We start from the raw sequence: 135,234 nt of genomic DNA on the forward strand, positions 1-135,234 counted from the left end.
GCAGGAGCATCTGTACAATTTCTAATCTGCACAAAGGTCTACAATAAAATAAGGATAATCTCAGTAGGGTCTGAAGCTCTAATAAGTATAAAAATTCTGTATGCATCATTTAGCATTTTTAATAATTAACAGATGTTTTAGTCATAGAGAAAGCTGCAATCTCATTTGTGTCATTCAATAAAGTTTTTAAAATTCTACCAGTGCCATCATGGGGTGCGCTTAACAGTTTGTATCTTTCTGCCTGCAGCCTTTCACACAGTGAGTGTGGAAGGACCAAACAAGGTGTGTGAGTAATAAACATAGAGTGTAGTTTTAGGTTGGCTGGCTGGTAGTGTATGAATAGCTGGAGCTCCCAAAATGAACAGTTCAGGAGGAAGGAGAAGTTGAGGCAGAATTAAGGGAGGGATGGAGATGGAGGGTCAGGTACTTATCTTTGGCACAACTGGGTTCAGACAGCAAGCTGCAAACAACAACTCTGTGCTTGTCCTCAATGGGCCCACTTAAGGTTAGCCTAAGGGCCCCCAGTGGGCTGTGAGTGCAGGGCCATTGAGATTTTGCCCTGCATGGGCAGCCCTCACTTAGCCCACAGAAAGCACTCACTAGGCCCACACAGTGCTTATACTATAATCTATTTGAATCTGTTTCATTATAAATTATTCTCAGTTCAGGCTTTTATACATCTGGATTTGTTTATAATTATTCATAATGCCATTCCAGCACTGCTGTCTCAGAGCAAGAAGGTTACTGTTTTAAGTCTGAGCTGAGCTAGTCAGCACTTTCTGTGCGGAGTTTACATGTTCTCCCTGTGTTCGCGTGGGTTTTCCCCAGGTACTCCGGTTTCCTCCCACAGTCTAAAGACATGTGACACAAGTGAATTAAATAATAGTAACAGTCACAAGCACTTAATGCGTACACACTAGCTTGGTTGGCAGTGTATTTCCATAGAGCCGTCATATTAACCAAGGTATAGGCTAAATGAATCAGAGGAGCCCTCGAGAACTACCTAATCTCGTATGCCCTTAATACTCATTGACCAGGCAGGAGCCTTGGGCTCATCTATTTCCGAGCTCACGGTTCTCTTCCAGCACAGCATGCTAAACCTGCTAACATAGTCAATCCTTATCTTAGTGTGAACTCTTGAAATAACACACACAAAAAAAAACGCAGTCAGTTGAAAGCATATAGTTTAATGTGCCAAAACCTAAAAACTGTCCAATTATCAAGGTGTGCTGTAAGAATCCCACTGTCACGATAACCAGCGATCTAAGCACCATAGATCGCTGGAAAATTACTCACTAATGGACTACAGATCCGCCATTTTATGGACTACAACTCCATACATGCACTCCGCTCACACACATGTTCCTGATCCTGACTGAATGCACACACACCACTGGAGGATTGTCAAGGTCTGATTACACACACTATTTAAGCTGCACGCACAGACACCTCAGGACTTAGCCTTGCTAAATTGTAATGTTTTCATGTCTAATTATTTTCCTGTCTAGTCTTCCGTGTTCCAAGCCTTGCCTTTGTTCTTCCATGTAGTGATGGTGAAATGAAGCTTTCTGAACCAGTGAAGCGTTCGACTCAATTGTATTGGAAAAGGGTACATTACTCGAAGCTTTCTAAATCAGAGCTCGATAAGGACCTCTTTTGGTTAAAGTGTGGGAATACACTGCGTTGCAATAATGTCAAATGCTCACAAGTGACCAACTCATTCATGTAGTATTACAACAACAGTAATATAAACAAATTACTCAATTACTGTAGTTTTTACACATAAGGTATATTACTTTACACCACCGATGACTGTAGTAAAATCCAAGGTATTCAAAAGTATTTACATTTATCGTATTTCAACTAGTCCTTCAACCACCCACTTGTTCCAAGCAGGGATCGAAGCAGCGATTCATGCATGGGAGGCGAATGCTCTAAGGAGGAGGCTATGTGAGTGAGGCTTTCGGGCTACATTCGGTCTGGTCTCAGCTGGTCTCTGTTAACCACTATACTACGATATGCAGTGATTTTCTTTAAAGATAGTTGTAAAAAATACGCTAATACACTTTAATATGGTTCAAAACCTATTTACTATAAATTACTATTGTATTTTAGTTAAATTACTGGTGTGTGGGACCGGTGCAGTGCTTTGAAACAGTAGAAATATATGTAATCGATGCCTAATCTCTCGCTATACACTTTACTAACCCATGGGGGTGTTTAAACCTTTAAATCAAAATTCGAAGCAGTCACGTGGGTATAGGCGAAAATGAAGCTTCGGACGTCACTGATCACATGAGGATGGCAAAACTAATCAAGCTCCGGTACACTGCTTCATTGCGAGATGTATCATTTTTTTAATACATGCTTCGAAGCCTCGGCACACAACGTCACATCACTACTTCCGTGTATTGATCCTTAGCCTTATAACCTAACCCCTTTGCCTGCTTGACTACGATTTTGGATAACCCTTATTGTACTGTTTTGCACTGTTTTGCACTTGATCTCTGCCTGTATGACTATCCTGCTAAATAAATGCTGCATTTGGATTTGCTATTACAGTGTTCATCATCGTCAATTCACAACCATTACACCCACAGTGATAATCCACCAGTGTATATACAATCAAAAACAGGCATAATACACAAGCTTTCGAGAATATTCTGAAAAAGTCTAGGCCAAGGGTGTCAAACTCAGTCCCTGAAGGGCCACAGGCCTGCACAGCTACGTTCCAACCCTGTCTTGACACACGGTCACACTGCACTTTTTGCCCCATAGACTTCCATTCATTCATTCAAATGTGGCAAACCAGAAACGCAAGGTTGTGTGACAAGTTTCTCATGTCGCTGTGTTACAAAGTTCAAGCATGATGAACTCTGACCTGTGAAATCGCATCTCTTGATTGCGTGAGACCAATGTAAGACCAAAACATGACCTTTCTATACAGAAATCTAAAATATGTAGAAATCGCTTGCGTTTTTAATCTCTTGTCATCTTGTTTAATCCAGCCCCTTTTTCGCAGTGCCGTATGACAGAATTTCGCATGCTCAAACTCTTGTGTGACTGCAGCTTTACCTGTAGGTTTCAATCAAGCCCAAAGGAACCAACACTAATGGGCCATTGTTTTGACATCGAGCAAACTCTCAAAGGCACTGCTCTTGATACTTGTATGGCCCACACAAGGTTTAAATGGGATTTATCTGGGCTGTTCTCTAGCTTGGGCTACTCACCCTGAGCTCGTAGTGAGCCAGCAGCTGTGGACCATACCTAGGCTAGCCCGCACTGTGGCTGTGGCCCACTTTGCCCACAAAAAACAAACATGGAGCTGTCATGAGCATGTTTGCATATTAAGTGTGGGTGTGATATTCCCCATTAATACTCCCAGCAGACTCTCCTTAGCTGTGACCATGGCCTCGCTTTTCCCACACAAGCACATATGAAACAAAGATATGCTTATCTCCCTCTACTGCGAAATCACTATAACTTTTATCTTTAGTGTGAATTAATTATAACAAGTATAACATACCTTTGATCAAAGCATATTAGCTTCTGTTAAGTATCAATACATATCAATACATCTATGCCAATACATCTTCAACAGATGACCACTAGCTTTTCTATTGCCTAATAAGGTTTCTTTACGTGTAAAGATTTCTTTAAGATTTCATACACGTGTATAGACTGACACTGTTTCAATTTACTATAATCTTCAATGTGAAGCTGCTTTGACACAATCTACATTGTAAAAGCGCTATAGAAAAAAGGTGAATTGAATTGAATTGAATATCAGATATTTACATATAAGCTAACATTGATCTCATACCAAAGACACCTGCCCTCTACACTTGTTCTATTCAAACTATTCTGTTCTAGTCTATTCAAACTGTTCTGTCTACTGGCCTGTCTCTGCTCTCTTGGCCAATAGTGCTCTTTTCAAAGTTATCATTAGAGTTTCTATTATTATTATTATTATTATTATTATTATTATTATTATATTATTGTCATATATTAAATACATATCAAAATATATTTATCATTAAATATAATAAAAAATATATATATGGTCTCTTATTTTGTTCTTAACTCTGTGTGTTAAATAAATCTAGCACTGGGTTAGTTCAAGCAGGACATGCCAACAATGCTTGCATCAGTTGATGGTCAGCTGTTCTTGACATGTACCAATCCTGACATCTATCACAGTGGTCTATTTAAATCCATACATCAGGTCACTCTTCAATGCTTGGCTAAAATCCAGTTACACACTTCCTCCACCTTCCCCTTTTCCTTCTAGCTATAGTGTGGTATCTGTTTGATGTTTTAGTCCAAGTGCATGATAATCAACTTCACATTTTTGACCTGTGCATTAATCCATAATTAATTGCAATTGTTAATGCATGATTTCTGGATCTTTTTTGTTAGCCCTGTAGGGGTTTGATTTGCTGCTGCATTATCTGCTGCATGGACCTGCAGAACCAAACAGCTAAAATAACTGCATACTTACTATATTAATATATATATATATATATATGAAAGTGATCTTGACTGAAATAATAAAATAACTGAAATGGTGGTCATGGTCATGGTGTACCACAGACTGTCACAGACAATGTATTTGAATAGTGTCTTCTCTGCACACATTGTTTACTTATTTGACTAATAAAGAAAGCAGAGGTGATAAGAAGCGATCTTCACTTCAATTCCACTTTCTATATTTCTATCACACTTTTGCAATGTAGATTGTGTCAAAGCAGCTTAACATAGAAGTTCTAGTTAATTGAAACTGTGTCAGTCCAGTTTTCAGTTGAAGTTCAGTTAGTTCAGTCCAGTGTGGTTTGATTTTCACTGCTGAAAATCCAAACACTGAAGATCAAATTCATCGATGCACAGCTCCACAAGTCCCAAACCATGCAAGCCAGTGGCGAGGAACGAAGCTTCATCAATTGACGAAAGTGAAGGAAAAAACTAGGCTCTGTTGGGCACGGCCATATCTTCTCTGGCCAAACTTCTTGTGCAGAGCTGCAGTCTTGGTGCCGGAGGCTGGGGAACGCTGGACATACATCATGGAGAAGCTGCAGGTGTGTCACCGACGGGTGTTCAGGTTGGCCCATGGGATCAATGTGAAGATCTTCCATAAATAAACATTTAAATAAAAAACGTACCTAATTGTTTATAATGATATTGTTGTTTCATACATTTATTTTGTGTATTAAAATATAAAAAGTTAACCTTCATGAATCTTATTCAACCCCAGTTCCTATATAGTTTTTATTCATTTGGCTTTGTCTGATGTGTCTTGAAAACTCAGAAAATATAATTTCTTCAATATAATAGCTTATCACCTCAGTAGGTTCTGGAATCAGAAATACAAATAACAAACAGAGACAAGAGAAATAGTGAGGTCTAGATGATCCTGAAGGTGCAGTAGGGTACACATCAATACTTAATGTCAGGCAGTGAGTATATTCCACAGCAAAAATCAAATCTGTAAAAACCCTGCTTTGTACACATGTTGGAATAAAATATAGATTCAGTCTGGGGGTCTTTGCCTTCAGCAGTTGAAAAAGTACAGAATAATGATACTCAAATAAAAGTAGTGCATGTAGAGTAAACGTATCTGTTGTAAATATTACTCCAACTATAAGTAAAAAGTAACCCTTTTAAAAGTACTCAAGAGTAGTGAGTATTATGCTGTGAAAGGTTTATGCGTTAACATGCAATTTGTGCTGGGATGTGTAAACGTAACATTCTGTTTTATTTCTGATAAAAACTACATACATAAATTTGAGTATTTGTAAATTTTTTTTTTTAACACCACTGGCCTTACTAATACTCTCAATTCCCTGAATACTGAAACTCACTGTAGGCCATGATACATTTTCCAGTTTATTTAATGATTATGCAAAATTATGCCAATTATATATATTTATATATATATATATATATATATATATATATATATATATATATATATATATATATATATATATATATATATATATATATAAATACAGTTGAAGTTTTATTAGCCCCCCATTGATTTTTTTTTCTTTATAATAATAAAAGCAGTTTTAATTTTTTTCTTAACCATTTTAAGATCCAAATCATTAGCCCCTTTAAGCTATATTTTTTCCCTGAATGTCTACCGAACAAATTATCGTTATACAATAAGATTAATATAGATTAAAATGGCTCATTTAAATTCTGCCGAAGGCATCCATAATATGTGTGCTACCTAAATAATAAGTCTTTGAGAACGGGTTTCTCAAGTTTCCCAGGTGGTGCATTAGACAAGGGGCTTATCTCCTGTTTCCATAATGCATCACAAACTGTTTGAGAAACTGTTCTACTATGATAACTGGTGATGAAAATAAATGATGTTCAATAAGATGTACTTGTGTTTACCAACTGTTTATTCAGTTAAACATAAATTTTGAACTGTAGGCCTACATACTGTAAGCTCAAAACAGTGATTTTTGATCACCTTAATTCAACTAAAGTCATAACTGAACTAAACAGAAATGGAATTAAGACATATGGAGTATGCATATATTAGTGGCATTATTGAAGTAATCACTGTGAACAAACTATTACCATCATGTAGGAGTTTTCACCACATTTTCCGACAAGATCCACACACGCGGCTGTCAGTAAAGGACTGACACACACACAGACGCACACACACAAACACATTGCGAAATGTGGAAGTTTATTTTCTTTCTATTTGGCATGCGTTATTAAATTCCATAACACTCTCACCAGTCCTTACTCCTTATTTGGGTATAATACCCTAGGGGCATGAATGAAATGTTCATGAGTTAAAATGAAACTGCGGAACTGCAGTTAAAGTCAGGCATCCTGTTGATTTGATTCAGAAGGTTTTGTGCACTTGATTTGATGCACTTTTTTGTCAGACGGCTCATCGGTCAGGTATACATCTGCGCTAAAATATCAAGGTGAAAGTCATCATAGCTTGCATAAAATAGACCCAGCTTCCAACCTAACTTTGAGAATAGATTAATGGCGATATTATTTTTATCGCGAGATAAAAGTCTCACGTTAATGCCGAAAATGGCCCACCAATATATATATATATATATATATATATATATATATATATATATATATATATATGTAAATATTTTTTTTCATGTGACAAAAATTACACTTTGCTATAAGGTAAAGTAGTGAATTCACTCAAAACATACATCACTAAAAGAAAATGTCAAGTCAAATGAGGCAGTCAAATACAAATTGTACACTCACTTCATTGAAGCAAAATGGCATTTCTTCAGTGTTGTTGCATGAAAAGAAGTAGCTAAAGTAGATCTGGGGGCTCTAGGTCAGAAGGCACTGGTGGGTCGGACAACCCCAGTGAGTTATGAGGCTCTGTGTCAGGAGACACCAGTGGGTCAGACAACCCAGTGGGTCAGGAGGATCTGGGTCAGGAGGCAATGATAGTTCAGACAACCCAGTGGGTCAGGAGGCTTAGGATCAGGAGGCACTAGTGGATCAGACAACCCCAGTGGGTCGGGTGGCTCTGGGTCAGGAGGCAGTAGAGGGTCAGACAACCCCAGTGGGTTAGGTGGCTCTGGGTAGGAGGCACTGGCAGATCAGACAACCCCAGTAGGTCAGGAGACACAGGGGGTTCAGACAATTCCAGTGAGTCAGGAGGCTCTGGGTCAGGAGGCAATGGTGGATCAGACAACCCGAGTGGGTCAGGAGGCACTAGTGGGTCAGACAACCTCAGTGGGTCAGGAGGCTTTGGAAACATAGACGGATCAGGAGGTTCAGGGCCAGGAGGCATTAGTGGATCAGGAAGCTGCATTGACGGCTTTTGCATATGTAGCTCTGATGGCAGTGGTGGCCACTCTGAAGCCCAGATGGCATCAACAACCCTTGCAGCTGTAGCTCTGGTCACAGCTACTTTTCGAGCTCAGGTGGCACTGGATAGTCACACAGCTCTGGCAGCACTGGATAGTCACATGGCTCTGGTAGCCATTTGTGGAACTAGGGTGGTGGCTCTAGCCATTAGTGGTTCTCAGGTGGCTGCTCTGGCCATCTGTGGGACTCAGGTAGCAGCTCTGGCCATTCGTGGGACTCCAGGATTTCAAGAGGAACTGGTGATGGAATTTTAGGGACAGAAACTACAACAGGAACCATGACAGGAATAGACTTAGAATAGGAAGCCATCTTGTGAGCTGGTGGCAGACTGTCTGTGACAATCGTGTGAGCTGATGCACTAGCTGTGGCCACTTTGTGAGCTGATAGACTAGTGACAGCTGTTTTTTGGACCTAAAGAGCTGGTGGCTGCCATCTTGTGACATGAAGAACTGGTGGCGGCCATTTTGTGAGCAGCAAGCTGCATTTTCGGTGAGTATTGCAGTTGGATGTCCCCTTTAAAAAATGTTTAGGAGTTTCCTTAGCAATTCGAGATCTATGTAATACTCCAATGTCCATTGAGGACAGTGCAATAGCATGCATGAAGCAAGTGGTTCAAATAGTTCTCCTCAGAAAAAGATTATGAGACAAATGTCATCCCATGATATTAGATGTGCCAGATTAATTAATTTATTAACAAAGTGTATGTAACTTGTACAGCCTGATTACCTAGGCTAAGACGCATCAATTGAACTGATTGATCTATAGCTGCTTGAACATATGTGGCTCCATATTCTGTAGGGATGAAAGCGCTGCAACAGAGATGGAGGTCCATGTGCAGCTTTGTTCAGTTCCATGGTAGAGTAGGCAGGGATAGACAACCAGCATAAAGAGCATGAGACGATCCAGAGAGAAGTCAATATTACAGGCAAAGTTCGGGGCAGGCAAAAAACTATCACAATCCAAAAACAAAGTCCAAGAATCAAAAACTAGATGGCAAAGCATGAAAACAAGCAACACAGGAACATGGAACAATACTGAGAATGGTGCTTAAATAGTCAGAGTAATCAGTGACGATGATCTGCAGCTGTGTGTGTGTAATCAAGGGGTCATCTAGAACTGGTGTGTGAGTGCGGGGCATGGTGGGATTTGTAGTTCGGTAGAATGACAGGGATTGTTCTCCAGCAGCCTGCAAGGGCAACACTGCAGTTGACCATAACATTAAGTATGTATGTATGTGTGTATGCTTATATGTATATATCTCAATGCACAATTGTGCTGTGCAAAGCTGGATTCATCATTGTGGTACTAGACACTTTTGGCTGAGTAAGTACATAGTACAACTTGTACAATAGATATTTTTAAAAAGTACACAATAAAGAGCAAAACATCTTGAAACACACAAGGTGATAGATAAAACTAAAATTGGTTATGTTTCTGATTTTTTTTTTATTTTCAACTGCACATGGTCTGTCAAATCGCTCCCTTTGACCATTTGACACAATTGACTGTAAACTCCACAGTTTCTTGCATTTCATCCATAATTGCAATCCTTAAAACACAAACATGTTGCAGCTCCAAAACTCATGTCTGAAAAACCTGACAAAATTTGCTGAACAACTGAAACACATTTTCAGTGATTAGCTTTGACTTATTACATTTGTCAATGGCTTACTTAACTGAGAGCTATATCATCATCACCTCTTGGTATTGACCTTATTCTGCAATGCGGAAGTGCGCTCGTTTTTGCGTTTGTTTTAAAACTTCCGATTGAGTTATCCATGGGAGAAATGATAAAGAAATAATAAACGATAGAAAACCGTCAAACTACTTGTTCTACAAACAAGTGTGTTCATAACTATACATAAAATGAAGAATAATATAATAAGAAAATATCAGTTTGCAACATCAAGCTGCATAACAAGACGTTTTTAAAGTCTAAAAATCAATGGAAGTAAATGAGCCAAAAAGATTCCAATGGCTGCGCCCTCTTGTAGGTGAAGAATAAGGTCAATATGGAAATCTATAGCAAAACACCTCACATCCTGCCAATTAAATGAGATTTTTTTTATATTCAATCTCTTACGCCCCATCTATGATTATAAAGCACTTAATGATGGTCAACAGAGAAGGAACCAATTATAAAAACCTACAGTCACTGACAGGATAGAAGGTGCATTCAATGAAATACTATAACTTTTTTCTTTTAAATATAGCAATATATTCTATATCATTTACATTTCCCTTTTATGTTTCAACAGAATACAATAAATAACTGACCTCCCTTTGACCAGTAACACAGTCCATATCCATTGCAGGAGCTGTTTGATTCACACACATAATGGCAGCACTCATGGCAAATTTCTACACGTACTGGTGTTTTTTAATCTAAAATATTTTTTTTTGTTTCAATTTCTTCCACATTCATGCCTTTTCATTCTAAAACACTTAACAATGACACAGTGAACACACATTCAAATAAAGACAAAAACATACATTTTACATCAAGAGCTTCTCAAAACCTGATTTCGATATTTTAGCTAAAATATGTAATTTTCAACGTTTAAGTCAAGTTTTTCTTTTTCTGTAGACTTTACACTATTTTAAATATTAGTTAACCATGAGTAATACTGCAACAAAAATAAATATTCAGTTAATGTCATGGTTTCTCATAATACATTTTAAAGACAAGTACAAAATGAACCTACCCATGCACTCAAATAGTATGCAACAAAACGTCTTATATTTGTCACTGACTGGGGTAAAGCTGTAAATGGGATGTTGAGCACAGTTCAGAAAAAAGCTAAACATCTACTACCACAGCCAGGACATTGTGGGTAGAGTCAATGTGATTTTCACTATCCATACCGATATGGAATTTCAATGTGAATTTTCCAGTGACTGCAGTGCTGTGGCTAGTTTTATGTCCACAGGCAAGTATAGCAAGTCCTTATGTGGTGATCAGTTTGGCAAGCCTGGGCAAGGTGTTTCGTTTTCCATTTTCTGGACCACATTTCTTTATTTACTCAATCGATTTGGTCTGTTGGAAGCTGAAGTCAAAAGTTTAGTTCTGTAAAATGCTTTTCGGAGAGTAACAGCAGAGTAAAATAAAGTCCTCTGAATTCAGAGAAATTACTCTTGTGATTCTTGCAAGCAAACATGCAAAATGGCTTTTTCATACTTTTCACAGGAGTACACAGAATGAGGAACTCAATAGTTTTTGACTGGTCTGATCTTATCTTTTGCCTTTTTTGTTATAAATAAAAACAAATAATATCAGACATATTTTTTAACAGTACCTTTGGTTTTTTCCTCTAAATATTATTTGTAATTCATGTATTTGTATTAACTTTTTAAATAATGTTATTATTTTACAGACCAACCTTCTGGTAAGGAAGGCCAAAAGGACACTAATCCCTTTCATTTACAGTACACTTACTACCTTTACCCAAGCATTCTTGTCTGCCTTTTTTCCAGCAAGATCCTCTCTTAAAAAAGGGTGCAATTTTCATATCTTCTCAAAGAAGAAAAAACAAGAGCCCCACTACCATGTCTCTTCAACAAAATGACAGTAGAACTGTATTGAAAAAAATAATCCACTCTGGAAAAATAAGTTAGCGTAACCAAATCCTCTTTGGTGAAAAAAAATCTGACTCATATGGAGAAACCAAGATGTTTGCTGGGCAGTCACTCAAGGTTTCTGGATGTTCAGCATTAGTTTGGAGACGAAACTGACAATGGCTGAAGCAGAATTGTCTGGTTCCAACTCAGCAAACAGGTGACTCACATTATCAGTCGTGCTTCCTTGTTTTCGAGCCACAAACCCAAAAAGCCTGCATTATAAACCAGAATAAAGATTGATCAGAGTCATTTTTTAAGCCTTTGACAAAGTTCTAGACAATTTTTCAGTATGGTATACTCACTTTGCTACACCACCCTCTGCTTTATTCCACCTGTGAAAACATCAGAACAGGATCTTAGTGAATTTATGCCAGATTAGAGGGAAAGCACTGTCCAATTATAGCATTGATGGGAGTGAAAAGTTTTGCATGTGATCTACTGGCAATGCACAAATTAAATAAAACTGGTGCAGAAGCTATTTTCATAATGTCTAATTATGTGTACTATGTGTACTATGTGTACTATGTGTACTAACAAAACAGGGATGTATTAAGACAAACCTTTAGGCATTGGAAATCACACAAATACCAGAAAACAAACTGTCACAAACCATAGTAAATCACACTGTTATAACATTTTATTACACAGCTGTCTGCAATACTTGAATCTAATTGGTCAGTCACCATATTTTAAGGTATGTCATTCCCATGTAACAATTGCTGAAACTAATAACACAGACTCATCTGGTTGCTTCAAATAATTTTACGGTCTGTGAAAATGTTAACATCCATAGACTATATACAATATGATTGTTTGTTCTGCCATTGTTTTTGACTGCACCATCTCGTCTGACAATATGTAGGTTAGTGTATACTCAATTCAGGATTTTTTTTTCTGTCAGTTTTGACTTTAACAAAAAAAAATAGAAACTATTACAGCAAAAATCACAAATAATTTTTATGTTTTATTTACAAATGTGCTATATATGCAATAATGTCTGATTACTTAAGTTCTAAAATCAATGTTCATGCTCTTTCACTGCTAATGCATCACTTTGTGTCTTTACAGTAGTCCTGACAATAGTTTTTTTTATTATGCTACACTTAAAAAGCAGATTAGTGGTTCAAGCTGTTGGTAAATTTCACCCTATACTGTATGTCAAAATAAGTTTCTGAAAGGAGTAGCTCATACACCATGTAGACAAGCTGATTAAAAAACACAATACACACACAAAAAACTTACTTTCTGTCTTGTGGGTCCATATTGCAGTATGTGATCAAACTGATTGGGTAATGACGTCTGAAAAAAACCCTACAAAAACACAAACAAACAAAAAAGTTGAGTTATTCCAAGACTGACGCTCATACATCATTCAAATCCTCATTTCCTTCAGCTTAGCTGAGGGGTCACTACAGCAGAATACAATGCCAACTTATCTAGCATATTTTTTACGCAGCAGAGGCCCTTCCAGTCACAATCTAGCACTGGGAAACAACCATACACTCTTGCATTCACACACATATACTAGCTTCCCAAATTCACCTATAGCGCATGTCTTTGGACTGGGGGAAACCGGAGCACCCAGGGGAAACCCACGCGAACAAGGGGAGAACATGTAAACTCCACATAGAAATGCTAACTGACCACCTGGGGCTCAAACCAGCCACTTTCTTGCTGTGAGGCGACAGTGCTAACCACTGAGCCATCGTGCCACCCCATTAAAACATTTACCACTTCAATTTTTAAAAGTGAATCATATTAAAACTTACTTCCTTTGATTGTCAGTGAGTGTGATGCCCTGTGTAGACACTTTAAATTGGACAATGGTTGCAGTAGGAGGGGATTTGGCAGCAAGTGTTTCAGTGATGGCTTTGGCTACAGCCTGGGGACCAGTCAGAGATTCCATATCCACAGAGTTTATGTACAAAACGTTACAAGCTGCAAGAAAGAGATATAATTAGTGTGTAGTGTAGACTTCAAACATGCAGTTTTTATTTTACCACTTTTTTAAGATTTAAGATAAGTCTGTTGTGTCTCCAGAATGTGTCTGTAAAGTTTCAGCTCAAAAGCTGTTTTTGTGGCCTGTGCCTTTAATGCTGGCTCTTCCCGCCCACCGTTTCCATGTGCCTGTCAGAGTGTGCTCACATCCCGTCTTGTTGATATGAATATATGCGTTACTACAGAGTACGCGGCTGTTGACCAATTCGGTGGACGGGGAAACCGCACTCCTACATCAAGTTGTGGTCAGCCTCAAAAACGGGAGGGATTTGGATCCTATTTTAATGTCAGAAAATTTTAAAAAGAGACTTATTGGCTTTATATAACCCCAACGTGAACACACGATACCTACCTATAGTTCTGTCCAAACCGCTTACAAAAAATGATTTTCATCATAGGTGCCCTTTGAATGCAATGTGGCAGTAGTGGGATATGCAAGTTAGCTACCTTATCACCTAATTTTAGAACTGGATTCAGATGTTCATGAGTGTAGGTTATTTAGCAAGTGTTTTACAGTTAAACTAGTTTATGATACAGTTTGCTTACCATAAAAATCTTCAATAGGTTTAGGGTGTCCTAAAATTTGAGAAAAGTGACAAGAAATTAGGTGACAAATTAGTTATTTAAAGAGTCATAAAGAGCATAATAGAGACATGCCTGCTCCCTGCTTTAATAAATCCATTGTTGAACTTGTTGGTGTGGCTAGTTCCAAGGCCTCTTCATTTGGATCTGTTTAAAAAGGAAAAACCTTGAAGACATTAAATCAAATACAAAGACTTCTATGATGTAATACAGATGGACAATGAGTGACACTACTAGAGATATAAGCGAACAGCATTCAATTAGAAGAGGTCAATTACAGAGGCTGCAGGAATGGGGCGACAGGGCGACAATGGCATTCTCACCTCTTGTAGGGATCATAAGCTTGCATGGTAGAGCCAGAGGTGTGATGGCATGTTGATATACAAGAGCAGACAGACACCCTGTAAATGAACCCATACACACAAAGGACATGTTACAGTGTACAAACACGCTGATGAGTGGAAGGCTAGTTTAAATAGGTTCTAATTTACAGTAAAATACACATCATTTTTATTACCGAAGTAGGGTTCATTTGGGCAACCCTTAAGTCTCACACCCTTGGCACTGGTTTCAATCAAGAAGTGTCGTACCAACTCATTTGTGATGTCTCCAACTTGAAAGCAAGTAGAAAAGATAAATGGAGCTGAAGATCAGTTCAGAAATTAAGATCTAAATATTGGTTAATGCATTGGTCTTTTTTTACCTTTCTTGTTTTGCTGCACCGTTGGAGGGGGAGAGGCTACTTTCATGGCCAAGCCATATGCTCCTCTGAAGGAGTTACTGTCTCGAATGACAAATGCTCCAGGTTCACGATCTTTAAGAATGCAAATGGCTAAAAGATACAAATAAGTAAATATGTCACTACAAATCCACACTTTCATAGATAGAAGAAAAACACAGTACTACCCATCTTACATAATTATAAATGACAAAATTGTATCTTGATGATGCCTGTCCTGTTTAAAAATCCAGCAAAGCAGGTCACCAGTATAAACTACTGTACATTTTGCAAGCTGGAACCTGCATGGGGTCTTGGGGCTGTTCCCAGTATGGAGAAATTGGAGCTCAATTTCTTCAGAACAACATGACTATAATGGACCTCTAGCTTTGTAAGCACATGGAATGTTTTGTGACAGAAAGGTTTGATCCCCTTAAAAAAAGAGACATTTCGTGAAAATCGATATTAAATATCTTACCTTGTTCTCTGGTGATTTCTGGTTTGTACCAATATTTGGATGTATCTTGAACAAATTTGATATTGATTCTAATATCTGGAGGTCCATCTGTTGAGAAGAATACAGGTTTTTATTTCAAATATGCACAGAAATCTGTTTATTATACAGTGGAGATCAACCAAGCTCTCACTACTTTAAAGTTATATGTGGTCGCCATATCAGCTTACCACATATATTTGGGTGGTGAAACCTTAGGGAGAAAATCTTTAATGATACAGTACATTTCCTTCATGGGGCTTTGCTGCTGAGTACTACAAGTTATGTTAGAGTCGTGGCATGGGACTTAACTACTGTTCTGAAAGGCCTGTCTGCAGCTTCATTTGAGGTAACTGAGTCAGTGAACAAGAGAACCCTGACTCTCTGACTATTCATCTAGCTATGAGATCAGATCAAATCAGATCGAAAATCAGAGCAATTGTTAGTGTGCTTTGGTTCTGACAGACAGAAAAAGGAGAGAGAGAGAGGGAAAGAGAGAAAGGCCATGAAGAGGAGAGAGCCAGGAGAGAAGAGGTATAGTGTGTGTGATTTCGGATACTTTTAGGTTTATAATCAAGCTGATCTATGCTGTTTGCCTGCTCTTCATCACGAGGAGAGTAGAGAAAATAGAGGAAGAGGAGGAGAGAGACAGTAAATCATTAATAAGTGTGTATTATGAAAGACTCAGATTCATAGAACTGGATTGGAGAGGCATTGTGTGTTATTTGCCATGCCAATAATATGCTGTATAAGTTTGTAAAAGTTATACATTAAAAATACCCTTAAAAAAAATAAATAAAATAAATAAATATATATATATATATATATATATATATATATATATATATATATATATATATATATATATATATATATATATATATATATATATATATATATATATATATATATATATATTCACTAATTTTATTAGTATTTTTTCAATACTTTAAAAAATAAGTTATATCTTTGTAGACTATAAATATATATATATATATATATATATATATATATATATATATATATATATATATATATATATATATATATATATATATATATATATATATATATACTACATATAATTTATTTAAATTATACAAATTATAGATTCATTTTATTAAAAAAGTATTATATTATTCTTATTTTTTAATTCAACTATAGGGGTGCGGCCGGGTAGGGGGCCTTACAAGACAATGTTCCCAGGGGACCCTGAATTCTTAATCTGGGCCTGCACCTTCAAAAGCTTTCCTGTTCCGAGTCCCAAGTTCTAATGTCCTGATGAGTGCACAATTTACAGTAGCATACTGTGTCACACTGTGGTAAGGTGCCACATTAGTGGATTCATTTTATTTGTGCATCGTAATGCAAACACTTTGAGGGGCATTCTTAAAGTGTTGTCATTTCTGACACAGCATCATGTTCTCTCTCAGGGAACCATGGTTATATATGTAACATGAAATGTTTAGGGGCCAAAACATTAGTCACCATTTAATTATTTCATAGTCAGCTTTAAGGAATTTTTTTTACGTCTTACCCATTTTTAGATGGGTTATTTTACATCATGATAATAGCTGTCTGATTGAATTGGTAAGCAATTCCAGTTCAACTGCTTGTTCAAATATCTGATTTAAGTTTTTTATACTATACCTAAAGGCGCATGTCTGCTGAAGCATTTTTTCCCAAGCTGAGCGTATTTTCCTTCAGCTTAGTCCCTAGTGTATCAGGGGTTGCCGCAGAGGAATGGACCAGGGCAACTAAAACTATTATATGCAATTAAAAATGGCATTTACTCCTGCAAGGATAACTTCAAACAGGACTATGCAAATACAGGAATTTAGCAAATTAAATGGTATTACTTAAATTTTACCTCCACTGTAATTTTATTTATAAACTTTTAGCTGTCATACCATATATTGAGGGGATTGCATGTCCTTGTGGGGGCACTTGTGTAGGACCACAATCTGCTGGACCACTTTCAGAATTTTCCATGGAGGATCCTGCTCTTATATCCAGGGGTAAGAACAATGAGGGACTAGAGGATTGCTCTATAGGAAATGTGGGAGTAGCATGTCCAGGCTGAACTGTAGAAGTGGTGCTTTGTCTGGATTGTGCCCCAAGTCTCTCATCTGGAGTCGCCTGACCTCTAGGTGGGACTTTGTGATCTGGACTTGAGGCAACTAGTGCAGGTGAGGGATGACGGTCTAGCACAGGACTTGGTGGGATGAATTTCCCACTGCGACCCAGAAGAGGGCTGTTAGGAGTGGTTGGTTCACTGCCACTGTTGGCTGTTGTTATACGCCGCCCAAAGGCAGGGCTGCTCGGACCACCAAGCCTACGCTGAAGGGCAGGGCTTGGGGGAGTGTTGGTGGCTACTGTACGGTGGAGTGTGTTGGGGCTTCCTGGGACGTGATGAATACCCATGATATTAACAGTGGCCTCATCAGGGTTAAGGTAAGAAAAGGTATCCAAAAATAAAGGAGCCCGAATGGGCTCAGATGGAAATGATGGAAAGGTACGCTGATTGCCAAAGCTGTTAGAAAGCACAAGAGATATAATAGAAAAGGTTAGTTAAGTTAGTATACAATTAAATAAATAAGAACCAGTGATGTGAATAACAGCATTTTTCAGTAAAGAGTAATCAAATAAATTACTGTTTTCTCTATTACAATGCAGTTAATGTTAATGACAATAAAATATGCCATAATATGTTTGATGTATTATACTGTATAATTTGCTGTAATTGACCTCAATGAAGTTCAATTTAGTGCCCGTATCATTCAAAATATTTAATATTGGGGGTGTCAATTACTTTTATAATAAAGTATAATGTAATAAATTGATTTAGTTAATAATTTAGTTAATTAACTAGTATCTAAATACTTTTTTGAAGTAACATGCCCAGGACATATACATAAATTTTGGACCTGAAAAAGAGTTGGTGTTCAGATTACAACACTTACCCATCAGAGCTAGAGTTGTTAACTGGCTGAGGTTGGCTGACAGTGTGGGCAGGAGGAACTGGTCTTTCAGAAGCAGGAGAGTATGGGTGGTGCAAAGGAGAAATTAATCCTCCTTCTCTGACCCCTGTTGCCACAAAACCATGCGTCTCTAGAAGAAAATAACAGAACAAGAAATACATATAAAATTATAATTTACTGCAGAGGATATGACACACATTTAGGATGATATTATGAAAGCTCTAAGATGAAAAGCAGTTCAAACTTAATTCAAAATGATGGACTAAGTATGGAAAAAAATGACTAAGTATGGAAAAATAGATATTATTCTGCACAAAATGCAAGTCTAAATGTGCAGGTACGTTATTTAATGCCTATTAATGTCAATGATCCAATGAGTGGAGCTGATTATTGCAAGTAATATTAGTTTCTAGTTCTGTCTCTGTTCAGGGCATCATGTAAATCAGAGTAATCCAATTATGCTATCATCTTGCAGAGATTAGTTCCATCTCAAACTCAAAATCAAACTCAACATCTCAAAATCACAAACACAAACTAAAGTGTTGAAGACTTTTTTCATAACTATGGTTTGGAGAAACAGTGTTGGTAATGAACTCTGTAGGAAGGTAGATCTTGAGGAGCAGGGTTTTCCCATGGTCTAAATAAATCAAATATTAATACAAAAAAAAAATCATATATAATAATTAATATAGAACATTTTATTACAAAACTTAAAAATCTCATTCAGCAATATTGCAGACCAACGTAGCCATTAAATATAATGTGCGATGGCTACAGAAACATTCAGAGAAGGACTTTGTAAGCAGGTAAGGGTGCACTATTTTGACAAACTGAATTTAATAGATGGTAAAAGACACATATGAGCAGTATTAACAAAGATATTAGCCTACTATTTCACTTACTTGACCAGAAATGACAAGAACAAACATTAATTCTTTGAAGAGGATTCTTGCCCTGGAAATCCTGGTTCAGTTTGACCAACCACAAACACCTTTTGTATCTCAGTTGTTGTTTTATTTCTTCTCCTCTGATAAATTTTGGCAGTCTATAGTATTCTAAATGCATTTTTTCCCATCTGACCGATTAATACAGACCAAAACATGACAATTAATAATATTCTGCAGCAATAATCTGAGAAAATATGCAAGTTTCATTCAGTTCAGGGACATTGCTTACATGGTTTGGTTGACACCAGTATATCCATTCGAGGATGCATCATGAAAACACTTTATAGGCATGCATTTCCACTGATAACTTGCAAAGAATTGCTAGTCTTTCACTGGCTCATTTAATGGTATTACCATTGCCTTGTACTGTTGGATTATTGTCTACTGGGTTACCGCTCGCTCTGTTCAAACCTATTACTTGTTACTTGTAGTCATTCTGCCTGCTTTTTTGACTTTGTATCTGCCTAGTATTTTGGATTTGATTACTGAATTTAAATAAACCTCCAACATTTGGTTTAAGCCTGTTCTTCAAGTTGGTCCCTCACGATATCCCATAATTAATGTTCATTTCACTTTATGCTGCCTTATGTTGAATGGAACCGGCGGTCAAGGACTTCATTTTCATTTGAATTTTCAATAAAAGAAAATTTATTAAAGTAACTGAACCAAAGCTTTTGGCCAAAATTGTTTACGTAACAGTACTGAAATGCCATTTCTGTAAAACCCACATTAACAAGAAGGGTTTGTAACAGAAGGGAATGTGTGCAGATGGGAGTGTGTAGCATTCTTGAAGATAATGAACATGTCACTGTAAAGTTTTCCACTGTCATCTGAACATACTCTTACCTTCCATTTCATCACTAGAATCAGAATCTGACAGCATAAAAAGACAGAAAAATGAGCAGTGATGTTTGTTAAGACTGAAGAGGATACAAACAGTGTAAGGTGAAAATGCACATTAGGATGACAGAAATCAGGTGCATGCAGATGCATGAAAGTGGTATGAGAGAGGGCATTTCTTAAAACTAACAGCCATGTAATGATGGACCATTTGGTGACAAAATTGAAAAATACAGATCTATGATATGCAAATTTATCCATTCAAGAAAGTAAATAGAGGGTAATACTGGTTTTACATGTACTTACCGGAACTGTTTTGCTGTACCATAGCTTCTGCAGGGTTCTGTGCCCTCAGGCCTGCAGCTGACAGAGTTGCATGTCCAGAAAGACCTTTTTAAACAAAATGGGAGAGAGAGTCAGCTGAACTGATCAGGTTTCGATTAGGTTTAAACTCAAAATGACAAAAATCGTATTCATAGTTCAGTATTAATAATTATTACCCACAAATGTAAGCATACTGAGTGACTTTGTATTATGCAAACACAGAAACGACTATTACAGAAACCCCATGAACATTGCACGAGCTTCACATTTTAAAATCATTTGTGAAACATGCATAAAACTTCTTTCGCTAAATCTTTTGCTCACATGATCACTTTTTTCCCCTTTCAAACCCTTTGTGTATGTTTATGTTTCACGTATGTTCCACATTTATACAAAAATTGTATTTATTTTATAATTTCAGTAAAACTATGGAGTCTATGTCACAATTTTGGTGAAACAGGAACGGCAGGTGTCAAGAGATGTGTCTCACCTGCATTGACATGGGCAGGACTAAAAGGAGCTGATTCCATCTCCTCAAAGGCATCCCTGTAACTATGCACGGATTTCTGAAAATTTTACAAAAAAGAGAGGAAATTTAGTGTACCACAATAATAATTTTGCTATGAAGTATTGGGCTAATATACCGCTTAAGTACCACAATAACTCAATAATAAAATTGTCTATTTACACTTTTTTTTACTGCTGTACTTGCATTGACTGCCCAATACATGCATGGAGACAAATTATGTCTCATTATAACAACACAATGAAGTAGGATGTAAGATGCACAGTAAGGTAACCTCTTGAAACAATGCACTTGGGTTAAAACCTAGTTTTGCCAAACTGATTCTTATTTTTCTTCATAACACAGCAGACTGGATTATCCCATAAGGCAGCATCAATGCAATAAATAATATCAATTACAACAAATAAAAAAGCATACTGTTTTATAAGTTACCCTTAACACTAAGGTGCATATATCTGCCACTATTTGCATTGAGCATAGTATTGAAAAAACATTACACTTCATTTCATTTTTATGAAATACAATTCATAAATAATTGTACACAAAAGCACTATTTGCCATTATTGTACATAGTATAATACACCAATTTTACTTGGTGTAAACAGTTAATTACTATTTGCACTTTAATTGCATCTGTTCCCAATTTGTACTTAGTGTAAATAGCATTGAGTGTAAATTAGTGTAAATTAGACTTAGTGCAAATGATAACTATCTTCAAAAAAAAAAAAAAAAAAAAAAAAAAAAAAACAAAACAAACAACAACATATGAAACATCTAGTTGTACATCTTATCTATTATTCTTTACCTCCTTGGGTTGTCCACCTGGGTTCATTGTAATTGTGTTGGCAAACTCTGGAGATACAGGTTTCAATGGAGAGCGCACCACATGGGCTGCACTGTCATGTTGGCTGCTGAGGTACTGGCTCTCACTGGTGGTTCGTCGGCGTACAGTTGGCATAGCTTCATCTGGGGTTACTGTACGCGAATGTGATCCTAAAGCACATGGAAGAGTACGTTTTATCAGCAAATGCAGATTATGTGTAACTAGAGTTAATTTGATACATATTTATATACTTTACCTTCTACTGTATTTTGAATTTTGGTAACACTTTATTTTGATGGTCCATTTGAGTATTAGAAGACTGTCTGCTTAATATCTGTTGATACTGCTGCTAAACAGACATCTAACTGACTAGAAAAACTTTGCAATTACATGTCAACTTAACATAAAAATTAGTTGGCATGTAGATGCAATGTAACTTAAATTCAACAAACGGACCATCAAAATAAAGTGTAACCGGATAAAAAAAATACATTTTGTTTCATGTCTCAATGAGTCTCATTAGATACTATTGATCTATATATCAATTAGGTTTAATTTAAAAAAAGGTTGATATACTTGCAAAGTTAGACTATGGTCAGTGGAATGAATTTGTTTCGGGAGCATCAAACTACAGTTTAGCTGATATCAAGCTGACTGGAAATTGATATATATATATATATATATATATATATATATATATATATATATATATATATATATATATATATATATATATATATATATATATATATATAGTGCCCATATATATATATAATATATAATTGCAAATTTATTTATAATCAACAGAGTGTAAGGATATAAATTCACATTGAACTGAATTGGGATAAGCTGCCATGACATGTTGCTACTTTGTGGCAGCATGAAGCTACAGGTGCCAGTGTTTTGCATGATTGTTGAAACTAAGGTCATTTCATGTGGATAAAACACTTTTTAGAGATTCTATATTGACTCACTATTATCCATTGCTGTGCTGGTTTAATTTTGTAATTAATTCTCTGAATTAAGGATGTAAAATTTAGGAAGAAGCAGATGACTTTGGCCTAGTTATACCATCGACTAGCTCAGATTAAAGCCCAGAGTAATTGTCAAATGATTCCAATCCTATGTATCACTAGTTTTATAATCTCCCTTTTATCATTTGTCATAGAATTCCTATTAGTAAAACAAATAGTTTTAAACAATCATATATCCTCTTAGCTGTTTGTTTTTAAATTACAGGTAACATTTTAGGATTTTAAGGATTTTTAGTGCACTTTTGTTATATATTTGCAGTAATTATTATATAATTCCAGTAATTGTGTGTGACTGTTCAAATATACCCCAAAATTTCTATATTTTTTATATACTTTATTATAACTGAGATCTAATACCAATACCGTTGTCAAAACAACTGAACTGAAAAAAAACCCCCTAAGTTTATTATTTCTTGGTATATTCAGAGCTTGTTTCCAAATTATTTGCATATCAATAAAAAAAAGACATGATAGAAAAGATGACAGAAATCTAGTGAAAGAACAGAATGGGTGGAGGATAGAGGGAAAGGTGGAGGATCATGTGAAGGGACAAACCAGAGAAGGAATAAGAACGATGATGTTCGGACTGGAAGGACATGCTCTTGGAGATGCCCCGGATGCGGGCGTTGTATTCTGGGTAGAACAATGATGAAGTGGGTTGAAGCAGGAGAAGAGAGGAAGAGTGAAGGTGCAGGTGGGGAATCAATGGTGTGAGAGGTGGCCCACATGCCAGAGCAGGTATTGATAGAACAGGGAAAACAAGAAAAATTAAGAAATTGTGAACCCTCATATCTGGATCTTTTCATTTTTCATTAAGATGTCATCAATCATGCTTAATTCATATTTGTTGCACATTTTTGTTTACATGTTCTTTCAATTGCGACCCATATCCAATTCACGTGTTTACACTTACCATACCATTTGAAACATTGCACATGCTTAAACTGCGTTATTGTGCCACACACTAGCCAAGATGGACGAACATGAAATACACTTGTTGCTAACTCTGCAATATATGTGAAGTTTGTCAACAATCACCAAGATTTTGAGGCAGAGGAGGAAAAGTGCATGATGCATATGTTTCAGTTATTGTGTTCTCAACCATTCAGAGGAATGTCTTGGTATTATTATGCAGTTTTTTATTATTATTAATTATTAGTATTAATTGTATTATTGATGTTCACATTTACTGCCTCAACAGCCACCGTCAATTCTTCCTAAGAATATTATACAATATAATTAATATTAGTATATAATTAATATTCTCATACAATATCTCAGTACACCATGAATAATGACCAAATTGTCACAGTTTAATTATATACACAATACAATGCCTCGGAAAATCGAATCTGCTATTTTAATCTGTTTACATGACAATCACATTGGCACATATCTGAATTATATCTAATTTATTTCAACATATGAATGAGGCCTGAAGTTCCTGAAAATCTTGAAATATTCAAAATGCATGTGTTCTCCTTCCTCTTTACACAATTATAGAACACATTTTCTTAGTGCCACATATGAGCAAAAAATGGAATTGGGTCACATTTAACTGACTGTAAAATGGGCCTTTTTTGTTTCATAAAGCCTGTCTAGCAATTTCTTTCACAGCCAGAAGGTGGTACTGTTATGTATTTTACTGTAAATTCAGTAGCTGTTGTCAAAGCCTGGGAATGCATGGCGGTTTTAGCTCAGCACAGTAGGTCTATTCTGGCTGTTGGTGACTTACATCTTGCAGCTATCCACTCCTACTCAGAGGACAGTGTTGATGTGAACAATCCGAGTGTATGCCAGAAATACTTTACTTCAACATGTGAAAACATCATTCTTTAGTATGTATGTCAGCTCTAGAGTACCATATTAGAACATGTGTTCATTGTATATACATGTAGTGGGACATGTTTGCAGGGAATTTTTTAAATGTTTGAACAGTATATTTGGTCTATTTTATATAGGTCTAATAAAAGAAGAAGTGAGAACTTAAAGAAGTTTTACGACTCCATTAGATGATCAGGTGTATTGTCTTTCTTTGGCAGATATGATTAATTACTAGTTAATGTGCTCAGTTTTAATGAATAAAATAATTGTAATATAGCTGTTGAGTTAAATGAAGCCAGAAGGCTACTATTTTCTTTCCATCAAAATGAGCACTAAGGCTGAGTAAAATGATATCTGGATTACCCAAAATTTACAGATAATTAACAAATGATTTTTAATAATATGATCTAATGAAATTGTATAAGCTTCAAAAGCTGTTTATTCAGAGTAGAGTGTTTTCTTTTTTCTCACCTGCCACACGGTGGGCCACAAGTCCCTCAAGGTTAAGCATTTCCTCCTCAGACTTTGGCTCAGGCTCTTTTGCAGGGGTAACAGGAGGGAGTGGAGATGATGATGCGCTGTAGCTTTTCTGAGGGCCTGGGAATGTACCCTGAAGATCTGGGGAGTATGACACTTCGCTACTTCCTGGGTAGACATACTGGGGCTTGATTGGAGATGGGAGGGTTAAAGTTGGGGATGGTGTTGTAACTGAACCTCCCCGGATACTGTAGGGATCTTGCTGATAGATAGGTGAATAAGGGGTCTGAGGGGTCTGTGGAGTTTGAGGGTAACCTCTTTGATGGTCAGATATTGGAGTTATGGGGTAAGCAGGTGATGATCTTTGTGAGGACTGGCCAAAACTAGCAGAGGAAGATAGAGGTGGACCACCAGTTACGCTATATATGGCCTGGTCAGCCTGGTAAGAAGGTCTGGCAATAGTTTGACCAAAGGGTGGATGAAAAGCTGAGATGTTCTCACCTGGGGGAGCACTCTGAGATTTGGGAACTGGTGTATGCGAAGGCTCCAAGTCAAGCATGAGCATGTTTAGGGCATCTATTGACTGTTCTACATCCTGCTGTGACCCCCCTCCACGAGTTGAGAAGCGTGGCAGGGCACCATTAGAGCCAAAGAAAGGGTCATCTACAAGACCATATTGGTGCCAAGCACTGAGCCCTCGCTGCACTGCCTCTCGACTGCTTGTATTACGTTCCGGAGCTTGTGGCAAATACCTATGTCCTCCATCCAGCATCATGCCACCATATGACTGTGAGCGATACATTCCTTCATTCTGCCCACTGTAGTCTATCAGTCCATGAGCTGATGATGACCCTCGAAGCTGGTGTACAGGCATTTCCTTTTTAGGCCTTCGCTCTAGGAAAGTCCCACAATGTCCCTCTACTTCTACTACAGTGCACTCTGTGACTGTTTTACTGTCAGCTGGTGTATCTTGACCCTCAAATGAGGAGAGTGTACCAAGACTGCCAGCACTGTTATCTCCCACCTGGCTTTCTGGTAACTCGTCGTCAATAATGTCAGTTTCACGCTCAGCACCTGCTTGTCCGTTAACGTGGACCTGCGCAGGCACAAGGTGCCTCACACCAACCCCTGGGCTTGTGTTAGCAAAAGAGAGGAAAGACTGATGAGGTGGTCCCTCTGAACCACTCAGAAGTTGTTCCAACTCTCGGTTCTCACAGGGGCTAATTACTGTCCCAGGGGGAGCTTGGCTCACAGGCCCTGAGGATGACAAAGATTGTTGAGCATCATCTGTGCGGTCTGTCTTAACGGAAGCAGTGGAGTTGCCTGAGTCACTGCTGACAGAAAGAGCGTGGTCTGCAGCTGGTAGCTGATGGTTGGCAACTGGAAGAGGAAGAGCGTGTTCAGCTACAGGAGGAACACGGTCAGTTGAATAAGCACCATTGGCAGGCAAAATACCCTCAAGAGAGTTTTTCTTCTGAACCTGGGCGTAAAGATTGCCGTCTATTGGACCTTGAGTATGAGCAGCATCTGAAAGAGAGGTTATAAAAATGATCTTGTGAGCATTTAAGACTGACCTTTTCCATTGTAGCCCATTTAAAAATGTAACGTCACTCTTAAAAATAAAGCTTCTTTATTAGCATTATTGGTTCCATGAATAAACTAAACCAAACAGTGGAGCAGAATTAATTAGATTATTAGAAATAAATATTAGAAAAAGGAAGAAAAGGGGTTCTTTTAAGAATTATTTAGTGAATGATTCTTTGGAATTTTCTTTGGAAAAAATGTTTTCACACCCTTTTAGAACCATTATTTTTAAGAGTGCACAGTCATCATTAGCTTAAACTTTTCAAATGTTTCTTTACATTTATAGCTTTACTCTGTATCTCTTCTGAAGTCATACGACAGCTTTGACAATGGAGGCCAACAGACCAAATTTAATCTGTTATTAACTGAAAATCTTACCCTCCACTTGAGCTCTGAAATGTCATTTGCGTTCAAGTTCAATTAAAAAAAACAGCCCGTTTAACATACAGTACACATTTTTATGTGGTTGATGTCAAATTCCATTAGTTTGATATCATTTGACAAATTGAGAAGCAGCAAGGGGAAGATTTCCAGTAAACAACAGTTAAAAATTAATTCTGTACCTTGCACAACCTATCACATGGCTTCAGAAGACACCTTCTGTTTGGAGCCTCTTCAGCTATCTGCATATACCATTTAACCAGCAACAGATGACAAATCTCCACATTAGCCGTGAACCTGTGTGGATGGCTTCCTATATGGTAAAGCATCCAAAAGCATGACAATTTTAGAATCACACCTTTTAAGGTAAAAAAAAATGAAAGAAGAAAAGGTTATTGGCCATGACAAATATGTGCCAGTGCTATATCTTTCATCTGTTAAAAGCTTTATGACAAATGCTGCACTTTTCCAATCGATTTTATGCCATAACAGAATTATGACATCATACTTTCCAATAGATTGCATTGGCATCAAAATGTCTGATGCACAAGGAAAGTGGCACTAATCAGCAAACATAGCACTGTATCAGACACATTATTCTTTATTATTTTGCTTCATATTTATTATTATTATCTACTTTTTAATGGTTTCCACTAAAGTTTAAACTCTCTCACTCACACTTACTCACTCAATGACACAATGACACCTTCAAACTATTCAGAAATGTGTCTAAAACCAAGCACACTGATTTAGTTGTCAATCTGGTATTACTTTAATTCCTACACTATTTGTTAGGAACAACAATTAAACGCAGTAATGACTGATGTTCCAAGATTGAAATATAATGATGATAATAATAATAATAAAATAAAATAAAATCACAATTTAGACTGTACATAGTTGACAACCCTATGTTGATTTATAGTGTTTTTAATCCATCCAAATCACCGAAATGAGGTATGCAGGATTTTAGTGAAGTGTCTGACTGGTATATTCTACCGTAGGAGACACTGATGTACAGTTAATCAGACAATGACATTAAAAGGAAATAATGGAAAAAAAAGAAGGAAGAAAGATAAAATGGTGAGTTAACTATTGCACATTAGGACTATTTAACATTTGTTTTTGCATTGTAATTAGAAAGCATTGATTATGGAAATCTGATGAGCCCTAATAAGCTTGAGCTAAAATTGTATAATTCAGACAGAGAGAACAAATGAGACACATACTATACTATTTATAAGATCCCACAATTGCCCAGACCATAATTGCCAGATTGTAACTTCAACCTAAGTACTTTCATGTAACTAGCAAATAGTTAATAGTTGCTGCTGGAGTTTAGAAAATATGCACAAACTTGTTTGGGATGATGATAGCCAAGTTTTACTCTGTCTGTCTAGCAACAGCCATGGCATTACGTTAGGCCAAGGGAATGATATCATGGGTAAATAATGCCAGAGTGTTGGTCAAGAGAGAGAGAGAGAGAGAGAGAGAGAGAGAGAGAGAGAGAGAGAGAGAGAGAGAGAGAGAGAGAGAGAGAGAGAGAGAGAGAGAGAGAGAGAGAGAGAGACGCAGAGGCCACTATAATTCAAAATAATTTTTTATAGTGGCCAAATTTATGAGTAGACATTGAAAGATGAGGACATTTTAATAAATAACAAAAGGACAAAGCAAATAAAAAGCAAATAAGGTCATGGAATTGGAGGAGAAAGACATATGGCAGACAGACAGCAGGGAGAGGTTGAAAAAAGAATATGAGGTGGGAAGCAGACATGTAGACAGCTAGGCAGATATATAGAACGGATAAATGACAGACAGACAGACTGACTGACAGACAGATAGACAGACATACACGGGTGGTAAGAGCATAATGGGAATTTACAGAAATGGAATGGGCCAGTGGTTAGCTGACAGAAATGGCAATGACATGAGAAAAACATAAGAGACATCAAGATACTGTAAGAGTTAAAATGGGGGGATGGAGGTGGGTTGTTTATATTCAACATGAAGTCACATAGTGATCCAGCAGCCACTTAGTAAGAAAGAACAGCTCATTCACATTCAGCATAATATTCCGTCATCATCGTCACATACAGTTGAAGTCAGAATTATTAGCCCCCCTTTTAATTTTTTTTTCTTTTTTTATATATTTTTCAAATTATGTTTAAAAGAGCAAGGACATTTTCACAGTATGTCTGATAATATTTTTTCTTCTGGAGAAAGTCTTATTTATTTTATTTCGGCAAGAATAAAAGCAGTTTTAATTATTTTATGAAACATTTTAAGCTCAAAATAATTAGCCCCTTTGTGCTAACTTTTTTCGACTGTCTGCAGAATAAAAAAACATCGTTATACAATAACTTGCCTAATTACCTTAATCTGCCCAGTTAACCTAATTAACCTAGTTAAGCCTTTAAATGTCTTGAAATAGCTGTATAGAAGTGTCTTGAAAAATATCTAGTAAAATATTATTTGCTGTCATCATGGCAAAGATAAAATAAATCAATTATTAAATAAATCAGTTATTAAAACTATTATGTTTAGAAATGTGTTGAAGAAATCTTCTCTCCGTTAAACCGAAATTGGTGAAAAAAAATAAACAGGGGGGCTAATAATTCTGATTTCAACTGTATGTACAGCCAAACACAGAACACTTCTGTATTACATTTTGTTTTGCATTTATTTGCTTGTTGTATGAACTTTTCATTTACATGCCTAGTGGTTCAGAAGTGATTGTACAACTTAATTATACCATTAACAATACCATAAAATGTAATGCCCAGGATGGAGACACATAATGATAAATTCTTACTTACATTAACATTACTAATATTAATAAATAAATACTACATATTTGTATACGATTTCTTCTAGATATATACCCCACAGCCTTGTTTTAAATGATTTACAGTGGAAACTTTGAATGTTTAAATATATTAATCCAATATATACTTAATATAAAAATTTATCTACATAAATCGTACTTGGGTAGTTTTAAAAACAATAGAAAAGACCTACAGAAACTACTGAAAAAAAAACATATTATTTTTCCAACAAGATTAGTACAGAAACGTGCATACTAAAAACAAACAAACAAATAGATAAATCACCACATACTGTTTCACAAAACATCACAGATATGCTATACTTATCAGACTCTTTAAACAAAAGCTTGAATGTGTGGCCATTTTTAGGGCCATAAAAGCCATCTAAAATGTATCAAATGATGATCTTGTATTGACAAAAGGAATAACCACTGAAGCTGTTTTTATATTATTGAGAGATCTCAATTCGTCAAAGAGGTCTGGAGCATTTGATTCTGACTATCCAAAATGTAAAACTTTTAGCCAATACAATTTAGTCCATAATTCATCTTTATATTTAAACATTTTCATCTTTTTGCATATAAATCATACAAAATGAACTCTTAAATATATATACAAAAAGATACAGAAAAGACAGTCGCAAATCATGCATTGAGAATACAGTTTGAATGAGGAAACATCCTCTGTAACACTCACCTACTTTTAGGCCCGATGTAAACTCAAATTCAGTTTTGATTCCAAGTACTGCATTAAGCACTGTTCACCAGAGACTTTTCCAGTCTTTGTGTCTTTGGTGAGATATCATTTTGTCCAGTTCATTAAACAGAGTTTCTTTCTTTTGTGAGTCACTCTGACCAAGTGTCACAGTCACCTCTCTCTGTCTCTCTCTCTGTTCCACACACTTCACTCTCAGTCATTCCAAAAATGCCATGAAGCCGTGCAGCAGCCAAATATGGGAGCCTAAGCTGTAAACAAGCCCTGATAGCTATACTGCCCCAGAGCACCCCTCTGTCCCTGTCATAGGCGTACATACATAGACAGTCACCACATACCCTGGGAACACACACAAATGGAAATATATATATGCTTGAGATTTGTAAGATATTGTCATATCTTCTCATTAAATCATTTTATTAATTAAAGTGGCTCTTAGCTTCTTTCTTCAAAAGTCATGTTTGTCTGCTTTTTTCTTGAGTGCGATCACTGAGCTTGCATTTGAAAGGATTTGTCTTTGCTTTGAATCTCTCTTTGGATGTATTTCTGTCAGATCATGCTGTTCTGTTTAGGGTCTGATTACATTTTAGTTGTTTTGCTCACTACTTAATTTACCTAATGATCCACATTTCACTATATAGCATTATTACAATCTTTCAGACTGAAGAGATAAATCATATTTTATTTATACCAAGCTTAAACTCTAAACAGGTCTTAATGTAGAAACAATGTTTATTCAGAAACTGCAAGTCAATTTCACAATCAATTACAAGTAAATAACGTATTTGATTGAATGTGAGAAGTATTGTACTATATATATATATATATATATATATATATATATATATATATATATATATATATATATATATATATATATATATATATATATATATATATATATATATATACAGTTGAAGTCAGAATCATTAGCCGCCCTTAGATTTTTTAAATTCTTTTTTAAATATTTCCCAAATGATGTTCAACAGAGCAAGGAATTTTTCACAGGGTAACTCGTCTGATAATCTCTGATAATATTTTTTCTCCTGGAGAAAGTCTTATTTGTTATATTTAAGCTAGAATAAAAGCAGTTTTTAATTTTTTAAAATAAATTTTAAGGTCTAAATTATTAGCCTTTCAAGCTTTATATTTTTTCAACAGTCTACAGAACAAACCATCATTATACAATAACTTGCCTAATTACCATAACCTGTCTAGTTAACCTAATTAGCCTAGTTAAGACTTTAAATGCCACTTTAAGCTGTATAGAATTGTCTTGAAAAACATCTAGTCAAATATTATTTTCTATCATCATGGCAAAGATAAAACAAATCAGTTATTAGAGATGAGTTATTAAAACTATTTGGGGAATTGGAGAAAAAAAATAAACAGGGGGACTAATAATTCGGGGGTGGGGGGGTTAATAATTCTGACTTTAACTATATATATATATATATATATATATATATATATATATATATATATATATATATATATATATATATATATATATATATATATATATATATATATACAGTTGAAGTTTTTTTTTTTTCTCCCTTTTTTAAATATTTCCTAAATGATGTTTAACAGAGCAAGGAAAATTTCACAGTGTGTTTGATATTATGTTTTTCTTTTAGAGAAAGTCTTATTTGTTTTATTTCAACTAGAATAAAAGCAGCTTTTAATTTTTTAATAAACATTTTAAGGTCAAAATGATTAGCCTCTTTAAGCTATATTTTTTTCGATAAAATAAAAGTGTCACAAAAAATTTCTAGTCAAATATTATTTACGGTCATCATGGCAAAGATCTAATAAATCAGTTATTAGAAATGAGTTATTAAAACTATTTTGTTTAGAAATGTGTTGAAAAAAATCTTCTCTCCGTTAAACAGAAAATGGGGAAAAAAATAAACAGGGGGGCTAATATATATATATGTACATGTGTATATACACAAAATGTAATTTTATCTGTCTTGTTTACCGCTTTGAAAAACAAATACAAATTATTATTGATTGGCAGGATTAATGATGGTTTAATTATGTTCTTCCCAAACTGTCATTTAAAGCACAGTGAATGAGTTTTTAAATTTATATTTATATTTTTAATAGTTTTTAAAGGTGGCAAGAATATTTTTTTTCTCCTATAAGTCTAAATGCTGCTTCATGCCTATTTAAGTTTTGCTGTTTAAGCTGAGAGTTGGACATATTCTTTGTCCTTGAGTTTGTTGTAATTTCCTGACACACTAATGTCCTGTTATGTGTGCCTTTAAACCCTTTATACCCAGCTGGGCTTTATCCCATTTTATGTTTTAATTAAATGGGTAATGTGTAGATTAAAGGGTACATTATGATATTTATTTATTTAAAAGAAAAAAATATGTTTGGAGCAGATAACCTTCTGGGCAGGACTTACAAACAAACGTTTAATCCAGTTACGTTTTAGGTGACCCTAGTTTAGGTCCCACATCAGAGACTTTATAGTTCTGTCCTCCTCTTCTTAACCTTTTCATGTTACACCAATATCTTTAAATGCCAAAACATAAATATGATTTTGTGTTGCTGCATCTGTGTTTTTAAATTGTCAGTAAATCACCTCAAAAGTTTTTCCACTTCCATCTGTGCTTTGATAGAATTTCATGGGATAATTTGCCCCCTTTTTAAAATTTGCCCTGAAGAGTAAATCCTTTGGCCCTTAAGTTTCATTCTATTTTCCCAAAGTTCTGTCATGACTGCACCAATCTTTTCTTTCCTTTATGATCACCATATTCATTGTGTGTGGGGGGGTTGTGCGTGTGTTTCGGGGTACCCTCGTCTTTGGCCTTACCCACCAGCCCTTCCTCCCAGCAGAGGACACTGAAGAGAGGAGTGTCAGTTTTCCACCCGTCCCTGGGGCTGCCAGCAGGGCCACTGACGCCTTCTATTTCTCTAGATGCTATTTAAAACTCTGATTGGCAGGAGGCATGGGAAGGGCTCAGTGTGGCAGACCACATGGATTAAAAAAAATGAAGTCAAGGGAAAAGTGTCCTAATGACTTAATACATCATTTTTTTTCGCCTTAAAGTGAAAAGTAAAATGCACAGAAAATCAGAACAACCCCATCAAAATGCCAAATCATTACCTCTTCTTTAAATTTAAGTGTTTAGCAGATCCTTTTATCCAAAATGACTTATACCCATCAACACACACCCAGAGCAGTGGCCTACCTTGGGAGCCATAGCATTGAGGATGGTGAGAACGCTCATGATATACTCCCAACACCTACAACCCCTGCCAGTGGTGGTACTTGAACCTGCAATCTTTGGATCACAAGTTCAAATCTCTAACCATAAGGCCATGGCTGCCAATGTCTGAATGCCCTGAAAAACATTCATAATCTATTAAGTAGACACTGCTTTCAAGTGGCATCCCTAGAGTCTTGATCATTAGCAGCAATGAGAAGAGAATCCATATATCCCATTTAACCCTGCATTGTTGTTTACAGTACACTGTCAAGCTAGCAGAACAACTGCCAGTGACCCCTTCAAACTCTTTCTCCAAGAACACAATAATTTCACGTCCACACCAACACATCAAAGGGAATGAGACATGGTGTACATACAGCACAAGGTCAAATTACGATTACATTCTGACCGTAATCCTTTCTAAAAGGGGTATATGAAGAATTCAGAGAGTCTTTGTATCAGCAAAACCACTGGCATACAGTTGGTGTTTCATGTTTGCATTCATGCGTACAATGTACAAGAGACTGAATGTCATTGAAGGGATAGAATTGTTGTTATGTGTGTTATAAGAAACACAGCAGCAATTTACTGTTAACAACATCCAGACAGCAACCACGCTGCTGAAATTATGAGAGAAGAATATGTAAATACGTTCTGCATTCTTTCTTCTCAATAACAAAATAAGAAAAAAATTACAGTGGTGAAAAAACAGCAATGAAACCAAACCAAATATACTAATATCATTTGTATTAAAGTATACTAAAGACCTATATGCTATACAACTATAATTTATTCATTACATGCTAAAAACAATGGGCTATGTAAGACTATTCAGTGGAGATCAAAGTGATAAAAGAATTCATGAACACCTTGTTTTTCAGAAATGGAATGTAATCTTCATCATTCAAAATCACAAGTAATTGCAGCTGTGCAAATTTCAGTTTTTTTTGTCTTCCAGTGCAATACTGGACATCAAAGTATTCAAAATTATAGAACAGCAATTATTGTAGCCCAAAAAAAGATTACAACTAAAGTTTCTCAAGGCTATAGCAGTGAACAATTGTTTTAAAGTGTACCGACACTTACTGTGAATGACTTAAGCACATCTGCACCCCAGGACATCACTAGGCTCACACTACTGTTATTTTAGTCCACTCTTCTTCCAGGTTCCTCCACAGTTCAGTGACTGTAGTGGGTTTCTTAGCAATATTTTTCCTGCCTAGTTAAAGCTTAGCTTATCACCAACCCTGCCTTTTTCCTCACCCTCAAAAGAACTTTATTGCATTAGTCCAAGTAAGAAAAAGAGACGTTGTCACCAGAATGATGACTCCGTCCAGCAGCCCATTCGTGGAAGTCATACATGCACTTAAACAACATCAAGCACTCTTAGAGCTCAGAAATGAAGAGCAGCAATGGTTCCAGGTGCTTGTAGAAGCCCCATAGAAGAACCAAAGCTGTTCTGGGAGATGTTCGACCGGGATGTTTTCATCTGCCACTCATCCTGTCAGTCTTTACCCACCCTCACCCATTCTCCAAAAGATGGGTCAACAGGATGACCCAGAGACCTATCTATAAAAGACTAACACAAGATGCAGTATTGATAAGAGCCACACAGCCTGGGTGAGGTGTGTTCATGGGTACATAGTACACTATGCACTAACAGTTAATCCCCACCTAAAAAACTCTGTGCTGCAACAGGGGAAGCCTCATTCAGCTACAGAGTGGAAATTTTCCTCGTGGAAGTGTAGTCGTGGAAAAGTCATCGGGAAATGCCTGTTCCAGGCAGTTCACTTAAACCCAATGGGTGGACATTTAGGTCAAGTGGCCACATTCAATTGTCACATGGCCCATTTCACTTAGAAAGAATTGGATCTTATTGGGCCATTGGAACGATCTGCAAGAGGGCACCACTTCGCATTAGTTCTGGTGGATTATGCAATGTGGTACCTGGAAGGGGTCTCTTTCCACAGCATTTCAGATAATAATGTTTGCGAAGGTGCTCTTCCATATTATCTCCTGGGTTATGATTCCCAAAGAAATCACAAGATGGATGGCTTGGTCTGGTTCTGTGTGGATTATCCCAAGCTAATCAGTGTGTCGAAATACTGTGCATATCCAATGAGTTGACGAGTTTCTTGATTGTGATTTGTTCAATTTTACTCTACATTGGATCTAAAAAAAGGGTATTGCCAGATCACCCTTACTCCATTCTCCAAAGAGAAAATCACATTCACTACGCCATTCGGATTGCACCAATTCATCATGTGTCCATTCAGGTTGTTCATAGGTTAATGGACACAATGCTCTGCCAGAAATCTGCGTATGTCACATCATAATATATGGCACTGAATGGCAGCAACATTAACAATATCTGTGGGCAGTGCTGATGAAACTGAGATGGGCCAGGCTCACGGCACATCCTTAGAAGTGTGCAATTGGGTGAATAGAAGTAAGGTAGATTTATACTTGGGTCACAGGAAGGTATGACCCCAAATTGATAAAACTGCAATAATTGCAGCCTGCCCATGACACAAAACCAAATAGGAGCTGTGACAGTTGCTTGGGCTGGCGCTTTATTACATGCGCTTTATGCCCAATTATATGTTTCACGCTCCTAACTTTGCTCGCCCTTTTGTTTTGCACAGATCAACACATAAGACAGAGGCTTGGGGGTGGTCTTGTGGTGTCTTGTCTTGTCTTGTCTCTCAACACATAAGACAGATGCTTGGGGGTGGTCTTGTCTCATAAGGTGAGGGGAGAGAAATGGCCAGTGCTGTACATTAGCCACAAGTACAGCACCATTGAGAAGCAGTACCTGGCAGGTACTCAGGAGGGAGTATCAGATGGGCCATCCTTACCTTACTGGATTACCCATGCCCCACTCCAATGACTCATTTGCCCAGCCTGAGACTCTCGTATGTCTCGTACTACAGAGAAGACACCCAAAACATGGCACTTCCTCCTCCACTGACTTTCCGTTTCCTTGGATCCATTTCCATACTGATGGAACACTATACTGTCAGTAAGCATAATTTTTTTGGTTAAATGTTAAACTGAATTCTTGACTTTGTGGTCATTAAGCATCACATGGCTCTTCTCCTAAAGAATAGAAGCGTAATCTCATTGTCCTGGCCAAATGCCCCTATCCGCCCTTACCCATCAAGGCCTCCCAATCATCCCAATCCACTGAATGGCCTCTATCATTGTCACTCCGCTCCAACAACAGCTGTGGTGAGCACACTGGCACCATTTTCCTGTGTCTGCTGTTGCATTATTCAGGTGGATGCTACACACTGGTGCGGATGTGGAGAGACCCCCTCATACAATTATAAAGTAGTTTGTGTGTATGGCAATACACAGTAAATGTGTTGTATAAATTAACATTATTTTCTTCCTATGGGTCAGTGAAAACTGGAAGGTTTGGCTGCGTTCATAAACAACCTAAGTGTGAACAAGTTTAAAGGGAACAGTTTATGCTCCTTTATACAAAGTGCCCACAGAGTGTGTCAATCCAAACATTGTTTTAGTTTTGATTATCGTGTCTATCACACTCAATTGACATTGCCACTGAATGTAAAAACCTTGTTCTCCTCATACAATATTTTCTGAAGTCGACACCAAAAAGCTTTTGGGTGGTGCATGTTGTGTGAATATTAAAGTTCTTTTGTACTCTTTGTTCAATGTACAAATATACATAATACAGTTGAAGTCAGAATTATTAGCCCCCCTTTGAATTTTTTTTTCTTTTTAAAATATTTCCCAAATGATGTTTAACAGAGCAAATACATTTTCACAGTATGTCTGATAATACTTTTTTTTTTCTTCAGGAGAAAGCCTTATTTGTTTTATTTCGTCTAAAATAAAAATTAATAAAAATATCTAATAAAATATTATTTACTGTCATCATGGCAAAGATAAAATAAATTCGTTATTAGAAATTGGTTATTAAAAGTATTAGGTTTAGAAATGTGCTGAAAAAACATCTTCTCTCCATTAAACAGAAATTGGGAAAAAATAAACAGGGGGGTCTAATTCAAGGGTGCTAATAATTACGACTTCAGCTGTATGTGTGAATTGAAATGACAGCAGTGTATTATACAGTATCTGCTGCTGTCAATGACGAATCATACTAAAAAAAGAAAAACTGAAAAATCACTCACTGCTCTTGACTGAAATTTATTAGATTGAAATAATAAACTAAATATCTAAATGCTGTAATTCAGTGATAACTATGCCAACAGCTATGACGAAATGGGGAAATAGATTAATATTAATCTAAATTACTATACAGATACTGTATTTAATGTATGTATAATTAAAAAATAAAGAAGTTGGATTTTTATTAGCTGGTTGTTTATACAGACTGTGGAAATGCATTAGTCATCAAACAGTATGTAAAAGGTATTTTTGCATAAAAGGTATTCTTACAAAAAAAAAAAAAAAAACACACATAACAACATAAATATATATATAAAAAGACTGAGCTAACACAAATGTCTGAATAGTCATTATATTGAAAAAGAACACACCAAGAATAGTGTCTCTTACCAACATTAACGTCTTCACATCTCCTGTTGAAGTTTTCATAAGAGTCCCAGCGGATCAAGGGATCCTGGGTGTTGTAGTCCACAGAGACACTAGGTCCATTTTGTAGATGATCCAACCCTTAGAGGGACAAAAAGAGCTTCAGATTTGAGAAGAATGCTGTTCACTTCTGACCTAACAATTTTGGTAAAAAAAGGAATTACCTTTGATTTTCTCAGGATCAAAAGAAAAGATAAACTCCACCTTCCCATATTCAGGAAATCTCTCATCTGCTAATTCACATATTTAGATTTTTTAATGTTATGAATCATTATTAAAACATAAACAGAATATAATTCTTCCTTAATAGCAGAACTAAAAGACACTAACCTTTAAACGTCTCGTCAAGGTCATTCTTGGTAAAGACCAGAGCTAAATTGTGTAATGCGCATGTGTGGAACTGTACTCTGAAGATCACATCCCTACTGGGGTTTTGATAACGTTTGTGATAACATTTCAGCTTTATATTTGAGGATATGAAAAAAAGAGGACAGAACAAAAAATGTATAGGGTGGCAGAGTAGCATGGAAAGAAATTGCAGATTGCTCTTCATCTTTAACAGTAATTATGGTGTTAACAGGGTTGCTTTAGTTGTTCCTACCAGTATATCTCCCTTTAGTAGCAGACCAGGCTCAATGGTGATACAGATGCTTGTATGACTGTCACCTTTAACATTACTGTAAAACACCAAGGGGAGGGAATAAAAAAAAATGATGAATGGGGTTATTACACACACACTTCAAACTGTCTCAATGCTGAATACTGCAGACTAAGGCTAAATGGATGACTAGCATATTTAAATATTATCATCAACTGAACATGAACATGAAAATTTAACTAGAAGCTGTGCATATTAATAGCATTAATACCAAGATGGAGAAAGAAATCCAAACGACTTCTGTACAATATAAAACGTTACAGGCATGTAAATGTAGTGATAATTTTACAGTACGTAAAAATACATAATATACAACTTTTTAATCCAAAGGATAGAATTTTCTGGCAGTTTTAGTGTACAATCTTTCAAAACAAAGAAAAGTCTGAAATAAATTTGATGACATTGACCATATTCAAATAATTTATCTAATTAAACAGCAATTTTAATGCCAAGAAATGTAAAATTCCATCAAACTTTAATTCCATAGTTTAAGCATTTTTTAAGCCTCTTTATGCATTTTTAATCTATAAGCAACTTTGCAACTACATGTTAAATTAATTAAGTGTTTATTTGTATTTTGTTATATACTGCAAATCCCCGCTGTTGTCAATATTAAAGATATTAATTTAATAAAACTTGACATTACTTAAAACACCAAGTTTTGGCATCAAAACTTAAACAAGTGTGTTTAACTTACTTACTAGCAAAACTTCGCTGAATTTAACATTTTAATTTCTTTAAACCATTCACAATGTCTCTATTTAAAAGGATTGGTTGCACAATTCTGCCTTGACAACTGTGCTGATTGGTCGATATATGTTATATGACACAAGATGGTAATTTTGCTTGTGATACTGAATTTTGCTGAAGCCCAGCAGGACAGAGGCACTACCTGAACCCATCCGACGAAAGAGAAACGTTAAATTAGTAAGTAGATATTTAAATGCTTAAATGCATTTTTCTTAATTGATATACACGCAGGGATGACACTGTGGCACAGTGGGTAGCGCTGTCGCCTCACAGCAAGAAAGTCGCTAGTTCAAGTGTCGGCTGGATCAGTTGGCATTTTTGTGTGGAGTTTGCATGTTCTCCTTGTGTTGGCATGGGTTTCCCCCAGGTCCTCCGGTTTCCCCCACAAGTCCAAAGACATGCGGCATAGGTGAATTGGGTAAGCTAAATTGTCCATAGTGTATGTGTGTATGTACTGGTCCTCCAGGTTGGGAGTTGAGCATTGGGCTAACGACCCACCTCGTAAAAATTTGATGTTACCAAACTCCAACATGGTGCAGCTAAATATCAACTTCAATATAAACAGCTCTGGGATTAAGTAAAAACATAAAAGCTGAAAAATTTAGTATATTAGAAGTTTAGTCTATTAGCCACTTTAAGTTATCTGTACTTAAACATTTAAGTTATCTGTAATTAAACATTTAAGTTAATTAAATAAAGAGGCCACATTTGGTCAACTCAGTTAATTAAGTTGTAGATGTCCCATTACTCAAACAAACTGAGAGAATCACTTTCCCCAAATCACATAAGTAGTCTTAACTTACAGTATTAGGGCTTACAGTGTACATGTTAAGTGTTTATTTGTAAATTGTCAGCATAATGCTGTATCAAGACAATCAATGAAATATAATTTTGCAGGAAAATGCCAACTAAAAAAAACACTTAACAAAGTATCTAAAGGGGGCCATCAATATAAGTGAAGTTTAGTTATAAACTAATTTCGAGAGGATCACGTGCTTATGATTGCTAGCGGCTGGATCTGCATTATCCAATTCTCAATGCACCAATCAGATGACTCCTAAGCTACTACAAATACCCTGGGTTACGTACCACCGCTATCTTCGTTTTAAAGAATCCCCCCTGCCAGCCCTACTCCTCCTCCTTCCTAGATGGGTGACACGGTGGCCCAGTGCTTAGCACTGTTGCCTCACAGCAAGAATGTCTCTGGTTCCAGGCTTTACCAAACCAGCAGACATTTCTGTGCGGAGTTTGCATTTTCTCCCCGTGCTCACGTGGGTTTCCCCTAGGTTCCCCGGTTTCCTCCCACCGTCCAAAAAACATGCAACCTAAGTTAATTGTCTAATCAAAACCAGCACTATAGACATGCTCCCAGTAAATGGTTATCTCTCAAGAGCAATCACTGTCTGTTCATTGGTTATTACAGCAGGGGAGTTCTCGAGATCTACCTGAGCTCAAACTCCCCTCTCGCCTTGCAACGGGAGGGAGCCCCGGGCTCGAGGATCTTATGAGCTCAGGGCTCTCTCCTGGGACAGCATGCCAAACAAGCTTATAATTAATCATCAGCTAAGTGTGAACTCTTGAAAGTATAACTCAAATTGTTATTAGTAGGCTAGATATGTATCTTTCAGTATTTCTGAATAACCTTAATATATGTGTGCTACAACCAGTCTCAGCTACAAATATGATCACAATTACACTCTAACAACCTAGTTCAGCACAAACATTAGAAAACGCCATACTTACTAAATTCCAGATGTGTACACGGGCTGCATTGCTTGATAGATTTTGAGAAAGGGTCTGCAACCTGACAGGGTTACATATAATAAAACAGATCAGGGATTTTACTTATACTAGCTTTATATGCAGTGCTGTACATAATTTGCACTGAAGGATTTAAATGTTTAGCAGTATGTGCACCCACCTCCTATAGACTCAAAATTTGGGATGCCATGCATGATGACATGATGAAGGAACAGGGGTTTGTTATTGATCTTTATGTGACCAGAAAGTAGACCCGCAAAGTATTGCACATACCTACACAAACACACAATGTTTTGCAAAAATTTAAAAAGCAATTATTTTGTATAGTCCTTTTCAGTGATCACCATTGCCTTATAGCTTTAATATATTTTGGAAAATACACATGAATTATCTCTGTGAAATTTTCATCACACTTTTAAGTGTAAACTGGAAACAATTCCCTTAAGTTATAGTTCGCCCAAAAAAGAAAATTTACTCACTATTTACTCCCTCTCAAGTGATTTTAAATCTTTCTGAGTTTCTTACTTCTGTTGAACACAAATAAAGATACTTTGAAGAAAGGTGAAACCCTGTAACCATTGTTGGAAATGCACCATCTTGTCGTCAATCCCAGTTGTAAGAGCAACAAATAATAACTTGACTTCTAGTTGATCATTTGTCAAGTATCAGAATGTAGATTTGTCTGATAAATTATCTGTTGAACTGCATTCCAGTCATCTCAAATACTGCAGAAGACCTATTGGAACCCACATAGACCCTAGAAACACTTTCTTTGCCATTCCAGATGACTTTATTAATAAGTTATTTGAGTCATTGCAGAGATGTATGGATGCAGTCCTCCAAGCTCATGGGAGTCATACACAATATCAATTCTTTTTTCACTGCATCATAAATTTGTATTGTATACTGTATGTTATTTCTGTTGACTAAACTTTTGTCTCAGCAGTCTGACCTTACTGTCCTAATTAAATAATTAAAAATCAAGGCATGATCATATTTTATTTTGTTAAAATAAGAGTAATCTAAAGGCCTTTGCCTTTAATATATACTACTTCTGATACCAAATGATCAACTAGAAGTCAAGTTATTATTTGTTGCTCCTAAAACTTGGATAGGCGACAAGACTTTTGTCAGGTAGTGTAGTAGGAAAAAACAAATATTATGTAATAACACAATAAAATATCTTTTTTTTGTGCTCAAAATAAGAAAAAACTGACATTTGGAACAAATGAAGGGAGACTAAGTGATGACAGAATTTTCCTTTTTGGGGTAAAATTTTAATTAAAGAGAGTGTATTAAAGAATTACTAAAGAATTACTAAAGAATTACTAAAGCATTGGTTATTATTTATCAGTGATGCCATTTTATATTCTATTTTAATTCCAGTTTTAGGGCATGCACTGTGGAAGCACTTGCTGGTTCAATCCACAAACTGCAACAGGCTCAGCATGCACTTAGTTCAGACTTCACAACAAGAAATGACTCATAGACATCTAAAATATAATGACCTATTTCTCACAAAATAGGAAGTCACCGTGGTTCTATGGGTAACTTGTTTGATTCAAAAATCAGTATTTTAAAATCTGCAGGGATATTCTAGTGCAGAGTCAAAAAAAGCATGTGTAAAGCATGTTGCTGACCTCCTCTGGGAAGGCTGCCCCACAGGCATGGATTTGTCTTCATAAAAACGCTTCATTGCAAACCTGTCCAATGCCTGGTCAGCACTGCGAATATGGACACAAAACACACTTTGCCAAATACATTATCATTTCTAATCTATATTAAATGCAACCAAATATTTCAAATGGATACCTGGCAGATATGTTACTGTAGTGCATATAGGCACCGACCACAACACCAGTTCTCCCCCAGTTTCCCTGCAAGACATTTCGCTCAATTATCAAGGTACTTGATGCATCACCTCATCCCTCTACAAATTTGAATATATAATGCAAAATCTCAAAACAACAAACAATATTAAAAATTGAATAATCCACAATGCTTTGAAAGTCTAGCACAGTTTGTATGGGATATGGTACTACAATTTAAATGGTTAAGCAAGACTTGCACATTTTTGTCGTCTGTTGTGGATGACATGCATAAAAGTACTAGAAAGCATTTTTCTGAGATCACAAGAATCTTTCAGTATATTCATTTGAGAGCATATGACTTCAAATAAGAGTTATAAAATTATAAATATGAAATTATAAAACATCACCTTTATTGTAAATTCCTTTCCAATTACAGCATACTAATTAACAACAGCAGATGAGTCCAGAGTCCAGACAGTCATGCAAGGTGAAGGAGGTGGATATTAGGTGAGCAGACCAGACGTGATATGATGATCACCTTGTTGTGAAGTACCACCACATTGTGAGGGTCTGCATTAAGCCAGGTGTCCATAGCTTTACAGATACTGCAGATTTTGTCTAGAGCGGGAGCATGATGATCAGGCCAACCAAAGTCCAGCACCTATCATAAATACACACATGCAGAAAATCAGACCACAGGCTGACAGGACAGACACCTTATACAGTGTATACATACATACAGTAGGTAAATAAATGTTTTTTGTCATATTTTACAACACAATCCCTAGCTAGAAAATGTATGTACTAACATCCCCTGAGAACGAACAGTACTTGTACAGGATTTAGTAAGTAAGAGATAATGCACATCCTGCACCTGCATTTTTGCAGAATATGAGCCTGATGTGATTAAGACTGGAAAGTATTATTCTGTGAAAACAACCAGCTGAGTGTACATTATTTGGATTATTATTTAGTTACTTTCCACAAACCTAAATAATTAGACACAAAACTCTGAACTTAGCTGTAACAATTTACTAGCATTTTAATGAAATGTATAGTATGCAGAAAGAAAAATTTATTTTAACAAACGGTTGGATGCAGCCTACACTATTCTAGGTAGTTAATGTTAATTTATATATTTAGCAATGCATTTCAAATCCAAAATTGTTCTTGTTAATGTTTGTCAAGGCACTGTTAACAAGGACTAACAATGAAAGATGGTATTTACATTACAAAAATAAAAAAAAAATTATTGTTCATTGTTTGTTATTGTTGGTAAATACATTATTAAACATTAACTAATGGAACCTTATTGTAAAGTTTTAACATTTATTTATAAATAAACTCACTCGTGGGTTCTGCTTGGTGATGTCATGCCTCCGTTCACTGAGATTAAGCATCTGAAATTAGAAATAAAAATGTTTAACCCTCTACTGCACGGTGTAACCTAAGGCAACATGATACTTATGTTCATTTCCCTGCTACTGTTTCTTTAAGACCAACACAATTTTTTTGTTGTTGGAAAGAGAAGACCTTAGAGTAGCCAATGATGTGCTTTGGTTAAGTCACATGACATGCAGTGTTTTTCTGTAGCGTGATTTCTGACAGTTTATTGTGAGTGGTTGCTAAATGCAAATGTAAATGTCAATAAAAACAAAGGATCAAATCATGTCAGATCCACAAAAAAAATCTGAAACATCACCTCCAGTAAGTTATGATGACATATTCACAACTCAATTTTTTTTTAATCAGTTTTTTGTGAATGGATCAAATGTAAGTGTTGCCAAATTGCAATGGGTTAGCTAGCTACAGGCCTGGCCCTTCCCAGGGGGGTTGGCAAAGGGGGGCATTGCCCCTTAGAAAGAATTTGTGCGCCCCCAGTTTTCATTAAGGATTGTTCACTCAAACTAAAAATTCTTTCTGTCATTAATTACTAACACTCCCGTCATTCCAACCTTCAGAACACACATTTAGATATTTTACAATATGAAAAAGCACCTAAATTATGAAAATTGTAAGATTAAAGCTAGGCATATAGTCCAGAGATCTGGTCCCCGCGTCAGGTATCAACGCTGCGTACGCACAAAAACCTTGCATATGCCAGATTTCATGCTCACGTTTGGATTTACTAACGATGAAATGAACGTGAGAATGTGCATTGGTTCACGCCAACTTCATGTCTGGCGTACGTACATTTCTTGTGTGTGTTTGTTTTATTTCCATTGGCAATTCCTAGAGGCAATTATGTTAAATTGCACACTACAAAGTATCGTTGAGCCGTGCAATGGTAGCTGTATTGGAAGGGATCATCCGCATGTCTAGCAGATTTATAAGGTTTCCATACCATGCAGTTGACCAGCCAAACATTAAAGCACAATTTGCAGCGATCGCCGGTTTTCCCAATGTAATCGGAGCGATCGACTGCACGCACATTGCAATAAAGGCACCATCTGAAGACGAATTTGGATGAATCAGAAACATTTCCATTTAATAAATGTGCAAATAATATGTGATGCTCAAATGCGCTTAACATAATACACACACTTATTAATGATTCCTACTTGTCTTTCTCGTGATGAAGAGTAAGCAAAATCTGATATGTAGTGGGGGAAAAAAGAAGAATGAGTTCATCAGAGGAGTCCATGATCAAACGTGTCAAAACGTGTTGCCATGCGCTTTACGAGCTAAGCCACTCATGCTGCTATGGACGGTACAAAATTTTACACGTTTACATCACACCATTTCTTTTTTAATTTACTTACAATGCGATGTTCAGACCCCACTGCGTTAACCGCATCAGCTAAACTCTTCCACTCAAGAGTTTTTCTTTTGTTATTAATTCTGGAGGACAAATTCGCAAATAACAGTTTTTCTCCGGTCTACCTCTGATAGGAGCACCTGCATTTCTCAATCTGTTCAAAGTTTCATTTTTTGCTTGCTTTTGCCATTGCTTTTTCATTTGGATTTGCCAAAGTAGAGTCATTAGCATAATCATACGGGGGAGGAGGCAGGGAGGGGTTTTGCGCTCGTGCACGTGCGCTCAGTTTCACGTTAATTCGGATGTACAAAGAGAATATGCGTGGGATTCCGCATACGCAGTGTTTCATACATCAGAATTTTTTACTGCGTACGCAATGTTTTAGTATAATTTCAACGCAAGTCTTCGTACATGAGGCCCCTGGTCTGTTGCATTAAAGGTATATAGCCTTTAAAAACGGGCATGCGGTGGCAGAGGCGCACTCAACTCACTCGGAGAAAACTGGACTAGTGGAAGACATGAGACGAGCAGCCTAATTCATTACATGTTTTGGTTAAACTAATTCTTTGAATACAACTCTCTTGAGCTCTAAAAGGACAAAAAACGCAGAAGAAATGTGCTGTTAAATTAGTTTTAGCAAACTGCCAGTCATTTTTACATTTGTTTTTCAGTTAGGGGATATGTAGCCTAATAAAAATGTTTAGTTCAATGCACAGTCCCACTATACACTATAATTAATATGTTAATTTATTATATTAATTTTTATTAATAATATTATTAAAATTAAGCTAAAATTAACAAAACGCAGAACCTTTTTTAATGTTTGCTTTCATTTTGACATGGCTAAAACGCACTTTAGCCATGTCACTGGTTCGATACCAGCTTGGAATGGGTTGGGTGGTATAGGACCGGTGGGGTTACATTGGTGCCGTGACCCAGATGAGAGTGAGGTTTAGGGGGGTGAGTGTAACGGAGGCCAGCAAGTAAGTGCTGTGCAGGTAAACCTCACTGCTCTGACCTCTAAAGATGTTCTAGCGACAGACACTAGAGGCCATGGTCTTTAACCTCCTTGGTAGAGCACCCGACTCCCGTGCTCAAGGCAGCCGGTTCGATACCAACTAAGAGCGAGTTAGGTGGTGTAGGATCGGCGGGGTTACATGGGCATAGTTTGATATCTTTACCTAAAACTTTAAAGACCTATTATTTGAAATAAATTGGAAAGAAATAAGGAGAACAAAATAAAGTACTCGTTTGGCGCTGAAACCAAGATCTGTCTGCGTTAATAAACGATATCGATGCATAATCTTCATTAATAAAATTAGTATAGCAAAACTGTGCATATTATTATTACTATAAAAAAAAGTATATTACTGCCTTAAGTCAGTAACTTGGGCAGTAATGCAAAGTAATATTAAATGTGAATAAATAGCCTAAATGAAAGGAACAAGAGGGACCAAAATCAGTCAGGTCTAGTGCCCCCCTATGGGATTAAAATGCCCCCTCAGTTATGACATCCAGGTGCCATGCCTGGCTAGCTAGCAAGGTCAGCTGTGAACTTTTAAGTTGTAACAATAACAACATGAAAGCTAGTAATATCATGTTGATTAGTTGTATGTTAATGACATTTGCATTATGGATAAAATCTAGTTTTAATGATAATACTACTTTTGAATAGATATGAATACAGGGAACAGTGTATTAGTGAGCACCACCATGTTCTATGGTAAGAGAAAGAAGAAAAGGACAGAACTGGCTCTTCCTGCAGATGAAAGTGAGGGTGAGATGGATTTTAGTCACCATGAGAATGATGCAGACTGGACATTAGATAGAGACAGTTCAGGTAAGTTAGCTCAGATGCAGATAAGACACGTGTAGTATAGTATATAGTATAATATATAAATATTGTTAGCTAATAGCTACATTATTCTGATGCATCTGGATATATTACACTTGTTATTTATTTGTTATAATATTTACTGGAGAAAATATTTATATTTACTGTATGTTGTATATATATGATAAGACAATATTATGATTGTTTTCAATAATATTCAGCAAAACAGAATGGAATAAATGAAAGCTGTTGTGGTAAAGTGTGTATAAGGTGTAATTTATAAGTTCTGTGTTGAAGCTTATAATACTGCAACACCAATTAAATTATTTCAAACAACAAAATTATTAATTATAAAGAAAGTTTTACATTTGAAATTTCCAAGTTAGATCCACTGTTGGACGTTGTTGCCATATAGCAATAATTCATAAAATACCTTAAAAAAAGAAAATTTTCCAAAAATTTTTTTTATAGCACTTCAGGTTAAGCCATTTTAAGAAAAGAAAAACAGTCAAATATATTTTTGTACAGATTTATTTTTTACAGGTAGAGTGTTAGGTAGAGCAATAATTTCTCAATGTAAACAACATTCCCATTCTCTTTCGCTTGGTCACTATGAGTTGATGACATATTGGGGATTCTGCTAAGGAGACCAAACAGACTGAGTTTGTATTAAAACAGACCAATGGAAATTTGCAAGTAGAATATGCATACAAGGTCACTCCTATACAAATGGGCAATTAAGCAGCTTATCTGCAGTCAGATTTTTCTTTGTTGCTTGTGAGTAGCTCGTGTCCTTCTGCAAGAGTAAATCTGTGACCATGTTGACATTGAGCCCACCCAGGAATGGAAGGCACCTTTTACTTGCAGAGCCTTGTGCTCCTTCACTCACACTAACCTCAATGAGGTGGTGGCCTCTGGGAATGCTGACAGAGGTGATTGCAGTCAATTTATGTACACAATGCTTCACTGCCTAGATAAATTCCCCATGTCTCTTGCCCAAAACATGCAATGCTTACAAGGCGGTTGATCAGGCTGTCATGCACACCATGGCCATTTACCCAAGCTAGGGCTCTCAAGAACATGCACAAGGGTAGTTATTCCCCAGGGTTGACACACAACAATGTGCACTGTCAATAGTTAAACTAATGGTAACTACGGTGGCTCTGAGCTTCACTGGGAAGACAATATTCTCTTCAGCAATGCTGTGTGGGACGTTAGCCTTTGCAGTTGGAGTCCTTTGCAGAGCAGAAGAGGTTGGAGTAAGATCATCTACCATTGGTCTAGGAAGATTACTTAGGCTGCTGGAAATAGGCATCTCAACTGACCCTTGCCAAGAATATCTGATTAAGGGACAATCTCCTGTTCCGGACATCACCCAGTTCCTGTTATGATTCTGAAGCTAGTTTTTATGTAATTGTTTTAATTAACGAAAATAAAAATTCTCTCAGTTATTCACCTCAATATTTATAGATAGACTTTGCTGTGAGAAAATGCAATTTGGCACTCAATCGCCGCTAAATCATGTCCGAGATTAATCTTTTCCCAGAGTATAAGCCTTTTCCACTGAGGAGATCTCCTCCTAGATCTCCCTGCTGGCACCCAGAGCACCGCAGCCTTGGAGAGCTCATCAGCACAGCCACAGCTGCATCTTGAGGCCGCCGTTCAGACCGCATTACGGCCACTCGATCAAGACATTAGCCTCAGCACTGTCCTCCATCCCAGTCACGGGAAAAAACACTGTTTCCGATCTCCGCCAAGCACTGGCCAGTGCAGCCGTCAGCGTCCCACGCGAATCATCATGGCTGATCTCCTGGTAAATGTACAACTTCCTGCAGTCCAGAGCACACAGTCCCAGCGCTCTGTACCAACTTTCGAATCAGAATATGTCCTTCAGATCCAGACACAGCAGGAGGTCTTCCTGCGAGTCTGGGATGAGCCCCGGGTCTCATCCTCAATCTCAATCCCCGGAAGCTGTACTCACGGCGCTCCACACACACGCCTCCACAACGCCTCCTGCAGTGTCGCCTATACCCGCACCATTGTTCTGTGCGAAAATCTTTTGAGCAGCAACAGCCTCATCCCACTCGAAGAATTCTAACTTAACTATCACGATATCGACCAAGCCATTTCCTGATTAAAATAGCGAGCCGTGGCGCTTGAATGGCTAAAGTCGCATAACATTCACTTTTAAGTCATGCCCATCCACCCAGATATCTAGCATCTGTTCGGCATTCCTTTGGCGTGAAAAATATTATTTTCCACTCGCCTAACTTTTGGCTGCAGAAGTAGCCCAAAGATTTTCGACATTCTCTCAGAAGTAATCTGCTGGATCCTTTCCAATAACTACGAAATTCCCGCACCTAATCCACCTGTTAGACAATTATCTAATCATCTTGCCACCCAATGCTATCCTAGCCACGCACCTTTAAACAACTAAAAAAGTTTTTGCTGACTTAAGATTCCCCTCAGCGCAGAAATAAAACTCCAAGCACTTCAATCAAATTCAAATTACACTCCAAAAAATTCCAATTGTCCCTACCAAAAGAGAAAAATTGATCAAACATCCTGGTAGCTTCCACTTTACTAGACAGCCCCACTCGTCCAAACGTGAGCTATTATCAATTCTCAGCCATCTGAATTTTGGTACAACCTCATCATACCCCAAGGCCTATTATTTTATTCTCCCTTTTGTTTTTCGCGTCCTTAGTTCACGGTTTAGAAGACCAAATATCCATCATGACAACATCCGAAACGAACTCTGTTTATGGATATTATTCCTCAAACAATGGAACGGTCTGTCCTTCTTTTACAGCGACTTAATATCTCAGTATATCTATACCCTCAGATATTAAATTATTTATTGACGCCACCGCTGCCAGTTGGATTTGAAGGATATTATGAAGGATGCAAGTTTGTGTCCACTTGGCCCCCACAGCTGCTAGACCTGCCGCGATTACTAAAATTTCATCACTATTCGTGCTTTACTCACTAGTCTTGCAGCATAAGCATTTCTAAGGGGTAGGAATGGTATGCTTCCTGCATTATAATTCACTGTGAAAACGAAGCAACCTATCACTGCATAAACAAAGGCTGTTCAAATTCACCTGCATTAATCCCCCTGCTATGATGCCTGACTTGGATCTCAGCATGTGATTAGTTTATTTTAATTGCAAAGCAAATTCCTGGGTCAAAAAAATCTCGTTTTGCCTTCCAGAAACTTAGACATTGACTCCAGAGGCAGAACAGTTTCCAATCCAAGTCCCACCCTATTCAGAGCTGATATTTCCATAGACCATTCCTTAAAAAATCTGCTTGGAGCCTCCCTCGATTTTTTTCATATAAGCAGTGGCACCTAGTAATACTTACCAGTCATACTTAACAGCATGGAAAAGCTTCAAAGCATTTCACGTCATTTACAATCCGTTTCCCAATTTTTCCCTACTCAACCATCTCTTTATACATATCCTACCTCACAATCATCCAAAAGTTCCAAGTTAACTCCATTAAAGGGTATTGAGTGGAATACAATTTTCCAAAACCTATTTAGTTTCCTCTGCACCTCACATAGCTAATTCTCTCAAACAACCCTTCTCATCAAGACATCCATAGAACTCATACCCAATCGTCCAGATACCAGACCCAATAACACTGAAAACCCTCAAAAATGCATATCCACCCTTCGCAAAGGATATGATTCAATCCATATAGCGCGTACAACTCGATGCCATGTTCATTTAGCCTTTTTCAAATTCCTAAGGTGTTCCGAGCTCACCTTACATCAGGGTTTAATCCATAAAACATTCATTCCAACCATATCTGATCTAGTAACTCTGGATAACAAAAACCATCTCCGTTTTCATTAAACAAAGCAAACCCGATCAGACAAAAAGAGGCCACCACATTTACATTTTCAACCTCCAATGACAATTTCTCCAGCCATTCCTTTAGAAATAGGTGCAGCCACCATCGCAGCACAAAACATTTTTTTTCGAGCAGCAGATCCAAACACCGGACGCTGGTCCTCAAACCATTCAAGTGTTACATCACTCGGGTATGGCAATTTGTATGTGGCTAGTGAGTGATGCAATGGTTCCTCACTCTCAAGGCACACATTTTCTGGATGCCAGGATGATGTGTCCCTTTGTCACACATCTCTGGTCCTGTCTGTCCTCAGGATTGATTTGCAGCTATCATCTTGGTGAAGCATACTTTTATGACTCATTTTCAGCCTCAGTACTGACCATTTCTTTATTTTGCTACTGAGGGTCTGGCCTATCAGTATAAGGCCCGACCCTACCTTTAGAACAGAGGTGTCAAATTCCGTTTCTTCGGAGGTCCGCAACAGTTTAGATTTGACCTAATTAAAAACACCTGATCATACTAATTGAATCATACATGTTTTTTTTTAAACCTGCATGTCAGTGTGTTAAAGCAGGGTTGGAACTAAACTCTGCATGGCATTGGCCCTCCAGGAATTTGACACCCCTGCTCTAGAACAAAGAATCAATGAATTCTTCCAAAATGGACAGGGATGCAATGTGCAAATGACGCATGCAGCTATCGAGTTCATCGACCGGACACCCAGGCTGCATAGCCATATAAGTGCTTAGAATTGTTGTTATTCTTGCCTTAAAACTGTTTTGACCATTTCTGCAAGAGATCCACCTGTATGCACCAGACAACACAGCACACACAAACTTATTGGAGGAGAGGAGACAGAGTGATGAAGCCAATTATAGTATGGGGGATGGTTCCAAATTGCCCAGGTTACCTGTGTTAAACCCTACTCTTTTTTTACCAACCACAGAAAGCTAGGACCTTGGGTTAAGGTCTCACCTGAAAGACGGTGCTCACCTGAACAGCATAGAGCAGGCATGTCCAAGCTCGGTCCTGGAGGGCCGGTGTCCTGCAAAGTTTAGTTCCAACCCCAATCAGACACACCTGGGCTAGCTAATCAAGCACTTACTAGGCTTTCTAGACACATCCGTGCAGGTGTGTTGAGGCAAGTTGGAGATAAAATCGGCAGGACACCGGCCCTCCAGGACCGAGTTTGGACACCCCTGCATAGAGCCTCCATCACTATACTGGGACGTTAGGACCCACACAGACCACAGGTTGAACACCCTCTGCCTGTCCTCACTAACACCTTCTCTGGCAGCAACCTAGTATTCCCATGTGGTCTCCCATCCAGGTAACTGACGCGAGGTCCGGAGCCCTGCTTAGCTTCAGAGCTAGGAGCTAGCTGCTAAGAGAGAGCTAGATATGCTCTCTAAATACAGTAGCTCATGTTTCTGGACAAAGGTAACTCCGCCCACAGATGGGTTTGGCGGATTTTGGGATAGACTCAGGCCAGTATAGCAGACAAGAAGGCATTTCTCTCACATTATCCTGAGAACTTGGCCCAGTTTTGTGTCCAAGGTTTCTTTTTAAGACCAGGAAGTGAACCTGTAAGAGCTGCCTTTGAAGGAAACAAACCCAACCCTTACATAACTGTGCCCTGTACAACCATTTTGTGAATCACGCACAAAGCTTCAGAAGATCTGAACAGCTTTTTGTCTGTTTTAGAAAGCCCTAACATCTGACACTGTGGAGTGTGACACTGTACTTGGCCCCGAATGTGCGTGTATACCGTATGATCAAACCTCATATTTGGAATTAGTACATCAATTCTACATGTGGATTTTCAGTGAAATAACTCAAACATTTATGTGTACTGTACCTTTAAAATTTTTATAGTCCAATTCATTTGAATTATCTTACATCTTATGATTATTTCCCATCCACTAATAATATTCTTTAGTTTATTTCCAATAACATTTCTCTTTAGACTTTATGTTTTCTTTTGTCTGGTTTTATCTACTGTAATGTTTTCAATTATAAGTCAAGTCTGTTCCTGCTGGGCATACACTGCAAAATTTCAAAGTTGTCAGTAGATGATAGTGGGTATTATGAGGTTTCTGTGGTTTGCATATTACATAACAGATTAGCAACTGAGGGTCATATTGCACAAAAGAGTGCTGTAGCTCTGTAGTCTGTTGTTGTCTCATTTACAAAATATGTGCATGCACAAGAAGTGATTCAGGACAATGCACACTAAAAAGGCTGCCCAATGTCTGTGTAATTCTGTCCAGAGGTATTGGTGATAAAATACCATGCACTTGTTTAAATTACAGTTGAGGTGTCTTTTAATACAATCACTAAGCACTCAATGCATTAGTTTGTTCATCATTGCACTGACATGAATCAGTGTTTATACATTTGCCATCTTTAGTGGTGTGTGTGTGTGTGTGTGTGTGTGCATATGTGGTTGTTGTTATGTCCTTCCTTCTTTTTGGATGTGAATCAATGGCCAAGTTGTCAATGTTACCACCTTGTGGACAAATTAGATTAGTGCAAATTCAAAGCATGTGTGAACTGCGAATGTGTAATGTCCAAATTATAATTTAGATTAAGACTATAAGTGTGTTCATTTTGGCTACAACTGGATTATACTGACCAGTGAGATGTATCAATTGCAATCTTATAGTAATTTGCTGTAAACGTGACACTATATATACACAAGCTTTTACACTGCTTTAATTGCCTTTAATCATGTATTAATGGCACTGCTATTTTGCATATAATGTCTCCCTGCTTACTGTTGATTTATTGAAGTTCTTAGGCATGTTTAATGTATGTTTTCCCTGCTGTTTTGACTGAGTTCATAGAATTAGAACAGATTTTATTTAAACAAATACAACATTTTTGCAAAGATAACATACACCAGACAGAGAGGTGTGAGCTGAGTGGCCAAATTGGTTATCAAACATATCCCAAACATTTCATAGCATAGCTAAAATAGCAAGATACAAAGCACGAAAAATGAAAAAAACAAAAACAATGTTAAACATTCAGCCTAAATCTTTATTCCGTTGCACCATTGTTTATTGGCCCAATATAATCAATGAATATATAAAATCATAGAAATAAAATCATCAGCGACGATTGACTGCTCTTTGAACTGTTGTTACCTTCATGTCTCCTCCATGAGGATGCATGATAGAGAAGTTTTAGAAGTGTTGAGAACTAAGCTCACCGAACATGTTGAACTTTAAAGGGCTCAAATTTTGGTCTTTTTACAAAATGTAAAATAATAAATTTGTGTCTCCAGAATGTGTTTGTGAAGTCTCAGGTCAAAATACCCACTAGATCATTTATTATACCCTGTTAAAATGTCAATCATTGGTTCAGTGAATTGGTAGCTGTTTTAATGTTTGTGCCTTTAAAATGAAAAAGAGCCAGTTCCCCTTCGGATGGGGAACTCCAATGCTATGTGGAAACTTCCACTATGGGGATTTCGTCCAGAAACCAATCATCTGAAAGAGTATAAAAACGGGCCAATGAAATGCCAATGAGTTGGCAGCGTCAGCGTGCACAGCTGGCGTCAATGACAATCAGTCATGTTATAAAGACGCAGCCAGTGCCATGCTCGACATCCTTTTCGCTTTCAGAGCCTTTCACGAAGCTTCTGAGAGAGTCTTTGAGGGTATCTCCAACCTGTGTCTACAGAGAGAGATCGAGAAGCAGCTTCTCCCGGTCCAGAGTGCGTATACGCAGTGGCAGATGGTCGAGCTGGGTATTTCTCCCTTGACTGGCGTCCTTTGGGTCCGGTCCTCCAAGAGCGGTTTGTATATAGGAAAAAGCTTTCCTAAAAGAGCAACACGGTCCGTGCAGCGCGTCTTTTTCAAGACGTCACTCCGACCGTGCGTTTCTGGATGCGGTGGTTTCCTATCCTCGGATGATGGGCACGAGCACAGCGTTTCATGTCTGGTGGTCCAGCATGTTAATGCGGTGCTCGCGGGCAGTGCATGCCATCACTGATGTCATGTCTGTTGCGCAGTTAAGATCGCGGCTCGCTCTTGCAAAAGAGCCTCCCACCCCAGTTGTCCCCCGCACTGCGGTTGGCACTCGGGCAGATCTGAGGGTTTCAGTGGGAGTAAATCCGCCGCCCCCGGGCCGCGGACCTCTCGCTCCTCCACGCGCTCCATCCAAGCTTCAGGTGAAGAGAAGCGCTCCGTCCTTGGATGGTCGCTCTCTCACCTGATGACACCGGGGGTCAGATGTCCATCGCTGCATCGGAGTATGGACTGTCATTGTCTGATGAGGATGCGAGCCCGCTCGCTCCCTCCCTCCGGGGTGGAGAGCGCGGCGTTGGCATCTAAAAAGCAGACGTGATGGCCGTGCTTTCTCGGGCTGCTTCGGCCGTGGGTCTGGTGATGGTTTATCCCCCAGCCCCGCGGCTGGACCGACTAGATGGGTGTGATGTGGAGGATATAAGGAGGCAAGACCTTCAAAGCCTCCCGTCCCCTTCTTCCCGAAAGTGCACAGTAAACTCACGCAGTCCTGAGGGCACTTTTTTTCTGCCCGATCTGTGTGCGCTTCCATCCTCACCATCCTTGGAGGTTGGGCTGTCAAGGTCTGACGAGGATTCGAACCCGCTCGCTCCCTCTGGGACTATAAGCGGCGTCGAATCCAGAAGCAGACTTTGCGGCTGTGCTTCCCCAGGCTGCTTCGGCCGTGGCTCTGGAGATGGTTTATCCCCCAGCCCCGCGGCCGGACCGATTAGAGGGGTGTGATGTGGAGGATGAAGGCGAGACCTTCTAAGCCTCCCCATCCCCTTCTTCCTGGATGGGCACAGTAGGCTCACGCAGTGTGCTGCGTGCGCCTTCCCCCTCACCATGCACGCTATGGCCACCTACCAGCGCTACCAAGCGCAGGCGCTGGCCCGGCTGCGCGAGGATGGTTCCGACCCAGGACTGAGCATGCGCTCCGCACCGCAACCGACTATGCTCTTACAAAAAAGTCGGCTGTGTGTGCCCTGGGAAGGACGATGACATACGTGATCCAGGAATGCCACCTCAGGCTAAACCTGGTGATGTGCGTGACGTTGACAAAGTTCGCTTTCTTAACTCACCCATATCCCAGGCTGGCCTGTTCGGCGACACTGGCGGTGAATTCGCCCAGGAATTCACGCCGGTGATGGAGCAGTCGGAGGCGATGGGCGAGGTCTCTATCGGCGGGATTGTATGACCGCTCCCCCCCGCCGAGCCATCCACATCCACTGCTTTTTCGCCGAGGACGCCCGCCTGCAGCTTTGCTTCGCCGCCCCCGCCTGCGCCTCCGGCCACGTGGCTGCGCCGAGCATCGCACAGGCAACCAGCGTCCCCCGCCCAGGGCGCTGCTAAGTTCGGTAAAACGGACCGCCAGGTAAACCGAGAAAAGAGCAAGCTCGCCCTTGTGCAGAGCATCTCCTTTCTCGGGTTGGAGCTGGACTTGATCACTATGGAGGCACGCTCTCATGAGATAAGAGGTAATAGATAGAGGTAATGCTGAACTGTCTGAGAGAGTTCGACAGGAAAAAAGTGGTCCCCCTGAAATTATTTCAGAGGCTCTTGGAGCATATGGCATCCGCAGCCGCGGCCACGCCGCTCGGATTGCTCCATATGAGACCACTACAGGTCAGGCGTCCAGGCAGGCTGTCGTTTCGGCAGATGCCTCCAGTATGGGGTGGGGGAGCCGTGTGTAGCGGGCATGCTGCTGCGGACCTGTGGAGGGGAACCCAGCTGCATTGGCATATCAAACTGCCTAGAGCTGTTGGCAGTGTTTCTCGCTTTGCATCGCTTTTTACCGATGCTGAGGGGGCAAAACGTGCTGTTCAGGACGGACAGCATGGCCGCGGTAGCGTATTCCATCCGGATGGGGGGTATACGCTCCTGCTGCATGTCTCAGCTCGCTCGCCGTCTGCTCCTCTGAAGTCATACGCGGCTGAAGTCGCTGCTTGCTATTCACACCCCGGATGGGCTCAACCGTGCGGCCAACGGGCTCTCACGGCAGCTCCTTCCCCGGGAGAATGGCGACTCCACCCCGAGTCTCGAGGCATGCGTAAGTATGCACTTCCCCCAGTGAGCCTACTCGCGCAGTTTCTGTGCAAGATCAGGGAGGACGAGGGGCAGGTCTTGCTAGTTGCGCCCCTGGCCCAACCGGACCTGGATATCAGAACTCTCCCTCCTCGCGACGCCCCCCCTGGCGAGTCCCTTTGAGAGAGGACCTACTCTCTCAGGGACAGGGCACCATCTGGCACCCTCGCTTAGTTCTGTGGAACCTCCACGTGGGGTCCATAAGACGCGACGAGGAAGACTTAGGTAACCTACCGTTGGCGGTGGTTAATACCATCACTCAGGCTAGTGCACCCTGGAGTGGAGTCTATTCACTGAGTGGGTGCTTCTCGCCGAGAAGACCCCCGATCTTGCCAGATCAGTGTTGTGCTTTCTTTCCTTCAGGACAGGTGGAGCGAAGGCTGTCGCGCTCCACACTGAGGGTTTACGTGGCCACCATCTCCGCTCATCATGATGCGTGGATGGCGGCACCGTGGGGAGGCATAACCTCATCATCCAGCTCCTCAGAGGTGCGAGGCGGATGTTTCCACCCCGCCCCCCTCTCATACCCTCTTGAGATCTCGCGGTAGTGCTACGAGCCTACGTGGGGATCCCTTCGAACCACTCGACTCAGTATCCTTGAGATTTCTGTCCTTGAAGACAGCTCTGCTGGTCGCGTTGGCATCGGTTAAGAGGGTTGGGTACCTGGAGGCATTTTTGGTCAGTGACTCGTGCCTAGAATTCGGGCCGGCCTACTCTCACATTATCCTGAGACCCCGGCCCGGCTATGTGCCCAAGGTTCCAACCACGCTGTTTAAGGATCAGGTAGTGAGCCTGCAAGCGCTGCCCGCGGAGAAGGCAGACCCAGCCCTTTCATTGTTGTGTCCTGTTCGCGCTTTGTGAATATATGTGGACCACACTCAGAGCCTTAGATCCTCTGACCAGCTCTTTGTCCGTTACAGTGGTCGGCAGATGGGAAGTGCCGTATCTAAACGGAGGTTGACCCACTGGATAGTGGATGCCATCTCCCTCGCTTTTGAGCCAGGGTGAGCTGTGTCCCCCGGGGGTGAGAGCGCACTCCACACGGAGCATCGCATCCTCCTGGGCGTTAGCACGTGGCGCCTCTCTGACAAACATTGTAGAGCTACGGGTTGGGTGACACCCAATACATTTGCAAGGTTACTATCTGCGAGTAGAGCCGGTTTCCTCAAGGGTATTAGGTAACCCTTGGTGATAGAGGAAACGATTCGGTTGAGGTGTCGAAACACGCTTGCTGCGCCACTCTCCTGGAGATACGTGCGCTTTTTCAGCTTTGTCAGTTTAGTTCCCCATTTCTTTGGTGAACCCTGCAGAGTTCCTCCCAGGCCCCCAGCACCTGACTCAGCGGAGGAGTCAGGTGTTGGCCCGTTACGTTGCCGGCATGCCCGCTGGTCAGCCCGCGTTCTGGGTATAGGTGCCTGCTATGCGTGATCCCCGCTGGTGATCCCATACGTTCTCTCAGCCACGGTATAGTCCCCCCTTCTAGGGCAGGCTCGTGTCTTCCCTCCCCGCTAACCATCCTTATGCACGGACTCCCCATCTCTGGGCTAGTCCATAGGTTGTCACTAGGTCTCCCCTCTGGGTAACAGGTGAGCTCCGCAGCGTCCTCCCTATCGGGACTGAACGCTTTCCCAACGTACTGTCGTATCAAAACCTATTTTTCTGGGTTATTGCGACTCCCCGCAATATAACTGTATCTTAATATAATAAAATATAATGTTTCTGAACAGGTAAGTGAGGGCCAGGGGACACGTTGGAAGACTGTGTCTCGGGGCGTTGTAGGTGCGCTCGCTCTACTGCCTGGCACACCCTTCGCCAGGGACGCAGTAAGGTTCTTTCGTTGTGGCGTTTTCCATAGATTTCCCCATAGTGGAAGTTTCCACATAGCATTGGAGTTCCCCATCCGAAGGGGAACGCTACGGTTACTAAAGTAACCCTTCGTTCCCAGAGGGGGGGAACGGAAATGCTATGTTCCTTCGCCACAACGATTGTCCCTTAGCTGTTGAGCGTGAAAGTCTCTTCAGCTAGAAAAGGATGTCGAGCATGGCACTGGCTGCGTCTTTATAGCATGACTGATTGTCATTGACACCAGCTGTGCAGGCTGACGCTGCCAACTCATTGGCATTTCATTGGCCCGTTTTTATACTCTTTCAGATGATTGGTTTCTGACGAAATCCCCATAGTGGAAGTTTCCACATAGCATTTTCCGTTCCCCCCCTCGGGGAACGAAGGGTTACTTTAGTAACCGTATCGTTCTCCCTGCCCATCTTTGGAGCATTTCACTCCATAGAAGGATAACCAGGGTGGATGAAAATCACAAATAACATAGTAAGATAAATGAGCCCCACACAAATGCTGTTACAACAATCATGCTCACACGTGCATTTAAATTCATATTTTTAATAGGAAGCTATACAATATTATATTTGTGCATGTACATTCGTCAGTATGAAAGCCAAATCTGGAGCTCATCTAACAAAATAACTTACGATAACGGTCCAAAAACTAGACCACTCAAATTTATATGTTATAGAAAAAATATTAAATACAAATTTTAAAAAGAGGAAAAATCAAGAGAAGCTGAATTTCTTTTTTGTAATATTTTCCTTGAATTTAATTGTATTATCTTTCTAAGTATGTTTGGTGACTAAAATATTATTTTAATAAATATATCTGTTTAGGAAATCTGTTTTGTTTAAAGGCACCAAAATACATTGCTTATATTCACTGAGAAATTGATAAAAATATCAATTTTTAAAATGGGAAAAAATAATAAAAATAAAACCACCTTTCTAGCGCACTGCATTTGTTTGTGGGGGTGTTTGCTTTCTAGCCAGCATGCTGTCTTTGTTTTGGGGCATGGGGCAGCTTTCGTCATTGTTTTTTTAAAATGGTGGACATGGGAAGAGCCGGAGTGATGCACGCTCTGCCGGGAGAATTCTATGGATTACGAAGCAACCCCTACTAAAAAAAAAACAGCTTAAACCAGCCTAGGCAGCTTGGCTGGTTTTAGCTGGTCAACCAGGCTGGTTTTAGAGGGGTTTTGGCCACTTCCAGGCTGGTTTCCAGTCATTTCCAGCCTGGTCTTAGCTGGTTAGGCTGGGAGATGACCAGCTAAAACCAGCTTGACCAGCCCAGCCAGGCTAGGAGCCTAATCAAAACCAGCTATGTCAGGCTGGTCAAGCTGGTTTTAGCTGGATTTAGCTGGTCATTTTCCAACCTGACCAGCTGAAACCAGGCTGGAAAAGGCTGGAAACCAGCCTGAAAATGGCCAAAACCCCTCTAAAACCAGGCTGGTCGACTAGCTAAAACCAGCCAACCAGCCTAAGCTCACTGCATTTAAAAGTAGACACTTCAAGCTTTCTATAGATATATGTCTCATGTCTGTATGTTTTGTTTTTGCGGAGTTTCAGTGGATTTTACTGACGTGTTTCTAAAAACAGTTCAGGGAGATAGAAAGGAAAGAATGCCTACAGAATGCCTGTTTGTTCTCCTTATTTTGCAAAAGCACGCGTTTGTTGTTATTGTGAGTGTATACAAAAAAAGTAGACACCTAACAGATTCGATTAATTTATTGCTCCTGTCTGTATGATCAAAACTGAAAGTGTAATTTAAGTTCATTTCGGTGTTATCAGGAGATAATACCTCAAAACACGTTGTACGTGGTCCTCGACGCCTGGGGGTTAACATGTTGTGCTGTTTTTGCTCATCTACTTGCGGCAAATATAATAGGATGCCTACCTAACAGATAAATATGCTTCTGTATAGAGATTTATTTTAACTAAATTACTGTAGAAAATAAACCTGATTTAATGTCCACAAACCTGGACTCCTGTTGTGTGATTGAAGTATCCTTATTTATAGGTGTGTACACTATGCAGCTGTGGTGATTAGTGTATAGTGGTGTATAGTTCAAAATGCTGTAAAAATACAAAGTGTACAACTTACTGCTCCTTGAGTTTGATCAAATAGAGTTGGAGCAGATCTTTTAATCCCAGTTTCTTTGCAAATCCTGTATTGTGGACATGATTATACATGCCAATACTGAGACATGGTAATAAATGCCGATCAATTAATATTGGTGGCCGGGGAAAACTGCACTGCTATGTCGGTGTGCTGTGGCCCTCAAAATCGTATTTTAACATCAGGAAATTTAAAAAAGAATTGTTGTGTTTATATTGCTCCAATAGGAATGTGACACACAATTCTGTCCAAACTGTGACATACACATTTCTGTCCAAACAGCTTTCAAAAGATGTGCATGATAGCTGCTTTTTAACTGCACTTGAACTTCATTTCTATTAATATGCTTGGAGTTGAGGATTAATTTATTAAAAATAGTCAACGTCACTCAGTATCACTTGATATATTTACCATCCCAGTTACAATTAAATATATATTAAATATGTTTTTATACAGTTATGCTGTAGGAACTAAACTGGCCTATGCTTGGCCATCCCATTGAAAACATGCTGGCTCTAGCATCGGTTGTCATCTATGACATTTCCAGTCAAAACACACTACCCACACCAAGACTCAGACACTTTGAACTCAGGTTCAAATTTTATCAGTTAAATATTTCAACTTGTATTAGCTATCAGTGCTTCTCTAGTATTGTCTATGCGATGAAAGAGCACAGATTTGCTTCTTAGTTGATTTTAAGAAGCATTAGTTCATTTTTACTACATTTATTTTATTTTTTTTAATTTTCAGAAAACTAGTCATAAAAAGGTGATTAAATCAAAACTGCACCATTCAAAAAACAAATGGCCATCACTGGGGTGGTAAACCAAATTTATCTATGGTCTTTTAAATTCTTACATAAAGCCAAAAGTGAAAATTATTAGTAAAGTCTTGATTTATCCACCTGAAACGTCTTTCAAATGTTAAAATCTTTCTGTGTTTTAAAGATCTTGAAAGAGTTTAACATGTCTTTGTTTAATCACACTACTGTATTGCTACTGTAATACCCTATACTTTCATGTAATGGCTTCAAATGGTTCAAAATGCCACTTAAGCTTAAAGTCACATTCTTACTCTTGCTTTAACTTATTACAATAGTTGGTATTATCTAACACTTTAAATTTAAATGCATTATTTAGTTTTTATTTACTCTTTTGTCTACCTTCTGTCTTTGGTCAACTTGCGTTGCTTTGATTTGTGCTTTATAATAAAATAAATTAAATTAACCCTCTACCACACGCATTATGATAAATCTATTAAAACATTTTTTAACTGTTTTTCTTTTCTTAAAATGGATTAACTTTAAGTGCTGTAAAAAATTTTTTTGGAAAAAAAATATTTTTAAGGTACTTTATGAAATGTTGCCATATGGCAACAACATCCAACAGTGGATCTAACTTAGAAATTTCAAATTTAAATATTTCCTTAAAATTAATAATTTTGTTGTTTGAAATACTATATACTATACCTGTCTTATCTGCCTCTGAGCTAACTTAACTGAACTGTCTCTATCAAATGTCCAGTCTGCATCATTCTCATAGTCACTAAAACCCATCTTATCCTCACTTTCATCTGCAGTTTTGTCCTTTTCTTCTTTCTCTTACCATAGAACATGGTGGTGCTCACTAATACACTGTTCCCTGTATTCATATCTATTCAAAAGTAGTATTATTATTAAAACTAGATTTTATCCATAATTCAAATGTCATTAACATACAACTAATCAACATGATATTACTAGCTTTCATGTTGTTATTGTTACAACTTAAAAGTTCACAGCTGACCTTGCTAGCTAGCTAACCCATTGCAATATTGCACGTTCCACTGTTGCACAGTGTTGCCATTTGGTAGCACAAATATTTGATCGATTTACAAGAAACTAATTTGATTAAAAAAAAAAAAATTGTTGTGAATATGTCATCATAACTTACTGGAGGTGATGCTTCAGATTTTTTGTGGATCTGACATGATTTGATGATTTTTTTCATTGACGTTTACATTTGCATTCAGTAACTACTAACAATATATGCCAGTCTGTTAGAAATCCCGGTACAGAAAAACACTGCATATCATGTGACTTAACCAAAGCACATCATTGGCTACTCTAAGGTCTTCTCTTTCCAACAAAAAAAATTATGTTGGTCTTTAAGAAGAAACAGTGGCAGGGAAATGAACATAAGTATCATGTTGCCATATGATGACACCGTGCAGTAGAGGGTTTAATTAAATCAAGGTGCAAAACTGTATACAGTATGTGTGTATACCTAGCATTAACTAAGGATTTCTTTCTTTCTTTTTTTTCCTTAGCATTTAACATGTTTAGCATTTAGCATTTGACAAGAGAAAGAACCAGAAAGAATGTAGTAGAAGAATTTTTCATCACGCTTTCTGAGACTGTCAATTTTCCAGAGGTTTGGAGGGTCCTTACTAGATAGTGCTGTTGGTGTTTGGAACGGAGCATGCTGGTCACCTCCCTCAGGTGTACACTGTATTTGTTCTCCTCTGTTCCACCTGGGAAGGACAGAGCAATGATGCGCTCTGTGATATAGAGAAGGTCCACCTCATTACTTTCTTCCAATGTTTGCATAATGCTCAAGCGCCTAAGAAGGAAGAGAAATAACAGTATAAAAAAGGGAGATGAGCTAATTTATAATATAAATGCTCCTGATTTACAGTTAAGTTTATCAAGTAATTTTTTTAGGTTAAAAGACTAAAGACAAGCCATAGGGAGTTAATTCTGATATTAGACATACCGTACAGTATTGCATAAAATACAGACCAAACACATGGGTAAAATCATTAGGTCACAATTTATTTTGATGGTCTGGTTGTTGAATTTAAGTTACATTGCATCTACATGCCAACTAATTCTTATTAGATTATAAGTAGACTGTTAGGTTGGGGTTAGGGTTGGGGTTAGGGTTAGTGTTAGTTGACATGTACTTGCAAAGTTTCTTATAGTCAGTAAAATGTCTGTTGAAGGAGCAGTATCAACAAATATTAAGCAGACAGTCTACAGTCTACTAATACTCAAATGGACCATCAAAATAAAGTGTTACCGCTAATACATATAAATCCAACTTATTGCCGACATCCAATAAAATTCAATTATATACAGTATAAGATAGCAGTATAAATTAGCATACCTGGATGGCCTTCGTTTTGAGTCCATATTGGGTGATTTCGTTGATGCCTGCTAATAAAGGTTGACAAACAAACAAACAAACAAACAAACAAACAAACAAACAAACAAACAAACAAACAAACAAACAACAAGGGCATTTCATTTTACACAGCTGCAGGTTTTATTGCTTTTTAAAAAGTAATAGTTAATTTCTTGGAATTGAGACTTGATCCTTATAGAGATAGTTCATCCAAAATGAAAAGTGGTGCCAATGTTTATGAGTTTCCTCATTATGTTGAATGCTAAAGAAGATATTTTGAAGAAAGCTGAACACCTGTAACCCCTGAATTAAATATATGAAAATAAATACTATGGAAATCAATGGTTACATGTTTCCATCTTTTTTCAGATTATCGTTTTTTGTGTTTAATAGAAGCAAGCAAGCCAAACAGGTTTTAATAAGTGAAGGCTGAGTAAATGATGACCGAATTTATGTTTTAGGTTAACTATCTCTTTAACAGGTACAAGTTTTACTATCTATATATAAATTAACAAAGAGCTTACCTGATTCTGGTTAGGATTAGTTGTTGTCAATTCACAGGCTGTGGCTACCTGCAAATGAAAAGAGGAGAGGGGGAAAAACACAACACTAAATATAGCACATACTGTATATTTCCTTTATTTGCTCCACCTTGTCTTTTGGTTAAATGCTAACAGAGGTACATTATTAGATTTGTTAACTTGATGTAGACTAAAAGACCTACTTTCAAATAGCACGATTTAACAGAAAGATTTCTCAATGCAAATTAATCAAAATATATTTGTAGGAAATCACTTCTAGAAGTTAGTGAAAAAATCGAAGGTAAACACATTTGAAACCTAACTTGAAAGACTTAAAACGTAAAAGACATTGTTAATATTTAATACTCATGTGTGTTATGCTGTATACTGCTGGATCTGAGAACAGCACTAAGTTAGACAGCAGAGTCCCCTGCAACAGTATAAATTGCAGGAGGCAGATCTTCTTTATTTTAGTGAATTTCACACTTCCCAATTTGCTCCACATAGTGTTGCACACAACATGAGAGATTATTGCAAAATTTTCACCACTTAAATTTATACTTTGAGAAACTTCTGTAATTTAGACGTCTCCATGGTAGACATTACCCAACCAAGTTTTGCAATTGGTATAAAAAAAGCAAATAAGGTGCATAAGGAAACCCAAAAAACATGCAGTGGTGGGTTTGAAAAATACCCACCAAACAAACTACTAATGCAAACCCAAAGGTTTCACATACGTTTTAAAAATATTAAATATTGAATGTGTCCTGTTCACTGGTATTGGCAGACGTTATTTTTACCGTTAATTGACTGAATCTTTTGAATTAATTCCATTAAAGCTCAAGTTCAATTCAGACTCAAAACAGCTTGCTCACCTTGTCTTGAATATAGACTAAATTAGGTGATACAGTGGAAGTTAAAATGCACAGTAAAAAAGAACAGCTACATTAAGGTGATTGCTACCAGTTTCAAAACATAATGTCCTTGCATAATTGTAAATGTTTATCATTCATGTTACGCATCACATGTCACACAACTAAGACTCTGTTTGTTTTGTGTTTAATGCATTTTTGTTTCCTGTACCACACCCTTTGTTTAGCTGTTGTCTTTTCCTCCCTGGCTGTTTACATTATGGGAAAGTTCATAGTTATTAAAGATATTACAATTCTGCTACAAATGTTTTTGAAAAAGAAAACTGCAAAAGAATCTGGTGTGTCTAATAATCCTGGCATAGTTGTGGACTGACTCACTTGAGCTTTGAAAGCTGAAGCTGAACAGTGTAAGAAAGCATCATGTGCTAGAAGTAAATTTAAGTTACTGAAATTGTGTAATCATTTTACCAATAATTTTGTATTTGCATTTTCCTCATTCAAAATGAAAGGGCTGTGTTCATGCAGAATGATGAACAACTAATGAACAGCTTCTTTGTTTTCAGACTAAAGTGCACCTTGGATTATTTTTTTACATCATGGGTTAGAAAATGATAATGCACTAGAAATTAGTTTTGTTTAGTGTAAAAAGTAACAAACTCTCATCAAGTTTTGTTCCATAACCTGCAGCAGTTCTAGAGCATTAACCAAGATAACCATTCTTTACAACACAGTGTATCCGGAAAGTATTCATTGCTTTTCACTTTTTCCACATTTTTTATGTTACAGCCATATTTCAAAATGGATTAAATAAATGTATTTCCTCAAAATCCTACACACAATACCCCATAATGACAATGTGAAAAAAAATATTTTTGAAATTGTTGCAAATTTATTAAAAATAAAAAACTGAAAAATCACATGTACATAAGTATTCACAGCCTTTGCCGTGCAGCTCTAAATTGAGCTCAGGTACATTCTGTTTCCACTGATCATTCTTGAGATGTTTCAGCAGCTTAATTGGAGTTCACCTATGGTAAATTCAGTTGATTGGACATTATTTGAAAAGGCATACACCTGTCTATATAAGGTTCCAGGGTTGACAGCATGTCAAAGCACAAACCAAGCATGAAGACAAAGGAATTGTCTGTAGACCTCCGAGATAGGATTGTCTCGAGGCATAAGGCTGGGGAAGGTTACAGAAAAAATGTATGCTGCTCTGAAAGTTCCAATGAGCACAGTGGCCTCCATCTTCCATAAGTGGAAGATGTTTGGAACCACCAGGACTCTTCCTAGAGCTGGCCGGCCATCTAAGCTGAGTGATCAGGGGAGAAGGGCCTTAGGCCCCATTTACACTAATACATTTTAGTTTTAACATGCATAAGTTTTGCTATGGTTACGCCATCTGTCCACTATCATTCTACTAAAACACGTCTAAAATGTGAACCAAATGAACTAAATGTTTATAGTCTAACCAGTTGTCTTATCTCTAATAATGATCTTAACTCTAATAATGATCTGATATAGATATATATTTTCTGAACATATATATTTTCCAGTTACCATTATACTGTGCATGTCCTTGAAAAAAAATTATAATGAGCAGCAAAATTTAACTGGAACCTGAACAGCTGATGTGTGAGCTCCGTTAACATAATCTTTATTTCTACTAGTCGCTCAAAAAGCTGCTTATAATTTTCATAATGTTTAGCTTTGTATCAGATTTCTAAATTTGCTAAACATGTCCAGTCACATGTCAACAGAAGTTCGGTAGTGTCATTTAAATTGGTGTCCCTTTGATGCTGTAAGCATGTGTAGATATGGCTTGCTATTTACAGGTCATTCACAAGAGAGAATATTTATTTTTAGACTTTAGAGCACACCATCATGAATCCCCTGCTGAGAGTGGCATTACTAAAGCACCTCTCTGCATCATCACCGAAAACAGTTATAATTCACAGTCAACCAATCAGAAAAATGAATTACAGCTTCTCTTAATAGAGGAATTAACAAAAAAAATCCACTGTGATTATGTTTTGCCTCAGCATAATACAATCATGTAACACTCTTCTGTAAAATGCATGAACAACTAATTTAAGTTGCTAAATGTGGCTGAAAGAAAATGTGTACTATCCCCATGGTCACAGAGAGAAGGTGGCAGAACCAAGCATCACTGAGTGAACTAGTGGATTCAATGATACAGCACAGATTGGCAGAGGTACAGCACAGGCCTGGGATAATAAAAGCAGATGTGCAACATTTTCCCATAGAGGGTCACTGTAAAAGGTCTCCTGGGGCATCTCTTGCACAGACTGTTTGCTGATGTCTGTGGGGCTGAGTGAAGGGTCATTTACCACAGACCAGAATCCCAGTGAGGCCTGTGAATGACTGTCAAACTGAATTCTTGACCACATGACAAAACAGATAGAACTGGGTGAGAAAATCATCTGAATGGAAAGTAGAACATTATTATCTTAGATTTAGAATTAATGCTCAGCTTAGTTTAAAATTGTTACATGCAGGAATATCATAAAACAGATATATATATATAAAAAAACCCTGCCCCATCATGTTAATCATGTCTACAAGTACATGGCAAATTTAACTGTTTTAGGCTGGTTAGTTCTGGTATAGTGTTTGTTGAGCTGATTTTAATAGTAGGCTGTTTTTAAATACATTGAGCTTGTTCGGTTTGTTTGGGGACAAGGATTTTTATGTTTGTTTTTGTGATGATTATATCAATAATACATGTTAACTCAAAGAGATAGTTCACCCACAACTAGACATTCTATCATCATTTACTCAACCTTCACTTGCCACAAACCATTTATTTTCTTTTTTTGTTGAATACAAAAGATGTTTTGAAAACATGTTGTAAACCTATAACAATTGACTTCCATAGTATTTGTATTTCCTGCTATGGAGGTTAATGGTTACAGATCTGTATTTTGTGTCAAACAGAAAAAGGAAACTCATAAAGGTTTGGAACAACTTGAGGGTAATTAGTAAATTAAAATTGAGGTTTTTTTTATACCCTAATACCCTAAATATTAAGCAAAATTCAACAGGTGAAATGTTTCAAGGACTTAAAAATCCCGTTTTAAATACTTGGAATATAAATACATTAAAATGAGCTTGTGTACTGTACATTATTTATCTTATTGTAACACTGCTTCAGTGTGAGTTTTTGCACAAAGTAGTCTGGGATTATAAATATGGACAGTAGCAACTAGAAAAACCATCTAAAACTAGTGAACCATAAAATTAAAAGATCATCACCCTATGTTGGGTTCCAGAAAACCAGCAAACAGCATCTTATATTGGTCCCAGTATGTAATATATTATGCCAGCAATGATGAATTATTGGCAAACCTTCAAACAATCGTTTCTGCCAAAGCTTGTATTAACTAATGTGTCAAATTAGGCTTTTATTGTTTTATTGGAGAGACATGCACAATGTTCATAGTTGGTAAAACAACAACAAAATCTTGAAGTAACCATTATGATGATTAGTGTTTCCATGGATAATCTTAGTTAACAAATTTTCCATAATCAGCTCACAAAACTTCATGCATGGTCTTCTTAAGAATGCCAATATTTTATCGCAAGAACAGGTTAAGACCCAATGTGCATGTTTTTTTTTTTTTTTTTTTTTTTTTTAAAGTTTTAAGTAACATTATAATCAGAATAAATTTATGTATGAGAAGGACATATTATTAACCTCCAGTCATTTCTCTATTAAGTTAGCCTTGATATATTGCCATGGCCAAATTTAGCTAGCTTATTACATGGTTTCTCATGGATATTGGCTTGACATCTTGACAATATTTGCTTTGAGTCGAATGACAGATGACAAATGATGGATGAATTTACTTTGGCGACTCGACCGATTTTATATCATTAAATGAAAAAACACCAAAAATGTTTATCAAGACACATTTTTTGATACATAAAACTAGCTTACTCAACCAGCAATCTGGTAAACCTTCACCAGCACTGTTTTCTTTGAAAACAGCATGACTATTTTAGACCAGCAGCTAGACAAACACTATCCACTTGTTAAGCCTTGACATATGGGATACTGTTTCCTGTTCTAAACCCCCAACCATCAACCACCTGAACTGATTAAACTTTCTCAATAGCTCTTAATGACTGCTGTTTAGTCATATCACACATTAAAGCAAATCTCTTATAAAATCATTGTGTACAGAGTCTGTACTTGCTGTGTTCTAGACACCAACATTTGAATGATTTATAAAAGATGAATCACTGTTTGACAATCTGAGATTAGGCACAAATATAAACATTATGATATTGTCGTTTTCATTCATTCTGCTTAGTCCCTTTATTTATCAGGGGTCGCGACAGCGGAATGAACCGCCAACTTATCCAGCATATGTTTTACATAGCGGATGCCCTTTCAGCTGCAACCCAGTACTGGGAAACACCCACACACTCTTACATGCACACACATATTGTACACTTTAGTTTACCCAATTCACCTATAGCGCATGCCTTTGGACTGTGGGGGAAACCGGAGCACCCAGAGGAAACCCAAGCGGTCACGGGGAGAAAATGCAAACTCCACACAGAACTGACCCAGCTGTGACTTGAACCAGTGATCTTCTTGCTGTGAGGAGACTGAGCCACCCTGTCACCTTGTAATTTTCAATAGTATAAAATTATACTGTGAGTGTATATTAGTAAGTGTATACTCGGCTGGGTCAGTTGGCGTTTCTGTGTGGAGTTTGCATGGTCTCCCTGCGTTCACGTGGGTTTCCTCCGGGTACTCCGGTTTCCCCCACAGTCCAAAGACATGCAGTACAGGTGAATTGGGAAAGCTAAATTGTCCGTTGAGTATGTATGCATGTTTCCCAGAGATGGGTTGCGGCTGGAAGGGCATCTGCTGCATAAAACATGTGCTGGATTAGTTGGTGGTTCATTCCGCTGTGGAGACTCCAGATTACTAAAGGGACTAAGCCGAAAAGAAAATGAATGAATGTATATTAGTACCATTTTTGTTCAATATTGACATCTGTATATTCAACACAATCTCACGGCAATTCTTAACTTTTTGATTTAGTGGCTTATTCGTATGAATTCATACAATCTAATTCATACAATTTAGTATGATTTGCTCATCCCCCAATGACGGTTGGGTTTAGGGGTTGGGTTAGGTGCCATGCCTCCTTTTTAAAATCGTACAATTTCGTATGACTGAACTCGTACGAATTCGTACGAATTAGCCACTAAACTTACAAAACGTAAAATACTTACATTTTCTCGTGAGATCAGCCTGTTTTTTTTGGACCCAGAAAGTCTGACATGTAATGCCAGACTTAACAAGCGAATACCAACATTAACAAGCTCTATTTCAGCAAAAACCAGCAGGTTAGAGAACCACCAATAAACCAGCAGCTATGATAACCCCCATACAGTAGCAGACTGTTATAGTTAGGAGATAAAATTACTCATAGCCAGTAGATTGCTTTTTGGGGGACCACTCAAATAATGTGTTACCATCTATTTGTTTTATCTGACAGAATACTAATACTTTGATGTATGGCACTTGACATAGTTACAATTTTTTTTGTAGTTAAGAAAATGTGAATAGGCCCGAATGTGTACTTCTACATCACAGTACCTATTATTCACCTCTGATTTTGTGAAAAATTAACAGTTAAGATTAGGTTTAGGAGTATTGATTAGGTATGGTTTACATTTTCGAACAGGAGTGATGTTCCAGGATCAACGCAGATGTCAATCCAAGATTGCATAATTGACAAAATAACTCCCACCTAAGCTGGCTGCTCTTGAAGATCCTGAAAAAATATCATTGTGGTATAGAATGTATATATGCCTTTTTCTGCAAATTCAGATCCTAGATATTTTAACAAGCTTTGGGAATTGACACACCCACACATCTGCATCAATGCCTTCTCATAGGCACAGTATAACGTGCACACAAATTTTGATAGTTTTGTTGATTGTTTAGGAATGATGCTAAATGCTAACTACCTGAGAGAGAGAGAGAGAGAGAGAGTGGTCTCAATGGAGAGAAGCTAGAGGGTCAAGTATGTTGAGCCAGACACATAAAAACAAGAACTCTAAAATGTCCAAAAAAATTTAAGAGAAATATATGAAAAACAATGAAAACAATGTCTGTGTTTATACAGTACAGAAGGTTTGTGTGGATATTTATCAAAATATTGAATATTTAGGTAAATGTAATATTTATTTATAAAATTATATATATAATTTTATATATTATAAAATTTTTTTTGCAGAATGTGCAGGAGTGGGTTCATCACAAGGTTTTATTGCAGCTATAATAAAACAAATAATTAACGTTTATTAAAATCATTAAGGGGCAGCACAGTGGCACAGTGGGCAGCACAAGCGTCTCACAGCAAGAAGGTCGCTGGTTCGAGCCCCGGCTGGGTCAGTTGGCGTTTCTGTGTGGAGTTTGCATGTTCTCCCCGTGTTCGCGTGAGTTTCCTCCGGTTGCTCTGGTTTCCCCCACAAGTCCAAAGACATGTGGTATAGGTGAATTGGGTAAGCTAAATTGTCCGTAGTGTATGTGTGTTATTGAATGTGTATGGATGTTTCCCAGTGATGGTATGCGGCTGGAAGGGCATCCGCTGCGTAAAACATGTGCTGGATAAGTTCACGATTCATTCGCTGTGGTGACCCCAGATCGATAAAGGGACTAAGCCGAAAAAGAAAATGAATGAAATGTTTCCTTTTTTAAATAATAGGTTACCTAAGGGGATCTATTTAAAGTGTAAAAACTTAAGTATAGTATCCAGTACAAGACAATTTAGATTCAAAAATAATTTTGTGCTGCATTAACATGAATGCCAATAATTAAAAAACATATTGTTCCATACTTTTAATACTGTTGGCTGATTTTACATTAGTGATTTTCCACCAACTGAATAAGTAAAATTGTTTAATTAAATGAAAATTAAATTATAAGTCACAAATAGCATGGAATAGCCATGTCTTTTCATAGGACAAAAGAGAATGGGTTATGTCCCTGGCATTGAATATATAGTTACTAAAGTAAACATTATTGTGTCATTATGGACTCTAGAATGTCTAGAATGTTGCAGACAGAAGCTTTCAGATTCACACTTAAAAATAGGCTTCTTCCAAATAACAATCAGGCAAACAATCAAAAGCACACATGCACACAAAAACCCTTTATAATACTGTACATACATCACATCTAGTTCTACTGTAATTTACAATACTCATCTCCCAAGTATTCTTTTCCTCTTTCATGTTTTTCTGGTGGTCCTGCTTTCTTCATAGGGCCATCTGTCTAATAAGAGCACCCCTCCCTTTCTCTGTATCCAACACCTGCTGGCTATGAGCTTGTCATTCTTAACAGTACATGTGACAATGGAACAAACTTGGGCCTCAAACTGCTTCAAATACTTCAAATGGTCCAATCCATTAATCATAAATATATATATATATATATATATATATATATATATATATATATATATATATATATATATAGACTCTAAGATTTACATATTATTTTTTCTCACCCATAAATCCAAACTGTGTTGCATTCTGTATAAAAAGAGACTTAAATTACTGTAAGTGTAAATAGACGAAATATCAATTCTGATTTTATGTAATATTTCTAATATTCCTATTTAAAACTGCTCTGTTTAATTTGACAAGTCTTTATACATAATCTATTTATATATCATTTAAGATATTGAAATAATATTATTCATTTTAATTAGGTTGATACATAAAATAGAAGTTGCTAGTAGAGTTATAAAGGGGTAGAATTAGTATTTTTCTTCTCATACAAGCTTAAACTGTCATAATTAGCATCTCTCTGCATGGAATAATTTATTTTTCTTTTATTGTGAATAAATATAATGTCTGATCATTAAAGCAAACCTTCCTGTTGTTATTATTTATCAGCATTTTTTTATTTATATTACAATTATGTTTAGTATGTTTATTTGCATATTAATTCATCAAAAAAAATAAAATAATATATATTTTTTTTAAACATAAGCGTTCATGCACTACTTGAAATACTTAAAAATTAAAGATACAGGAAATATATTACTTTAAATTCACACTTTAATATTAAAGAGGCACTTTAATATCCACTGTCATGTTGCCATATAACAAACTAATTAACACTAGCTAGTTGTACAATTACAGGTAGCTAGCTTTTAAACATGCAATGTAACTGTAGAGGGAAAAAGGTCTTCTCTCTGGTAGGTAGCAAAACATAAGATTTTATAATGTGGCATTATTAAAACAATCTAGGGATCAAATGTAATGTTCATATTTTTGTGTTATTCAACTTTACTCCAACAATTCTTCTATAAAAACTACAGCAATATATATTAGTGCTGGGCAAAGAGTAATCACAATTAAAAGCATACATAATAAAAGTTTGCTGTACAAAAAAAGAAACGTTATGCTATGTTGTCACATAGATATTTAAATTTATACATACTTTATATCATATGTATTTATATTTTGTATCTAAATATAAATAAACATGTTCTCAAATGTATGCACGTATGTGTGTATTTATGTATACATAATAAATATACACAATACACACACATTTTAAGTCAAAACAAACTTTTATTTTGGATGTGATTTAGTGTGATTATTATTTTACCAGCGCTAATATATATATGCTTATGTATATATGTTTTTATTTCATTTTGTTAATCTATATTTTACATTATGAAATTCTGTTACATTCAGAGTAAATGCAATACTCTCTAATATAGATGAAAAACACTGCAAATCTGGTTTATTGAAACAATTAGAAAAAGGTTCAATTGCATGAGAAAAAAATTATTGCACCTGACTGCATTTTAAGCTGTATTTTGGAAATAGTATCAATCTGTTTTGCTGCTTACAGTGTTTCTGCCAGAGTTGTTAAAATACCCACATCACCTGCAGCTCTGGTGTTGCTTTACGTCTTAAATCAGGGAGAGAAGCAATGAGAGACTTGGAGTGGAAAGTCTTTGAAAAAAGCACTTTAGCTCTAGATATAAACAGTAAAGGATACTGTGGCCAAAAATAATTTCCATAAACAATCCAAAGTGTTTGTGGTGTGCAGCACAGTGTTGTTTTTGTTATGCTGCTAACTTAGTTAACTCAACTAGTGAACTAAAGACAGTAAACTAGTGCACTAATGTCAGTAGATGTTGAAGTCTGCAAATTGTGGATGCATAGACTTTCAAATTAATTAATTATTTCATTGTTTTATTTTAAGCACCAAAAATATATTTGATTTAATATGTAAATTATATATTAGATATATTTAAAAAATATACAGACTAATATGCAGTATATATGTGCATGATGCAACTGAAGTTTATGCAAGACAATAGCGATATAATTTTCATTGCATATAAAAGTACCCAAAACACCAGTTTTTGTGTAAATGAACTATACCAAAATAAATAGAAAATTGTCAATTGTCACTTTTGCCATTTATAGCAACAGCAGAATGTATTGACACAAACCTTAACCATGGAGTAAATTTTTGCTTATTTGCGACAAATAAAGTAAATTGCAGGCTTGTCTCACACTTTTATTGAGTATCACGGAGTATAAATTCACCTAGATTGTTTTACAACTTATGAGGAACATGCTGTTCAGATTCTGAAGGGATGGCTGGCTGCTGCCAAGCACCTAGTTGTGATATCTTGATATCTTTTTGTTTAACACTTTACTTGTAGAGTTATCCCTGAAAAAGTAGTATTAACCCTTCTAACATGTTAGAAAAGGTCATCAAAGAGAAGGTAATTAAATTAAAAGCATCAGTAAAAATATAAAAACATTCCCAATATTTACCTTTACCTCACATTTCTTATGGCAGGACAACTTGCACACTGCAGAAAAAGGAAAGGGGAGAAAATTGATTAAATGTTGTCATTAAATTGCTGACTTCAAAGTTCATCATACAATGATTTACTCTTACTGTACAAATCCACATTTCAAATGTGCTTTATAAATATAAATTGATATATGTATTTTAAAAGCCAGGTGCAAATAGCCATGGCTAATGTTCCTACCTCTGCCCACTATTTGCCTTGACTACAAATATAATATTTCTTCAATTTACACTTATTTTGTGAATAACATTACTGTACTTACTGCAAAAAAAGATGCATTTGCAATGTATGTTTGGTCCAAACAGTACCTACTAATATTTAGACTCTAACACTATTGACAGTGAAAATAGCAAGTCCCTTGCAAAAACATTTATTTGCAGCTAACTTATGGGTAATTTGCGGCAAATTTGCAGCAACATAAAAGCAGTGAGATTCTTTCAGTGAGGGAAAGCACTTTTACTTCATAATACAATATATAAATGACAAAATTATGAAAATAGCATGAAATTTATGTCATAATGTTAATCAATAAGACTGAAGTACTACTAATGTCACAGTTCTTCAGATCTACATGAATCATGTAATGATATTTTTAAATCAAAAGTGAAAATAGGTTAAGAAGTACTGCCTCTCTGTCTGTCTGTCTGTCTATCTATCTTATCTACCTGTTATACCACTTGGTGCCATATTTAATCTGTAACACTTTTCTCCTATTTTTTACATTTGCTTTGAAGAAGCAGCAAAGTTTTCCTTTCAGTGTCTGTAAATATGCAACCCGTTGATGATGTTAGATGTGATTAGATGAAATTCCATGCTCAAATTCTGTATCAGCTGTATATAAATATATAGATTGTTTAGAAACTCATTTATTTACCAGTTGATCCTGAAAGAGAATGAAGCCTGCCCCTGATACTGAAGTCATTGGCAGTCTTAAAAACATGGCTTGTAACAACTCTTGAGAGGTTCCAGCATGAAGGCCCAGGCTTCACCAATCACAAACTCATGGAGGGACTTTTAGAATCATGTGATCTGTATGGCAAGACATCAACAGCATTTAAGTTAAAATTAATAAAGTCTGAGCAATGAAATGAATAACACATGCTTAATGTTCTGTCACCCCATAATACAGTTTCGTTTCACTCTCTTTTTCAATTCATTTTCAGATCATCTGAAAATGAAAGATGCAGATTTCAACAAAGAAGTGAACTCATACCTGTAGGGGAGTAGTCATGCTTAGTAGATATGTGAAGAGAAAACAAGTAAATGAATGAATTTATAGTATTAATGGTTAATTTAATGATAGCATTGACAACATTTAAGACTGATTTGTCTTCTAAATGTTAATATTTTCAAATAATTTTAGAAGTATTTAGAAGTATCTGATTTCATGCTGAGATTTGTATTAGTAAATGTATTTTTGTTATGATTACTGAAGGTTTGGCTATATACATATAATCCTTAAATATGCACCAAAAAGTAGAAGCACCTGTATTGCATTCATGTTCACCACAGACTTGCCACATCTGTCTGCCGCAAATTTGCTGCAAACTGTTCCCAATGCTCATTCACATATAAAAAATAGATTTGTTCGGCACAGGGGTTTGCCAGAATGTGATATTTTTGCAAGGGATAAATTCTCAGTAAACATCCTGAACCAACAGTCTCAAATCATTATACTTATAAATGACATTTAGGGTAAAGAGGAAAGAAAAGAAGATAAAAGAAGTCTCTAGATAAGAAAGATTAACTTTACAGATTGTGTGATGTCAAGCTGTTAAGCAAGAAAAATATTACTGATGCAGGAAGACTGAAATAAACTGTTCATCTGAATTTGGATGCAGAGTACAAGTGCATAATAAGTTCAGAATAAACAGGAGAAAAGTTGCTAAAGACAAAACATCAGGACTGTAATTATGGACAAATCAAGGGAAACGCACTGGTCTCAATAGTATCTGGATGCAGCCTTTATGATGCAAGCTGAGATTGCATCACTCAGCAATGCAATGTCAGACACAATGCACTCAATGGAGTGAGTGACGTCACTGTGACGGGTAGGGTTATGGGTGGGGTTAGATGAGCGCATTAAAAAGCATTGGCTGCACCTCAGATTGCACTGCACCAGGTCTGCATCCAGACCCCTCTCACTGGTCTAAGGACTAATCAACATACACACTGAGCTCAGGTTATTGTAAAGGCCCTGGTATACTTCAATTAAAATTGAAAAAAGAACTGACATGACATAATTTCAAACAAAATCTGGCCAAAATGAAGTTCTTTTTGTTTGTTTTGTCAGTTCGAAACAGCTCATGAGTGTGAACTTTTTGGGGACGTTCGTTATGGCTCCTAAACCCCTTTACCATAGGTCTGTCATGACTAATTGTGTCCTGGAACTCCACCTTTTTTTGACATGCTTCGTATGTGCACAGTTTAGAGCCAGACAGGAGAAAAACATCCAGCACAACAACACTAGCATCTGCAACGTGAATAAACGACTGGTAAACATGTATCCGCACCTGTACATGGAATAATTTGGAGGTCACACACCAGACAAGAAGCACAATCTTTTTGTCTGTGTCTGTCCATGGCAAATATAAAGCAGTTTGATGTGCTGCGGCTCTTTGCCACATGTTTATGAAACTTTCTCTCTCAGACACCATTATTGTTGTATTTAGCAGTACACTCAAGCAGCGTGACACATTTAAAACTGTGTCATAATGTTTGAAAACAGTATACCATCAGCCTTGTTTAATTTATTTTTGCCCTTAAATGAAGAACAATAAAGAATTTATTTTGAACTATAACAGGGTCTTAAGTAACAGCAATGAACATAGACAGTATGAATGTATGGAGTTTACAGTCTCAGCATGCAGATGTCCCAAGTGTCATGAAAGTCAACATATAATGTTGTGAAAAGACCTGAGCTATAAGAAAAGAGGAGAACCATGCAAAGTATACTACTCATATGGAGGTAAGTATAGCAGAATTTATAAGTTGTTCAATTAATTAAAAATAAAATAAAAAAATCTGTCAATACATAAGTGGTTCAAATGGATGTCTCCGCACTCAGGAAAGGACTATGTAGAGTTCCCAAGAGGGTGCGAGAAGAGGTCGAGGAAGATTGAGCAAATCAATGAATAGATTGATTCGTAGGCCTGCCTTGTAGGGTCTAGTCTGGGGATGGTGTCAACCACCACAGGTCACCTAAGTCTTCCATATCGCATGCTCTCCGGTCGAGAGCAGGACGTGAGTGCCAGATTGTGCCCTGTCCCTGAGAAAAAAGGTCCTCCCTTAGAAGAATCTACCAGGGAGGGGCTGTCACAAAAGGGTGAGTTTTGCGAACCAGATCCGGTTGGGCTAAAGAGGCGCAATGATCAAGACCTGCTCCTCGTCCTCCCTGACCTTGCACAATGTCTATGTGAGTAGGCTTACTGGGGGGAATGCATATTTGTGCATGTCCCAGGGCCAGCTGTGGGCCAGTGCATCTGTGCCAAGGTCAGGGAATAGAACCACAATGGGTGGTCTTGGCTGAGGCAAACAGGTTGACCTGAGCCTCGCCGAAACGTTTCCATGTCAGCTGGACCACATCAGGGTGGAGCCGCCAATCTCCAGGGAAGGTGAGCCATTGTGAGAGTGCATCAGCTGCGCAGTTAAGCTCGCCCAGGATATAACTGACATGCAGTGAGTTGTACCACGTATTGCTCCAGAGGAGCAGATGGCGAGCAAGCTGAGACATTCAGCAGGAGTGGACACTGTCCTGGCGGTTGATGTACGCCACCAACACTGTGCTGTCCATCTTGACCAGAGTTTCGTAGTTAGCACCAGTTGAAACCGGCGAATGGTGCTTGGGTCCGATTTACAGACCCGCAGCCACATGCTCATTGTACACAGTGCCTCAACCTGCAGAGGAGACATCTGTCATTACAACGACATGCTTGGACACTTGCCCCAGGGGCACCTGACCTGCTCTTTTCCCAGTTGACCTGTAACTCCAACCGCCTCAGGTGCACGAGTCCCTGCACCAGATCCCTGTGTATTACCAAATAAACCCCAGGATTGAGCTAGGATTAGCCAATTGTTGAGGTAATAAGAATGCGGATGCCTTTCTGCTGGAGTGGCAGTAGAGCACCCTCCATGACCTTCGTAAAGACTCATGGAGACAGGCAGAGGCTGAAGGAGAGGTCTTTGTGCTGCCATGTTCAACTCTTGAACGCAAACTGCAGAAACGGCCGGTGTTGAGGCAAAATCGAGACATGAAAATATGCATCCTACAGGTCTATAGTTGCGAACCAATCTTGGGAACAGACACATGCGATTATGTGTTTCAGCTTGAGCATCCTAAATGGGATCTTGTATAGATACTGGTTCAAGATGCGCAGATCCAGGATTGGTCTCGAACCCACCACTCTTTTTTGGCAAAATGAAGTATGTGCTGTAGAACCTGGCCTTCATCTTGGCTGGAGGGACCAGCTTGATTGCGTCCTTTGTTTCGGTTGGAGGGCAATGATGGTTGCCCTCCAGTGGGAACAGAGCAGATCTTCTCACCTCTGGGTGGCCAATCTCAGGTACGCTTTGCGGTCTGTTTACTGGACTTAACAGCGCCCTGAGGTGGTGACATCACCTTCCTGTGACAGGCTTAACACAGTTGCCCTGATAGAGAGGGGGCTGCCTGTGGAATGCTGGAAGACGCCACAGGAGGACGTCCTCGGCGAGGAGCAGTTGCCTCAGCCACTGATGGCTTAGCAGTCTTGGGCCACCAGTACATGACCTCCTTCATAGCACTGGACTGCTCCTTGATCTTTGCTGGGCCAAAAGCAATGAACAAATGCTCACATTTACGCCACTGTGAGGATCAGCAAACATAGGCAGTGTGGGCCCTCACAGGACAAAGCAAATTCAGCTTTTCCTTTTCTGACAACTGGAAAGGTGGATGATTAAAGGTCTGCGGGATGATGCGTCTAGCCGTATTTCTTGAAACTTTAGGAAGAAAAGAGATACTGACAAGGCCTGAAGATCTCCAACCATTACCACAAGTAAAAAGTCATTTTGAGAGTCAGGTATTTTTCACTGACTAACTCTAATGGCTCGAATGATGCTTCAGAAAGATCCTGGAAGACAATAGACATGTTTCACATAGGGACTTTAAAGTGATTATCAGGCCCCAACCTTCTGGTGCCACAAGGGAAACAACATACTAGTTGAGTTTTTTCCTCAAGGAGACTCGGAGGTGAGCTGATGGCTGATATCACCACTACATACACCTTTATAGTACCCAACAGAGAACCGTTCTTGCAGGCACCCCAGATTCAGCATGTGTAAGTATTTGTCAGGGTTTACCACTGAGAAGAAATGCCCAGCTCTTGACCGTGAGACATCATATTTAGGGCTTGCAGGCATTGGTGAGACACCTTGATCACATTAAATGGGTTTCCTCTCAGGGAGAACTGGTCCTGAGACACCATTGAATGGGTATCATTCAGAACAGACCAAAAGCAATCATATTGGCTGCTCCTGCAATCAGACCCAGCAGGCTTTGGAACTGCTTCAAACTGTTTGGAAAGCTACATTGTTTATATTGCCAAGAACAACACATTCAGGAAAAAAAGTCAAACCGTCATCCCAACAGTCAAGTCCCAGATTACACCTAGAAAAGCAGTTTTATAAGATAGGAAAAACAAAAACTCCTGGCTGGCTTGACAAACAACCTGTAGGACACTGCGGGGAGTTAAGCAAGATCGTACGCCCAATGAGGGGGGAGAGCGTGCTCAGAGCCTGGCATCTAGTCAGTGGGCCAATCAGAAATAATGAATAACACCTGTTTGCTCTGGTGATTGGGCCAGGAGAAGGAGAAGAGAGGGAGAAGCCCGGAGAAGAGAGAGCACACATACATAGCGCAACAACAGTGTTGTTGTGTCCTGATTATTAAAATTAAATTGATTACTTGCCTTATATTGCTGACCCTGTCTTCTTCTTCCCACCACAAGAACGGACTTTACTACAGTGGTGCCGAAACCTGGTACGAAGAAGAAACTTCGCTGCCAGAATAACCACTCCATCTACCAGTTCATGTGCGGAAGTCATCCAAGTGGTTCTTTACAGAAAACAACATAGTGCACTAGTGGAGCTGAGGCAAGATCTAGAACAACAATTCCAAGTCCTCGTGGAGGCCCAGTGGGAGGACCGAGAGCTAATCTAGATTCTGCTGGCCCAGGAGATCCGGTCCGCTCAGATATCTGCCGCTTACCTGCCCAGAACCTTGCAGAAAATGCCGTCGGAGGACGACCCGGAAGTATTTCTGGATCTTTTAGAGAAGCTAGCAGCTTCATGACACCTGCCACAGATTGCTAGTGCAGGATGGCCGACTATCGCCCAGCTGTTGGATCACCCACCTCCCCTCCCAAATATCGGAGTGGGTCCAGTGTCACCTGCCCAACGACCTGAAGATGGCCATCCTGCTGGCGGCGGATCACCTGGTGGTGAGGGCCAGGGTCTGCGAAATAGCCTCTCTCTCTTCTCCCCCTCTTTCTCTCTCTCTCTCTCTGTGCAGAGTGCAGAGACCGCCCACACCAGCTCCCAGAGAGTGGTGCTCTGAGGTGGATCTGCTGCATATCCCGCTGAAGGGGGGCACTACAGGGCAGAGGGGTGGAGTTTCGACCCCTGGCTGCTCCCCAGACAGTGCCAGGTCTCTCTCTGGTTCAATCAGTTAGTCTCACTGGGCCCAAGGGTGTAGTGGTAAGGTCTGGGCCAACGCTATGGCACCGCGGGGGGTGAGGACAACGCAACAAAAAGTGAGTGCATTGTATGTGTCCTGTGTCCCCTTTGAACAAGTGCAAGTCATTGATGGGCAAAACCTCAAGCCTGATTGGCCCCTCTCCTATCCATATTTTGCGATCATCAGTGATAGGGTGTATTGAGTGAACCAGGACGCTCAGACTAAAGAAGATACAACCCAATTATTAGTACCAAAGAACCATCTGGAAATGCTTTTTTTGCATTAGTTCTGGTGGATTATGCAACTCGGTACCCGGAAACAGTAGCGCTTCATAACATCTCAGCAAAGAGTGTTGCGGAGGCTCTGTTTTGCATAATCTCCCGGGTGGCAATCCACAAAGAGATTGGGATACCTTATATCGCTGACCCTGACTTCATATTCTCCCTGTGTTCGCTTGGGTTTCCTTCGGGTGCTCCGGTTTCCAAAGACATGCGGTATAGGAGAATTAAATAAGCTAAATTGGTCGTAGTATATGTGTGTGAATGCAAGAGTGTATGGGTTTCCCAGTATTGGTTTTCAGTTGGAAAGACATCTGCTGTGTAAAACATATGCTGGATAAGTTGGTGGTTCATTCCACTGTGGTGAACCCTTATAAGGGACTAAGCCCTAAGCCCTTCTTTTATCCCTGACTTGTTAGCCCTTTTAGATAAAAGTGTTATTTGAGTAAATTAAAATGTAAAAATGTAATTTTGCATGCTGCCAGATGATCTACTAAGAGAACCAGCCTCTCAAAGCTTCCCTCTGGTTTTATTAGAGGAACTAAATTGCTGTTCCTGAGCAAAAAAATCAGCTCGCTGAAATCAATTTACTGGGAATTGCCTGCCCCAGTCTGGTCAGTATTCGTCAAGGAAGAACAAGCACTTGAAACTGAGATGACAGCTGTTTTCTTCCCCCCTAAAATAAGAGTCCATTCACAGCCATCAAGCAAACAATTAGACTAACTGGGAATCAAATTGCTGCCAAGCAAATGGTTTACTGGGAATTGCCTCCTCCTGGGATGGCCATTGGGCCAGTAGATGAATATCCAGTGATCATCAGGGATGGCATCAGATGCAGTGATGACAGCTATTCTCTCCCCCATAATGAGTTGAAATGTCTCCCAAAGAGATGACAGTGGCATTGGTCATCTGCTTTTAATCCATCAGCTAAGATTGCCTTTGTTCTGTCTTTATTAACAGGTCGAGCAATCCAATAGGCAGAATCTCTCTGGACACATCAGCGGGTGAGAAACTATAACACCTAAAACAAGGAAACAATTTTGTTCAAGATTATGCTCTTTGTTTCTGCATGCTAGCAGCCTTCATTTGGCCTGTCAAACTATGAATCAAACAACTCCATACAACTCTCCACTGGGATTGCTTTAGGGTGTCATCTAGTGAAGTCTTAAAGTGGGGTAATGGATGTTTCCTGGACCTTTCTGAGTCCCTGTGTCTGGCTCAAATGATCCCCTTGAATTCCACATCATCATCACCACATAGAAAGTTCCACCAAGAGCCTTTCAGTCAACATCCCCAAGGAGTACTCCCACTTCAGTGACTTCTTCTGCCCAAAACAAGCCTTCAAATGTCTGCCTGGCAGACCATGTAACTGCGCTATCAACCTTCTTCCTGATGAATACGAGGTAAAATCTATTTTCTCACCATTCTAGAATCTCTGGGTCAAGGGTAGATTCATCCATCCATTTCCCCTGTTGCTTCCATTTTCTTTTTTGTGTTAAAAAAGATGTGCTAAAAAAGAGACAGAGGCTTGTGGCTGTGCATTGATTACTGAGCTATCAACAACATTACAGTCAAAAACTAACTGGTACCCTCTTCCCCTGGTCCCATCCATGAATCCAGGATATTCACAAAGCTGAATCTCTGGAGTGCATACAATCTCATCAGGATATGTAAGAGGGGCGAATGGAAGACAGGATTAGTAACACCTACAGCCTATTATGAATATCTGGACTGGTAAACGTCCCCTCTCTATTCCAGGTATAAATGAATGCTCTGGGAGTATCTTTCATGTTTTGTGCTAGTCTACATCGATGACAACCTGGTTTACCCCTGAAATGAGGCAGAACATTGCCAGCACGTCTTTGAGGTGTCTCTGGGAGCATGAGCTCTATTTGAAAGATAAGAAGTGCACTTTCCATCAGACTTTCCATCAGATCCAGTTCTTTGGCTCTCACATCACCCCTCAAGGTATCAAGATGGACGAGGGGAAAGTTGAATATGCAAGAACCTGGCCCATACCCACAACTATAAAAGGGCTCCTACAATTCCTTTGCAAATGTCTATAGAAGGTTCATATTCCACTACAGTTCTATCACCTCTCAACTGATAGATCCTCTCAAAGGCAAGCCCAAGAATCTGTCCTGCACACTTGAAGCCTCCACAGCCACGGACACCCTCCTAACAGCCTTCACTTCAGGTCCTCTCCTAGTCCACCCTGATATACAGAGAGCCTTTATTGTGGAGGTAGATGCCTCAACTTCCGCGGTGGGAGCTGTTTTTTCTCAGCAGCAGGGGAACCCTCCACAACTCTATCCATGTGCTTTCTTCTCCTGCAAACTCTCCTCTGTGGAGCATAATTATGACATTGGAAATTGTGAGTTACTGGTGATCAAGCTGGCCCTAGAAAAATAGAGACTCTGGCTAGATGGAGCACAACATTCCTTTGTGGTTTACACAGATCATCAAAACCCCAAGTATCTTCGCGAGGCAAAACGTCTTAACCCAAGACAAGCCAGGTGGGTTCTGTTCTTCACCGGATTCAACATTACCATCTCTTGTCAACCAGGATTCAAAAACACAAAGGCATAAGCCCTTTCTTGATTACTTGCTCCAGAGGATTTTCCAAAAAGCCCAAACCCATTCTTTCATCAAAAATAATCATCGGTCCTAGTAAATTGCAATAGAAGAAGAAGTCTTGAATGTCAATGTCTCTGATCCTGTTTTGTCGGGGTGTCAACCTACTTATTCCTATGTTTCACATAGTTAAAGGAAAACTCTGATCCATGCATGGGCACTGGTCATCCTGAGACCAATCAAGCTCTCTCACTGCTCAAAAAATGCTTCCGGTGGCCTGGCATGGCAGAAGACACCAGAAGGTATGTAAGGCTGGGAATATGCCATGGCTAAAACCCAGTGTCATTTACCATCTGGCAAGCTCCTTCCTCTTTCTATTTCTAGGTGTCCCTGGTCACACCTAGGAGTACATTTTGTAACAGACTTGCTTCCTTCTATTGAGAACACCTGCATATTAGTTCCTGTAGACAGATTCACTAAAGCCTGCTGTCTTGTACCCCTGAAAGATCTACCTACAGCCATGGAAATGGCAGAGACTATGTTCAATCATGTGTTTAGAAACTTTGCTTTTCCTGAAGATACTGTGTCAGATTGAGGTCCTCAGCTTATAGCACAGGTATGGAAAACTTCTTCTCTCTCCTAGATGTGACAGTAAGATATCTTCTGGATACTACCTGCAGAGCAATGATTAAATACAGAGAAATATTCAGGAAATAGGCTGTTATCTATGTCCCTTCTGCCACAGCCACAAGAACTCCTGGAACCAATTTATCGCATGGGCTGAGTATGTACAGTATTCCCTTCATCAGCCTTCTACTTAGCTCACTCCCTTCCAGTGCATATTCTGCTACCAGCCACCTTGGTTCCCTTGGTCTGGAGAACCATCTGATGTACCATCAAATAATTACCGGTCTACATCAACATATACAGCAAACATTTAAATGTCATACCATCCTTGTGAATGTCCAGTGAGCCACGAATCCTACTTACCACACTGGACAGAAGGTATGACTCTACACCAGGGATATTTGCCTGAGAATTCCCTGCAGAAATAGCCCCAGATTTATTGGTCTCTTCCTCATCATCCGTCAATCCTCTCATGTATGAACTCAAACTCCCTTTAAACCATAGGGTGAGGGTGGTGGATTCTGTTTGAACCAACTGGTTTTTATGCCTTTTTGGTTCTAACATTATCTATCAGCACCAAAGGCATTGCTATAATGCTTTGGCCACGCGTAAGTTCCCAAAAAGAGGAACTGCCAAGACTATGAACTATGACTGATATGAAAAAGGCAGTGCTGATAGGACTCAAAATGTGCATCCAGGAGATGGAAACTGTAAAAAAAAACTTGGCAAAATGTATCAAATGATGAAGGGGCTACTGACAAAAACATTGTCTGAAGAAATAGTGTCCAAAAGACTATTAGCCTTAGTTGTTGCACGAAAGTCTCAGAAAACTACATTTTTAGACACCTGAAAGCTTTACACTGAAAACTAACCCAATAAATCAATAATGCACTTCTCATTTATTACGTCTCAAAGTAAAGGTTTTTTGAGAAAAGAGTCACCCCACCTTTTATGTAAATGTCAACTACTTTGTAAGTTTTGGTGGACTTTGGAAGAGTACGCATAGCAGGAGTTTAGGAAACCAGGAACGATTACAGATAGAAAGACCAGGGCGCTGAGGTAGATTCAAAAGTAGAGCTTATGAGTTGGAGGGCCATGGTGGAGTCCAGGGTTCTGTGGCTAGAGCTAGGGATTTCACTTTTTTAAACTGAGCTGAGTACCTGAAGTCCCAAAATATATTCAATTCACTGGGAAGAGTCACAGAAGTTGCAGCTGTGGTGCTGAGGAGTACCAGCTGGGAGATGGGAGATGACTAACTGGCTTGCTTTGGGAGGGGAGGAAGGGGCGGAAGGCTGGGTTGGAACTGTGAAGATTTTGATAATGGCTGGAACTAGCAGGAATGTGTTCCTTCTAGCCTTCATACTGCACCAATATACCCAGTTGGCACATGATGTTGTCAACTCACAAACCTGATTAAAATAATCAATCGCACCGCCATTGATCCAAAACCTGTGAAGAAATGATGCTGATCATCGAAGACTTCCAGGACAATACACACTTAATACACAAAAACACTTCATTGAACATGTACACATGGACATCAACTATATGCTTTATAACTGCAGGTTAACTTTGTTTATATATAATAACTTTTAATATTAAAAGCTAGAAGTTACTAGTTAAAGTTATTAGTAACCAATAGAGCTATGGTAACTAATGACTTTAACTTTTCAGAATTTGATTGTAACACAATAATGTGCACCTTTTGTAAAGCTGCTTTGAAACAATAACTATTGTGAAAAGCGTTATAAAAAATAAGCTTTAATTTAATTAATTACAAAATAAAAAGTTAATCCAAACCATAATAAACCTGTAGACCAAATACACTAAAACTAACTGAACCATGAGAAACTTGATCTATTACACCCCAAACTTGCACCTAGGAAAATTCTATAATTAAACAAATCACTTCAGTCATAAAGTCATAACAACTCCCAGGATGTATATTTTTAGCATGTTAATGTGGATAAACCAGAGTTGGTCGCAGTGGCTAGACTTGCTTACTCTGCTAATACATAGCAAGTGCAAAGACATTTGCAGTGAGCATGTTGACATGCTGCTGCGATTGCACAAAAAACACACTTGAACATAACCCCCTAACTCCACACTGATGACAACATTCATTGAGTCTCTCATGCAGTTAAAAAACCCCTACCAAACATTTGATCAGAGAGAATTCATTTTATTTTTGTTTGCTATTTTGTTTTAATTTAGATTTTAGAACAAACATATGGAGTATTAGAACAAATACAGTATATATTAAGTAAGCTACCAACTGTAAACCTGTCATTGCTAAAACTCACTATTTTGACAATATGCTCAAGTCAGATCTTTCACATTCATTATATATATATATATATATATATATATATATATATATATATATATATATATATATATATATATATATATATATCTACAGCACACAATGAATGGTAGGAAAGGAATAAAAGGAACACACAATTAATGGCATCAGACTAAGGCAAACAAATCAATAACATCAAGCACAAGTTAAATAGAAAATCAACCAATGAATAGCCACAGAAACAACCTACATAACAATTAAACGAGAGGATGAGTGGGGATTTTGGTAGTGAGCGAGAAATAATATGGTGCAGGAAGTAGGGAAGAATTTTCCATAGAGGGATCAGTGTGCAGGCCCAATGCAGTGTAAATGGAGGGAGAAACTATGGTGGAGGCTTGCCAGGCAGAATCAGGGAGGCAGTGGAATAAAACAAAGTTTATTGTGAAGTGACGACTGACCAAGTTGGAGCCAGAAAAGATAGAGAAGCCTTGTAAAGCTGTTAGAATAATACCCTACAGTGGAGTGCGCAGGTTTAAGGTTTGAGGCAGTGCAAATGGGTCAACATTCCAGGGAGAAGCTGGTGGAAATTAAGTCCAATGTGGATCCACGCCACAAGGCAAAATCAGTAGAACAGCGATGGAATCAAAGAACTGTTGAAACTGGAATTGTTGGCTATCCTGTTCAAAAACATCCTCCTTTGCTGACATGTAAAAGACAAGGAGCTGATCCAAGATACCAGCCCAATATAGTCATCTCTACACACTGAGACCTGTAGTCTCATCTGGTGCAAGACAGGCCAGTTGACTGTCAGTTGGAATCGATCGTCTGATCTTTAAGTCATTTTGGGCCTGTGTCAGGAGGAGTTTCTTTGCACCAGTTTAATCAGATGTAAACCAGTACAGCACAGTTGTTGAATCAGACTACAGGCTGATGGTATTGATAGAACTTAGTTCAGTCTGTATTACTTTGCCCAACCAGGTTTCAGTTAGTGCTGCACTCATAAGCATTTCATGAGAGCCATTCTAGAGATAGAAAGACCCGTCAATGCATTGATACATTGTGTTAAATTGTTCTCTGATATCTACATTCAAGATATGTCATTGGTAAGTGCAAAAATTCTCCAGAAATGATTTTATATGTTCATTTACAACCCTAGGATTTACCCCCACAATGAAATGGTCTGTTTTTACCTTATCTGGAAGTGTGTGAGCTTTGCACTGATTGCTCACGGCTCATTTCACTGACAAGCTCACTCATTCATTCATTCATTCATTCATTCATTCATTCATTCATTTTCTTTTCGGCTTAGTCCCTTTATTAATCTGGAGTCGCCACAGTGGATTGTTTTTACACAGCGGATGCCCTTCCGGCTGCAACCCATCACTGGGAAACACCTATACATTCTCATTCACACACATACTCTACGGACAATTTTAGCTTACCCAATTCATCTGTACCGCATGTCTTTGGATTTGTGGGGAAAACCACAGCATCGGAGGAAACCCACGTGAACGCGGAGAGAACATACATACTCCACACAGAAACGCCAGCTGACCCAACCAAGGCTCGAACCAGCAACCTACATGCTGTGAGGTGAGAGTGCTACCCACTGTGCCACCATGTCACCCCTCTACAAACTCACTTAGCAAACATAAATATCTACTCTCAGGTGTGAATGCAGGAGTTTTGATGTGCAGATTGAGTGGATGCCTTGTTAAATGACAATCATTTCAACTTAAGTGGTGGAGTTTCAATTGCATTTCCTTATAGGCCTGGTACAGCGTGGTACAACTGCAAACCATTCACAGCCAGGAACTGCACTGAGCCATGAGCGAGTGTGGAATCAAGGAATCAAGGAATTTTGCTGCTGTACCCTGGCTGTAGCAGGAACCATGATATTACACAGTACTCAAAAAAACTGATAACTTTGGACAATATAACCAATGTGACAACGTGCTTGTGCTACAACCATGAAGGATAATCATACTTCAGTTGTCAAAAAGACAGAGAATTGCCTTGTCAAATGGCAATTGTTTTAACTTAAGTGGTGGAGTTTCAATTGCATTTCCATCCATATAACCAAGGTGACCACCTGCTTGCACAGGGAGCATACTTTGAACCGTGGTGACATCTGTGAGGCTTTGCTGAAAAGCTGATTGGTTTACTGGCAATGCTGGACAAAAATAGTATTAAATGAGATCATCTGTCTGTTCTGTGAGTCTGTTCTTAACAGAAACTTGTTTAAACAGATGCACATGCAGTGTCCACGATGATGTTAAGAATCTGATGAGGTGCCTGTGTTGACTTTTATTTAAAGTAGCCATAGCTTACTATATAAGAGTTTGTTTTTGGTGGTTCAGTCTGCTTTGTCAACCCCTGATCTGGAAAAAAGCCAAAGGTCTACAATCCAAAGACATGTAGTATAGGTGAACTGGATAAACTAAATTGGCCGTAGTGTATGATTGTGTGTGTGAATGAGAGAGTGTATGGGTGTTTCCCAGCACTGGGGGTTCTCAAGTTAGTGTAATCTCTGGGTTATGAATAGAAGGGTGTCCACCAGATAAAACAAAAATTGCAGGGTAACTACATTCTGCTGTGGCGAACCCTGATAAATCAGGAACTAAGCTGAAGGAAAGTGAATGAGGGAGTTTGCAGTGATCATTATGCAAGAATCAAATAGATTGCATTATTAATTTGGCTTATTTTTAGTATATTTGTTTCATTCATGGATTATCATACCTGTCAAATCTCCCATTTTGCTGGGATTCTCCATTCTTTTTGCTGGTATTTTTACCATTCTATCACGCTATCATCCTGTTTAAGTATTTTCTCTTATTTCTCCCATATTTTTAATCTTTCTATGAAAAGTGAAAGTAGCATCAAAAAGTGGCGATCTCAAATGTGATATAATTGCAAGAGCTGTTCAAGATAATTAGGCTTTCCTTTTTTTGGCTTAAAAGCACATTGAAATTAATATTACTAATATTAATATTTTGCCACATTCACTTCATTTCCATTAAAGCTGTGCGTCGACTGTCACCCTTTCTATGCAATCTCTGAATCAGTCCAGTCATGTATCGATGCTGACTGAAGGATGCGCTCTGTAGAGATAAAGACACTGTTCCCAGATCAGCTTCTGTACACGCAATTTAAAAGGGAGTAAAAGAGGACACTTTTGGATTTAGGTGTTTGTAAACAGACAAATACACTTATTAATATGTAAACATGACGTGTTTTTATTTTAAAAAATTTTGTCTTAAATGAGCATAACAGTTATGATAATAATCAAATGCTTTCATTATAGATCTGTGGATTCTTGAAGTGACACCTCTGTTATCAAACAAAACAGTGGATCAAAATGAGCGATTCACTGCTCTTCGCTAAATAACTATAGTAACTTTAATCAATATTTAAATACAGTGAAAAAAGGTGAACGAGATTTTATGACTTAGGATCCCGTATGTTTACATCCCAATGTTGACAGGAATGATTTATGCATTTTTAAAATGGATCGTTTATAAGTCGAATATTAATAACTGTAACTTTCAGAATGAAAAAAGATAGTTTGGCTGTTGGTGGATTATATATATATTAAATCAAACTGTATCTGTTGTGCTTAGGTTCCTTACAGAGGTCTCTATGGTTGCAAGGTTATATCACATTGGTTATACTGATGGAAATTAGTCAATTTTAATGCGCTACATAATATCATTGCTAATTACATTAGCAAAATCTTTACACCAGAGTGAGTTTCTAGCCATATTGCCCTAGAAAATAGCAACTTTTCATTTTCTTTTGGCTTTAGTACATGATGTAACAACAGAAGAGTCAAGCTTTATTTGGCAAATTATTGAAACTTTTAGGTCATTAATCTAAGCTAAAAGTGCCCCTGCCTGACTCGAAGATCAGCTGAAAGAATAAAAAAAGGTGAAACTAAGTTTTTTTTTTAATCTCTAAAGGAGTTGTTAAAAGTGGATTTTTCCCTTAAATGAATAAAAACATGCATTTGCAAAAGTTGTTTGTGTGAAATGTGCATGCGGACATTTTCACGAATAAATCCAGATGTATATAAAATATGTACTAAAATGTATTCTAAATGTACTGTATTTTTAATGACATTTCAGACTTTCACCTCAGACTGCAAGCATGCCTTGCATTTATTAATGTTAAAGTTCATTTTTGTTGTCTTTTGTTTTGGTCTTTTGTTTTTTCCTTTTCTGGATGAGTACCACTTTGTGGAAAGCCTTTATATGGAGCTGGTTTGAGTGTGTATTGGTTTTAGTGTGCATATCACTAGTTTGTGCATGCAAGCATTCATTTACAAGACTCCAAATTCACTAACAGAAGAATAATTTAAAAACAAGTTTGTGTGTGTATGCACGTTGTGTTCTAAGCAGAATGTTTTTAGTGAGAATTGCGTATAAATATAAAAAAAAGCTAAATTATTAGTAAATGAGACCTTGAGCTCTATTTTAATAATCTAAGCTGAAAATCTAAAGCTGATGGCACAAAAGTATAAAGGTCATGTTCAAATTTTTAGTACTTTTACAATTGTGAGGACGAGAAAAACTGTTTGTGCATCAGGCACATGGTCTAAAAAGAGAATATTCTCTTTCTGAGTTATATATATATATATATATATATATATATATATATATATATATATATATATATATATATATATATATATATATATATATATATATGTATTTTCAACATAACATGCGTTAAACCAGTCAGAGTCTCATCTCTCATTCCCTTTAAGTGTCAGTTGCCATGGCGCATTCGCTATTTACATGGCGGACTTTGTAAGGAGAAAAACCAAAAGCTTCACTAGTGAGAAAATAACTAAAGACCATCTACAGAACAAGCCTCTTCCATTCAACCATAGATTTAAGAAATGGTTGTGGACGCACTCCATTAAAGATATTCATTACATATATAATTGCGTAATATTTTGATAAGTGCAAAAGTTTTTTCAAAACTATTCCAAAATTCAGTAATAATTTCTAACAAACAAATAAGTCAACAATAGCATCATCAAATATATATATATATATATATATATATATATATATATATATATATATATATATATATATATATATATATATATATATATATATATATATATATCCAAATACACTTTCTATTGAGTCTAATGGTGATGCATACATCTCTAAAATCTTACAAGTGGACACATCTCAACAAAAAATAATAAAATGCCTCCATCATTGACTTGACCAGCTTTTAGTTGGTCAGTGCTGTGGTCGATTTCAGTTGCCTCAAAATAGCAATGTGCCAACAATCCACCTCAACACACCTCCTTTTCAGACCAGCATGCCCTTGAGTGCACAAATGGGGACAAATGCATTTGCTATTTACAACGTGGTTCCTGGCACCACATTGTGCCAAGTGTTTGATAGGGTCCCCAGTGTTTCAATATTTACATCCATATGTTCTCAAAGCCAAGTCCTATGTCTATTTTAAAGGCATAGTTCACCCAAAACAATCACATTGTTACAATTTTATTTGAGCTACTTTGTTGTTTTAAACACAAAAGTAGATTTTTTTTAAATACTGCAAACTGTTAGTCATTCAACTTATTATATATTTTTTTCATACAATGGAAGTTCATGGCTACCAGTTTCCAATGTTCTTTAGAATATTTTATTTTGTTTTTAAGAGAAGAAATATACTCATAAATGTTTGGAACCTCATGGTGAGTAAAGTTTAATTGTTAGGTGAACAATACATTTTAAGCACTTAATGTCTGTAGAGTCTTACATATGCTTTCCTGCATGTTTGAAAGACATCTGTCCTACACATGATATACAGCATTTTTTTTTTACCGACTGCATTTGGTCCTTTTTTAGAGATTGGTATTATTTGTTTCAAAAGAAACAAAGAAACAAACAATTATCCATTTAAACATCAAAATTAAGGAAATCTACTTTTACATAGTACAATTGCAAACAGTACATGATACTATTGTGTACTGTATGTCTAATTGACAAATTTTAATAATACACAGAGACAAATAAACGTCACTGCAAGACAAAGTTCGTCAGTTAGTTGAAAAGGGAAAACTGGCAAGGACAGTGTGATAATGAATGTAACAAAGGATTAACTGATGGCTGGTAAGTTAGATCTGTGGTGTCTTGGTCAAGCAACATACCCTACATTAATCTTGAATATCAACCATTTGGAAAGGCCTTTTTTGCTACTAGTTCCTAGTTAGGGTAAAAAAGCTGGCAAATTATAACAGCCATGCTTTTTCCAAAATTGGCATCTTATATTTGTTTGACTAATCAGTGTACATGTAATTGCAAAATGAGCACTTTTTCACATTTTATTAAAATATTTGAACCTAAATATCACTTAAATAAGCAGAGACACTGAACTGAATATTTGATGGGTTATCCAACATAGTTGTGGTACTGAAGACAAGTATATCACCAACAAATTAATAAATGTGAAAAAAAAAATCTCCATTGTGGAGGCATTACTGACCTTTGCAGACCAGGCCCTCCTTCGTCAGAGCCTGCTTGCACACTGCACAACTCTTTGCTTTTTTAAAGGACTTCGCCTTGAAGGTGTGGGAATGAACAGCCTCAAAGTCTTCTGGCTAGAGAAGCAGAAAAAAAGGATGTGTTTTAAATGCAGTGAACTGAAGTGAACTAAGTAAACTGAACAAAATTCTTCAATTAAAATGTTAAATGGTGGTATATCCTGTTTTGTTTTATTACATTATTGTTAGAATAGCCACCATTAACCTACTGTTCACATTACACATATATAAGTCCCTTTGCCGCAAAACTATTTGGTCAAGGTAATGAAAACTGTGATCCTCAGCAATTTCAGTTGTACTATCTCCCTAAATCTTAATGGCTTTTGTCACACATTGACAAGACCATTACACACAGGACTGCAAAGCCTGGCATGGGTGACCTTGGCTGTGACTACAGAGAAGGTTGGACAGTCGTTGGGCATTCACTAAAACAACTCTGTTTGCTTAACCATTAGAATCATAAGCTCAGGTTCACAGTTGTAGTAGTAACCATTTAATGAATTGTGGAAAATCTAACGAGTTTTATCTACTGTACACGTAGGGATAATAAATGGTAAATGATTATAAAGAAATTTAGGCTGTCCAAAATAAGTCAGTGCCTTCAGGCATCCTCTGTGTATTTAAAAATTTGCATAAAAGCTGTTTTATGGGCTAAGGCCATGTCCACGTTTACACATATATTTCTTCTTCGTCTTCCACCACGATTTGAATTGCAACCCATAAAACTGTTTGCAAAACAGTTATGAAATCTGAAACACTGATAAAGGACCTACAGTAACCCACAAGACATTTTTGATGACCACTATTCAAATCTAATTGAGAACCTCTAAGTCAAATTCTCTATTGCCACCACTTTTCCCAAGTTGCAATTTTTATTTTGCAAACTTTTGAACCATGAGGTGCAGATGCTAAATTATTTTTTTAACCTCTGAATCCTTGGCTCATTCAGGTGTGATTGTTGTGCTGTGCACTGTAGACATAATAATCTTTGCCAATATGACCTAATAGTACAAAGAATATGTACTTCAGTTATGATGTCCCCTGGCTGTAAAAACGAAACATGATATTGCTGAATCTAACTATTCAAAATGAATGCAGTCTTTTTCATAGTTTTTTTTCCCCTTCAAAACAAGCAGTATGTCAAACCAGAGTGAATATCAGGCTTGCATGAGTATTACAAAACTGCATTGTTTACAAAGAGACATGCAGAACCTATTAACATATATATTTTTATTTCATATGCTCAGACACTAATCCAGACACCCTCTAGCCCTCTAGTTGTGACTCATATATTTGATTCACTGTAACTACAGATACAAGCCTTAGATGGACATTAAACAGGAAGAGAAAGATTGTGAAAAGAGTATGTTAGTCACATGAAAGAAAGAGATAAATGTGTAAAGCTTAGCTACAAAAATGTCAATGATTGGAACGATTGCTGCATTTGATAATAATGCTGAAGAATGGGGAACTTGTGCAGAAGGAGTAGAGTTATTCTCTGAGAATGATGTTATTGCAGATGGTAAACAAGTGGATATTTTAATGAGCATGATGGGAGAAAAGAGATGTGAACTTCTCCAAAGTTTGTTGACTACTAAACATTCATTCATTATTTCCCTTCTGCTTAGTCCCTGACTTATCAGGGGTAACCACACTACTACTATGGCATATGTTTTACACAGTGGATGCCCTTGCAGCCGCAACCCTGCACCATGCTGGAAAACACCCATGCACTGTCTCATTCGCACACACACACACACACACACAAAAGTGACCATTTTGCTGTGAGGCAACAGCGCTAAGCACTGAGCCATCTTGCCACCCTACTCCTGAACATGAGAGCATAAAACAAAGAGTAGCAAAACAAATCCCTAATCTGTAGTATTTGTGGACAAAAATCTTAATACAACTGTCAAAAAAGTGCCACAACACTGTCAATTTAGAGCTGAACTGGGGTGCGTTTCCGAAAACCATCATTAGCCAACTAAGGTCGAAAGTTATGTCGTTACAAACATAGTTTATTGATTTGCCATTTCCCAAATCCATCATTACAACGAACATTCGCAAACTGCGTCGCAAACTTATAAGCTTGCAACTACACCTCTAGAGCTGCATTTAGAAACATCCTGCTGTGTTCTATTCCCAGTTATCCCCCCTATGCCCTGTTCGTTTAGAACATTTAAACTTGGAATGATTTTTAAAAAATAAGCATTAAAGTCATCTCTCTTTTACAGTTTAGTTTTAGCAATCATCATATTGACAATTGCGTTGCTTACGTAGTGCACTTTGCAAACATTGATGCCATTTTGAACACAGCCGTGGCTCATGACGAAAGCTATAGGTGACCTTTTATTTAAAAGCAGAATTTACATTACATCTCCAAGGCTTGTGCAAACAAAAAACATAGCATACATTAATGCTTTTAATTTATAGTAAATAACAATAAATTATGTATAAATAATAAATAATAAACAAAAAAAAAAACAATGAGCCAGTGAACACCTATGAAATGACAAAGTGCAGCTCCTCACAAGTGCAGCTAGTCTAATCAGCTGAGTTTACAGCATGCACCTGGAGAAGAGCAAGCCAGACTTTAATTGCTAAAGAAGCTGAACACTCAGGTATCAGCTTGAGACACAGCTGCTTTGGCAAGAAGACACAACATCTGCTTTCCCTCCTTTGGGAAACATGAGTTACAATTGTAACCAGGACGTTTCTGTTCAGATTGGGCACTCCAATGTTGTGTCTCAGAACATTGGGAATGCATATGAAAAGTGCCACAGCTGCTGGACCTGTCACGCATTTGTTGAAAAGTTTGCCAAGCCGTATCCTGAGCTGCTACTGTGGTGGTCTGGAGGAATGGAGAGCATGAGACTCCTGTGATGCCCCAGGGACAGACGAGTCTTTGCTGAGATCCAGCTTCCAGCCTCCGGTGTCTTGACTGCAGCTCTGCACAAGACGTTTGGCCAGTGGAGAAATGGTCGTGCCCAACTGAGCCAGGTTTCTCTAGAGGTTTTTTAATTATTCGCTTTCGCCAATTGGTGAAGTTTTTCCTCGCCGCTGTCGCCACTGGCTTAGTAAAAGCGCTATACAGAAGAAGGTGAATTGAATTGAATTGACTTGATTACCAGTTTATGGGTATATTTAGAATTCATTTTAGGGGGTCGTACCTAGCTTGCTGCAAACTAGAGATTTTGGCGATATGACAGTACATTGGGAAAGTGTGTCAGTCCTGAAGAGGAAGAATGTTACGGAGGCAACCTGCAACACAAATGAGGAGACCTGGTGGCAATATGAACATATGGGCTAGCACTATCAGGGGCAGGTAAGATGGAAATATGGTAAGATGTTTAGTGGGTAGTGAAAGCACAGTAGGTCTCAGGTCCACCTGAGAGGTAGGAACTGCACAGTTGCTCAATGACACATATGAGATCGCCAATCTGGGATCATGCATAGCTGGCAAATGCGAGCTGACCAATGGACAACCCGACATCATAATTGGCCAAGCACCTGGCTCCTCTGCCAAGTCAGGTGTTGGGGGCCTCGGAGGAGCTCTGCCAGATAGGGAACTCACCAGCAGAGTGGAAATAAGTGGGCAATGGCACAGCAACCATTTTTTGACACCAAGCTTAGTTTCCTCCCAGATGGCTGGAGGTACCCAGCAACCGAGAGGAAACCAGCTCCACTCTAAGTGTTGCCCAGCCCGCAGCTCTCTGACCAACAGAGAGATCCTAAGAGTATATGAAAGGTGGTCGATATGGATTTAATGGCCTCATGCCTCTCAGGAACTGAATGATGAGGTTGTGCTTCTCAAGCGTGCTGACATCTACCACGTCATGGTGAGCGGAAATGGCAGCAACATAATGTATGTGACTCCAGAGGACCAGATGCAGAGCAAGCTGACATGTGGCAAAAGTCTACACTGCCTATGCGGTTGATATTCGCCACCGCCGCTGCACTGTACATGCTGACCATCACATGTTGCCGCTCCAGCACCGATCAGAACTGGCAGAGAGTGAGAAACACTGTTAGCAGCTGCAGACAACTGATATGCCAATGCAGTTGGGGAAACCTTGTTCTTCTCTCAGTTGACCCAAAGCCCCAACCAGTCGAGGTGCTGGAGCACCATGTGCCTGTGCATAATCAATTGATCGACTGGGATTAGCAAGGCTATGGATTAGTGACAGATTAGCCCCCACTTTAACCCTCAGACCTGCCCAGGTGCCCACCACGTTGCGGAAAACAGCAGGGGTGGCTTGCGCTTTTGCAAGAGTAAACTGATCTCTGTTACCCTGCTACTGAGCTGTTACCCTCACAGTAAGGGTTTGAGCTGTCCGCAAGCACCGCATTGCCACGCTAAACCCCCAAACATGTCATGCAATACTTATGTCCATCATCCGGGTACAGGAAACCACCGCACCCAGAAACACACGAATAGAACAACATCTTAAAAAAGGTATGTTGCTTGACTATGTTGCTTATTTATGGAAATCTGCTCTTTTACTAAAACTACTCTTTTTGTGACACCCAGTAAAATAACCAGGAAATGGGAGATTCCACCCAGCTCTACCAACGCTGCTTACATTGTCACCTGCACTGGATGGAAGAATGCTGCGTTCCAGCTCCATAGGTCACAGACTTCATCCTGTGGCCATGTGATAGACAAAGATTTTCTACAAAATTGTCTAAACAGGACAAAATTGAAGTTGTGCTAAATGCACTGCACCCACAGAATTTGTCTGAGCCTGATCAAGCAAGATCTCGAGAAGCTGGAACTGCATCCCTAGATCAGGATAGCGGGAAACAGAAGCAAAGCAAGTCAAGTCAGCCACATAAGATGACGGAGGAGCTAACTGTGGGCTCTTCTTGAAGATTCGACAGATTCGATATTCGATATTTTTCACTTGAAAGTGAACTGAATGGCACAAAAGAAATCAAAGTGATGTGTATGCTGCGAGATAAAAGAAAAATAAGAAACTCAATGCTGCCTAATGTAATCATCTGCAGTCACATATCGGCACCTGTCCATTGGCAAAAAGAGTCACTGGTAACCCAGACCAATTATAGGGTGGCACCATTATTTGTGGGTCATTTGCATTGCGCTTCTTGCATTGTATTGGCATTGCCTCACACAGTGAACATTACAAATATTTCTATATGATGTAAAACAAAGTATTGCTTCTTTTTTCCTGAAAAAACAATTATTCTTTTTTTGTGTTAAAAATTCCAATCTTCTTTAATCTCTTTATTTATTTTTTTAACACAAAATAAAAAAAAAAATTATAATATATGTAATTTCTAGTGGAAAACAGAATCTACCTCCAGCCGAGGTATATTGACTTTGAGACATATTACAAACAAAAACCCAGACTCATTGGATAAGTACCCAGGTCTACATTTTGACAGTGAATATGGTGGGGACAGCGAATATTTAACCTTAAGTACATCTGTTCGCAGTTTTTGCAAATCCACCAGAGATCGCTGTGTACGGTTTTTGATGCTTACAAATTTTTCACATGTCCTCTTCCCAGGTAAATCCACCAGAGGGCACAATATACAGTTGAGAGGAAAAAAAGAAAAAAGAGAGAGGTAGAGGAGTGGAGAGGCAGAAAGCAGCGGATAGAGCATAAAGGAAAAGGGGACTGAATGACTGAACGACTGAACCATCCCCTTCCCTAAATCCAACCGATAGTTTTTTTCAAAAACAATCTAGAAAAAGAAATGTCACGGTCGCATGATTTCACAGTTTTCAGCCTGTTGTTTATTTATGTATTTCTTTGTTTTTTGCTTTTGTTTTATCTAGTTTCTAGAACAGTTCCCATCAGACCGAACCTTGTTGTGACGGTCAACTCTGCTTTGCTTGTTCTGCATCCCAAGTCCACCAATTTTGCCCGCGAACCACTGTGCAAAGTGGTAACACCAGAAAGCCGTCCGTATGGAGGTAAGCAGTCAGCTCTTAGGGCTAAAATTAACAGGAGCCATCAGCGGCGACAAACTGTCCTTTCGTGTTCATTTTAAAGACAAAATGCAGCCAGACGTACCTCTGGCTACATAATTTGTGCTCTCCAGAAATGTAGACAGGCCTACCTATCCACATTACAAATGCAAAATCTCATTGTTAGACAATGGACTACTATTTAGAGAGAAACTCATAATAATAATGCTAATGACATTGTGATCTCACTGTAACCAGCATTCATGGTAAGGAGAAAACAGCCATCTGTTTGTCAATGAACTCTTATGTGTGTATTGTGAGTCATCATTCCCTCAAAATTGCTCAGTAAGATGTTGGACACATTGCCTTAAGGACATTTGGGCTCTGTAAAAATAAAGATTGTTGCCCACCGTTAAATGTGGTTGACAGGAATTGATAATCAGAATAATGAGGATTTGGCGAAGGGTTGTCCATTCATTTTCCAGTAACTATGGATGCCTTCTAGGCTTTGAGAGACTGCTGGATTTAGAAAACTGTTGTGCAAACAGCTACTGGCAGAATAAATTATACACGAGTGTGATGGAACAAAAATAAAATGACAGCTACCTTCTCACTCTATAATACATATAGACTAACAGAATTAGAAAATAAATGTTAACATCAGTATACAGTAAGTCAATAGATCTGTGATACTGTATCTTGAAAATGTCATGGTTACCTTTGGGGGAATACACAAGAAATGGAAATATCAAAAATTGTGTTTATTTGCAGTGTTCTAAAGAACAGAATCTGATGTTGCTGTTTCTGCAGTAGAGAAAGAATAAAATATTTAGTTCAGCTTAGTCAAGAAGCTGCTGCTCTTTAAACAACGTTAACCCCACTAGCAGATCTATACAGGTGGTGCTAGGCAGGATAGGTAATAATAATTTTTCATTTTATGCCTGAACTATGTATATATAACAACAATGGAAGAAGATGCTGATGACTGGAAGCTCCACAGCAAGCACTCTCCACATGATGTCATGGGCTGAAAGTGAGCTGGGGAGCTTGCATGGGTACAATGACAGGACTGGAAGGATGGCTGCAGGGATGGAGTGAACAGACCATTAAGACCATGCACAGGCAGGTCAGGAACTGGCAGGTCATGAATGAATGATGCAGGTGGTCGAGAAAAAGGAGGCCTGGGTGGGACCTGTATTGAGACCCTGCATTTACTGATGGGGTCACTCTTCCAAATCAATAGCTCATATTACTCCTTCTGGTGGCCACTTTGGATCCATCCATTGGTTTGTGATATCTTGTCCTGTCTGTGCCCAGAATATTTTATTTTAATGCCTCTACCAGTGTACTCCAACACTTTTACAATCCGATTGGGTCTGTGGTCACATATCCCCCTAGTGCTAACTGCCCGTGCTTTAAGGCTTCTAATATGCTTGCAGGCAAAAGGTATGGCTTGGGCCACCGACCTATGTTTGATGAGTTTACTCACTATTCTATGTCTCTTGTGTCATTCACTCTCCCTCTTTTCACTCCCTTCCCACTCCTTCTCTCTATTCTGGCTCCTTCTCTTATCAAGTTTATTTTCCACTTTCGCTAGTACCTCTTCTCATAAGCTCTAAGGTGCATTTACTTTTTTTGTCATTTTACTCTCCCTTTCTTACTTTCCTCCTTTCTTGTGTCCTCTGACCAGTGCTGCGGCTACTGGCCGCTCTCACCCTTTCTGCCAACCATCTTGTTTTGCAGTGTCTCTGATTTCGTGCCAGCTCTTGCCTCACTGCACCAGGCTGTCAAGTTTCTGTTCTGTTGCTGATCTGCCAGAGGGGTCTTCCTTTAGCTTTCCTTTAGCTCTGCATCTCCTAAGAAGGCTTGACCAGCAGACTGCCATAGTTGCTATTATTATTTTTGTTTAATAGATCCATGAAAACTGCACCTTCGCTTTTGGCTCCTTTTTATCTCTCTTGATGTGACAGTATATTGAAAATATTGCATGGGCTTTTGTAACTTATTGCTTGATGCTTATTGCTATATGCAGTGTATGTTCTAAAATGTAATCATGGTCTTAGGAAGCAAGGTGTGTGTTGTTTCCTGAAAGTTTTTTGAATCCCTCTTTACCAAGTGAGTATTTCTTCATTAACGTTGGCTATTAATTTTATTTGGATATCGACTATGCATGTTGGCCAAGATTATAGTCCAGTGCTAATGACAAACCTGTGAATATAGATTACATTGTGATGAGGAATACATTAGATTTAAAATACACAAAATTACAAGTACTGTATGTTTGACGTTCATCATTGATTTACTATAAGAGATCTATGATGCAGCAAGGACAGCTAGAATGTTCTTGCCATCCCCTTTTCCTTCATGCTCTTTTTTTATCCGCTGTTTCCTGCCTCCCCATTCCTCTCCCTCTCTCTCTCTTTTCTTTTACCCTCTCATGCAAGTGTAGTCCTTTTTCCCTAGCAGCACAGCCCACCCCCAATGTTGAGCTCCCATTTTTCTGTTTCCCTCCTCCCTTCTCTGCCAGCCCCACTTCCCTCCATCTCTACTGCATGCTTGCCTGCTTATGTCTCTGCTAACGTTACTTAAATTTTTCATTGCCCCTCTACTCGCTGTCTTTTGCCACTCTCTTTCCTTTTCCATGGCTTTCTTTGCTTAGCTTGCCTGAATTCCCAGAGGAGCTCATCACTGAATCATCTGCCAGTTTTAAAAAGGAACACAGAATGAAAAGCTACTGTAGCTGTCCATGTCAAATAGATATATATCGCTGTCTCTGTCAGTGAGGTAAATCAACTGAACATCAGGATTGTTCCATCTAAAGTAAACGCTTTATCAATATCCTGTGTCACGAAATTCACACTCAGAATAATTGACTACTTTTAGGACTATGCAGTACTATAAGTCCCTCATGTGCCTCATGAAATGTCCCTACGTAGCAGATTGGAAATTGTTATTATAGTGAAAATACAATTTCTGTAGTTATATTAACTAATTGTGGAATCTTTTTTTTATATCAAGGACTGTTTTTAACTTCTATGTACTCCTATGTACAATATGTCCTAACATATACAGTACATACAGTTCTCTTTATCTAATTTAACATACTACCAATGTTTTCAATAAACTCTTTAATTTGTATAGTAATTGTAACTGTGATGTGTAGGTGTATAGATGTTGGTTATTTCTACTTATTAATGAACAAAATTTTGTAATCCAGTTGTAAAAAAATTTATTTAAAGTACACATTTTTTTGGGTTAATAGAAGGCAGTGTGGCTTAATGGTAAAAGAGTTGGAGTTGCAATATATAAGTGGCGAGTTGATCCTTGAGTAGGTCTGTGAGTTGAACCAGCAGGTGATGTACGTAGGTGGGGGTAGTGAACTCAGTACCCAAAACAGAGTTGTCCTTGAGCAAAGCACCTAATCCCAATTGCTTCTCAGGAGTGCAGCAAATGACTGCCCACTGTTCAGGGTTTATGCCCATTCTTTCCTTCTAATTTGTGTGCTTGAATGTAATTTAATGCAAAGGGCACATTTTAAGAATAAAAAAAAATCTTATTTGACCTTAGAGACACTCACTATTAAATCAAAAGTTGTGCAATTAATCAAATTTGTGTGGTGATATTGACTAGAGTCTAGGATTAACCTGTAAAATTACTTAATGTCTGTATCTGAGTGATTCCGTGGCACAGTTTCACCTACAGTTTCTGCCAAGATTTCAAAGTGTGCTTCTGATGGACACTTTACTATCCCGTGAGGCCATGAGAGTGGAGTTGTAAATGCTTCCACTGACGTTATAGGTCATGTGACATTGCATATATAGTACTGCTAGACTGCAGAGACATGACAGCCAGAAGGCCAATCAGCCACTACCTTTGAAACTAGGACCTCCTTAAACTTCTTTGAAGATTGATCTGCCACTTGTGTCTTGGGGATGTCCTGTCTTAGTCAGGAATGCAAAAACTAGACCAAAAATATCCTAAAAATATAACCTTTGTTAAATCTAGCCTTTGTTTGTGAGTAAAATACAAAGCGCGAATCCTGAGTATGGGACACCATAATTGGCCACATGGCTTGAATGTCTTTCCTTTACAAACAAATTATTTACTGCAAATATTAGTTTATTACTGTTACACTTGTACTACACTTAAGAGTATACTAAGGCATGTGCCTATTTAGTTCAGGTGGTATTCAAAAAGTATACCTACACAGTATACTACTAGTAGATAGATGTAGGTATACTTAATACATGAAGTATACTTAAACATATACTTCAATATTAAGCATCTTTCATAAAGTGAACTTAAAGTTTTTATTTACCTAAAGTAAATACTTTTTTAAGGATATGTCGTTTTTTCCTAAGGGTATGCAGATTTTGCCTGCAGACTTAGATCAAATTATGCAAAATCTTTACTATGTTTTGTGGTCAACTTGTGGTCACTGTGTGCAAATTATGAGTATCATTATCAGTACTCTTGTCATTTTGTACTTTGCAGTTTTATCTATAATGTCATTGTGAGCCCATATTCTCATCACATATTCTAGGTCATTTAAAAACTCATGCAATTAGGTAGAAACGGTTGTCAAACCAAACAATCCACTAACAATTCCTTCTCCAAATACCATGCAATACAGAAAACTGTATTATTGAGAAAATCCTGAGGTCTCCTTAGCTGCATTTTCTCTTATAGCTGTGTTTTCTCTTGGGTTTCTATTGGAGGCATTCATCTAGTAGCCAGTAGTGTCCCAGAAGCAAAGCAGCTGGTATTTCCTTAAGAATGCCAAAATTCATGACCAAAAACTTGTCTGGTATATATGTGAGACAAAGGGCACAAAGTAGTTTTTTATTCCCTCTACTCAAATATGTACCATGGAAGTGGCAAGCAAGCACATCTCTGACCTGCACAGAGATGTTACAGAACAAGTGAGGATTTCTTTCCAAGGCTTCTTACTGTCATCTGTGGTTTGCTGTTTCACAAGCACTAAGCCACTCTAGAAAGTGATGGAGTTATAATATCTGCGTACTTATGCAGGTCCCTCTCTCTCCCGTGACGATCTAGTGAAAGATGTGAAAGATGTGAAAGATGTGAAGATATACAACCATGGCATTAACGTCATTGAATTTTTTCAAGAATGTCTTGAAAAAGAAATTTTCTAGTGAATTGGAGCTGACTGAAGCTACAATCTGCAGGATGTTGACCCTCCAGGACCCTGGTATGGTATATCACTTAAATTAAACATGCACTATATTCCTATATTAAACATCACAGATAAAGAATGTACACGTTCAAGGCATTTAAAGATTGGTTCACTTTAAAGTTTACTTTAAATAGTCATAAAGCATAGTGCTATGAGAAGTACAGGATGTCTTTAAATGAATTAAGTTATGCTAACTAAATAATTTTATTATACACATAAATATATTACATAATTGTTGTTTTTGTTAGCATTTTTGTAATATAAATTAAAGACACATTACCCATGTAATGTAATATGAAATTTCCCTGATGAAAGATTGATTTATGTTTAATGCAGTTGTCATAGAGAATTTTATTTTGGTTTGTTGTGGTTGAGATGTACCATAATGCTTAGACAGCCCCCCAAACCCCCTCCTCCTCTTTCTCCTCCCCAATGGGAATGATCAGTGCATCTGAGAGAGAATGTTCTCTATCACTTGCTTTTACTTAATTAAATAAGTTGTGGGATGAATGGGCTGACAGATCTCTACTGGAGGTTGAAGGAAGGGGCTGGGGGAAGGGAGCTTTTATTATCCTGTACACTAAGAACAGGGACAATCCTCCTTGAGCAACCAGAGGTTAAATGAATTGCTCAAGGGACATAAATGGTAGTTGAGCTTGGAAGTGTCAGATTAATGGATGCTTTCAAATATTTGAACATAGTATAGTAACACAGATCTTTAACCACCCACAAGGTGTAAATTTCTACTCTACCGGCCAAATCCTGTCTGCCTGTGGTTCTTTGGCATGCATTCTGAAGAGCTGATGTTGTAGAAAGGCAATGAGGGGTGAAGTTCAAGTCCAACAGGAGTCATATCCAGCCTGACTCAACGTAAATTAAATGAACATAATTAGGACACTGGAGTGAATGTCTGCAATAGGATTGTTGTGATCCAGGATCGGATGCCCTTTACTCTAAATGCACGCATTCAACAAAAACAGCATTTCAAGTACAGCATTTGACATGAACACACACACACACACACACACATGCACGCACGCACACACACACACACACACATCCACACTCACTGATCACCTTCCACAGTCTCCTTGCAGTTTTTTTTACACATTTTTGAAGCACTGCCACAAAATAGTAAGCAAAACAAACTCCCAATGTAAAATTATATAGAATATGCTATGCTAACATGTAAACTAAATGTTAGTTTATGAAGAACGTATCAAAAACTAACATGTTCATGTGTGAATAATGGCTACCTTAATTACTTGTTAATACATGTTTGTTAATTAAATTATTAATTAACACTCTAGTTTACGCTACATGTAGGAAACAGGAACTCACACCAAGTTAATGTATCTTTATGTCATGACTTTACTTGGAGGGACACATTATTATGAACTCATTCATTCTACCAATGAACTCTGTTTAAATGTAACTGTTTGAGAGTCACATTTGGCTCTTAAAAAAGTTTTGCTCACCAGGTATCTCAACCCTTCACCAACATATGATCATTAAAAACAACCCTAAATGTACCAAGTGTTTCAAATGACATTTAAGTAGTTAGAACAACCTTTTATACAATGCTGGTATTTTTATAGCATTTTTAATTATTTAATGCATGTTTAAATATCCTGACATAAACTAAACATTTAAATCATATGTATCCATCATATGCATACTGTCAAAATAAACATTTATATATTCATGTTTAACATGGTAAGAGTGTTTTTTCTTTTTTTTCTTTAAAAAATGTTCATTTGGACATAATAGGTTAGTGGTGAGATTTTAAAAAGAACAAAGGAAATATGACTTTGAAATCTGCCCTCTGTGGGCAAAAAGGTACACCACTAAAATTAGCAATCGGTAATACCCCCAGGTACTTTCTTATATGGACTAGGACGTTTTTGTTTATTGTTCATTTTTGTTTGGTGGTACTAAATTATGTTTTACTTAATTTAGTACATTTAGTTAAAAATTTATTACAAAAACATTAACTATAAGAACATAGGTCTTGATGTTGTGAATATACTTCATCTTGAATATTAGTCTTAAAAAAGTCTTGATTTTGACCTTATCCGGTCTATTTTCAAATTATTTGAATAATAAATAAGAATAATTATGATTATTTAAAGATGGTGGGGCAGCATGGTGGCTCAGTGGTTAGTACTGTCACCTCACAGCAAGAAGGTCGCTGGTTCTGGTTCGAGTGCTCTGGTTTCCCCCACACCATAGGTAAATTGGATGAACTAAAATTTGTAAATACTACATGGCTGTAGTATATCAGTGTGTGTGTGAATGTGAGAGTGTATGGGTGTTTCCCAATACTGGGTTGCAACTGGAACCAGCCGGAATAGTTGTCTGTTCATTCCGCTGTGGTGACCCCTGATAAACAAGAGACTAAGCCGAAGGAAAATTAATGAATGAACAATTTAAAGACAGTCTCACATTCTACCACTTTTTATCATAATGAAGTAGGATGGAAAGTTTGTCAGATCCAGAATTGCCAAGCACCATAAACTTGCACCTTTCACCACCAGTAACACCGACACTTATATCTGACATGTTTTTTGACCGATAAACTTATTTATGGTTTTGTATAATTTACTAACAAATCTGATGAGTTGCATCAAGTGTGTTTAATTAGGGAGACATAAAAAATGCATAATGATGGAGGTGCACTAGAAGCAGAGTGAGTAATCCAGTGATCTTAGTGTAAAGCTGGTTGAAAGATTTGGGCTGAACAGGCAGTCACTGGTCTGAAACCTTCTGACATTCCTAATATAATTTGGTAAATTATGTTGAATATATGTGACATACTTTATTTATTGGGTGTACTTTTGTCATTATGGTTCATGAATATGGTACTATTGGTACTGTATTTATGGTTAAGGTGTTTTTATGAATCCACAACTTCCAGGATTGCTAGTCATTATGATTTGAGTTAATTGTTTAGCTGTCAATGGAAGGGATTGTGACTGGTAAAATTGTTTGCATATTGCTATTGGTTTGATGACTGGAATCTAAAAAGTAGCTGTGATAGCTGATAGGGAAATTGGATGAGTAACACTGGGTTGTGGTCTTGGCAGGAGCTGAGAGATGGGAACGTGTGCTGGGACAGATTGAAATTTGGGGGTGGGGTGGGTGGAACAAGAAAAAAACAGTAGTTCTGCGGCAGTGGGGTTTTTTCTGCAGCACTGAGAAAATCACAGAGGCATGAAATGAGCAAAATAATGAAAACTTGACCCCGAATCTGACCACTCTCATTAACTTTATAGTAGATATCTCGTGCTACAATGTTAGCGGGCACCACCATGTTCTGGGGTTGAAACCCAATGAAATGAAAACATTCCATAAAACTCTAATGCACCAACAAAACCAAACAATTTGATGCAAATGGGTTGCAATGTACCCACATAAATGCTTCTTTCCTGAAAATGGCAACCATTACCCTAAAGAACTGCTTGCGGTAGTGTCCTTTTAATCTATGAAATGCTGAAAATAACATATAAAATGGGGAAATGGGGGCACTGAATCTGTCAAGTTTTGCTCTCGTACCAGTAAAATTGGCTGTGTGATTCAACACTTGCCACTAGTAATACTTTTTTTATATAAACAAGTGAAATTAAAGTGACTGTGCACAATGCGCCGTTAGACAGATTCATGAACACAACACTCAGGACACTCATTGAAACAGGACAAATCTTAATAAAGTATGAGACGCTGAAAATATACCACAGGTAAATGAATGTGATAACAGCAATCGAGAAACAAAAAAGCAAAGCACATCTGATAGAACAGAGCGTTGTCTGGCAGCACTTACAATCAGTTGTGAAAGGTGACCGCAGTCTGTGTGTATGTATTGAAGAGTCAGAGCAGAGTAGGTCAAACAAATGCAGCCTTACCTTATCCCTCCTCGCTGCTCTCAATGGAAAGAAACAAGAGAAGAGGAACTTCCCCCAGCTAATCACTGCTGCCAGACACCAGTTCAGCCGGGCCATTGTTGCCTGCTGTCAATCTTTTGCTTCCTTCAATTTTGTGTGTATTTTCCAGGTAAATCTTGCAGCAGAGAGCCGAGGGAGGACAAATCCCTTTAGCTGCAGAGCAGGTAGCAAGAAATACCCTACTCTTGCTCACACACACGTTACCTTACTCAGTGGATGCTGCAGCATTCTGTCTGTCGAAGGAGGATGAGGAGGAAAGAGGGAGGGTGTGAGAGAAAAAAAAGGCAGAAAGAGAGAGGGAGGGAGAGAGTGAGAGAGAAACATGCAGTGGGAAAAACTAGAAATAGCAGAGAGGCAAGTTGCTTTTGATGAGAAGGAGGAAGAAAGGGAGAAAAGGTTTGAGAAGAAATTGAATGTGTGCGTGTGACAAGACTAAGCTTTGCAGGGGAAAAACATTCTAGTGATTAACAGGAAAAACAGGGCAGTGCAATCTTGAGAAAGGAGACGAAAATAGGATAGAAAGCATGATAAGATACAGAACAGAGAGAGGAGAATAGGAGATAGTGTGTGAGGATGGCAGAAATAATGGATTTCAGTCTCTAAATTTAAAGCAGATAAAGACTGCATGTCATCGTGCAGCCTTACACACATACATGCGCACACAGACACATGGATGCACTCTCATATGCAGCTGTATGAACAAGAGTAGTCTAACAATGTGTTGTGTGCAAACGGAAAGCATTTGTGTGTGTTTTCTTTTGACTTGTATGTGTGCATGTGTGAATGCATGTGTGAGCTCTGTGTAATAAGCCTTTTGGTGTCAAGTGCTCATCCAACTGCAGGTGCACCGCACCACTGCAGAGTCGCCACGCTTCACTAACAAACGTACCCTCACACTGCATAGAGGGGGGGTGGGGGGATTAGTCGAGAGCAAGCAGAGACAGAGAGAAAAAAAGAGATGCCACAAATTGCCGAGAGAAAAAAAAGGCAAAAATGGGGGAAGAGACACACATGAATATTCATACTTACATATCCATGCTGTATTTATTCATCTGCCCCATGGTATTCTTTTAACTCCTTCCTATTGCATGTACAGTATGCATATTTATTTAAACACCATAGCATCAAGAAGTGGAGAAAAAACATGAATCAAGAAAGTGGGTGGCAAACATCTGAAAAATATGTGAAAGAGGGTTGCAGATGCTTTTTAGTCCAGCTGCGGGATCTACTTCATCCGAGCTAAATCCATCATTAAACACAACAGACTCCCATAATCACTGTGCCGCCATATTGACTGTGCTGTCACATTCACTTTGAACGTGGGGAGCTTTTTAAAATGAAAAGACCTTGTGCCAGATCAGAGAAACATGAATCGCCCATGCTCCTTTGCTGCCTATTACAATGGTCTAGATGCCGTATGCCACAGATTTGCATTACAGATTTGAAATGTTCTTATTTGTTTTGTAATATTTTGGGGGTTGGTGGGTTAAAATGTGTGCTTCATCAAATTGATACTGAAACAAAAGTTTGAGGTGAAACATGTTTATCTAATCCACTGTATCACACGAGCGTAGTGAGCAGTTTAGTTTCATAAAGGATTTCTATGTTATGATAGTCTGTTATGACTTGAAAGGGTGTTTAGCACCCCCCAGCCAGTGCCTCCATTCTTCTAGGACCAGTTTTGTCATAATTCTGCTCTGCCAGGGACAGTTTCTTTGAGTAGTAGGCTGTGGGTACCAGGGGAAGAGTGTAAGTGTACTTGACTGCCTAAGAGTTGAAAACCCAGGAATCTACATAGCCAGGGATGGACAGAAGGTGACTTCTTCAACAGAAGACGAGTGCTTGGTTTACCCTGGGCTTTTCAGGACGATGTTTGTGGTGGAAACTTCCAACATAATAAATATTATTTTGTCATGATGTAGGAAGCTGATCTTGAGATACATGTATGGGGAACAGTGGTTCACCTTCACATGCCCTGCTAGCTTACTATAGTATTAGGGTATAAGAATGTTTCAGCTGGGTTAAGCTTAGCTTGTGGAGACTTGACTCAAATGAGAAAGTTCTGGTAATAGTTAAAATTAACACATTGTAGGGTGTGAAAGTTGAGCAAGGCAGGATAGTAATTGGTGACATATTGCTCAAAGGCATTACCCAAATGTGATCCTTCAAAAATGGTCAGTTTTGGACAGGAGGTATAATCAAAATGGTTGTGATAGATGAGGTGGTTGGCTGATTTAAATGGTCTCTGGTGCAGTTAGTGAGTCATTGTTAAATTCAAACAGCTTTTTATATGAAGCATCAATGTGGTATTTCCTTGCTTAAGATGGCTTTTCCTTGCTTAAAAGAAATAGCTGGTCAAGACTTACAGATCACTGATAGATTGGCTGGACAATATAGAAAGAGGCCACCTTGCTAAGTTCAGACACAATTTGATGGGGTTGCATTTAAAAGTACAAAACACACTGTACTTTGAAATGTGTTTCACTTAATTGCTTTGTCACAATATGGAGCAGGAACGGCAATAGGATTGTCTGAGGCTAATGAAGTTTATGGGACGGATGCATGGAGGATTGCACCAGGTCATTGGTGGCGGAACTGTATAGGTGGTCATGATGACCAGGTGAATGTGGTTGATCTGGATCTCTGTCAGGATACAGATGAAGGAGCATAGGCAGGTAATTTCAACAGAGGTTGATAGAGATGCAGGTTATGAGCAAGGATGTAGCCGTGCAGGGTTTGAAAATTTTAGGGAGTGTTACAAATTCTGCATTATGGCTGCAAATAAAATTTCTGTATAGTTTTTTTTTTTCATGCAGCAACACGTAAATGTTTTTTGTGTGTGTGTGTAATCCAACTGCTTGGGTCCACACACAAGCTGTGCTTTCATTGTGGGGAAATGGAAACAAAACTTAACGTAAAAAAATGGAACCCATGTCTCTGAACAATTCTTCTTTTTCCACTTGTTTTATTTATGGTTGGCAACACAGCGTGGCGTTTCTATGAACACTGTACCAGGTAAAAAGAGTCTTCAAAGCCTATCTGTCAGGGTAAAGATAACATATTCAATTGCAGGTGAAACAAATTTATTCTTCTCAAAAAAACACAAATTTCCTCAAAATGTCAGTTCAAAAACTCAGAAAGCTGAACTCAGAATTCACATACACAGGGCAATAGAAGGAGAGACGTTTGGGCACTGGTGAGTTCCGGGCTTTACCACCAGGTATCGGTAGAGCGCTACCATACGCTTTATAAGGCAGTGGAAGGAGAGACGATTGGGCACTGGTGAGTTCCGGGCTTTACCATCAGGTGGCGGAAGAGCGATACCAAATGCTCGGGCAGAGCAATAGAAGAAGAGCCGTTCGGGCACTGGTGAGTTCCGCATTTACCACCAGGTGGCAGAAGAGCGATACCAAACGCTCGAGCAGAGCATAGAAGAAGAGGCCTTGGTGGACGTTTCGTCACTAATGGAGGTTTTGTAGCGTGAACTGGGCAGCCAGACCAGACCACAGCGAGCAGGATGATGGAAGTGGAGACAAAGAAACAAAACAAAGGAGAGAGAGAAAAAATGAAACCAAAACAAGCTGGTGCTTGGAATCTGGGGAAACAGGACACGACAAGACAGATTACTCACAGCTGGATCTAGACACAGGACTCATGAGCATGCAAAACGGACTGACGAAAGACAAGAGACGAGAGAAGACTAAATAGGGGAGAAATCAAGCAGTAACGGCTGAAAGGGAAAATCGCTAATTGATTAGCAGATAGAACAAGGCGGGAAAAACTAAGCACGCGGACAAGGAAGCACATGGCCGGTTATAAAAACAAAACCACGTGCTCTGAAACCAAACTTCCTCTTCCCACTTAATGCCCAAATTAAGTGTCCAACAATGCAGAGCTTATAATAACTAGATCTGGCAGCATGGAGGAGCGAAGGTGTAACATAAGGATGCTGGAAAACAAAGGTCAGGATCCACGTGCAGTACTTTATTCAACAGGGAATGGACAGGCTGGCAATGGTCAACACAGGAGTAAAGCAGGAGCATGCAGGGTATCCAAAAGCAGTCTGGGTCACAGGCAATGAGATCAGTTCAGGCGGCAAACAACATAAAACAGTTAACAAGGTTGAGGTTCAGAAAACAGGGCAAGGAAAGACAATGGAACTCTTCGAAATGTTACTGGGTACCAACCAAACAAGACTCAGCAATGCCTCTGAGTGTGTGTGCTGTTTATATAGTCTGTGTAATCAGTTCTTGATTACACAGAATTTGTAGTTCTTTTGGTGGCAGATTTGTAAATCTCCAGCAAATTGTATGGACTAGATTGCTGGTGGATGTGACAGAGACCCTCACCCTTAGAGCGGCTTCCAGACGCTCCAAATACAGACCAGGAAGGAGGTAGAGTGGAAGCAGAACAGGACTATGGACCGGAGTTGTGCCTGGAGTATGGAGCTGCAGAGGACCTGGAGCATGGAGCTGCAGAGGGCCTGAAGCGTGGAGCTGCAGAGGGCCTGGAGCGTGAAGCTGTGGAGGACCTGGAGAATGGAGCTGTGGAGAACCTGGAGCGTGGAGCTACGGAGGTCCTGGAGCATGGAGCTACAGAGGGCCTAGAGTGTATGATTGCAAATGGCCTGGAGTCACTGGTTTAGCAGGCACTGGAGGGTCAGACAACCCCAGTGGATCAGGACGCTCAGGTTCAGAAAACACTGGCAGTTCAAACCCCCCCCAGTGGGTCAGGAGGTCCTGGTTTAGGAGGCACTGGCAGTTCAAATAACCCCAGTGGGTCAGGAGGCTCAGGTTCAGGAGGCTTTGGTTCAGGAGACACTGAGAAGTCACACGGCTCAGGGAAGCCACACGGCTCTGGCAGCTCTGGGAAGTCACATGGCTTTGGCGGCACTGCGAATTCACACAGCTGTTGCGGCACTGGGAAGTCAAACGGTTCTGGTAGCCATTCGGGGGACTCAGGTGGCCCCTCTGGCCATTCATGGAACACAGGTGGTGGCTCTGACCTTTCGTGGGACTCAGGTGGGAGCTCTGGCTATCCATGGGACTAAGGTGGCAGCTCTGGCCATTAAGGGGATTCAGGAGGATCTGGTGCCTTGTATTTGCACAATTCTGAAGGATCTGGTGCCTCTGGAAAATCTGGCAGCTCTAGAGGATCTGGCAGCTCTGGCAGTAATGGAGGATCTTGCAGCGATGGAGAATCTGGCCACTATGGAAGTGGTGGTGGCAGCTCTGGCAGTAATAGCTCTGATGGTAGCAGCAGCTTGGCAAGTCAGCTGGTGGAAGCCATTCTGGTAGTTCAGGTGATGCTATTTCAGGAACAAGGACAGAAACTACGACAGGGCCTACGACTCGGAGTATGAATCCATCTGCTGAGCCAAAGGTAGATTGGCAGTGACCATTTCTTGAGCTGGAGGACTAGCTGCAGCCAATTTGTGAGTTGGTGGACTGCCCTCCTCCCCCAATTCCATATAATCCATATAACTGATGACATTCAGCATAAAAGTGACAATTTAGACTGTGACCAAGGGGTAGTATGTAGGCCCAAGTAAAGAGCTCTGGGGAATGCCATAATTCAGGGGTACAGTAGGTGATCGAAAATCTTTTAAAAACCAACAAACTTTTGAAAAATAAAATGAAAAATAAAACAGAAACTAAAAGTTTTCAGGCCTGGTCCTCTCTCATCTTACACTGGTGTCTCTCCTCCTTTTCTTTGTTCCCATATCTATCGGCCCTGACCTACTTGCTTTACACAAGTTCTCACATTTAGATTTGCTAGCTCTCGAGGTTTGCTACTGATTTACCTTGATACATGTTAAAGGCACAGTGAAAAAACAGGCAGATATAATGACACTTTTACGTGGAGTTCACACCAAACAGGGAATTAAGTTTATTTTGCTAGTAAATTACATACAAGTGAATTCAAACATGAGAACTGAGGTGGATTACTGTTCTGTGGTTGAACAATGCAGAATACGCAATAGGTAGCTCTCCAAAAATAGGGTAGATAACTGGTGTAGAAAAAAAGTGGGTTTTAAAATATACCTGTGTTTTTGTGGACAGGCCCTCAGTTTCATTGTCCAACGCCTGTATATAGCACTGATGATGCATCTGGTGGCACTGCTGATGGCTTGACAGAAATCAGAATATTGAGCCTGACTTTTTCCAGAGCAGTAACTTTTTATCTTAACTTAAAGTGTCCTGTCTTAAAGCTGAATATATAACTAAATATACATACATGATGTCAAGTGAGGTCTGTGTCTGTTTTTGTGCTTCCTCATGTCATGTGTTCCATATGCTTTTTTTTGTATCATGTGATTCCTTTGTTCTGTTTTCCCGCCATTCATTTGTATGCACCTGTGTCTCACCCCGTTTGTAATTAAGTTCATCATGTCCTGTGTATTTAAACTCCCTTAGTGTTGCTTAGTTTGGTCCGGTCTTGAATTGCCAGCTTGTCTGTTACCTGTTCCAGTTGTAAGTGTTTGTTAAATAAATAGTTGTTAACATTTTCCTGTTTCCTGTGTGTTTGTGTGTGGAGAGCACCTGTGACAGAAGACCAGACCAAAACAGAAAATGGTTCTATCCATCCTCGCGTTTCTAGGGACCCCACCACCTGCCCAGAAATTTTTCTCTTGATGAAGCAGGGGGAACAGAGTCTTGAGGACCATGCCAGACTGTTTATGGCATTTACCATCTACACCACCAATAATCCAGATGTTGTCCGAAGATGGTCCTCAGTACAATTTAGCTGACTGTGTGAAGTGGAGACTGGTGAGTCACAAATCTCCAATTACTGTCAGTGTGGAAGACCTGTCAGTACCACTCCAGACCCAGAAACTAGCCAGCCATCACCCAACACTGGGGAGCACTTGCCAGAGCCCACCATAGATGGAGAGCCACCCTTGGTGTCAGAACCATCGCCATCGAGAGCGGCAGCAGATCATCAGTGTGAAGGAGCTCATCAGAACATCTGATAAGGTGCATGATTCGGATACAGTGCTGATAGTGGGAGTTCATGGAGATTAAGGGACCACCTCAAGCTGAGGGTAAGCTAATGCTGGAATCCGGGGGCCAACTCATTGACTGTAGGAGTGACGTCATATTAGTCTCACTGTTCCCTGACAGCACAGACTCCCTGTCAGATCAGCTGTTTATAGATAGCACTAACCCCACATATGAGCAGCATCCCACCCAACCCTGCCTATCCACCTATGAAATGCCAGTTTCAGCAGCCAGTCAGCCAGCTCCAGCAGCACTGCTGTCATGTCAGCAACCTCTGAGCTCACCCTGAGACTTTGTGAGGGGACTCTTTGTGAGGGGACTGTTCTTCATCTCCTTTTTGGGCTCAACCTCCATCAGCAGCATCTCTCTCGGCATGCCCCCTGAAATTGTCGATCAGTCCTCCTTCATGGCTTTTCCCTCCCTTGACTTCACCCTGTGCCGTCCTTCTGACTGCATCTTGGGTCATCTGGCTCCTGCTTCTGCTCCCTTTTGGTGAATGCAAATATACAAGTTGACAAGATGTTACAGTCTCTGTGAGCTCATCCAGATCGTTTGCAGCAGCTTCAAAAACACTCCACTCAGTCAGGTTGAAACAGGCTTGTAAATCCCACCCAGTTTATTTAGTCCATCTTTTTTTACAGATCTTAATACAAGTTTGGCTGCTTTCAGTTTCTGCCTGTAGGTTGGTATAAGATGAATCAAACAATGGTCAGAGTGCCCCAAAGCTGCCCGTTAGACAGAGTGGTATGCATGTGGTAAAGCAGTGATCCAAGATATTACTGTCTCTGGTGGGACATGTAACATATTGTCTATATTTAGGCAGTTTACGGGATAGTTTTGCATTGTTAAAATCTTAGAGAATGATTAAAACAGAGTACGGGTGTTGTTGCTCTATCACTGTGATTTGATCAGCTAGCTTCTGTATTGCCAGGCACACCTGTGCAGGAATGTAAACACTGATGAGAATGAACGAGCAGAACTCGTAGAAAGGCTTACCATTAATAAACAGTGCTTCTAGGTCAGGACAGCACATCTTTTTAAAAACTTTTACATCTGTACACCACCTTTCACTGATGTAATAGCATGTCCCACGTGTTGGTTCTCTGTCATGATACACTCTGAACAGCTGGTAGATTAAGCACGTTGTCCAGTATGGCGTTATTTAACCAGGTTTCCGTGAATCCTGTTTATCTGAAAGAGCAGTAGAAGTTTGTCTATTTTGTTGGGTAGAAAGTTGAGATTCACCAGATGAATGCTATGCAATGCAGTTCAAAATCCACGCTGTCTGAGTTTTACAAGCGCGCCTGCTCCCTTGCCCCATCTGCTTACCTGAAAGCATTTGAACAGCACCATCGACTACATTCATTCATTTTCTTTTTGGCTTAGTGCCTTTATTAATTTGCGGTCGCCACAGTGGAATGAACCGCCAACTTATCCAGCATATGTTTTAACCATCTTGTAAGGAAATCTGGCTCCTCCCTCCAGTTACTCCTCCCTGGCCACCCCCTCTGCCCTCCTCTGTTATGCAATTACCCCCTTTTTGTGTAATGTTGTTTGTAGATACGGGAGGGAGGTAATGTTAGGTTCTGTGCTTCTGCATATTAAGTGTTCTATGTGCTTTTGGTTATATCATGTGATTTCTTTGCTCTGTTTCCCTGATATTAATTTATATTCATTAGTTCTTCCTCCTCCTTCTTTCTGTCTCACCCCTGTTTGTAATTAAGTTCATCATGCCCTGTGTTTTTATACTCCCCTAGATTTGCTTAGTTTTGTCTGGTCTTGGATTGCCAACATCCTTGTCTGTTACATGTTCCTGTTTCCAGTTGTTATTTGTTATTATTGTATTTTGTTAAATAAATAGGCGATTTTTTTATATTTCTGTTTCCCATGTGTTTGTGTGTGGAGAGCACCTGTGACATTCTGGAGTAACTATATCTTAGCAGCAACTTCAAATTTAATCCACATTTAATGAGAAAACATTGGTTTTTATTGTATTAAAGGGCACCTATGGTAAAAAAATCTACTTTTCAAGCTGTTTGGACAGACATATGTGCATGTATGGTGTATAGACTGTCATATTAGGGTGATATAAGCACACCCAGTGCTTTTTTTTCAATTTAACAACATAAAAAACGGTGGACCAATTGGAGCTGTTTTCAAATCGACCGCAACTTTACATAGGAGAGCGGTCCCCCCGCCCACCAATATTGATTGACAGGTGCGTCATCATATCCTCAGTTTGTTGATTCACGTCTGCCATTTTCAGCGTGAGTCGAATCGATATCACTAAAGGAACACCCTAGCTCTATTTTTAGATGCAAGGCTCATTGGGCTCAACACAAGATCAATATTCTCCACATTATCACTCTAATCGGAATTATTGGTTGTATCTTTAGGTAGGTTTGCAAACGTGTACTTCTCATTGAGTCTACCTCATACTTCAGTCGTTTGCATTTCTTGCGATCCCAGAAGCTCCCTGTGATCTTAACTAGCATGCGTTTTAGAATTCTAAACATAGGTTTCTATCAGGGTACACTCAAGTCGACGGCTGGGCGCCGCGGACCGCTGCAGAAACCTATGTTTAGAATTCAAAAATGCGTGGCGCGACGATTCGGGACACGTCATGTTTCTGCCGCGCCACAGAGAGTGTCTGGTGTGCCGTGTCGCGGCTTCGAGCGGCGCATCCGGTGCCTCAGTCAAAGTTAATTTAGTGTGCGTGGTTATTAGTTTCTGTGTACAAGCTCGGCACTTGAAACTAGCACACAGTTGGCTGTAAAAATGTACAAAGACACAAATGATATTGTACTCTCTGCTTGGTCTGTGTCAGAGTCGTACATGTACGACTGAATGGTGATCCTCACTCTCCTTCTCCGTCTGCCTGTCAGACTCTGTTGCAAACGCAGAGCGGGTGAGCTCATGGCCCCGCCCCCTTGTTACGCTGGCGGGAAGCCGAAACTAATTTACATGTGAAGCAACACACCCATAAATCAGCGAACTGTGGGCACGCCCCCAACATGACACTTTTTAACACATTATAATAAAAAAAATCTGAATTGTGTTTTAAACTGAACCTAAACTGGCACACTCAGAAGAACCCATAATATTAATATTAAATCATAAAAAAGAGGTAAACTATGTGCCCTTTAATACATTTATTACTGTGTTGTTGATCAAGTAAATGCAATCTAAAGCCCTGCCGTACTGTGAGATTTCAGCCATGATTTTGTCATCTGAGACAAATTTGGGAAATCCTAAAAGATCCCTGAAATCCTAGGCTAAAATCGGTGATCTTTGATCGTTGGTTTAACATGTTCACAGACAGCCGCTTAATGCCCGTTGCAATCAGATTTTTCCTACGATTGAAGTTCTGGCAGTGTCAGAAGATTTCAGACACTTTCCTGCAGTGTGATAACAGCTGCAATGAGCGTCAATCCAAGAACCAATAGGAGTGCCAAATTTGATGACGCAATCCATGCAACAATTCAAATGACCATGGGGTCTCTTTCTGGTTTTAATATTGAGACACACCGTGTGCAAAATTGTTTACATCTGTATTGTCTACAGATTGTTTTCGTTTACTGTGAGGAATCATTTCAGAACGTGGGATAGTGAAAGTGTCACAAGCGGATGACATCAAACTCTGGGGGCGTTTTCTTTCATGTTTGGCCTATCTTCATTGTCGTTCAGTTTTTTTTATTTTTTTATCTGACTTTATGACAGCTGAGATCTTACAGTGTGACATGGGAGCCATGTTCATGCAGTCTGACATGCTACAATCATTCAGGATTATTAAAAAATTGCACAGTGTGAGCCAGCCTTTACTGAGCAGAACAGGATACTATTAACAACAGTAAACTTACTGATTCCAAACTTTTGACTGGTAGTACATTTTGATTTGTGATACAATAATATTTTTGTAAAAAAAAGTATTTGTAAATATTTTGTCTTAAGAACATTGGACAGCTTTACTTCTAAGGATGAAGCAGGCACCTACAGTATGTATATCTTTCTCAAAACATAGTCACTTGATCAAGAAAAATAAGTGAAAAACTTTGAACAACACTTGTTATCATTTGTCTTGTGAAGCATTGGGGAAACCCAATCAAACATGCAATCTCTTTACAAAAAGCCTACTAGCTCAGAAGGGACTTGAAGCAGATACCTTCTTACTGGGAGGCACTCATACCTACCCACTGATCCACCATGCCACTCTGGGTAGAATATGAATATACCAACTCCCAGTATACCAATTAAATTCTTCCAGTGACTGCAACATGTGTTTGTCTAGTTGTCTAGTTTGTCTAGTTGTCTAGTTATACTGAGGATCAAAAAAACTTACGATCAGTTAAAACATAAGATCATTATTTTTTTCTTGGCATAAATGATTCTCTGTCATTTTAAATAAAATAGACACATTATTATAAATAGTACTATACTACTTTTGTACAGTACTACTGTTTTATATGTCTTCCTTAATTCTACATACTGTTATATTTACAAAAGTACATACAAAGTTATTGTTGTGTGTTGTGTTAATGTTGGGGGATATTATACAGACCCTCTACCGCAACACATACTGTAGGTCTACCTGCAAATAAAGTTGGCAACACTCTCCTGAAAGCAAAAAGAAATGGGGTCACATACTAGAGAACAAATGAGGACAAAACAATGTTTTCCCTTGAGTTTGCCATGGCTTCAGTTTCAGTTTCAAATTAGTTTCAGTGTTTTGGGCATAATTTGACACAAGTCTATGGGCTATATAGGCTGCTTCCAAAATGTCCAACTGATCTTTATACCATTATGATCCGACTGAATTAAGAGGGAAAGGAGAGGGTATGCAGTATGCGTCCTCAATATATATATATTATTATTATTATTAGTAGTAGTAGTAGTAGTAGTAGTAGTAGCAGTAGTAGTAGTAGTATATTTTATTTGTTTTCCCAAAATATCATGCAGCTTATGGATTCTATTTTGGAAACTATTCAATCAAATTTGGCTTCTTCTATCATTTACTTTTATGTTAAAAAAAGGGTTAGTGTTTTTTTTCCTTTCTGCATCACTCTGGTAGCTCCAGCTGCAGATGCTCATTAAATCCATCTATTAAAACCAAACATGTAAAAAACATCCTTTCTGTGAGGTGTGTTTAAATATATTTACACCTCAATTCATTAACCCTCTTTCCTGCACACTGAATTTCTAAAGAGGAATGGTGGTATTAATAGGGTTTTGAGAAGACCACAAGAGGCCGCCAAAACCCAGAGTTTTCAGTTTATTTATAGTACAATAGTATGCAATGAACCACAGACATTTTTTTTTAGGTTTTACTAGAAGTGTTGCACAGATGGCACTTCTAACATTTGTAATTGCAGGGGGGGGGGGGGATGTTACATTTATTTATTTATTTATTTTATTTGATCACTTTTTTAATCTCTTTTTTTTATCTTCAAATCACTCAGTCTATTATTTGTTTGGAGCTGTACAGCACTTATGGCTCGTTTCCACTGACTGGTACGGTTTGGTACGGGTCACCTTTATCAGGCTTGCGTTTCCACTAACAAGGGTACCCTTTTGGTGGGCGTGGTGTATGACAGAAAGTTTCAGTCGACGTCATTCTAGCTCGAGGAAATGTCTACAATAAAGCTGTACGGGTCACTATCATATGAGAAGCACTTCTCACAAAACAGATGCTTCATACACATAAATACTTGTGTAGAAAGGTTTATTACTAACTTTTCAATGAACATGAGTTGATTATAACTGCAGATCAATGACAATGACATGAAACAGCCTACTGTAACGTCTGTAATTATATTAAATAAATAAATAAATGAACATATATAAACACATACAGCCCCTTACAGTCTCCGTATGTTACGAACAGTGTTGTGCAAGTTACTTCCAAACTGTAATACATTACAGATTACTTATTACTGTGATTTAAAAGTAATCCCTTACCTTACAATATTACTGTCTCAAAATTGTAATATGTTACATTACTCTTATATTACTTTTTAGTTACTTTCACCAAAATAACTACAGAATTAGAACTTAACATTCTAAAATGACTAAATGTACTGCAGAGCATTTTACATCCAGTAGAAAGCGATATGATGTAGCAGAATGACGGTGACCTATCCAGGCTACTAACAATATAGTATATATTTGGCAACGTGAAGGCTCAAGACAATGCAAGAAAGGATAAGAGCCAGAATCACAAATGATCAAAGTCTGTTGAAAGTAAGTGATTATCTGGCAATATCTGTGAATAACTTGGCTATTTTCATATTAGACACAACAGGCCTATATGTAAACTCCAATGCCATGACGAGATGCATTTTTTTCTTAATCTTGCCATTATTCTATTCACTTTAAATTCAGGTTCACAACACAAAACTGTCATGCACAAAGTGAGCATGACGAACAGCTTTCTCAATATAATGCTCGTGCACCGATTTCCTCTGTGGACAAAACTGCTTGTGAGCTCTCAAATATACGCTGCTCGCGTGCAAATTTTCTCATGCTCTCTCAAATATGCACTGCTCACGCACAAAATGTCTTGTGCGCTCACAGTACACTACTCGCTCAGTGAGATTATATGCAGACTCACAATTTGTGTCTTGTGTTCCCTCTTCCTTTCATGCTTTTTGATATAATTTATATTTGTACACTATTTATTAACAATAACCAAAATACTAAAATAGACTTACATATACATTTTTTAATCTAATCCACTATAACCTTTTTTGTTGTTTGTTATATGATGAAATATTTCCAATTTCAAACACTTAAGACACAGAGAAAAGAAGTTGAATGCAAAGAATACATTTTTAAAAAACATTTATTAAACATCCAAAAGGTGCACCCTACTAATCAAATAAAACAACATTTAAACAAAAATATAACGAATGCAAGCAGAAATGTAACCGATAAAAATAGGGGAAAACTTGATGAGGTATTATAGCCTACTGAACTATTCACTCCTCAAATAAATCTCACTATCAATCCCATTTTATCATGGCAACTAAAATAAATTGAACACGTCTCTGTTGTCTTCCACATTGCTGATGAGATTGTGGAGGACATTTTCCCTGTCATGTACAGTGTTTTGAACAGTTCTACAGTAAAGTACTTCAATTAATCAGTTGTGCTAATACTAGTTGCTATGGTAACACAAGCGTAATATAAACAAATTACCCAGTGCTGTATTTTTTTTACAATATAGGGTATACTATACTACAATTCACCACACTTTACTGTAGTAAAACTACACTTTGTATTTCATTTTATCAGTTCACTATTCTTAATACTACAGTATGCTGAAGCATTCATTAACAAATTGTAAATAATACTAGCCTAAAACATAGGCAGTATATCTAACACTCAAAAACACAAGTATTTATTATAGAATTTATCATAACCTTTTAGTGTTTCGTGTATTGCTAATAAATACTGTAGCAATATATAAACCATATCAACATTCTTGGGATAACCAATTGAACAGAAGGATCTCTGGAGAGCAAAAGCACGAAAAGAAGAGGAAACATGAGGCACAAAATGTGAGTCTGCATCATCTGACGGAGCCAGAGCAGATCATTCGCACGTGAGCAGCCGTGTTTTGAGTGCATGCGACTGCGAAAAAAAAATTGCGGTCGAGTTGTCCACGAACAGAGAATTACATGAATGCGCTCTTGTAAAACTGCGCTTACGACTGTTGTCAGTGAAATAACGCCATATGCACATACGTCCATCTCGCGAATGTACTGTCTTCTGCTCATCTATTTTGTCGCTCTTCCGCTGCACGTCAGGGCTTGACCTTACTGTGAACCGGGCTGAGCCAATAGCCTCGGACCTCGAGCTCAGAGGCTGAAATCATTCCGCGTTCAAAGTAAAAAAGTTCCAATAGCCAGAGGGATATTGATGACAACACGCGCATATATTCACTAACCACGAACAGAAAATAGAACTTACTTGCGGTATTTTTTATTTGGTAATGTCTTGCGGGCGAAAAGTTTGTTGTAACGCACGCGTTACTGAACATGTACCGAGTAAAATATTACTGAAAATGTATAAGTAATGCCTTACACTACTGCGTTACTGGAAAATGTAATACATTACTGTAATACATTACTTTTGTAACGCATTACTCCCAACACTGGTTACGAAATACAGAAGAACTACATATAGCAGACATTTCACCCGTATTTAGGTTCAAAACAACAGAAAGTATAGCCGATAGTCAGTGAAAACCTCTTATCTGTGTATGTAAGCTTCAGCAGCACATGTAGCCTCTGTTAGAGAGTAATTCGGTCATTCTGAGTTCATATTAGTCCAAAATGTGAAGATAATAAGTTAGTTATACATGGCATTTTGTTCGCGTTTGTTGAAAAAATAATGTGCTCCTTTTTTCCGGCTTCTCCTTTGTTTCTTCGCGCTTCACTCTCGCGTTTGTCAGTGTCTGACAGGATCGGGTTTCAAAAGCAGGTCAATAATCAAGCGCAGGTTATTATCATCAGCTCAAGAAGTTTGTTATTTAAGATTTAAAGTTAAGACGCTCGCGAGCGCTAGCAAGAAAGCAAAACCGCTCGTGCCTCAGACTGGCTCGTATAAAAACTACAGGACACAGGGTAAATCTGCTCTTCTTCTTGGATTTGTGGCTGTCCATCAAGATTACGACAAGGTTTGTTTAAGCCCAGATCGACCATGGCTCGTTATTATATGTATTTATAATTCCGCTAAAATCTCTTGCTGTGTTTTTCAAATATGGCGGGTTTTTTGTTTTCATTCTGGCTTGTTGCGTAAGCGAATGACGTTTCTCTGGAAACCAATAGCGTTCAGCTGCGCGCCTAGCTCCGCCTTTTGGTACCCTTTCTCGTGTTTGGTACCCTTTCGAAAGGGTGCCGAAAAAGTGGTACGGTACGGTTCGGTACGCTTTTTGACAGTGGAAACGGCCATAAAAGCGTACCAAACCAAACCGAACCGTACCGTACCACTCAATGGAAACGGGCCATTAAAGAGATAGTTCTCACAAAACTGAAAAATCTGTCCTTTCCCCCAGGTGCTCCAGTTTACCCCTAATGTCGAAAACCATTTGATATAGGTGAATTGTGTAGACAAAATTGGCCATAGCGTATGAGTGTGTGTGTGTGTGTGTGTGTGTGCGCGTGTGTGTGTGTGTGTGTGTGTGTTGTGTGAGTGTGTGTGTGCGTGTGTGCGTGCGTGTGTGCGTGTGTGTGTGTGAATGAGAGTGAATAAGGCCTAATCCCAATTCTATTTTTGTACCCCTTCCCCTTGGCTCGTGAAACCGAGTGTGAAGGGGAAGGGCTTCAAAATTTACCCCTAAGAAATGGGACACCACTACAGCACCTGCACAACTGCTGTAGTAATTCCAGTTGTGTTATTTTTTGGTATTTATCTTCAGGAAATCACTGAAGGCATATATCATGTTATCATGACGATCTAATGTGGCAATAAGTAATACACAGTGGCCATATTCATCTAACACAAGAAAACAACATTAACATTATGGCAAACAAAGTAAAAAGCTCATTACCAGCCATTAGTGTCATCGAGTGTCAGAATGTTGTGGGACTACTATACAGGAGTTATTTTTAGGGATTATATGGATTATAAAATTTAGCATTTTTTGTTTTAGCGTTTTCTTTAAAAAGCATGACATCAAACGCTGTTATGGATATATTAAAACGTATGTTTGTTTGTTGTAAAAATTCGTAATAATGACAAAAAGATACAAATTTGTGTTTCTCCTTACTTCCGGGTGTATATAGTTGTATATACACCTATATCGTTGTAGCTGGTGTATTCTGGAAAATTTTCTTACCCCTTGGTTTCGAGTGTGGTCCTGAAAAATCTCAGTTTGAAGCGGTATTTACCCCCTCCCCTTAGCCCTACGCCTTCAAGCTAAAGACAATTGGGACACCCCTACCCGTTCACGTGAACGTGCAAAATAAGGTGTAAGAGGAAGGGCTAAGGGGTAGAATTGGGATTGGGCAAGTGTTTCCCAGTGCTGTGTTCTAGCTGGAAGGGAATCCGCCCCACATAAAATATATGCCACAGTAGTTGGTGGTTCATTCCACTGTGACAACCCCTCAATACTATCTAGATGCAGCCTTGATGATGCAAGCTGAGACCCCTCTCCAACCCCTATAAATCAGGCACTGTGCTAAAGTATAGTGAGTGGGCATTATTTATAGGAATAATTGTATCAACAATTTTTTATACATCAATACTTTCATTCAGCAATGATGCATTAAATGCAGCAACAGTAAAAACTGCAATTATACAGTAATTTTAAATTGTATGAAGTATCAGACAACCCATCATGACTATAAGTTTGTTCTTGTACTATGAGGAGTCGTTTTGTTTAAAATATTTACAACACCACACATTATGGCAGCAGCACAGATATTGTGAGGTTGTGTAAAGGGTTTGCTCTTATGTCGAGATTTGGTCAGTTACCCGTACGTCCAACCATACTGCCAATATTCAGATGTAACAGCTGCAGGGATTCCATGGTTAATGTACTATGGAATACATTGTTCTGCCTGTCTAAACTATGGGTAAAAAAAACAACAAAAAAAAAAACACGTGCAAGCTGCAAAATCCTAGAAGGACTTAATGGGCAGCAAAGAGTGCAATATCTTGAAAAAACAAATTTAATAGGTGACAAAAGTTACATTTGAGCAATATTAATTAGTATATAAGACTAATGATATAATAACATGCATGCATTTTGTCAAGATTCCTGTTCTACAAATCCTAGTTCTCTTTGTCTAATCGCAAACACCCTTTGTTCCATTTTCTGGTTTGATTGATTATTACAGCCCAAAACATGACAACAATTGATCATTTTCTTCAGAAATAATCTGCAAAATTTGCACGTTTCGTTCCGTTTAGGGATATTGTGTATTCATTACCCATCATGAAAAGACTCTATGCAGTAACTGAGAGACTGAGATAGCAAGTGAGTGCTTGTTTTTGGTATGTAAAAGTTTCTGTTGGGTTTAGTCGATGAGAGAAAAAGGCACAATGGAAGGACCTTCCCAATCTCAGGGGACCGCTGAGACAGCACCACACCTGCCATGACATCAGAGGCATCCACATCAACAATAAACTGCCATCTGGGATCTGGAATGGAGAGAACAGGAGCTTACTGCATTCATTCACAATTTGTTTACATTCACTTTGTGAGTTGGGGATGGGCAACTCAGTTCTTGTAGGGCCACTATAAAATGTAGGGGCACTGTAAAATTGAAAGCTTTGCTGAGCCCCATGCACCCTATTACAAATATCACTTTTTTCTTGAAAACCTTGCTGCTGTGAACAGTAATATGCAACACAATAAACTATATAGACATGCTCAACCCACTATTCCTATACTGTAAACAGTAACTGGAATGGTAAACGTAAATTTTATATGCAATCCAATATGTAATTATCTTCAGCAAACTTTACATTAACATTCTCAGCGTATTCTGGCATGCAAGCCATAGACTGTATATGGGAATTATAGCTGTTAATGATAGGTATTAGGAGTATTAACCCTTTATAGGACACTCTTTAAAATACTCATCGTAAAAAAATACTCACTCAGGGTTATTATAAGACTTTTGTGACTTTATGAATACGTAATCAGTGTTAATAAAGTCACCATATTTGTTTTTTTTTTTTTTTTTTCTGTTTTTTTCTTTATTTGCTCAATAAAGGCTTGGTTGTTAGCTTGGAAAAATCTAGCTGAGCTCTCTCTTTGTTTTGTTTTTTTACTTTAAAAATACTGAATTGTGTTAAGTGTACATTTTGACCTAAATTATAATTAGTGTATATTTAAATTTAAATCTTTCTGAAATTCATTTATTCATTCACTTTCTTTTCAGCTTTGGCTACGGACAATTTAGCTCACCCAATTCACCTATACCACATGTCTTTGGACTTGTGGGGGAAACCGGAGCACCCGGAGGAAACCCACGTGAACACGGGGAGAACATGCAAACTCCACACAGAAATGCCAACTGAGCTTACCGAGGCTCGAACCAGTGACCTTGCTGTGAGGCGACAGCACTACCCATTGCACCACCGCGCTGCCTCTTTCTGAAATTTATATTTTTATATATTTATTTGTTTGTGAGTACAGACTAAAGGTTACCTTAAGATGCATTACCCTCAAGGACAATAAACTTATAATTAACCCAGATGGATAAGTCAGGGTTTATTATATATATATATATATATATATATATATATATATATATATATATATATATATATATATATATATATATATATATATATGTAATTGTAGAGGATGCACTGCTTTCAAACACTTTTCATGTAGTCTGTTATGCTTTCATGTTTTAATGACAGCAAGGCCAAAATGTTTGTGCTGACAAAATGTTTTTGCCTTCTCTTGTTTTGTCCCTTTTAACAATATATGTAAAATAGGTCTTTGGTGTCTCCAGAACCTGTCTGCGAAATTTTAGCTTAAAATACTCATCAAATCATTTATTGTATCCTGTTGAAAATGTACATTTTGGGCTCAGAGAAAATTTTAGCTGTTTTGTGCCTCTGTCTTTAACTGCGAAAGATGTCTAGTAAACACAACATATCATGGAGTTTATTCAGCCTTTCTGCAACAATAAAAGCCACACACAGAGACACATGTACACTTTTAACATGTTTTTAATACAGGTAGGCTACTGTTAATATATGCTGCTGTACTTTACAAAATAAACATGATTTAAATCCGGACTCCTGCTCTATGATTGAAGCATACTTGTTCATAGTTGACTACTGACATTATGCCGCTGTGGTGATTTGAGCAGTTATTCCATAATGATTTTACGGTCTTTTCTTTATTCAAGTGTACCGCTTGAGGTGCAGCTGGATTTGCAACATAATCTCACGGCAATTCGTAACTTTTTGATTTAGTGGCTAATTCGTATGAAATCTAATTCATACAATTTAGTACGATTTGCTCATCCCCCAAATGACGGTTGGGTTTAGGGGTGGGGTTAGGGTGCCACGCCTCCTTTTTAAAATCATACAATTTCGTGTGACTGAACTTGTACGAATACGAATCACAGATATTTGGAACAGATCTTTTAATCCCAGTTTCTTGCTGATAATGTACATTAATACTGATTGATAATGACAATTGATAATGATATTGCACGTTAATCCTGAGACATGATAATGCATGCCTGTTAATCAAAATTGGTGTGTAGGATAACCACACCACTAAGTCACAGTGCAGTTGGCCTCAATATTGCCGGATCGATTTAGATCCTGATTTAATGTTGAAAACAGGACTTGATGTGTTTATAGAACTTTGATACGGTGTATAGACATTTCTGTCCAAATAGTTTTGTTGATTTTGCATAATAGGAGCCCTTTAATGAACATTGACATGCACATGATCTGACTTAAGTAGTCACTAAGCAACAAAGATTGTATAATGATATTCTCTGATGGATTTTTCCATGGTCAAATGACACCGGCCAGAATAAATAGGTCCAAAAAAATTACTGTCCTACAGCTGCTGCACTAAGATGTTAGAGATGCATTGAATTGAGACAATTATGTTTACCATGCGGGGCGATGCAGTGGCGTAGTAGGTAGTGCTGCTGCCTCACAGCAAGAAGGTCGCTGGTTTGAGCCTTGGCTGGGTCAATTGGCATTTCTGTGTGGAGTTTGCATGTTTTCCCTAAGTTCGCGTGGGTTTCCTCCGGGTGCTCCGGTTTCCCCACAGTCCAAAGACATGCAGTACAGGTGAATTGGGAAGGCTAAATTGTCCGTAGTGTATGAGTGTGAGTGTGTGTATGGATGTTTCCCAGAGATGGGTTGCGGCTGGAAGGGCATCCGCTGCGTAAAACATGTGCTGGATAAGTTGGCGGTTCATTCTGCTGTGGCGACCCCAGATTAATAAAGGGACTAAGCCGAAAAAAAAAAAAAATGAATGAATGAATGAATGAATGTTTACCATGCAGCGATAAGTTACTGTTTTGTTTACATATATATTTTCACAGTGTGTCTGATAATAGTTTTTCTTCTGCAGAAAGTCTTATTTGTTTTATTTCAGCTAGAACAAAATCAGTTTTAAATTTTTTAAATACCATTTTAAGGTAAAATTATTAGCCCCTTTCAGCTATATATTTTTTCCGATTGTCTACAGAACAAACCATAGTTAGACAATAACTTGCCTAATTACCCTATCCTGCCTAGTTAAGCTAATTAACCTAGTTAAGCCTTTAAATGTGACTTTAAGCTGTATAGAAGTGTCTTAAAAATATCTAGTCAAACATTATGGTAACACTTTATAATAACTACACACTATAAATCATTTATTAAGCATTAGCATATTGTGAATTCATTATCTGTTAATCATTAACTCTACATTAATAAGTGTTAGTAAGCAGTTTATAACTGCAGCTACAAATGCTGTATTATTGACTTACAAACATATTTATAATGTGCTTAATACTTGTACTTTCATACTTTGTTAATAATTTATTTTTCATTACTAAATTAAGTATTGCATTATTTACAAACCATTTGTATTTAAAAGTAGTTGAGGGTTTTTAGGATAATTCAGAATTAGTTAGTAAATGATTAATTAAACTATTGAAATCAATGTTTATATGTCTTATTATTCAGGCATTTATTAAGGGTTACTATGTATGTTAATAAATGCTTTATTAACTCAACTTCATCTAGTTTTGTGACCTAATCTAAAGTGAGGACTATTTATGCTTTATAAATCCCTTATAAATGACAAATAAAGACTCTAAACAGGACAAATGACATTATTCATTCCTTTTCATTTAAAGATACACAAATAAAACTGTACTTCAAATGAAAAATAAATCTTTGCAACCTTATCTAAAATAAAATAACTGTAGAGTTTAAACATTGCATCTTATTATATTGTTAAATTATTATATTGTTGTTGTTGTTTTATCCAGTTTTATGTCGTATTTTGACTCCTGTTATTCAGCAATGTTTAAACTTTACAGTAATTTTCTTTTTTAGAAAAGATTGCAAAGATTATTGTTCATTTGATTCTGAGACTTTAGATTAGGTCACAAAACTGCATGAAGTTGAGTTAATAAAGCATTTATTAACATATTAGTTAACTTTTAGTATATGCCTGAATAATAAGATATGTAAATGTTGATTTCAATAGTTTATTAATCATTTACTAACATATTCTGAATTATCATAAAAACCCTCAACTACTCTTAAATACAAACGGTTTGTAAATAATGCAATACTTAATTTAGTAATGAAAAATAAATCATTAACTAAGTATGAAAATACAATTATTAAGCACATTATATAGGTGCTTATAAGTCAAGAATACAGCATTTGTAGCTGCAGTTATAAACTGCTTACTAACGTCTATTAATGTAGAGTTAATGCTTAACAAATAATGAATTCACTAGATGCTAATGCTTAGTAAATGATTCATAGTGTGTAGTTATTATAAAGTGTTACCAATATTATTTACTGTCATCATGGCAAAGATCAGTTATTAGAAACGAGTTATGAAAACTATTATGTTGGGAAATGTGTTGAAAAAAAATCTTCTCTCCGTTAAACAGAAATTGGGGGCAAAAAATAAACAGGGGCTAATAATTGAGATATATATATCTTAAAAAATATATATATCTTAAAATATTTACTTAATAGGCAAAACTGCTTAAATTTAAATACGAATAATTCTATTCTGTAAGCAACCCCAATGTAAAGTATGTCATATAGTTCTAGCAAATGTTTTGCAGATGAGGGTATGCATAAGAAAACTAGCCATTTTGTTATAATACAATGTGTAAAACAAATCACGAAAACTACAAATGTTCTACCTACTGCAAATACAGAGTAATTTCAAAAACCTTAATGTGACAGTACCTTACGCAGTTACAAAAACGCTTTAAACAATTTGTAACACTTTATTGGTTTAACAAAGTAAAAATAAAAATGCTTTATTTTATGATGTGTATTTCATATACAATCGTATCAATATATAATAATTATAATGCACCTAATACTGAACAAGATAGATAAAAATTTTAGATTATAAAGAGTACATTCAAATTCTTGGGAACTGGCAAGTTTAGAAGTTCCCGCTTCCGTTTTTCACTTTCAGTACATGGTTTGTCCTGAGAAATAAAATGATGAATGAATGGCTAATGAACTTTTCATGCATAATTAATTGCTGCTTTCACTGGAGCCTCAAGTTTATCACCTTTGCTAATCGGCACACATTCATAATGAATGTTGTTAGTTAGCATCTCTTGACCTGGGGGAACACTTCCAGCTGAGCATTCTCTCCAAAGCAAATGGTCTGTTAAGCGTCATGTAGCTGAAACTGGTTACATTGAAAGTTATCACTGGCTTGTATGTGAAACTTCTTTCCTCCATTACTTGTTTGAGCTGAGTGATGTTCCTTGCATGGCAAATCTGACAAGAATCTGCTTTATTAGTGGGAATAACTAACATTACTGCTTACTTGAGGGTTTTATTTATCTCTTTATCTCTGGTTTTTCTTTCTGTCATGGGTGAAAAGCAAAACTAATGCTGGTGTTTCAAGGTTATTTAATTTTATTTTAAGAATTTGCACAGCTTCATTCCGTATGAATGTGATTCAGTCCTTTAAGATTTAAATCATGCATGCAAATATACATACATACTGGAGTTGATAGTTAATCCATTTTACGTATAATGTTTATTATCTGAGCTATAACTATAAAAGTGCTGGGCTAAAAATATATGCACTTGGGAGAGTGAAATTAAACAGTCCTTTCCCAGTTATTGTTCATAGGTTAAAGAAGAAAACATCAACGATAAGTTTTTTTTTCATTTTTCCCTTTGTATATTGGAATGTATCCTGATTATATGTTTATTATTCTTTCTTTATTTCCTACACTCACCGGACACTTTATTAGGTACACCTTACTAGTACCGGGTTGGGCCCCCTTTTGCCTTCAGAACTGCCTTAATCCTACATAGCATAGATTCAACAAGGTACTGGAAATATTCCTCAGAGATTTTGGTCCATACTGACATGATAGCATTACACTGTTGCTGCAGATTTGTCGGCTGCACATTCATGATGTGAATCTCCCGTTCGACCACATCCCAAAGGTGCTCTATTGGATTGAGATCTGGTGACTGTGGAGGCCATTTGAGTACAGTGAACACATTGTCAAGAATTTATGACATGGCACATTATCCTACTAGAAGTAGCAGTTTCCGAAGTTGGGTACACTGTGGTCAAAAAGGGATGGACATGGTGCTCAATTGGTACTAATGGGTAGTGCCAGACGGAATCTGCGGACATTTTTTGCTATTTCCACACAGAATTGTGTTAAAAATCTGCAGATTTATGCTGAATTATTTTGGGAGTATCATGAATAAAACCTTAATATATGAAATAAAAAGTAATACCTTTTAACTTTTCCTTAATGTTTACAATGCAAATCCAATTAGATCCACTTTATCTGGTAAACAAAGCAAGTCTGTCATATAATATACCTACTAAAAGACAGAAAATATTACTTTACAAACTGTATTGTAAATAAATCATATGAATATTTTCATTTTAGTCAAAAATATTACTGTAATTAATTTAAAAACTGAAAAAATATAAAATTTACTCACATTTACACAAGTAAATGAACAGAATCAATGATAGGCTACAAATCTGCGAAAATCTGTGGAATTCTGCATGCACAGATTCCATGTGGGCCTACTAATGG

The 135,234-nt window shown here is 38.3% G+C and overlaps 1 protein-coding gene across 3 annotated transcripts; it reads right to left on the reverse strand.

Moving 5' to 3' along the window:
• Positions 1-9,307: 9,307 nt before the first annotated feature.
• On the reverse strand, positions 9,308-110,679 carry tns1a (tensin 1a). Of its 3 annotated transcripts, none has more exons than XM_056459735.1 (34): positions 110,424-110,679; positions 95,332-95,446; positions 76,285-76,322; positions 65,555-65,602; positions 65,013-65,062; positions 64,295-64,466; positions 44,708-44,758; positions 43,897-44,019; positions 43,360-43,424; positions 43,188-43,271; positions 41,708-41,820; positions 41,530-41,590; positions 38,980-39,055; positions 38,709-38,838; positions 38,543-38,608; positions 38,343-38,459; positions 25,061-26,593; positions 23,321-23,398; positions 21,714-21,901; positions 20,873-20,948; positions 20,365-20,448; positions 20,065-20,091; positions 18,254-18,401; positions 17,201-17,823; positions 15,276-15,362; positions 14,783-14,911; positions 14,597-14,692; positions 14,403-14,480; positions 14,155-14,226; positions 14,044-14,073; positions 13,269-13,437; positions 12,742-12,810; positions 11,802-11,831; positions 9,308-11,711 (listed from the first exon to the last, which is right to left on the reverse strand). In XM_056459735.1, exons 1-34 carry the CDS (start codon positions 110,517-110,519, stop codon positions 11,570-11,572), a joined length of 5,064 nt encoding a protein of 1,687 aa, XP_056315710.1. In that variant the 5' UTR covers positions 110,520-110,679; the 3' UTR covers positions 9,308-11,569. The 3 variants fall into 3 exon arrangements, with proteins under 3 accessions (XP_056315710.1, XP_056315709.1, XP_056315711.1); XM_056459734.1 differs by having other exon boundaries at positions 38,543-38,611; XM_056459736.1 differs by lacking the exon at positions 23,321-23,398 and having other exon boundaries at positions 38,543-38,611.
• Between the last annotated feature and the right edge of the window lie 24,555 nt (positions 110,680-135,234).

Source organism: Danio aesculapii, chromosome 6 (genome assembly GCF_903798145.1).
Source record: "Danio aesculapii chromosome 6, fDanAes4.1, whole genome shotgun sequence".
Lineage (NCBI taxonomy): Eukaryota > Metazoa > Chordata > Actinopteri > Cypriniformes > Danionidae > Danio > Danio aesculapii.

Bases quoted from the DNA above. Each gene is read 5' to 3' on its own strand.
- tns1a (XM_056459734.1), bottom strand. From the start codon at position 110,519: ATGGCCCGGCTGAACTGGTGTCTGGCAGCAGTGATTAGCTGGGGGAAG. The intron at 64,467-65,012 runs GTATGCTAATTT...CTTCCTTCTTAG, and splicing joins TCAAAACGAAGGCCATCCAG to GCGCTTGAGCATTATGCAAA. The intron at 12,811-13,268 runs GTAAGTTTTAAT...GTGTTTTTGTAG, and splicing joins CTCACTGACAATCAAAGGAA to GGTTTTTTTCAGACGTCATT.